Here is a 142814-nt window from a genome sequence, read left to right on the forward strand (position 1 = left end):
GTTATTAATTTATAGTTTTAAACTAGACTTGAGTCTGCGCTATGTCACAAGTTTGTATTTTTTCATAAAAATAAATATGTTTAGGCGATGCAAGCATGTTTCATTGAGGATCAAAGTAAAAAAAAAAAAAAAACACATGACAAATATGGTTGAATGATGAAATTGACAAAAAAAAATACTTTTTAAAGAACCAAAGATGGAAAAATAGAAACCAAAAGAACAAGAACCGAATCTAAAGAAAATATAAATTGAGGAGCAGTTCTGAAAAATTAAAAAGTTCGAGCATGAAAATCGATGAGTGAAAGAGACAAAAAAAAATATTGGTAGCAAACTAAATGTTCATTTAGGACATGAGTCGACGAACTATAGATGTAACGTTAAGAAGAATCAAATGCTATTCTAGAAGTTAATTTTTGACTACTAGACAATGTCACACGTGTAGCCTAAAAACTTTAACAATCATTCATATGCTGCTGATATATTCAATCCATACATCAATTATGTTTGAATATTCATTAAATATTAAAGTTCAAGTTTACCCCTAATCTCACCTAAAAATAATCCAAAAAAACAAATCAAGGCTAAGATAATGAAAATGACCTTTGACAAAAGCTTTTTTTCTTGACCTCAAGGCATTCCAGTTACTTAATTGTGCATTTAAAGTTGAGAAAGAAAAAATGCTTCTGTATATGACGGGTCTCAATCTTTTTGATTCTAAGAGTATATTTGTATTTTTATTATTCAAAAATAATAAAAAGTCATAACCACCTCATCGGTTAGACCAAATTTTTATATCACAAGGGGAGAATAGTAGTAGAAAACAATGTTTTTACCCCTTCTCTTTTAATTTAATAAGGGCTCAATTAAAAAAAAATGAAGCATAGGGGCGGGTAGATTAAAAAAAGATAGCTTTTTAGATGCTAATTTGATTCTAGATCATTTCCAAAGCCCACATCACTCAAAAGCCTAGTGAATTTCAAGCAATATCAATTTACAAATGTGTTTCAAGTTTTTATGTTTATAATTCGATAATACTACAAAAGAGAAATATTTATATTGCTATATCAATGATGCTACGAATCATCATTATTAGGGTTGTTCATAAAAATAATATATGTGCAATGTTTGTATTTTTTGATCTGGCTTAATATATACCCATTAAAATCAAATAATACCACTATTACATATAATAATGAATTAAAAAATTTTAAAAATAAATATTATAAATTAGGTGATAGGTTAAAATTTATAAAATCCAGATAACTTGACTTAATTAGTGTAACCATCAACTCACTTCATCCACCAAATTAAATTAGATTAATAGAATAAACAAAAGTTAAAGAAAAGTAATTTAGTAAACTTAATTCAGAAAATTTAAGTCTAATATATGTGAATTTAAATCCATTAATCGTATTATCCAATATTAAACCTACCGTTGATGCATGTAACATATAATTACTTATGTCATTGGTGACTTATTATATATTAGCAATTTTGGGCTAATTAATTCAATGGATATTTTAATTCTAATTAAGCTCACTAATAAAAACAATTATGAATATCAACTATATTTATATAAAAATTGACTTAACATGATATATTTAATATGATCAAAATTATGAATATCAACTATATTTATATAACTGATCGAATAAAAAATTGAATAAGTAAGTTGAGTTTACAATTTATAAAATATTAGAAGTTAGAATAGATTATAGATGTTAAATAATATGTTTAACTTGACCTATATATAAGCTCTTTGTATTTAGGTTAAAGGAAAAGCTTTAATACAAAATGAACTGAGAAGAATTTTTGCCTCATTCTCTTTCATGTTTGTATTTATTTTTGTGTTAATTGAATTATTTTAATATGGTATTAGAGCTGGTTTTATGTTATTTTTTTAAAGTGATATTTTGTCTTTCACTTTTTTAAAATCTGATATTTTGATTTTCCTTCAGCTTTTGCAATTTGGTATTTTTATTTTATCTATGTAATTATTTTAATATTTCATCTTCTGTAATTTGTGTTATGTTTTGGAGTAATCTTATAATTTTGAGAAGATATTTGTTGAGTATCTGTGATATCTATTCAGTTTCTGCAATCTGGTATTTTGTCTTTTACTGCTTTTGCATTCTAGTTCTTTTTGTTTGTTAATTATAGCTACCAAAAAAGATGATTTGCTTCAGTCTATGAATGTGAGGTTCGATAGAAAGAATTATTCATACTGGAGGATTTGCTTCAGTCTGTGAATGTGAGGTTCGATGGAAAGAATTATTTATACTGGAGTTATGTAATGAGAGATTTCCTTAAGGATAAAAAGATGTGGGGGTATGTTAGTGAAACTTATGTGATACCTATGAATACTAAGGAGGGGGATATTATTTTAATAGATACATGGAAAGCAAACAATGCAAAGATCATCACTTGGATCAACAATTCTGTTAAACATTTCATAGGTACATAGTTAGCAAAGTATAAGACAACAAAGAAGGTTTGGAATCATTTATAAATGTTATTCACGCAATCAAATTTTGCAAAGCAGTATCAGTTAGAGAATGACATACGAGCTCTTCACTAGGATAATATGAGTATTAATTTGAGATATTTTATGTTATAATCTCATCTCTTGAATTTGTTTCTAGTAGTCATGATTCTACTCTTTTTGTTAAGAGCACTAATACAGGTCGTATCATTTTATCCTTATATGTTAATGACATAATTATTACTGGTGATGACATTGATGGTATCTCAATTTTGAAGACAGAGCTAGCTAGACAATTTAAAATGAAGGATTTAGGTTCTCTTTGATAGTTTATAGGTATTGAGGTAGTTTACTTACTTAGAGGTTACATTTTTTCTCAAAAGAAATATGTTGCAAAAATTCTTGAGCGGGCTAAACTTACTGATAACAAGACTGTAGATACTCTCATTGAAATTAACGTAAGGTATTCTTCTTCTGATGGTTTGTCTTTGACAAATCTTACTTTATACAGTACTATTTTTGAGAGCTTGATATATCTCACAATTACTCGTCTGGATATTGCATATGTTGTTCATGTTATTAGTTAGTTTGTTGCTTCTTCTACTACTATTCACTAGGCTGCTATTCTTTGTATTTTACGATATCTTTGGAGTACAGTCTTTCAGAGCCTCTTAACCTCTTCTGTGAACCTATGTGCATACTCTAATGCTGATTATGGTAGTGATCCCACATATCGCAAATCAGTTACTAGTTTCTGTATCTTTTTAGACGATTTTCTTATGAAAAAGCAAGAAACAATCTATTATTTCTCAATCTTCAACCAAAACAAAATATCGTATTATGACATCTAATATCAAAGAGATTATTTGGTTATGTTGATTACTTGTGGATATGAAAGTTTCACTTTCTCATTCTACTTCTATGTATTGTAACAACCAAAGTTCTATTCAAATTGCTTATAACTCAGTTTTTCATTAACAAACTAAGCATATTGGGATTGATTGGCACCATTACTTTGCATTTTGTTTCTTCTTCCTTGCAAATTATAGATTTTTTTACCAAGTCGCATTTCAATTCTTGTTTTTGTTTTCTAGTTAGTAAACTCTCAATGCTTGTAGTTGCCGCATCATGAGTTTGATGGAGATATTAAATAATATATTTATATTGTTTTATTTATTAAGGATAAAATAATATTTTTAACTTAACCTATATACAAGCTGTTTGTATTTAGGTTAAAGGAAGAATTTTAACACAAAATAAACTAAGGAAAATACTAACCTTATTCTCTTTCATGTTAATATTTATTTTTGTATTAATTGAATTGTTTTAACAATAAATAAAAATCCAATCCAACTATACATTCCCCATTAATACCAATAAATTCATCATAATAATGATAATAATAAAATTAGTATGAATCATATAAAATCTTATTAAATAACTAATATAAAACTTCCATACTTCCTCAATCCGTCATATAAAATCTTATTAAATAACTAATAATTTCTTGTCCCGTAATAAGCAGGCACAAGAAATTAAATCCTAAATGTAATTAATTAATTTATTGCTAGTTTATTTCTAAACGAGAGAAGGACGTATTTTTATGCACAAATATAAGGAATTACAACTAGAAACAAATACAAAAGACATATTTTTATACAATTCTGATTTAAAGAACAAATAAGAAATAAATCTCAGTTCATTCGCTATCATAGCTTGTCGTGGCCAATTACTTTAAATTGAGGAAATAGCTAAGCTAACTATGATGCATATGTCCAAGTAATCACCTCCGTTAAGAATTCAAAACCCATTTTGTTAATGCTTCAACAAATGAAAGGGTGCTCTGATACATATTACTTATTGATTGGAAATCTATGATGAATATTGGGTCACAAAACAAAACTAAATTGTTTGTTTCTGTATGTTTGGATTCAGATAATAATTAGAGATGAATTAATACACTGTCGGGTCTAAAAGGGGACAAAACAATTGCCACTTTGAAATAAATCAATCCTTTAGCATCTGTAATATTATTGATGATGTACTCTTCACTTTTTCTATAGAACTTTAGCGTCCATATTTTTAACCGTTGAGAGCTGACATCTTTCACCTTGTCAATAAGGTATAAGGACCTTCTCCTACCGGTCATAGACTTCGACGGATCAAGATCTAAAGCATCATCGATCTCTGGGGAAATGTAGGATGCTAAATCGCTCCATTTCAACATCAAGCATCACAAATTTCAGCTTCAGAATCATGAACTATAGACTGAAACAAATCCGTGGTGCTTATACAATGAAACACATCATTGATCATCTCGCCAGACCAGATCCTAGCAGTATCCTGGATGGAGTTTCTGTCAAGACCTTCCGCGAACCCAAGCAGCTGATCCACCTTCCCTTATGGTAAATATTTCGCACCCAAGCATACTTTTCTGACGAGTCTTTAGAAAAAAAGGGCCAGTATGGGATCATTCTTTGACGGATTGTATCTGAAACTGGCACCAGTAGTACTCCCATGCTCAACAAAAAAGTTTCCTTCAGTAATGCCGAAGTTGGTGTGTGCCTGGATAAGATTACATATGTAGAAATCATTTTCCCGTGAAGACAAACTAAATCATGCCTGAAGGATACATTGCGAAGGAATGTTGTGCAAAGAAAACCAGCCAATCTCGCACTGCCAATATTCCATTTGATAGGTGCTCACATATGAGTAATAATTATTCCATAATAAAAGGGAATGAAAACAATAAGGTGATTATATATAAAATGTACTCATAACCTAATTGTCTAAATTTTTAGGTTAAAGTACTAGTGTTCAATCTCATATGTAAGCCCTCATGTGTGCAGGTCCAAAGACCCTTCAATGCATAATTCATCAACAAATAGTCACGGATCCAATTATTTGGCTAGGTTCAAATGGGTATTATAGGTGTTTGCGTAGCCAAAAATGTAGTATTGGCTCGTATAAAGAAAAGCGTGGATTAAATTTCAAGATTGGTGCCTTCATGGTAAAAACTGAATTTCTAGTTGTACTCTTGAACAAAGAGTAGATTTTAACTTGTGGAGCAGTAAGATGTGGCTTATAAATTAGGAGCGAATGGTTGCACGATCTCCTAGATGAGCAAGTTCTTCAAAGAGTGGTGAGTTTTTGATGTTTATAATACTCTGTTAACAATAATCACACTTGGAATTGTTAAAATACTTCTGCTAGAACAGAAGTTGTGATGGAATGAGTCAAGTACACATGCGAGAGTAATAATTATCCCACATGGAAAAGGAAATGAGTAAAGTGTGCATTTATTACATAAGATGAAGGGGCCGGCCGGCTGTCGTGGTTTCCGGGGAAATGTGATGTATTTTTGCCCTCATGCAGGTGACTCCCGAATGAAGATCTCCTCAACACCCTTTACATCCAATCAGGGTTGTTAGATCCATTTTGGATAGACGTACACCAATGATCTATTAACTGGGAATCTAGCCTGTTTGGTGATCCTTTTCAAACCAAAATTAACATTCACGTGATCAAATTCAAGTGATGACATGTAATTTCATCAGATTAACTTGGTTGTGTCAATTTTAAGAATTTTTTTCTTTTATTTGTGTTTAAAATAACCTTGTTTCAAATTCTTTTTCTCTTAAATGTTTGTTTTGATATTAAACGGGGTTGGTCTACGAATCCAAATTGACCTTGCAAACTTGCCATCCTGTCTTGAGCCGGGTGTGATAACTTCGCATCCAACAAGGAAACATGATACTTTCTTTTCTCGGCACAAACTAGCTAGGGTCCTGCTGGAAATTGACCAGAGTAGAGTCGCGCTTCATAAAAAGGCACTAACACTTGTTGTGAGAGTAGTCAGAATGAATGGAACACGTTTTCGCCTCAGGTTCTTTGCATAATACAGCACAAAAACTAGTTAAATCCTGTTGGAACGACACCGAGAGCTTTGTACTTTTTTTCTTTTTTTTTTTTGTACTTTGTTCGGACCAGTTATGGTGTAAGCTTATAAAGTAAAGAATCGGAGATCAAATTGCACCATTGTTTAGACACACACCTGAACCTCCATAGAGTTGCACTTCTTACAGCTAGTCTTGACAGGATATTTAGGATGATATCTTCTGGTACATTACGGCCAGCCATATTTTTCACCCGGGCAGCGTAAAAAAATAGCTATTTTACACCTGCTCTTTTTATCTGTTGTACATATAGCTTTTTGGCTTTGCTTAGACCGTGGAAATAGAAATTGGATAGGACTATAAATTCCAAAAGGGATTTGATTAATCTCTAATACTTTTTACATCTTAATTAGTGTTGGTTTCAACATTGATTACAAGGAAGAGCGCATGGAAGTTTGTCCAGATGACTAGATTCCAAAAACTAGACAGCAGCGTTTATAATGGCAACTTCAAACGAAGTAATCAAGATTCAGAACAGAGAGGGAGATAGGCAGATTCAGCTTCGAAGTATAGCTAAAAGAACAAGCCTCAGCCGAGAGGCACAAAATAATAGTAGCACAGATTATCTTGGATAACGACAGCAACGATATGATTAAGAAGAAGAAGAAACTATCAAGAACTTCTTCAGCGTTGAATTGGAACAAGTTCGTAAGTATAAATGGTCTGATTCATGATTTGATTTCTGAGAATCAACTTAGACAAATCCAGTATTTCTTGTATAAGAAATAGGAATGATCCATCAGTTCGGGATTCATCTCTAATAATGGGCCAGGCCACACTAATATCAAGTGAACCTAGCAATAAAACCATGTCTCAAAACCCCAGCAAAGGACGAGAGTCGAATTGCTTGCGTAAAAATTAATAGTAGTATATTGCAACAAAATGAAAATACAATTCTTTATGTGTTAATAAATTTTCATATCTGAACCCACAATTAATCTGATAATTTAAAGGTTATGAATTAAAAAAAAAAAACTAAATATAAGCATGATATCCATGAAAAAGTTTGTATAAGAAAAGGTATGTGTTAATAAATTTTATAGGGTTATACTTGAGTTTGATACCATGATAATTAATGATAAAATATTTTGATGAAAAAAATATGAAACCACTTTTAATTTTAATTTCAATTATTTAGTTTATTTTTATTTTTTAATTTAATAAAATAAAATAAATATGTTATAGCTTACAATTAAAACAAGTCTTATTATTAATAATAGATATTTTACACTTTCTCTTTTTAAAGTGAAAAGATGTTGAGAAATAAACTTTAGAAAACATAATTTGAATTAAGGAAGAGCTTTTGTTGATTTTTCAACTCTTCTAACTCCATGTAACAAACTGAAAAAAATATAAATGATATTGATTTTTCTAATATACAATAATTGATTTATTTCAATTTAACATATTAATATTTATATAATTTTGATTTTGATTTATTTCACTATTAAAAAAAATTAAATAATTATTTAATTAGATCCTTTGCAATACTCCTGAGACATGAAACAATAAATATAATAAAACAAAATATAAATTTAGTTGCAACCAATGGTTTAAGTTTAGCTATTACTAGATAGGATAATGATAGAGTTTTTTAAAAAGTAAAAAAATATTTGGGACTAGAGTTGTTGTTTTGAATAGATTTAATAAACTTGATAAATTTATTAATATAATTATAAAATAAAAGGGCTACAACAATTTAAAAATACAACAATAATCAATTAAAAAAAAAGCTTGTTAATACCATGAAAAGATACCCCATAAAAAAAAGTTTGTTAATAGTATGTATAAATATTTTTAAAAAATCACTTTAGAAAAAGATATAAGTATTTTTAAAAATTCATTTTAAAAAAAGATAAAAAAACTAAGCTGAGTTAACATCTCAAACACATAATTGCAACTTATGAGAATGTAATAATCTCACACAAAAAAATTAATAAAACATGATGGCAACTTCTAGACAAACAAAATAATTAAAAGTAAAATAAAAATAAATCCAATCAACGAGTTCATAATTAAAAGTAAAATAAAAATAAATCCTAAAAATAAATCCAATCAATACGAGTAAACTTATAACTAAATCACTCCTTAAAATATTATAATAACATGATAATTACATAAAAAAATTTCAATTAAATTTGACTTGTGTGATTATAAGTTTTGAGTGAAAAAAAAAAGGGTTTATGTCACTCTTTTATTTTTCTAAAAACCCGTATAACAAATTAAATAATTAAAAATTAACACTTCATACTAGAGATTTTCTAATGCATGATTTATCCATTCAATATACAATTTATTGATACTATAAATATTTTTCAAACTTGATCTTGATATATTTGAAATTTTATTAGAACTATTATAATGCTAAGCAATTCTAATGAAGGGGGATCATTTTGTTAAGGCCGCCTTAAGATCAATGACAAACATAAAGGAACCAAAACCATGGATTTTTGCAGCTTAGCAGAATGACATTACTATTATGCATCGTATAATACATTTGAATTCACAAGTTGCAAGAGTTTCATCCTCAACATACATTGAGCAAACATAGAGTGGAAAATTCAAGTCACGCAAAACTAATTTGAGTTGCTAACAAACGTAGCAAAGGAAATGACTTCATTCATCAGTAAAGAATCACAATGATGAAGCTCTCTCCTCTATGGATTCTCTAACTGCCTTCAAAAGTGATGGCATCAGTTTCTGATTCGTAACAATGATGCCTGTGTCAAGATCCAGGTATCTTCCTTTTGAAAAATCTAAGGGGTTCCCTGCAACATCTGCGACCAGTCCCCCAGCTTCTGGCAAAGTAATTTGACAACACATTACGTTAACAAGATGTTAATTCAAAAATTCCAGCACCAAAGGCCTATAATAATGTTAAGTGTCTGCAAATATTAGAGCATATAGAATTGAGGAAAGCAATTATTCTAAAGCTCTACGAGTTACAGGCTACATCAGTCCTTAAACTGACTTTAGAGTATGTGAGCCTAAGAAATATAGGCAAAACGAATATTTTCTATACCTGATACAACTATGCATCCAGCAGCATGATCCCATATTTTTTCACGGTAACCTTTATGTGGAAATCGCAAGTATATGACCCCATCTCCTCTAGACAGAGCGCCATACTTTGCTTGGCTATCAATTCTAACTGGTGGTGCTTTGACACCAAGTTTCTGTCCAAAAATTAAATGTTTAGAGTATTGCAACTAAAATCTTTGTTTTTTTAAGGAAGTGGGGTGGGGGAGTGATCATACTTTGACAATTGAACTAGATAGATCATGCATTGAGTGTGCTGCTTCATATGATTCAAAGAGCGATGCTTGTTCAGGATTGTCAGTAGAGTTGACTTGCACCTGTACAGTAACAAGAAGACATTTAATACAAATCAAAGACAACCAGGAGAATACATGTCATCTGGAAATAATCCATTAGGTGCGCTGACCTTCACTGCTGAAGAGCTATCCAGTGGCTGCATGTAAGTTCCACCGCCAACTACAGAAAAGAAAAGGCAACCAACTTCGCCAGGCAAAGAATGCTGAGAGCCACCAGCAATGGAGGTTAACGGAAGATTGGGACAAGCCAAGATGCCCAACACTACTTTCCCTTCATCTAGCAATGCTAAAGCTATTGCATATTGATCTCCTCTTAAAAACCTATATTAAATCCCATTAGCAAGATTTAACTTTCCAGTCAGTTCATGCAAATAAAAAAAGAAAAGAATACCCTTACAGAAAACCACTTCTCTAACATCAGCTACTATTTGATTGCCCAACTCAACCAATTCTGGAGGAGCAAGACCTCGTTTCAAGCCAGAGACATGTAGCTCAAGTTCAACTCATTTTCATCTTTCTCTGGCTCTCAGCATGAATTTGACTTGTTTCACTCAAATGTGAACCAAGTCTGAGCTCTACTTGTTTATCAGGATAAACAAGCCGAGCTAAGCTTGGCTCTGGCAATGGAATTCAAAATTAAAAGAAATAAAAAATTTCGAGCTCATGTCTTACTCAATCAACCAAAAGCATGCATGTTGTAGTTAAGAAGAACTCCATCCTATTACAGTGTCCAAGATGCAACTTCTCACATTGCAAAAATCATGGTACGAAACAGCTTCATAGCACAACTATTCATGCCAAAACCCAAGTTTCAAAACTCACCCTTTAGTGCCATCTATTGGGTCCAGAACCCAGTGTCTGCCTCTAGAACCACCTTCAGATTTTCCACAGTCAATGGCCTTGACAATATCTTCAGTGGATAAAGTAGAATCACTATATGATACATCGCTAGCTAGAATATCGTTAACAAGTTTTGTGATTCGCTCTAGTGTTTCCTGGCCACCATCCTTAAGGAGATCTTCTGAATCCTAGAAATATTCCCCAAAGGATATATTGGTGAATTTGATATATCAACAATAAAAAGGAAAAGGCTTGCACATCTCAGAATAATTCTCAATTTTCACCCATCTACCTCCTCGGCCACTAAGGAGAATAGTTCAGAAGGAAGCTCCCGCTGCAGAGCATAACTAACTAGTGCTTGAGAGCCTAGAATCAAACAAAAGTGCCAAAAAGGGATATTAGCTGCAGTTGCTTTTGTACCAACCCTAAAAGCTGAAAGAAGTATATTCAGAAAATAAATCGTCTAAAGCCTAGAAAAAGGCTTTGTTCCAAGCACTGAAACAATGAAGAATTCAACTAAAACCCAACAGCTTTGGGACTGCAGAAGCAAGACATTCACATGTTCACAAGAAGAATCATTACAGTTAATGTGGCTCTCATTTATAATACAATTTTTAAGCAGATAAGAACTAGCATATGCCAAGATGAGAAACCACTCATATACTCGTACAGATAGGGCAGCACTACCACCCATAATACTCAAGTGGGTTTAAACAAACGGATACATCCCAACACCTAAACTTGCACATGAAAATAGAAAACAAACTTGATTACAGCTTGTCAGGTGCTTTTTGAAATTATATACATAATTTTAAGAAAACAACATCCTATGATAAAACATAGCCAAAAGTATCAAATCATCAGACTATTGACTAAACAGTAACTTCAAAGCATCTGAACAAAATTTAACAGTCTATCAGCGAAAAGGAAAAATAAAGGGTTTTGCACATAATCAACAAGAATACATAGGAATGTTTAGCAAAAAACCATAATCAGCAACAGTGACGGGACTTTTATCTGATTTTGATTGGACATCTGATTGCAAGATAGCTTTTTGCATCTTCTGAGGAAAAACAAAAATACATGAAATCAGCTTAAGATAACAAGAAAAGGTACACGCGTGCAAACTATCTAAAACATAGGATAACGTCATGTTAATCAGATATAGTATAAATAATGAAACAGTTAATCACATGGGGACCAACACAAGCCATGAAAATCAGCTTTATTGGTCTGAAAGGGGAAGAAATTATACAGAACGCACACCAGAAACAGAGCGTAAATAAGCAAATAAAAAACACGAGAATCAGTTTCTCCGCAAAAGCTATACTAAAAAGCATCACAATAGCTAACCCCCCCTGATGCTAGCATTATTTCCATTCAACCATCTCCATTTCTTCCTTCTTTTTTTTCCATTTCACTCATCCATTCAGAATCCAATAAAGTCTCAAGAAACAAAATTTAATCAGAAAATGAAAAACCAAATAAATTAAAAGCTTCATACTCCAATACCCACCAAACAGTAATAACAAAATTCAGCATATGGGTCATGCTGAAATAAAGATTTCACACTCTAAAACCAGCCAATAAAACCCTTCAACAACTAAAAACACAATATCTAAAGTCCAAACAGACCCAACTTCAGAAAAAAAGTAAAATAAAAGAAAACGAAATACAGTGAGAGGCAAAGAAAGGGACTTCACCTGGCAGAGGCGGGCAGCAAGAGAGACAGCTTTCTTGGCCGCAGCAAGTTCTTTATTGTAAGACATTGAAGAGAATAATACTCTTGGAATTGAGGTTTTGCTTTTGGTTTTGTTAGAGAAAAATAAAAGGGGAGAGGAAACAAGAAAAGGGTTTTTCGTGATAGTGAATTCGGGCTTTTGCAATAATGCTAACAAGATTCACGGCCGTCCTTCTGTCCTTCTCCATCCTTTTTCTTTTTCTTATCTCTTTTTTTTTCGTGTATTTTTAAATATTTTTTTATTTAAAAATGTGTTAAAATTTTTATATTTTACTATTCATAACTTTCTTAGAAAGCTTTGCTTCAGGAATATAATTGTCCTTTCAACATTACACATTATTCATTATAAGAATTATTTGAGAAATATTAGTTTTTAACTCTCTTTTTTTTTTTCAAATCAAAATTTTGATAAAAAATTTTCAAGGGCCTTCTCCAGTTTTTTATTTATTTATTTGGACAATAAAAATTATTAAATTGCTCCCAATATATAATTTATTTAACTTTGCTTCAAAGGCATTTTTATATTCACATTGAACTAGGAGTTTTTTTTTTAAAAAAAATATAATGTTATTTAAAACAAAACATGTTGAGGCACGTTTAGTTGTTCACATGATTGCTCGTGTCTGCCATCGACACCATTTAATTGGTGTATCATATTCTTTTATGATTAAAATTATTTTTTTATCATATTATTAAATATGTTATCGTATTTCCTTCTTACGATGCTCATGATGCGCTAGATGCGCAGGTGGTGGTTCATTGGTTTGATGTCAATGAACAATTATTATTTTTTTATTCTTCTTTAAAAATTATAAGTTAATCATTTTTATTGTTTGTATTTTAATTTTAATTTTAATTTTTTTAATTTTTAGTTTTTTTTAATTTTTTTCAATTTAATCATTCAATTTTAATTTATGATATATTTTTTTTTCTAATTTAATCTTTATTATTTTGATTTTTAATTTTTTTCTTAATTAAAAATTTTATTGATTTTTAATTTCATCATTCAAGCTAAGTTAAGTTTATAGTGTTTTATTTTTTTCTAATTTAGTTCTTATTCTTTTAATTTTTTGCTTTTATTAAAATAATTTTTATTTTTAATTTAACCCTCTAATTGAAGGTTTTTAGTTTCCCTTTAATTTATTTTTTATTATTATTTTTTATTTTTTATTTTTTTAATTATTATTTTTTATTTTAGATCTTTTTCTGGATATAATTGATTTTTTTTCTGATTTCATCCTTCAACATTTGATTTGTTAGAAATTAAACTTTATAATTTTTTCCTATATATATATAGTACTTTAAATCTAATAATAATATAAATCACAAGTTTGAAAATTAACATAGATCAATATCTTTTTTTCTTACTTTGTTTTTTTATTTCATAGTTAAGCATTATTTGAAAACTATTAAAAAATTAATCATTTAACATTAGTTTTTTTCTACTTCTATTTTTTCTTTTATTTTATTTAATTAATTTTAAATGTGTATTTGTTTCTATTATCATTTAATTTGATAAAAAATAATTTTAAAATTAAAAAATAATTTTAACAAACAAATTCATTAAACACACTATGGTAAATGATTTGTGTTGTGATATTAAATATCTTAATCTTTTTTTATTTTTTAATTTTTTCAGATTTGCTTTTAGTTATTATTAAAAAAAATTAATATATTTATACAAATTTTTTTATTTATTAAATTACATATATGCATAAATGTTTTTATTTATATATAGAATTTTTTTATGTAAAATACGCATAAAAAAAGCTGAGAGGTTCAATTTTTTTTATTAGAAAAAAGTATCTAACTTGTAACAGAGCGCACATCCCAGGTGTATCAGAAATTATCAATTTGGTGTCCTTATTAATAATTTCCTTGCGAAGTATGTAATACAACAATGTCTTTTATTAAGAGAATTTAACGTTTCTTCTTTTATTTGTTTTGATGAGCAATGTCTCCTCCGGCCCCTTCTGGGTCAGGAGGCTCATCCTTGACGTGGCTTGAGGGCGCGGTGTATGCTGGGCACCATTGCCATGTGAAAGGTTCAAACCGTGTTCGTCTTTGTGGGAGGACTAGCCCCCCAGCCTTCCTTGGTTGAGAATATATGCAATACAACAATGTCTTTTTATTAAAAGAATTTAACGTTTCTTCTAAGCAAAATTTACTATAATTTAAAAAGGAAAGACTCAATTTAAGATTTTTGATAGGATGGTAACCCCATTGGATATATATATATATATATATATATATAGAGAGAGAGAGAGAGAGAGAGCACGTGGAGTCAGGAACAACAAAGTTTTAATTCAAATATATTATTTAAAATATTAAAAAATAAATTTAAAAGTATATAAAATTAATGTAAAAATAAACTCAGTATTGAAATTATATTTTTTGATATTTTATGGAATATAATCCATTTATAATCGAATCTAAATTGATATTATAACAACCACTCAACTAGGATAAAATAATAATCTTATATCAACTGGAAAATAAAGTAATTAATTTTTTTTCTCTCTCAATTCCTTTCTATTTCACTTAATTCTTTTTTAGATTAATGATTTATAAGTTAAACTTTATAAATTTATAAGGTTATTCTTTCACTTTTTTTTTCTTTGATTTTTTTATATATTTTTTCCTTATTTTTTTTCTCTCTTGACTTTTTTTTTCTTTTTCTATTCTGTTTCTTCCCATTCGACAACATATAAAAATAAAAAAGAGTTAATTTGTTTTATATTTTAATAGCAAATAATTATTTTACCTTTAATGAGTTGTTTTATTTTTATTTGACAATCCTTTTTTATTAGCACTACCAAACTCCGTTAATCCTAAAATTATAACTAGATTTTATTTAATATATTTTTAAGATTTCTTATAAAATTTCAACTTAATATGATAATTGGATTGAAAATTACATCCAATAATATAAAATTAGTTAAATTATAATTTTTTATTAAATTTCTAAATTTTTTTAAAAATTCTAAAATTTTAATCCAAGTTAAAGTATTATATTACAAGGCTACATGTAAATTTTTAAAAAAATTTAAATAATTAAATTAAAAATTAAATTTTTTTTTGTATAGAGCCCACCCTGGCCCTTGTCATAAATCCGCCTATATATATAGAGACACGCACCCCAATCGAGAAAAGAGTAATACATTTGAGACTAATTCAAGGGAAGAAAACAACCGAGTATATGTTTATCTTCGAGTTTCAACAAAGACGTGGAACAACTTCAACTAGTGGAAACAGCATCTTGAACGTATCCATGCCATCTATTCATAATTCAAGGGAGGCATTTGACTTGTCTCGTTAGCTAATTGCGACGACATGGGATTTGCTTGCTTAAAATAGACTTCTCTTCTACTTAATTGGTTTAGCACCACAGAAAAGAGCTTCCAACTGGGGCGGGCAGCCACCAAAGTTAACCGAATTACCTTCTCCTTCAGCTCTTTCGCTCCACCCCATCTTCCACTCTTTCCTCATTTTCACAGACATAGCCGAAGCAAAAGGCGTTCGTTCGTTCGTTCTTCTTCTTTTCACTTGCCTCTCTATCAAAACCAAAAACATCACTTTCCATCTCAAATCTCATGTCTCGTATGCTTGCTTATGTACAAAAAGAAGTAATTGCAGAACATTGAGGATCAATGCATGATAAACACACCCCATATATAATAGTGGTAGTTGTGGTTTAAATATTCCCATCTATTAAAGAAAGGTAGTGGCAGTGGAATTGACTACAACAGGAAGCTTTGAAGGAAGCTGGAACAGGCAAAATGAACAACCAGCTAATGACCACAGGCAACAAAACGGTGGAAACAATAGTCTGCTATGCACCCACCATGATAACTACGAATGGTATATGGCAGGGTGATAATCCTTTAGATTACTCTCTCCCTCTTTTCATCTTGCAGTTAACTTTGGTGGTTGTCACCACTCGCTTGCTTGTTTATATCCTAAAACCACTTCGACAACCTCGTGTTATCTCGGAGATCTTGGTGAGTTTTATCTTCTATGATTCGTATAAAAGGGTAATTAACCTGTTTGCTTCAATGACGAGAAATCCCCCCTGCTTCCGAAAACCTGCAATGAACTTAACAGGGAATGTGGCTTCAGTCCATGTTTATGCCGTCACCTATCAAGCATTAGTTATAATAAGATCATGAGATTACATCTTCATCTTTTATATCATGTTCCAAACACCATGCAATTTGCATAGTTTTGTAGAGGAAGTTATAGCAAGAACATTTTAATACGTAGGAAATTTCTTGCCTCCGATTCTAATAACAGTGGCAGTACAGTTACAGCAACAAACTTCATTCTAGAGAGCTTCTGTATCTGGTTCTATCTTATGCAACGATTTGTAGAATGCATGACATAATAACAAAGGACGCAAGCCATCAAGCCACAGTTTAGGATTTGTAGTTAACAACTGGAAATCTTTTGCGGAATCGTACTTGCCGTAATTGTTTGTGAAAAAAGGGTCTAAGCTGGACAGTTGGGAAATAATCTCTTCTTCAAACCTGAATTCACTAGAAAAGATAGAATAAAGGGCATGAAATGGGCCATTCTTTTGATGTCAAAGCCTCTTTTGCACCCGCTCTGTATTGTACCCTCACGTTCATATCATGCATCTGGCATATCAGATTTCTCGAAGAGACCCAAGACACTTGGTATGATCCTTCAAATATGTAAGGTAAAGTGTAGAGAAAATAGAGCTGTGCTTCATGTGGGTACGAATCTGGACCAAGTGGGAGCATGATAGCTAAAAGCTCATGAATTCTGTTACAAATTTCCTTTATTGTTGATCGATGTTTTTGTCTACGTATCTGCTAATAATATAGATTTCCTGTATAATGTTCACAGGGAGGAGTGATATTGGGCCCATCGGTACTTGGGCGCAGCAAAGCATTTGCCAACACTATATTCCCTCTACGAAGTGTGATGGTGCTAGAAACAATGGCAAATATGGGTCTCCTCTACTTCCTCTTCCTGGTCGGAGTAGAGATGGACATTTCAGTAATCAAAAGAACTGGGAAAAAAGCCATAGCCATAGCCATTGGGGGAATGATCTTTCCCTTCTTTATCGGCCTAGCGTTCTCTTTTGCTCTGCACAAGGATTCACAAAGCTTGAACCAAGGAACTTTCGTACTTTTCCTTGGAGTTGCCCTCTCTGTCACAGCATTCCCTGTACTTGCAAGAGTTCTGGCAGAGATCAAACTCATCAACACAGAGATTGGTAGGATTGCCATGTCTGCAGCTCTTATCAATGACATTTGTGCTTGGATTCTGTTGGCTTTAGCAATCACCTTGGCTGAGAATAAAAGCACTTCCTTGGCTACCCTGTGGGTGATACTTTCTAGTTTAACATTTGTTCTTATCTGTATCTATGTTATTCGACCAGTCATCTCATGGATGATTAGTTCGACTCCGGAGGGAGAAACCATCAGTGAGTTCTACATTTGTCTCATTCTCACTGGAGTAATGATCTCAGGATTCATTACAGATGCCATTGGAACACATTCTGTCTTTGGAGCTTTTGTATTTGGGCTGATTATTCCAAATGGACCACTTGGAGTTACTCTGATAGAGAAGCTTGAAGACTTTGTTTCAGGGCTTCTGCTTCCTATCTTTTTTGCTATGAGTGGGCTCAAGACTGACATAGGGGCTATTAATGGAGTCGCAACATGGTTAATTCTAATACTAGTCATAATTATTGGATTTGCTGGTAAAGTTGTCGGTACTGTGCTCGCTTCAATGCTCTACCAAATGCCTCTCCTTGAAGGGATTACTCTTGGTTTTCTCATGAACTCCAAAGGCCTTGTGGAAATGATTGTCCTCAATGTTGGCAGAGAACAGAAGGTAACAACTTTCAAGAATTTTTTTTCATTCGTTCTTCAAGTGTTTCCTCCTCTAATGTTCATGTAGAATCTACACGTGATGGGATTCACATGAATGTGAAAGAGGGAAGCACCGTACCAATCTCTCTTCTGTGTTCACACAGGCACATTACCACACTAATCTCTCTTCTGTGTAAACACAGGCACATTCACATGAATATGGCACATTGGAAGTGATATTGATAAAACACAGATGACTTGCAGGTCTTGGATGATGAGTCCTTTGCAATGATGGTGATTGTAGCAGTGATTATGACCGCAATCATCATACCCTCTGTAACAGCCATATACAGGCCAGAGAAGAGGTTCCTGCCTTACACACGAAGAACAATTCAGAGGTCAAAACGAGATGCAGAGTTTAGGGCATTAGCTTGCGTACACACTCCTCGCAACGTCCCAACAATCATTAACATCTTGGAAGCCTCCCACCCAAATAAAAGGTCCCCCATGTGTGTCTACGTGGTCCACCTAGTTGAACTCACTGGTCGCGCCTCGGCCATGCTTATAGTTCATAATACTAGAAAATCTGGCCACCCAGCCCTCAACCGCACCCAAGCTCAATCTGATCACATCATCAACGCATTCGACAATTATGAACAAAATGCAGTCTGTGTCTCTGTGCAACCCCTGACCGCCATTTCCCCTTATTCCACCATGCACGTAGACATATGTAACTTGGCTGAAGACAAACGAGTTGCTTTAATTATCCTCCCTTTCCACAAACAGCAAACAGTTGATGGTGGAATGGAGGCCACCAACCCGGCTATCCGAATGGTGAACCAAAATGTATTAGCCAATGCACCCTGCTCAGTTGGGATTCTCGTAGACAGAGGGCTAAGTGGGTCTACTCGTTTAGCCTCGAACCAGGCAGCTCACCATGTAGCTGTACTATACTTTGGTGGCCCAGATGACAGAGAAGCGCTATCATATGCATGGAGGATGTCTGAGCATCCAGCAATTAACCTCACCGTGATGAGGTTCGTTCCAGGAGAGGATGCAAAAGCACTTGACAACCCTGGGATGCTCAGTGTGGAAACGGAAAATCTTAAAGAGAAGCAGCTCGATGAAGAACATGTTAACGAATTCAGGACCCAGACTGCTCATAATGGTTCTATATTTTACAATGAAATAGTGGTCAGCAATGGTGAGGAAACAGTGGCAGCAATAAGGTCAATGGACAATCATCACGACTTGTTCATAGTGGGTAGAGGACAAGGGATGATATCACCACTTACGGCAGGTCTTACTGATTGGAGTGAATGCCCAGAGCTTGGTGCGATTGGGGATTTGCTAGCATCATCAGATTTTGCAGCAACAGTTTCAGTTCTGGTGTTACAACAGTATGTGGGGTTAGAGCTAGATGAGGAGGAGTTAGGAACACCTGATAGCCCTGCTCAACCAGAGGAACCGTACATCAGTGTACAGATGGCAAATAGGTCAACGAGGCTCCCTGTGTTTAGCGCATAACCCCAAACACCACCATTCTTAGCAATGCATCACGGGTTTCTAAATGAAATAGAGTCAGAAAATATAATCTGGATTATAGTTTGTGAAAACTCTGCCAGCTATCGTTTGAAAGTCTCTTACTTAGCCTTGAATTCAACTTATAGCAAGTATTTACTCCTTACAACAGGATTTTTTTCCTCTCATCACATCAGAAGTTTTCAATTTCGATTTCCAAATCCATATGAACTGATTCTAAATTAATCTTAAAGAAACACATTAAGAGCAAATCATCATACAGAATGCGGAAGCAGGAAAACAAACAAAAGCTTAAAATGAGTGCAGCACCACGGTTAGGTCTTATATTTGAAATTTATACGATTGCATCCATTGACTTTACACTATAGGAGTCATGTTGGCACTCATGAAATTATTAGCACGTAGTTTGATAAAGACCTTACAATGAAGTTGTTTGCAGCACAAAATTCTTCAGAGAGACTGTTACGGAAAACATCTCAGAATTGCACCTAGAAAGTGTGAATGTTTGAGGTAGATTTCATCTCGCAATCACAAGTTTCACGTAGCTCCACATAGATACCATCTCTTGAAGAACAGCTGTTGATGGAAAATCGTTCCCTATTTTAAATCCTTTGTTAACATCTCAAACAGAATGGTTGTGTGAGGACCATGATTGAGAATTGTTTGATCATCTAGGAAACTGCGAAAAATAATCAACTTGAATTGGGACATCTATTCGAAATCTTAGTGAAGGACTGTTGAATGCAAGATGTTCAGTTGCAAATTCCTGACATTCCAAATCATTGATTACAGTCTAATAATCATCTAGCTTTTAGTATCAAGCTGGTTGACCAAACTCTTACACTAAAATAGCCTGGCTAGGATAATTTATGCCATCAAGAAACAACATAGAAAATAAACAGCTAAAGGAAAGACAAGAATCTCTCTAAAATGTAATCTAAAGCTTCTTCCATGCTAAGAATTGCTCTTTTGTTGGACTGGAGTAAAATCTACAGCTTCTTTACCACAGCAGTACAGTTGTTGCCTTCAGCCAACAATTCTCCATTGTTTTCAATATCTCATTGGTCACTTAATTGAGATGATAGGGAATAGAAGATCAAAAGACAAGCAAATGCATATCATAAATATTATCAAACATGAAACATGTTGTCTGCAATAATGTCCAGAACCCAAAAACAGAATTACCATGTGAGATTTTGTAAGTAGTTTAATCATTAGTGTCTCCGGACAAGAAATAAAGAATTTTGGTTCTTTTGAAGGACTCTAAGAATATAGGCATGTGATGGGCTGAACTTACTGGGCTCGGGCCCATTTTTAGAAATCCAATTTTTTGCTGAGAAAATATAATATTAGTTGATGGATCATGGATAGCGGCTTTGCTCGGAAGTGATTGACTTGTGAATTCTTTTGTGCACTCGTGGCCTTCGGATGTGGTTAACGTTATTTTTTCTTTTTATTAGTTTTATAGTTAAAAATATTTTTAAACTAATTTATATATTAACTAAAATTAAAAATGATTTTTAGCAATTTTATAAACACATCCCCTCATTTAATATGCATATTTAGAGAAATAAAAATAATTATTTGAATTAAAAAAATACAAAAAGAAAGTGGAAAACATTCTTAATAATAATGATCATTAACCAAACAAATAAAACAAATAAGGTTTGTTTAACACTTCATATGAATAGCAAACTAGATTAAAATATTTTTTATTTATTTGATAATGTATTGGTTTTATAGCTTAGCTGGTTAGCGCACGAGTTGGTGTCAAAAAATCATACATTTAATTTTTATTGACCATGTTATTTTCATAACAAAAACAACATATTGCTTCTGTAGGGTTATACAACCACAATTTCTCTTACATTCCCTTTTTATTTTTTTTCATTTCTTGAATATTATTTCTCTTATATTTTACTAACTTAAGTATTAAAGTGTCCACTAGACCCATAAGAACTAGTTTGGAAAAATTAGCATGACTAGCTCAAGAACTTAGTCTTAAAAAACCTAAATTCTATCTTAGGTTGTTTCATGATTTTATTAGTGGTGTTGTGTGTGAAACACTTAAAAAAACTAATTTATTTCCTTTAACTCTTTACCAAAACTCTTTCAATGACTTATGAAACTCCAAGATAAGAGAGAATAACTTATATCCCCACAACCAGTACACCAATTTTTTTAGGTCTCCAACAACTCTTACATCAAATGTAAATGCACAATGATATTGTTATAACCATACAATTACATCTTCGTAATCTTCCTTAGACACAAGTTCTTTTGCATACACTATTAAATATATATATAAAAAAAAACTTTAATTCCTTGAATAGCCAAGATAAAATTATATGTAAGTAAGTAGATACAAAAACAATTGCACTTCTATGCTCAAAAAAGCTACACCCATCATGAAAAGCATTTATAAATTGAATACTCTCAACAAGAATCCAGTTATCTTCATTTGAATTTAACTCATGCATTCCTTTTAGAAAAAAATCCAAATGTGAGACTAGATTAACAACTATAGGATTTTTTAAAAATAAACACAATCCCCTAGCAAATAAAAGAATCTTTACACTCATTTTTTTAAAAGATTGTATCTCATCAAAGACTAACCTAGACAAATAGGATAAAGTTACGAACCTTAAAAAACATATACAAAATGTGAGAAATATAATAGAGCTTATCACACAAGACAACTATTTTATGTGGAAAGTTCTTTCAAAGATACTTTATGGATCTGTTTATGCATGTATCATAGCTTAAAGTCTGGCTCCATTATCGACTTTCATGATCTAAGTGACACAGCTAAGCTCTTCGCCATCATGAATCGAGAAGATAAGAATACTAGAACATATCTTTAAAAGTTCAATGAGAAAATATTAAATATAAAAAGACTACTTGAACTCCTTGCTATAAAAATCCTAATTAATATAGTCTACAATTATTATTTATGGGAAATATGATATTTTTTTTCCTAATAAAAACCTCTTATATGTGAAATAGGCAATGAAAAACTATATCAAAGTGGAAAAAACAAGCATGACTAGACAAAGGCATCCTTGTGTCTAGTTACAAAAAGCAGAATCTCTCCAACGTCATTATTCTCTTACTAGGATATCTAAAAGAAGCACTAATGGACATATTCATGATCTCCTGGCATTCCTTGAACTTTTAACCACATTTTTAACTATAACATATAGAGAGATGCTAACTACTATCAAATAAAAAGAATTTGCACAATATTCTTCTACTATGAAAAACAACATGAACATAAGGAACCCTGATAAGTTTCATTTTTTTTACCTTAACCATAGACATGACACTAAGAAATGTCACACCTTAACAAATAAGATAGAAAGATTGATTATCAGAGATTACCTCTAATAATATGTGAAAAAAAAAACAAAACTAGAGCAAAACAATAAAGGAAAATTGCACATTTGATGAACTACTTGAAATCATATGATCTTCATGAATTGTATCTAAGGTTGCATGGAAAGTTATTTTAAATTTTCTTTTAAAAAAGGTAGTTTGTCTCTATTGCCTCCAAACAAAAATCTCATCTCAATGTTTATAACAAAACAAAAAAAAAAGGTTTTATAAAAATCTTCATATCTTCAAATAATTTTTTTTTTGAAAATATTCATGTCTCTAAAGAAAATTTTTCATGAAAATCTCCGATGACTAAGATGAGAATCTCCATATCTATGATAAAAACCTCATGCAAATATCTTCATACATCATGTTTTGACATAGTTGCAACGATAACGTGATGAAAGTCTTTAAATTTGCCCATAAATTCAAATTCTAAGAGGTAAGTGATGAGTTGCAATTTAAAAATAAAAATAAAAATAAATGGTCATGCATGACATGTGCTAGTCATGCTAGCCATTTAGGACTTCCAATCATTTGGGTTTGCCAAACAGCTAAAAATCATGAATGTTTGGCCTAAAACAGCTAAAATCCTAGTATTTTAGGCCATAAGTTATCTAATATTATTCTGACAAACACTTTTATGTATTTTTTGGGTTTCTCATTAGTCACACATAAACTTTCCATGCATGTAATTTCTCTATGCACACAAACTTTTAATATGAAAAAAAAATATTTTTTTTATATCAATGACATTTCTTATCACCAACATCTCTACTGATGACCACTACCAAGCATAACACAGTACATGATGACCTTAATTCTAATAAAAATATTTTTCTTCACAATGAAATAAGCTCAAGAACTAGGAGTATAAATACATCCAGTCACTAGGTAAGAGGGAGATCACATAAGTCTTAGCAAAAAATCGTAAGTCTTGGATTTTATATTCAACCTATTAATGGTTAGATTTGTAATCTCATATATGACCATCAACCACTTAATAATTTCAATAATAATTATTAATTATCCAACAATTTTATAAATTACTAAGTACCATTCAATAATTTCTAGAATCACAATCAACCATACAACAATTTTATAAAACTCTAAGTAATATTCAAAATCTCCTTGTACCACAAATTACCATCTAATAATTTCTATAATCATAAAAATCATCCGAATAATTCCTAAAACATATAATTTATTTTACATTCCCTTTTTATTTTATTTTTTTTAATTAATGAATTTTTTTTCTTCTCCAATATTTTAATAACTTAAGAATATGAGTGTTTTATCCGTCTAGGACCTTTCTTGGTGCTCTTATAAGGCATCCAATGGCTTAAAAAAAAACGATAAATACATGAAATATAATATACTAAACTACAAAGCAACACTGATCTTTCTATTTAACTGATGGATTAACAATGACCTTTCACGTAATTGGTATTGAGCTATCGCCTAACACCCCCTACCTCCACTATAGCACCATAGCCTTAAGTGACCTGTGGTACTGACTTTTGTGATGAATTTACCTATCAACATTAATTTATCATTAAATAATGATTAATGAAATGAATAATTAGTTCTCACGTAGTGGTATAATATCAATCACCACGTGGTTTCTTTATTGCAGCTCTAGAACCACAAATGGGATGATATTAATAGATTGTTTCTTAGTAAAGGAAAAGGGTCTCCTTATTTTCAATATATAGCCCTAGCTAGGTTAAAATTCACTGTATATCATGATTAACTAACATTGCTGTCCTTGGTTTTTATTCTTATTTTTTTCAATCCAAAATGATGGACAACACAATACTTTGGAGGTTGACATGTTCCCTTGTAAAATATTTTTTAATTGAAAATAAATCCAGTTAATTTCCATCGGCAATAAAAAATATTGTGAGTTACAAACAAACGGGAGAAAAAAAAGTTAATTTCTTTTTGGAATTATACAAATTAATATTAACTTCTATATCTTTTTATTTTCTTACAAAAATAAGAATCACACGACCATTAGGTCCTGTAATATGTATTGTAATCTAAAGAGGTAGGTTTGCACTGACAGACATAAACCTGCAGAGCCTCAAATCGATTAATTGAAATTAATGCCTACCAATCTAGCCACCTCCTTCAATGGTTCTTAAACAATGTTGTGAGAATCATTTCTAAATATACAGTTGAAATCCTTTAAAAATCAATATATATACACACACATGCCCACGCATGTGAGTTGGTGGCCCAGCACATGGCCTCCTTTTTTGAAGACATGAAATATGAGATTCTTGCATTATAGATGTCAAAAACAAAATACTGGTTATTATCTTCTATGGATTGAAAAGAAAATCTTAATCTTAATATAGGAATGATATTCTGAGTAACAAGAGGGAAAAAATGGCTTATATGTGGTTCTTATCTACCTGTGAACACTTGGTTCCACGTCCTCTTTAACATGTAATAATTTCATGTATGATTTTGAAGGAGTTATATTTGACTAGCCTTTTTTTATTATAAAAGAAAGGGTCGAATACGAGATTTTGTGGGGAGGGAGACTCTAACTTGCTAGGACTTGACGAGCCAGCCTCTTCCTACTACACTAAACTATCATTTAGTTCAGGCAAGTAGTGGAGGTTGGATTGTCAATATGGCAGACAAGCTAGTGTTCAAAGGCCAGATTTTCTTCGTATTGATCTTTAGGTTTTTAAGTGTCTTTTAAGACTTTTCTTTGTCTTATTGCCCTTTGTCTCTTTCTTGCTCCAACCCACAGTACAGGCACGCACCGCCCCTTTCTTTTTCATACCCTATTTTGAGGGCAACATTCATTTTTATTTTATTTTCTTGCCTGGTATTTATGATCACTTTGAGTGAGAGAGAGAGAGAGAGAGAGAGAGAGAGAGAGAGGATAATTAATTATGAGCTTAATCACTAGAACAAGGGAAAGGAAGAGATAGTTAAGATTACTCATAATTTACCTTGTCTTGAGAGTTGAGGTTATGAATTTGATGTTATATTTTATAACAAGAGAAGGGTTTCGGTTTTAGTTTTAGATTTTATTAGACTTAATTTCTTGTAGCAAGTCTTAGTTTTCATATATTTTTATTCAAGTGATGTAAAAATAATAGTTTGTTTATTTTGTATCATTAATATTAAAAGATTTGCTGTTTTTCCTATATAAAAAAAATACATTTCTTTTATATGGTGATGGAGCCAACAGAAATAAGCACACAATTCGCCAAAACTTTATTTATTTCTATCGTGAACCAACCAAAAATCTAGAAGGAAATTGTCCTAGATTTCTTTTATTTCTCTTCACTTTGTATAAATATTTATTAATTCTTAGAATGTCTAAACAAACTAAATTCTTCATCACTTCAAGTTAAGCTGCATTGACCATTAGATCGTGATCAGACGGGAGAGGAAACCTGGATCCCACCGGCTGCTATAAATTGACAAAACAAATCAAGTGGTGGCATATGAAATGTTGGCAGGTCAAAAGGTCTTAGCCAAGAACCACTCAAATAAAATGGATTGATTCTATTTTTCCCGTAAAATTTTGTCCCCCCAGAAATCTTTTTTTATATTCACCAACATATATCTTTGTGCCCGCCTATTTCAAATTGGAAAATCAGATTCCTTGAGACAAATCATCAAGTGAATTTGGGGTGTGTGTGTTTGAATGCAAGTTGGCTATCTTAATTAGAAATTTGACTCACATTTCTAGAAACCTGATGCAATTACTTGGGAAAATTGGACTCAAGACAGAGCATCGAAATGATTTAAGAAAAAGATTAGAGAATCCTTAGTAATATAATATATATGTGCATACTTTTTGGTCTTTCATCATCAATTATGATGTTTGAAATGATGTATATTTCAGAGAATCCAGCCAAATTTTGGAATAATTAAAGTAAGGGAGAATTCTTCAGCTCCTGTTTTGCTTAAAACCTGGTAAGATGTTGGGGGTGTTTGACTAGTTTTTTTTTTTTTGTTAATTTCTTTGCTTTTAACATTAATTTAGGGTATAGTTTTTGCTATAATTTTCTCCCTGATAGTTTTTTCTTTTCTTTTTCAATTGGGTTCTAGTTGAACCATTCACAACAGCTCCAATAAATATATTTATTCTATGTAGTTTCTTCTTCTTGAATTCAAATTTAAGATGATAACATGAGATAGATGTAGTCTAATCTTTCATTCCAAAAACTTAGCCATTTATGATTTTAGGACACTTCACACTCACACTTAAAATATTTGTCTGATTTATAGACACTAGACATGTCGAGAGATGGAGTGATTTATTACAAGTTTCAAGGCATATATATGACAATGTTGTTTCAAATGAATATTTTTGGTTTTGATCTTAAAATAAAAAAGAAAAGATCTTTAAAGTAGTTTATAATGTTTTTCAGCTATCTGCTTTGGGTGCCTAATAATAAGGCGGCAATTAATGTCCTACCAGCCCCTCCAGAAGCTGGAAATCATGAAGGTCCCATGAGCCCTCTTCTTTCCAACCTTGATGATCAAATAATTCAGCAGAGAAAAACAAGCTATGCAAGGCAGTTCCGTTTATCAATATTTTTGGATATTATTTTTATTCCATTTGCTAGTGCTTTCCCATATTATTGCCACTCTCATAAATCCTGTGGCCAACATTACACCTTTCCCTCTCTCTTAGAAGAACACAGTTTCATTTTCAACTATTGTGGGGGTGGATTCAAAGATGAACAGTACTATTATTATTATTTTTCTCTGGGTGGGTCAGTTTTGACTGAACTGATAGATATAGAGAAAGGATTGGGGACCCTTACGTATAATTAATCTATATTATTGGTTGTGATAGCTTACTCTTTCACTAATTAAGATAAGGCCCATATTGTTTGGCCTAGCTTGGTGTTTGTATGCTGGTGTTATCATCTTATTCCTCCAACTAAGATTGCACTTTTGCCAATCCCTCTCCCTTTCTTCTCCCTATAAAAAAGAAAAAGGAACTTCCCTTCGCCCTCTTGTAAATCTCAGCTGCTGCTGAAGTTGCTGGCACTGTGGACTAGAGGTGGTAGCTTGTTTTCTCTCATCTTACCCATCACTTATGTTCTTCTTCCTTCTTGTTTCTCTTGTGCCGTTGGTAACTTTGTCCCACTTCTCTATCAACTGTCATTTCTGTACTGAAAAGGGAAAAGGAAAGAGAAACCCCACTCCCACTATGTTTCTTGCAGTTTTTTATTTCATGAGTGCTGTTTAAGGTTCGTCTTTTTAACATCTAGTTTTTTGCGTTGTATATTATATAGCAATGTCTTCTTACTCCATCCCACCAATTCCTATTAATCAAGAACTTCAGCTACCGTCCATTTGTTAGATGCTGAAATGGTTAGCCAATAGCAGCGCCCTCTATTCACCACCAATACTTTCTTTTGTTTTTTTGGTTCTTGAATCTTTGTTTTTTTTCTCTTCTCCATGAAAGAAGCAGAAATGACTGTACCCCACTTTTTCATGTGTCCAATTAGTCTAGACTTGATCAAAGATCCAGTGACGCTATGTACCGGCCAAACTTATGACAGATCAAGCATAGAAAAATGGCTTGCTGCTGGTAATCTTACTTGCCCTGTCACAATGCAGAAGCTTCAGGATTCATCCATGGTTCCTAATAACACTCTTCGTCATTTGATTGATCAGTGGCTGCAAATAGGCCCTCAGTTTGATCCTGTTTATTTGTCAACAATTGATTCCCTAGCTTCATTGAAGAAAATTCTTGAATCAGGTGAAGCTTCCTTGGAGTACAAGTGTCAAACACTTCAAAACATCCAAGCTCTAACTGAAGAATCACAATCTGGAAATTCTTTTTTGTTCCAGTTAGGCTTCTTTCCTTTATTGTTGGAACTGCTTTTTGGAAAAGTGGAATCCAGACTGTCTGAAGGAAGTGCTAAGTTTGCAGAACAAGCACTTTCTTGTGTCCTAAGATTGCTGTCTCTTGACGAATATGAGTGTTTAAATATGTTAAAAGAAGAGTCTAAATTGGAATCCTTTCAGTTTTTGTTTGATCAAGGTACTAGCAAGATCAAGAGGAGTTTGTGCCAAATAATAGAAGCAATATCATCATCTTTGGAGACAAGAGAACTCTGTGCTAAGCTTGGCAATAACAGAAAACTCTTGAAAGGGCTGATTCTTCTTGTTCACCAAACATATGGAGCATCCGAGGCTGGAATCAAAGCTATATCGGCACTATGCTGCTTGGAATCAAATAGAGAGAATATGGTTCAAGAAGGTGGGATAAATGGACTCTTGACCTATATATATGAAGCTCAAAGACATGAAAGAAATTTGGCACCTAAAGCAATGGCAACAATTGAGCTGCTTCTAGGACTAGAGAGTGCAAAAGAGGCTTTGATCAATGACCCTAATGGTATTAAAGCTCTCATAAAGATGGTTTTTAGGGTTTCTGATCACCAAGGAAGCGAAAGCGCTATTCGATCATTAATGATTATATGCACAGATTCTTTACAGGCACGAGAAGAAGCAATTGGTGCTGGAGTTTTAACTCAATTGCTTCTGCTGTTGCAGAGCCAGTGTAGTGGAAGGACTAAAACAAAAGCAAGAATGCTACTCAAGCTGCTTGGGTCCAAGTGGGATGAAGAACCAAAACATTTGTAAACTACAAAAAAGTATGGGATGTTTTTATGCCTATGCGGGTTCTTGTTGGTGTATTGGCTTCCCTGTGACATAGTATCTTTGTAAAGATTACTGAAGTGTCCATGTTTGTATCTTATCTGTCATTAAACATTCGTTAATTACTGAATAAACCCCCACCAAGCTGAGTGGATTTATGTTATGCCTAAACCAAATTTGATTAGATGGATCGTTGTCCTGTGCCAAATCCCAAACCCTTCTTCACCTGGTAATTTCTGTCCATTTTATGTTGTGTTGTTGAGCTACCATTCTCTGAAGCATCAATTCAGAAAATGAAAATTGCTCCCCATTAAAGCAATGTCCAAGCAGTGAAATTACAGCCCAACTGTCAAATGATAGAGTTCATGCGCGTGATCCACATGGTTCATCCAAAAAAAAACAAAGCAGCATTGATTCCCAGTGGTTCAAATTGCCAGAGAGAAAGCTGGCGTTGTCCCAAATATACCATTATGACAACGGACAGCATCCTTTTATCATTAATGTTGAAATTTGGAAACTGAAGTTGATGGGACTGGAAGTTTCTGTCTGTGGATATTCCTTTCATTTTATTTGATATTTTTGTGTGGTGGGATAGGATGATTTGCAATTTGCATAGCTTAGGTTGCAATAGGTCGCCGAAAGTTGTTGAATTGTCTGCATATTGTTTCATATAATACTGCTCCGTTGGGATCACATTTCTGGCCCCTATATCAAAACTTTTCCCCTTTTTTTTCCTAGCTCATTTCAAGGTTCATTAGGCCTTAAACTACACAACAGGACTAGCTTTCTCCTCTTTACAATCCTGGGCATTCCAGAGGTAAATGGAACCGAAATATAAAGGGTAAACAGCCAGCAGCTTTACTGGCTAAACCAAGATGTAGCCTTCCCTTTCTTATTCAACTACGGCATGTTTCAAAATTTAGTAAGAGTCCATCAGATGATTCACATATTACTAACATGTTGGGGGAAATTGACCAATGTTTGTAATCACCAATTCATATATTACCAAAAAAAACATCAATCGAAGTTGGCCGCATGCTGTACCCTGCGGTTGAATGCAAAGTCAATGAATAACTTTCCTTCGTCTAATCACTGCTATAGTGGTCTCACAGACACATGGACTGCACCAACATCTAGCTCGGATCACTACAGTCACGCCTAGCGTTGGCCTTACTCCTATGGCATGCGAAATGAACTGAAAAAGTAATCTTCTTGCCTTTTCTAGAGGACTGACCCACCATAGAAAGAACATTTAATTTACCCTCATGATGGTTAAAGCTGTAAGCAAACACTTTTAATGAGCGTTGAAAATGTTCAAAAAGAAATATACCATTCGGTCTAAATTTTCGGCGAGGAAGTAAGCATGCAAGAGATGGAGCACTTTTTTTACCAAGATTCTACAAGATGAATAGAAAGGGATATTGCACAGGCCTGCACACTATACCTATAGCTATGCTACAATGCCAGACAACCATCCAAAATTTTGGCTGAACGTCAAAAAGTTGGTGCCGTTCATGAAGTCAACCACAGCAGCATCACGTATATTCAAGCAAACGGCAAGTTCCAACTAGAACTAAATACTAATCAAGTAATGGCAGAAACCATATAAGGGTTTCCTCCAAGGTTTGTTATAACGTGTGGAGGGAATTTTTTTTTTTTCTTCCTTAGTTCAATGGCAGCGGGCAAGACAAGAACATGAAAGGTCTCATTTTCTGATAACCATGTGCTTAAGGAGTGCCATTAATGACTACGTTTACTAAGTAAAGCAGCATCTATAAAAGTTCTTCAAAATTTAAGTTCAATGGCAGCAGGTTGGTTTAAGTATGCATCAAAGAAAATTCCTGGAACGTGTGAGTTTGGTAAACAATTTCGTGTGGCAATTAAATTAAAGAGACAAAAGCAAGAAAGACCTCACATTCTGTATAAGCACAGTTGAATATTGTCCTTGAGTCTGTTTTCTATACCTCAGGAGTAGGCTATAGCACATGGAATTCTTCATGAAGCTATCCAAATCAAGAACTCATAGTCATACTACATGTTTTGGAATTGCCACCATTGGACGCAACCAAAACTCTCCTCCCTTTGGTTAATCTGCGTTGTTCAATGTCTGAGTTGCATAACACAGCTTTTTCACAAAAACTTGGTCTTCGGTGAACATGGCCCCCAACATAGGTTGCTTAATGAATTTGCAAACTGGACGTATTGAAAGGGTGCGTCTTTAGTGTCTTGGGTTCAAAATCAAAGACATTGACTTGACTTTGTGTTCAACCATATATTTAAAGACTCAGTGCCAAACAAATCAACTTGGAACGGATGAATGCGACATCCGGTTCAAGCAACAGTGGTCTGGTCCAAGTTGAACTGGTTATCACTAAGTTTTTAAGCACTTGCTTTGACAAGAAGTTACTTTGTGTTTAAACAAGGTAGTGAATAATTTACATATCAACAGAAGTAGAACGACTACTTGTTTTGTACAGTACTGTATTCTGCAAAGATAGGGGGATAGAACTCGTATTTGATCCCTCCTTTTGCTACTTTGAGAGCCAAAACAACAGTTGTCTTAGCATTACATATTTAATTATGAACTAGCAAATTCATGGATGGATCATGGATGGGTTTGGAAGTGTGGCAATGATTTTTTTTTAAAGTGTTGTTTATTCGGAAATACATAAAATAAGATCCAAAAACATAAAAAAATATTTTTTAACAAAAAAAAAAAATCAAATTTTATCCGACCCCTGTTTGCAATGCAATACCAAACAGGAGCGAAGAGTGATGCGATGATATCATATTTGTATATAACTTGGATATTTATGAAAATGTGATGAACTGCTGCAACGAACTGACCAAACTTGGAGGCCAATGCTTAGTTTCTTTGACATATGACAGATCCGTATGGTGAGGATCAAGCGTGGTTGCAATTGTGAATTGATTTTCTGCTAGTAAAGTGGCATGCTTGTCCGCATATGAGGCTGCTGCAAGAGCTGCATGTATTTCTGTCAAATACCCCAACAATTGGTCAACATGAAAGAATGTTGGATTTAAAAAGGAGTATAAGGAAACAAAATTTTCAAAGGGGGGACATTCAAGCTAAGACTTTCTACTTTCATATAGCCAAGAAATGAAAAATCTTGAGAAAATACCTGGATATCCTTCAAAGATATTGAGATATCTTCCATTTCTGCAATTGCTTCTTCTCTGTCCCCAACCTCGTAAAGAGACAATGCTCTCCCAAACCTTCTATATTCTGAGAATGCAAAATCTTTGTAATTTTCAACCATCTGCAAGAAAATATGGAAGTGACATTGCAAGTAACATCACAATCAGATTGTTCATGAAGCATGCATTACAACATGAAGACAACTACAATCTTGAAATGGAGCCACTGATATCCTGTACTGTGTTAGAAACACGTATTCTGGAGTTTCTTGTCTAATGGAGTGACTAAACTAAGTAGTTCATTGTACTATGTAGAACCAATTCAATCATTTATTTCTAATACTTAGCTATCTGGGATGCAAATCTTCTAGCAAGTTGTTCACCCAAATTGCAACAAGGCGGAAGCATTTCCTTTGTTTTTTCTTCTTTTTTATCTTTTCTTTTTTTTTTGAGGGGGGCGGCGCGTGATAGAGCAGAAGCACATCACTTGATTTCCTTTCTTTTGGCAAATGAAAAGGAAAGAGCTTAAGATCATAGTCAATTCTTGGCACAACCAAAAAAAATTATGTCACGTAGGCGCTAGCAATTTAATTGGAGAAGAGGCAGATTGCATCCTTTAAAGCACAAACATATGAGAGAGCACATTAATGTCTAGAATCTGAAGATAAGGACAACTTCACGGATGCAGAACACTGTATGATTACAATGTTCTGATACAAACAGAGGGCAAATAAACAGATGCACTCTATAGCACCTCGTAGTTGACATGAAATTTCAAAGGAAAACAATAGTTCAGTCTATGTGGCTCTGTAACAAGAGCACAGGCAACTGCAAGGGTCTGTCCAACATGGAAAAAAGGAAACTACATATCCCTAGTGCACTTCCCATTGAAGTTTTTCAAAATTTATCAATTAACACTATAAATCTTGAAGTCTTGGACAGATTAAATCTAGAATGTACATTCTAGCGTCTTCAATCTATATGATACAATTAAAGGTCTTTGTCTATCATAACCATGCCAAAATGTTGCCTTCTGGTAAGCCCTGAGGTATTACAGTTATCAATTGATTGATTAAATTCTGTTAGACAAACAAATGCTAAAGTATTTTAGCTCTGGAAACGCAGAATGATCTCAAATCAGTTGACAGTAACTTCTGCAAAAGAAATGTGCTGTCACAGGAATTTCACACTTAAATAGAGAGCCCATAAAAACTATTAAAAAATATTGCTTCCTTTATTTCTTTTCTTCATCATTTTTTGGCAAGTTTCAGTTTTTCAATAAGATGAGTATAGCATTGCTAAAAACAAACTAAAAAAAAAAAAAAAACTCCATCTCCATCCCCCTATAAGGAGCTCTAACGAGGAAAAAACTTAAATAACCCTCAACGAACAAGCAAACTACAACTTGTTAACCCCACAGCGTGAAAATTAAAAATATAAACCCTAGCAAATAACAAGCTTTCAATTTTGACATTCAATCTGCAACTTCAACCAAAAAAAAAAAGAAGAACCCTTCTTCATCTCGTTACATTTACACAAAAGTGTCAGCTGTACTCGGGCTTTATAAGTTCTAGCCTTAACCTCAATACTTTCCTCTCACTTCACCCCATGTGCTAACCACCTCGGAATGAGACACCATTTGCTTTTGGGTAGACACCAACTTATCATTCACGATCTGTCTAAATATTGGATATTCGCTAGTTTACCAGCTATACATTCTTCCAGACTCCCATCATCTCCCAGAAACCTATAGTTACTTTAAATGGGAATTTTAAAGCAATTAGTTTCGTTCTGCCCCAAATCCTCGCACTAACTGCAACTTAGGTGGCTTCCTCTAATACTCAACCTTTTACTAGACTAAATTCCAGATACAATCAAATAAAAAAAATTCTTCAATGCGATTATGTTTGGAAGCTCGGACTATCGACTTGAACCTTCCTACAGATCAATGCATCTCAAATTCTTTCTATATCATCTATAACCTACAGGAAAAGATTTTGCTCCATGCTTTAACAAACCAAAATCAGAACTCCATGCTTGTAACTCAATTATACAGGTAGAATTCAATCCTTCTTCATCCACAGTTCAAAGAAATTGTTTCAGAAGGCCACTGACATAATCTTCTATCTAATCATAGATAAATAAATTAAAAAACAAAAAAAAACCCAAAATTTCCCCTAGACAAAGTTTTGCACCAAAAAATTTATCCATCCAAGCAACTTCTCCCAACATTTACTCTCGGCAGTAAGTTCATCATCAGTCACAAGAACCTCCCCTAGCTCTCCTTGTCAAAGGCCAAACACACTACATAACATACCATTTCTTTTTTTACCATCACACCTTACCAAGTTTTACTCGCCCATTCAAAACTCACATCTCCTGCTTCCAGAGCTCTATGCTTAGTGTTTTTCAAACTTAGAGCTCATTCCTTAACCTAATAATTAGTCATGCCATCAAGCAATAAGCCTAGAGGTACTTTCCCCTGCAAAGTAAAGGGGATGAGATTGGTCTCAAGTTTGAGTTTCATCATTACCACCATAAGAACCGAACTAATAAACACAAGAATACAATTTTCTTGACTCCCATATCCCTTAGCATTACATCTCCAAAAAAATCCTAAACCATCAACATTCTCCAAAAAACTATCTCCGAGACTAACATTTGCAGCAAATAACTATTATATTTCAAATACCAATAAATGTAAAATCAAAGGACGAGGACCAACTAAAAGTAAAGACCCAAAAAATAAAGGGAAGATGTAACAAACCTTAGTGAAGTAGAGCAGTGCTTCATTGAAGTCCCCTTGAGCCTACAATTCCCTCCCTTTCTCCAACAACTCTACAGCTTCTGTTACTCTCCTAGTTATGGCAGCACTGGCTTCTTTCTGAGCTTGGCTTAAAGCTTTCTGCTAGTGCCCAACAAGAGTTTAAGTTCAGTTGTTTAGTTGAAGCACTTGCAAATTTAGCACCTGTAGTACTGAAAGGAAGAAGATTAGCAGTAGTTGCTGTGGTAAATAAAGGAAGGGAGAATAGGAGAAGGCGCCTACTGGTTGCTCTTGGGTTTGGAGTTGGTGGTGGTGGTTGTGAAGGGAGGAGTAGATTGGAAATGGGCGCCTTACCTGCACCCATTTGTTGTTGTTAGTGTTTTTATGGCAAAGTTTTGGTGTTCTATAACTGAGTTTCTAGTTTTTGTTAGTTTACTTTCTTTTGTTTATTTTGGCCCTCAACTTGGTTGATTTTTCAATCCTTTGAAATTATGTTTAGTTAATTAGAGATCTTTTAACTTTATCAAGCAGATTGGTAGGTCTATAACTTAAATTATTATTGAATTCCAAATCCATATCATTGAAAAATTATTGTTTTGAAATTATATTTTACTTTTAGGCATCATTGATTTCTTTTTGAACAAATGAACAAATAATAGATCCATACAAATACTGTCACAAAAAAGTAGATTCTTGGTTACCTTAAAAATATTACCCCATGGATGCAAGGGGAAGAATAAAAGCTATTAATTACTTCTTCCTTTCTATATCCAGAAAACCACAGTAAGAACATAATAGCAATCTGTTTTGAACATAACAGCAATCTGTTTCCAAACTTCAATTTGTCATCACTTATCAGAAGTAGTTCAATGTACCAGAAAGAGTGTAGAAATCAAATAAAAGCATTCACAAGTCTACTATATTACATGTGACTTTCAATTCATGAAGACAAAAACAATAGTTGAATAAAAACTATTTCTTCAGGATTTGGAGAGGGATCACCATCACCACTTTTGTTAGAGATCTGGAAATGATGCAAAGATAAACTAGACCAAATCAGCAACAACTGCTAGTGGACGCATCAGGTTGTGGACGCTTCTCATTAAAGATGTTCTTTTTCACACCTTTGGAGCCCTCAGCCAGTAGACTGGGTGTATCTAAAATCTGCAAAGGATAACCATACCCATCATCATGCAAGCTATTAGTCACTGCATTGTAGAAACAATTTAACAAGGGACATAAAAAAAGGCTGATTGGACAGGAAATTTTGTTCTCGATATCAAAACATAGGCAGCAATAACATCAGAGTAAGAATATATAAATAACAAAGTAAATAAGTATTTAGCATCTTCTGTTCTGTACCTTTAGAACAAGCTCTTCGAAACATTGCTGTACATTGACGCGAGTTTTAGCACTGCATTCAATAAAGAGGCATCCATATTCCCTAGCAAAGTTTATGCCCTCCTTTTTTGTTACCACCCGATCACTTTCCTGAATAGAGGAAATCCAAGCATGCATGAAACTTCCATAAAAGATGATATCATCTCAAATTTCCATGCCCAACAAATAAAAAGAAGCACTACCACTATAAAGTGTCAAGTATCATCTAAGCGTCTACCATGCAATAAGTGACAAAGGATGTCCAAATCATCCACATTCTTATGTCCAATTCAATTATATGCCATAAGAATGTCATACTAGCCTCAGAACTTTGGCAATTCAGAGTGCTTGTTTCACAGAACAAATGAGGGGAAATGGTTATTTTCCTCCAGGGCAAAAGGTTATTTTTTCCTTAAAAGTGATATTTAGTCGAAATTCCAATTCAGCATTCAAGCAAACTACAATTTACAGCTACCTAGATCCAACTTCTAACATCTAGTCTTACAATTTTCTAAAAGTATTATGTTCTGAACAATTCAGAGAAATATTGGAGAATGAACCTATATCAATAAAAAAATTTAAAAAAAAATCAAGTGTTTTTATTTAATACCTTGTAAAGTGTCCTTTTCCCTGTAGAAGCTTCTAACTATCTATATTAGTTTTAGAAATTTACACCCTTAAATTATTAGGAGAGAAGGGAGGGGGGAGGCATAGACAATTCAGCCTTTCTCTATTCCTCAAAGCATTATTGCTTGTATGGAACCCCTAAACAAGAACATTTAGTTAAAAACAAAACAATAAATGATATTTAATATAGAGAGGAGGGGGGGGGGGGGCTATAACAAAAAAATTTAGAACTGTCCCTTTTCAACGACAAAATTAAAGCCAAATTTAAACTTTAACTCACAAGACAAGGGGTAAACCTCCATCAAATTACCTTGTCAACCTTGTTTCCAACAAGCAGCTTGATGCAATCTTGATTTGTTGAATATAGATCAATTTCCTTAGCCCATATCTCAGAGAGATTGGTAAATGTGTCTCGTCGAGTTACATCATAGACTGTTGCAATTAAAATAAAGTAAAAAATATTTAACAAGTTGATTGATTAAAAACCTGACAATAACACCGCAGAAATACAACCTACAATCATAGAATTTCATTTTAAAAAAAAATGGAAATACCAGAAAGTTTCAAAGCTAGCTGAAATAATAAAAACAATAATTCATCAAAAAGACGGAGACTTTAATCAGTTAAAATAAAGTCTAACTCTCTGATGATGTTTTCGCTCCATTTTGTAAAGTTTGAATTAAAATTATGAGAGAGAGACTCAAATAAAATCATAGTTCCAACAGATACAAAAGAAAAATGGTAGCAATCAATTGGATGGTTGGTGAAACGGAAACCATGAAGCCACATTTTTTTCCAGTTTTTCTTGCCAGAAGTTTAGTGCCTATTTATCCAAGAAATCCAAATGCATGGTGAACAGATTAAGTTCAAAAGAATAACATCTGTTTCATAAATCTATGTGACTAAAAAGAAGTAGATAGTACATTTTGCATGTAAGCCATCATATGCAGTTCAGGCAAAGCAAATGGCCCAACACAATTGAACTTCTAAATTCAAGGAACACCATCTTTAAAACTTTGCAGTGAGGTTTTGCGTTATAACAACTATTAACTAAGCGATTGTAAATGTCATGAAAGATAGGGGAAATACCCATAACGATCCCTTGGGCCCCTCTGTAGTATGAACTCGTCAATGTTCTAAATCTTTCCTGACCAGCTGCATGAACAAACATTAAGCATCAGAAGGCATCGTTTGGCCAACTAAATCTTTCTCTAAGGAGAAAGAGGTAAGCCAAAACTGTCAAGACTTGGTAAAACAACATAAACAGGTAACAAAACTGTCAAGTTACTAGTAACATTGCCTGCAACTACATGAGCAATTAACAAATTTCATCCTGCTATTGCTAGCGATGAGACTGGAAATGTTATTTCATAATACTATGCTACATAATTTATGAGAACATTAATGCCAACATCTGAATTATAACCAATAAGCCACAGAACAATAAGATAATACTGATAAAGACTAAATGTTTACAGCATAGGCATTACTTTTAAAATTGAAGTGGATTGCATGAGACATAACATGCAGGTAAAGCATAAACATAAAGCAGGCAATTAAGAAAAAAAATGAAACCACAGACTAAGTGACAAACAACAAACATGGGAACACAGTTGAAGTTACCTGTATCCCATATCGCAAGTTTCAGCTTTTTCCCTCCAATATTCACAAATTTTACTTTAAAATCAACACCTGTGCAGCGAAGCAAACAGAAAATATGCTAAAATCTCAAGAAACAGGGACTTGCAAAATCATGGCTTCAAAATTCAATTTTGATGGTCAAGAGAGCAAAATGCTATAATCTTGCCCCCCAAAGCAAACAAATTATATTCTTAAGGATTTGATGAACAACATGACATAAACAATTATTCAAATATTAGATCCATTAAGCATTGTATGCATGACTGATTAGCAAAATTTCACCGAAAGATGAGAAATCTATAAATCTGAACTCAACACCTTCCTAATTGACCGTTAAGTAGCAAAATCAACTTCCATCGCCAATAGAAAGAAAGCACAATTTTGATTTCTTGCAAATAGTTATAGCACAAGCAAACAATTTGAGGTCCTGGATCTTAATTTTCAATCCTCAGAAAGAAGTCTAAAATAAACACCAATTTGTAAAAGAATGCCAATCAGCAAACAACCATAGCTTGGAAGTAAAATCAAAGCATGAAATCCTAGGACACTAGCTATATTTTTCAATTCCATAATACCAAAAGTTGATTACAGCAACCTTACAATCAACCAGAACACATACGCGGATGAATATTTGCAGTGCCCGTGCCACTTACCAATGGTGGGGGAGAGATCTTCAAAGGTATCAGATGTGAAACTCAAAAGGAGACTGCTTTTCCCGACACCAGAATCTCCGATCATTAACAACTTGAACAGGTAATCAAACTCCGGAGAACTCGAACTGGAATCCATTAAAATATTATCTCAACTAAAACCAATAAAATCTCAGCTCCTCCAACACTACAATGTGCCCTAGGTCACCCTGTCAAAACACAATCCAAATCACGGATTTTAAACAATACCTAACAGAAACCATATAAATTCAAAAAGGAAATAAAAGCACATTATTGTAGAATTGAAAAGTATGATCAAAGCTGGAATCTTTTTCACAATACAACACATAAAATAAAAACCCAAAAAAACAGCAGATGCAGAAATTCAGAAAAGAAGATATTTGATAACAAAAATAGAAATCCCAATTCAAAGCTAAGAATTTCCAAATCATTAGATTAAGCAACACAAAGGCATCAGTACCCAAAAGCACAAATCAAGATTTTTGTGTGTGCGCTTTATGCATCAACAGAAAAGGAGATTTGAATGTACCTGAAAGGTAATGACTTCTGAAAAAATTGTTAAAATTCAGGCGGTGGGTTTGCAGAGAGGGATAGCGAGAGAGAGAGTGCTCTGAGAATTATGAAAAGGAATGTGAAAGAGAAGGGGAATCCACAGTTAAAAGATGATGGAGAACCAAAATATAGTGTAGATATTTTTTTAAAAGCCAAACACGACTGTAGAAATAAAAAAAAAAAAATCTACGAATCAAGTTTTGCTATGCAACGACCTTAAAGGATTTTTCTTTTACTAAGAAAAATAATTATTTTAGTTTTTCCTTTCTTTTTTACCATTATAATAATGCTACAAGTTAAAAAAAAAAATGCTACAAGTAAAAAAAAAAAAATGCTACAAGTAAAATGCATAGAGACAAGGGTCATATGGCTGTACGATGTACTAGAACACATGTTACATTGCAGGCCGGTTTAAAAAAAATAAGAAAAAAAAAGCAATGACAATATTTTTAAATAAGCAAGAAAAAATTGATACTTAATCATTTAATTGTAGGCAATTAGTTGGATAGTTTAATGTATTGATTTAAATTATAGGTGATGATAATAGATATATAGTAAAAAATATATTTGGCAACAACTCATCGATATAATATTCAAAAAATTAAAAATATTATTAAAAACTCATTATCCAAATGTCACGCATCATAAAAACAGTTTATTAAATTAATTCAAACTCAATTGTAAAAGTCTAGATGCAAACATAAGAAGAAGTTGTATGAATCTCTTAAGCAATATCTTAAAAAACCAAATTGAACAAAACAAAATAAAATAAAAATTTATTTATATTTAATCAATCAATTATATTTCTTTAAAAAATCAAATTTACTAAAAATAAATTTAATTAAAAAACAAAAAATAAAAAATATGAACACAATTAAATAAAAAAATGATAAAACCAAGGTTATAGAAAGCATGAAAAAAATAAAATACTTAATTTTTAATTAAATAAATATTAAAAAAATAAAATTAAAAAAATATTAACTTAAAAAAATAATCACATTAGAAAGATAATATTACTCTCAATTATTAGCCTACACTCTTTTTTATAAGAGCAAAATGGTGAATTCACTATTCCTATTTATAGTGTAATAAATACAGGAAATAATAAACTCATCACCACCTTTAATTTTTTTTAATATTAATTATGGATATTGACTATATTTTGATCATGGTGATAATAATAACACCTTATATTTGACAAATATATTATGCAATCTATATTTAATTTTATATTTTTGATTTTCATGTTTTTGTTCAAGACAATAAGGTCTTTCTACAATTTTCTTTATACCATTTGATATTAAAAATAAAATAAAAATTGAACCATTGATCGAGGTTGGTAGATAAAAATCGAAAACAACATTGTTTTTCTTATTTGTTATATGTTTTACATGAAAATAAGATTAAGCTTGCTCTTATTAATTTAAATTTTAAAACAAAAACTAAAAATGATTAATAAATCATTATGGATGCATACTTTTTGTATTTATAGCTTGGAATGGTATAATGACTATCGTAATGGTGTATATTTGTTCGATTTAATTAAAAGATAAATTATTAAATGCTTTGAAAAAAAAAGCAGTTAAGTAGTTTTTTTGAGTAAAAAGATAAAGGATACTGAACATTCATTAGATAATAAGTTGTTTAAATTTTTTTTTATTGGTTAAAACAACGATGTTTTTTGTTAAATTGTACTATTTTAAGCACTAATTTGACTTTTTAGAGTTTTAGTTAGGGATTTAACTAAAATTCAATTTAGTCTTTTAGTTTTTTTATTTATTTCGATTACATTCTTAAATGACCTCAAAATTTATTTTATGCAATTTTGCCTTTGCTAAACTTCAATACTCACCCTGAACTTCAATATCTTTTTTCATTTTGATCTTTAATTTTGAATTTATTCAAATTAATCATTAAAGTTTCAATTTTCTTCAATTTCACCCCTGTTTTAAAATGAATTAAGTCCCTGAAGTTTAACTTCTTTTTCAAAAAGGTCGTTAGCTATGAATTTATTCAATTTAACCATTAATTGACTATAAACTTTGATTTTCTTGCAATTTTACTCTCGATTTCAATTAATTGACTTTATAAAAATTAAGTTTGATTCTTTAAAATTTCAATCTTCTCAATTAAGTTTAGATCGGGCTCCCAAACTTAATTTTTCATCAATTAAGTCTCTAATAAAATTAATTTGACCTATTAAATATATAATTATGTGCTTGCACCTAATTAAATCTTTTAATTTGATCCAAATTAATTCTTAAAAATAATTAAACTTTTAATTTGACTCATGATTAAATCAAATTGAGTTATTAAAAATTTAATTATGTCATTGGACTTAATTTTTATGCAGATTTGTTGAACAATTAATTAATTTGATCTTGAATTTACATTGTCTCGTCAGTCTTTGGTATAATGGTATGATTGGGCTTGTAATTTTATCAAAAACTCTAGCTTGATTCTCACATGCACATATATTTGAAACCCTCCCAACTTGTTTTTGCCATGTTACTAGTCTTTTTATTTTTTGTTTTTATACAAGAAAAACTGGTAAATTTTGGGGAAGAATCCAAGAGTGAGTTATAATAATGATGACTTATAGAAAAAAAATTGTTAAAAGAAAGTTGAATTTCAAGATAACTTATTTTTAAATGATGAAATAAAAAAAAGATGAATGATTAAAAAAGAAGAAGAAGAAGCTTTGAGCCAATCCAATTTAGCATGAAAAACCAAAGACCTAGGATGTGAAGTCAGGAAATCCTCATAGAAAGTAAAAAAAAAAAAAATTATTTTCTAACAAAATTAATATTGGAAGATAAAATTAAAAAAATTAGTGTTAAAAATAAAAAAAAGACCGATGTAAACCCAAGTTAACATTTTATACTCTAACACAAGTCATAAAACTAGAATCACTACTCCTGAGAAATTAAGAAATCTAATTCATAATCAATCTCATGTTAGATGATGAAATCAGATAAAAAAACCAATTTTAAAAAAACGAACCAAAGAAAAAAAAAGTAATTAAGAGAATAAATACCAAATCTAACATAAAAAAATTAATTTGTTTGGGATTTATTTTCAATTTTTTTATAGGTTTGTCCTGATCTCATGGTTCTAATCATGTGTTTTTCATATTGCTTTTGAATATAAGGTTTTTTTAAAATTGTTTTGTTTATATTTTATTTTTCAAGATATTATTCTAAATCATTTACATATATATTTTTTATTTATACAAGCAAAGTTTATTTTTAAAATTAAAAAATATTTATTTTTAAATAACATTGTTGATTTGTTCAGTTATGCATAATTTTTATAGGACACAAGTTTATTCATTCATTTTCATTTGTATTTTTAGGTTATGGGTTTTTTTAAAAGTAGACTTATTTTTTATTGATTTAAGTAAATAAATATACTGAATACAATCAAATAAATATATCATTTTATATGATTGAATATTTTTTAGTTCTTTACAATGTATTTTTTAAATTTATTTACATAAATTGTTATCAATTTATCTAGTTAGAGACTTTTTAATTTATACTTCTAATTTTTTATGTTAAAAAACATATTAGAACAACTTGCATATCTAATATTATTTAAAATAAAAACTAATGACATAGCACAAGTTAAATGACTAATATAACAAGTAAAGATGTGCAACTCTATAAACAAGTTTTATGCTCAGGGCTTAGGGCAAATACTCTTTTGTTTTATCTTACACTTTGTAGTTTATCTTTTTGTAATGCTTGCATTGTCTTATTAGCCTTTTTTTTAATCATTATATTATCTATACACTTAAAGTTATTCATTTTTTAAAAAATATTTTTATTTTAAATTAATTTTTTATATTAGTAGATAGTTTGTTTTGACTTATTAATATTAAAAATAAAATTTAAAAAATAAAATATATTATTTTAATATATTTTAAAAAATAATTACAATTATAATATCAAATAAACTGCTAATCATTAAAGAGTCACCTCAATCAATCAAGAAGTCTTGTTTTATAGGCATTACAATCATCCGAACACTTGATGGCCGCTATGTGCCATCCACTGGCTGTAAGAAGAATTACATCATTCTTAAAGTTTTCTGACCTCATCAAGATGAATAATTTACTCATTTTCTATGAATAAACCTGTATTCCAGCTTGTATATATTTAGACAATGCTAATTATATCCTTGAAAAAATTAATAGAATGTTTTAAAATGCCGTTGAATTTGTTTTTTAAAGTATTTTTACTTGAAATATTTTTTAAAGATTATTTTTTAAATTATTTTTGAAAATATATTAAAATAAAATTGATTATACTAATTTTTTAAATATTTTTGTATTTACATTATTCTACATTTTTTTTAAAAAAATGTGATGACTTATCAAAACACTCTGAAAACTGTGCCAGTACAAGGGAACCACACTATCACCGTGTGATATGACACCATTTTAAGATTTTTTTTTTCAAAGTATTTTGAGTCATTGTCTTGAATCATGGCATTTTGGAGATTAAAAGTGTGTTTAGGATTATATTTATGGTTGTGGTTTTTTTAAATATTTTTTATTTAGAAAAATGTATTAATAATATTTTTATTTTTAAAAATTATTTTTAAGATTAATATATCAAAATAATATAAAAATATATTAATTTAAAAATAAAATTTAAATTTTTTTAAAAACACTTTTCAAGCATAATCTCAAACACTCTTAGTATCGGAGGTCTGGAAATTTCACCAGTCAATAAAAATATCTCACCGCATACATTTCAGCTGGTCAGGAAGATAAAAAAATCAATCAAGCTCAGCCATCACTGTTTGATCTCTTGGTTTGGTATAATTTTCCCATTTTTGTTCTTAGTGAGATTTCTAAGTTGCGAGGAAATTGTGTTTTTCTCTATTCATTGCTTTATATCCATTTTTTATGTGTGTGTATGCCACAAGCCTAGCTAATTTTTTTTCATATAATAAAAAAAAATTATTGATGCAACATTGGTAATTTTAAAGAAGTAAAAAATTTAAAGTTTGAGTAATTAAAAGAGATCATTTGTATATTCAGTTTGAAGACTGGAAAAGCAAATAAAAAAGTCATAAATTAAGTATTTTATTTTTATATTTAATGAAATAAAATAAATAAATTTGACAAAGACAAAAAAAAGCTTATGGTAATATTAATTTCTCAAATTGTAATTTTTTAGAGTTAAATTCAACTAAAAAACTTAATATTTAGCTAATTTAATTATTAAAATTAAATTTTAAAAAATTAACAATGAAAAAAATATATGGAAAATAAAACTGAAAAATATATAATTTTATAAATTATTTTAAATAAAACAAATATTAATAAAAACAAATAATTAAATCTAAAAAAGAAAACTAATAGAAGGATTGAGGTCGGCATGGTTTCTGATGACGAGAGAGGGGGAGAAAAAAAAAGGGTCATTGTCTGTGAAGCAGGGACGATTAAATAATATATATATATATATCTGTTAAAAGACGTATAGACCCTTCCATCAAGTCAATTATTACTAAAAAATCAAAGGGAAAAATAAACAAATATCCAAGAGCAACTTCGATAACCTTGAAAATAAAAAAGATGTGCAGACCAATCAGCCCCTAATTAACTCGGTAATGCTCAATGAAACCCCGTAAAAAGACGAAACTACCCTCCAACCATTATATAAATCTACAATTTCTCGAGTCTATGTTAGAACAGTAAATAGCCGATCCCAATTAATATTAATTAAAAATTAATGCATCTACTCCCTTGAACCACCCCCATTAAATTAATATGACTATATGATCGAGCTTCTTTATAAAATCTCAAGGTTGTCAAATCATTCGCATGTCGTTGAAACTTCTCTGTACATATAAAATGCCAATTTCCTACATACATCGAAGTTTTTAATTGGTTTTAGATCAAGGGTCGGGTATGTTAATTTAGATTAATTTTGATAAATTTAATATGATTTTATTTTAATTAAAAAAGAATTAAAACAATGTTTTTAAATTGTTTTTTTTTCAAATTAAAATTATATTTTTATTAGATTAATCAAAAATAACTCCTCGCAACTAGAAGTTGAATTATGGCGATAGATATTATATCATTGCAAAAATAAATATTATATTAAGATTTAGGTTGAATTAAACTTAATGATTTTTATTTTCACTTGAAATGATAAGTAGCACATTAAGTCTCTTGGATTCCTCCTTTTCTCTTTATCTCTTCTTTAGGAGTAAGTAAAAAAATTAAAAAACTTATTAAATGAAAAAACTAATTGGAAAAATTCAATCATAAAAAAATCTATTAGAATTTTAAAAAACTAATTGGTTTGATTTGGTTTTATAAGCTTGAAATTGAAAAAATCAAACTGAATCTAAACAAAAAAATCAAACCATATCGAAAACGGTATTTATTCTAAAATAACCGAATCAAACCAAAACTAGTTAATTTAAACTAGTTCTAATTTCTTTAAAAAATATTTTTAATTAGATTTTTTTATATAAAAACTAAATCAAACCAAAAAAAATTCTTCCCCACCCCATCTCTTCAAATCAAACTAGCAATAAAAAGGTCAAGAATATTGGCGGCCCTGATCGCTTGATGAAATGAGTGGCAGGAAAGGGTTGATCTAAATCAACAGGTGGGATCTACAGGTCCAGGCAACCAAATCAGAGCATCAAATTACAGAAGGGCACAAGGAGGATAGAACCTAGACGACATTAGATTTGCCGGAGAAAATCAAAAGGGACTGTTACTAATTAATTCCTTCGAGATCGAATTGGTTATTTGCTATCATGTAACCGTTGTTAACACCAGCTCGATTAGGTGAGTTATCTCGAAACATTTGGGCCTTATAGCCCAACTAAAAACAGGTTAAATTAATAAAATATTTACTCAATAAAAAAAACTTTAAAAATATAATAGTGGTTGTATTTAAAATATTTTTTGATTATAAATATATTAAAATAATATTTTATTATTTTTTAAAATTTATTTTTGATATCAACACATTAAAATAATTTAAAAAATTAACTAAAGCAAAAAAAATGAATTTTAGCAAACCTCCATTTGGACCGTAATCCGAAACGAGGGTAAAATTTGGTTGAGCTCACTGGTTTTTATCTATTTAACTTAGCCAAACTTAAATGGATCAATATTAATAAAAAAAATAAAATGATATTATTTTAATAAAAAAATTGATTGAATCAATGATTCAATGACTCATACTATTTCCAAGTTAGTATACTGATGGGCTCTCTAACTATAATGTTTAGGCCATAAGAAGTTTTTTAACAGTATTATTAAACTCGGCCTAACAAATAACTTTTGAAACTTTTAATTCTAACTTTTTATCTAGTTTAAGTTTTAAATTAAAATGTTTAGGAGTTTTCTTTATATAACCAGTCGATTTGATGTGTCTAAAAAAACCCGGATGATAAATAAAAATGTAATTTGGATTTATGTTTAAAAAATTCAAGATGATATTTTTTTTAATATTAAGATAGAGATCTTTTAGATCAACTTGGGTTTCATGACTTAATTTGCTAATTTCACGACTCGAGTCATGAAATTTACTAGGTTTAATAACTATTTTTTTATTTAAGTATAGATAACAAAAATAAAGACTCGCAGAATTGAGCAATTACCAAACACTAGAACATTTGCTTGATACAATGATAAACCTAGAATAATAATAAAAAATTAAATATAAAATAAAAAAAAAAAAAAAAATAAAGGATAAAAAATAGGTTAGGTGCATTTTGGCCTAAAACCCAAACTCATGCTTTTTTTTTTTTTTTGCCTTAGGAGCACGCTTTTAGATTTTTTTTCTTTTTTTGAATTTTTTTATTAGAGGCATCACGCACTCCTGGATTTTTTTTGGTGGGCAATGGCTTAGAATTTGACAACCATTCTGGTGGGCGAGAAATCAAGTAGATAGGTTTTTTTGCTTAAAAATCTATTTTTTTGAGTCATTTTCACCTAATAACACTATAAAAACCTTCATAAACTACTTACTATCCCTAAAACTCCTCAAAATCAATTAAAATAATAAAAATCAATATAATAAAAAAATTCTAAATCAAGCCCAATTCATTTTTTCATGGATTTTTTTTTTAATATAAAAAAGCTACTATTATTAAACTTCACTTATCGAATACAACTTATTAACATCAAGTACATCAAGCTTCATTACTGAAAAGTGATAATTCACTAACTTTTTTTTTTGATGTTTTTAGATAATTTTCTTTCTTCTTTTTTAGACTCGAGATCTAAATATTAAGAAAATTAACTTTTAAACTAAAATTAAAATTAAAAAAAAAACTGGATAGTAAAAAAAGGAAAAGTAGGTGAACTAAATATATTCTTTTCTAGTAAATTTAAGATTTACAATGAGATCTCTTACTTGTTTACACTTTGATCCTCTTTTGTTAATTTTTTTAAACAAATTGATCATTAATTTGGATACAAAAATTATAATTGTAAAAAAACAAAAAAAGTTCGAGGATGAAAAAAATAGATATCTAGCTAGGATTGCTACGGTAATTTATCATATTATTGTATTTTGGAATGTAATTTAATTGTAATGAGTAGTTTAATTGTAGAGTCAAAGGCTGGATGATAGTTCTTCCTAAGTTTCCTTGGAAGCAGTTTTTGTTTCACTAGCACATTAGGTGCATAAACGGCTATGGCTGTTATTTTCTTTTCATAAAATCCAAAGGCATCCCTAGAAATCATCCATTTATTATCTTTGGAATTGAGCTCAAATACAAATAGTAATAAATTCTTCATAATATAATAACTTTTTTAATTAGCGGAAGATTCAATGATCTTGTAGCTATTTACAAAGCATAGCATGTCTTTCTATATTAAATTACTTCTGAAAAAATTAAAATCAAACCCATGCTGGTATCTATAATTAAAAAAGCAAATAAGATATATATAATCCCCTTTATTAAAGCCTGATCAAATATGGAAGTACAAATTATTTTTACAGTTCTTTATGAAACTAAAAGCATATCACTTACACCGTAAACAAGAAGCACCAATGTGAAGCATGGTAATTTCAATACCTCCAAAGTCAGGAATAATTTATGGAAAAAAACAAACAAACAGAAAACTACTGTAAGAATTAAGATCTAGGCTTCGAAGTGCTCCATCTGGACATCCTTGGACTTGAGAGGGATATATTCCCCAAGATAAACTTCAAGGTGGTCTGATAAGGAGGACTTGTCAATATTCTCATGGTGATAGGATTTGCAGACGAAGTAGAGAACTGTTTGGATGACAAGGCCGAAGAGAATCACCTTAAACAGCAATAACAAGCAAAGTAATCCCATTCCAATTCTGATTTCCATTGTCCACTCAAGAACCACAAAAGTCTCGAACAGGAATTGAATTCCCACAAAACATATTCCAACCACAACAAAAGTAGCAGCTGCGATTCCCATCTTGCCTTTTATCAATTCCTTGCTCTTCATCATGGCTTTAATCCCATAAAAGTCTTCTAAAACAGAAATCACACTCGCCAGATGCCAAACTATGGTGATATACAGTAACCCCACAGAATATAAGATAACAAGAACAACAAGAAACAAAATCCTGAAGCCAGCTGCAGATACATGGTTAATAAGTGTAACGGACAAGATGATCAAAACCACTATGGAAACAATGTTATAGAGCACAACAACAACAAAACTCCATATAAAGGTGACCATGAGCCTCTTCCAGACCTTTGGCACAACACTCATGATCTTCTTGAAGGTGATTGGCTTGGCGGTGTATATGCAAGCAATGGTATAAACAACTGCAGATGTGGAAAGAAGGGAAAAGATTAGAAGGAAAGTGAAGTATGCAAACTTGAAGAGCCAGAAGGCAGTCCATTCCGAGGAGATGATATCAGAGAGTTTATCATGTTTTGGCGTGCCAACTTGGGTGCCATCTAAGGTATCTTGATTGTCAAGGATCTTGAAGAAAATCATTTGGGATATTTGCATATGAGCAAGGAAGATGAAGGATAGTGGAAGGATGAGAGCGAGGGTTATCTTGCTGAAGATTTTTCTCCATGTCAAGATGATCTTGAAGGATTCTTTGAAGATGCCAAAGAACCCAAGAAACTGGAGCTCTTCTTGTTCTCTGTCCATGATTTTTTCCCTCTCCTTCTTCACAAAGAAATGGGTGATGGAGGGAGGCTTTGAGTTGTTGCCTCGTTGGCATTAAAAGGCAGATTTCAGAGAACAAGAGTGGACTTTCATTTGACAATTTGCCCATGGTCTTCTTATGAATTACTTGTAAAACATTATAGTATTGATAAATTTTTGGAGGGTGATGAAGGGATTATAAGAATTATATTATCGGGTGATTGGCTATGTTGCAATATTGGCATACACATGGTGTTAATTTTAAGCTAGCCAGTCACCATTCCATGAAAATTGTGGGCACCTATAAGTTGGAAACTTTAGATTAAAAATAAATTAAAAATAAAAAATATATCATTTTTGCTTAAGCTTAAAAGTATCATTTGTTGTGTGTTAACCAATAGAATCATTCGATATCTTTCTTAATTATTTGAAATTAATTAAGTCTAGTTATAATAGAAATGGTTAGAAGGGAGAAAAAGATGAAACATCACTACGTGTCCATGTCGGATGACAACAAATTAATAATATCAGTAATTCACCCACACAGCATCGATAAATTAATTATTCAAGACTTAAAAGCAGGACATATATAACTTATTAGTCTACCAGGCGTGGACTTACAAATGGAAAACCAGACGAGGAAGATTCCAATCCAATCCAGGGCGTTCTGAATTCCAATTTTCTTGCGAACAACCTTTCGAAGGTGGATTCCATTAAGGAAACAACCTTTTGCAATAGTAAGAAAGGGGCTTTAGCATGTGAGGAAATTGTCCCTTTTCTCCTGCACTGAGGGTTGATTTTTTATGATTATGTTTGTTATGTTGTGATGTTTTATCTGTTTATTAAATTTATAAAATATTTAAAAAATTTAAAGATAAGTTTTCTAAAGATAAATTATAATATATATAAGTTAATCTAAATATATTTTCTCTTGTATTTAGATTTGATTTTTTATATATATATTTTTTATTTTGTGATATTTGATATTTTATCTGTTTATTAAATTTATAAGATGTCCAATAAATTTAAAAATTAGTTATAATATATATAAACGGATCTGAATATCTTGAGTTATAAAAAAAAAGTTTTAACATATATAAAAAAGAGTGGAATTTAAATGTTTAGATTTCATGTTTTTCACACCGATTAGTATAGTGATTGCATTATTATTTTGTTATTTTTTAAATTATTTTAATATTTTTATATTAAAAAATATATTTTTATATAAAAATATTTTAAAAAATAATATTTATAATTGCTTCAAACACCTCCTAATATTGAAGCATAATTTATAACCTCTCCTACTCATTTTGCTTTGAGTTTGAAAATTCTCAATTATTATTATGGTGTCTTGATACAAGTTTTTTTTTTAATTTGATTTTCTGTGCTAATGCATTTTTCGATTTATACAAAACAAAAAAAAAAGAGTTGGAAATTGTTTTTCTAACCAATGAAAGTCTTATTAAAGGATTGAGAGGTCTACACAGTGAGAAATTAGTGAGATTTCTTTTTTCAGAATTAATCCTACTCGATGTTACAGGTTTATATATTTAATGTTTGTTCTAATTTCTCCTTCTTTTTTTATTATCCATCGTAAAGTCAAAATTATATATGAAAGGAAAGTAATTAATTTCTAATAGCCACATGTATTTGAAGAAAACAGTTCATAATTTTTTTGTGTTTTCTTAAATAAATATGTCTAGAAGGTTTAGATTACGTAAAGATGATAGATCATATGTCTTTTGAACATGAAAGGAGCCCAATTCGATTTGGTTAAAGCTATTATTTAATTGGAGTCCAAAGTACCATGAACAAGAAGCACCATTCCCATGGAAAAAAGGAAGGAAGTGATCTCTCCTACGCTTATAAGTGAATTAATATAATTATCATGTTTAATTAGGGGTAATTTAGTATTTGAACATGTATTAAATGTTATTTAATTTTAAAAGTTAGTTACACGTGGATGCGGGTAGGTACTCTTCGAATGATATGTACAACATTGTCTGATGTCCAAAATTTAGCTTTTATGATGACATTTTAATCCTTACGGCGTAACTCCACTACTAGATAACACGTGTAACAAAAAATATCGAATTTTGCACCTATCACCATTTTTTTTTTCATTATTTATTTCCTTTCTCCTTGATTTTAGAGGTCTTTTCTTGATTTTAGAGGCTTCTATTGTATATTTTCAAAGCAGCTTTTTATTTTTTTTTAAATTTAATTTTTTTTAAGTAATTCATAAATTTGAGATTTTTTTTTGATTTATTTTTTTTTGATTTTTTTACATTTCAGATTTAATACTCTTTCTTTTTATTGTTATTATTTTAAATTTTAATCACTATCTTAATTAAATTATCCTTTTAATTATATCCCTCAATATTTTATATCATTCTCTTAATTAAATTATTTTTTGAATTACATTCCTTATTATTTTAGTTTATTTTATTTTATATCAGATTTGATCCTTATTTTTTTTATTGCTATATAGTTTCTTTTTAATCATTTTTTACTAGGATTTTTTTTTTTATTTCACCCCTCAATATTTTATTGATTGGAATTTTGTTAACCTTTTGGGTGTTGAGTTTGAATAATTGGACCCGGTTGACTTAGATCTTTTTTTGAAGTTCTTTTTTACAATTGATATTTTTTATTCCATCCTTCTATCCTAATCACATACATCGATTTCAAGTTTCACGTATTAACCCAGCTTGACTCAACCCAATATTAAGTTTTATTATTTATTTTTTTGGTTGTTGTTTTTATTTTTTTTATCATATTATCAAATTAATCGAGATTTAACCCAACTCTTAATTTTTTTTATTTAGTTAAAAACATTACCGTCACTTAAATGTTTTTTTTAGCTGAAAATAAGTTTGGTTTGACCAATAACATAAAGTAGGCCATCAATCTAATTAACAAATCTAAATGAGGAGGGGAAATTATTGTTCCTTTCTTGTATGTCACTATTTATTGGAATAGTAATAATATTTTTTTTTATTGTCATTTATATCTTTCTAACATTGAGTTTATTGAAATTAGAGTTTGTTATTTATTTTGTTTCTTTTATACGGGCTTATCATGGTCTCCAAAAAAAATCCCGTCATTAGTTTTATTATCATATTTTTTTACTGTATTATTAAATAAAAAATATTTATCATATTGTTAAATAAAAAATGATTAAAAATTAATTATTATGATTTGGACTTCATGATTTATTTTGATTTATTTTCTATAAAATTATTGCAATCTTAGAAAAATATATAGGTATCGAGTTGGTGTTCAGTTTTCTGAGTATTTTTTTATTATATCATTAAATAAAAAATAATTAAAAAAAAATAATTATTAAAAATTAAACTTCATAATTTATTTTTATGAGGATATCGTGATTTAAAAAAAATATCCCAAACTTCATAATTTATTTTAATTTATTTTTACGAGGATATCGTGATTTTAAAAAAATATCCTAATATTGAGTTAGTATTCGATTTTATAAACGTCTATTTTTTTATTATATAATTAAATAAAAATAAATTTATAAAAGAACAAATAAATTTATTAAATTCAATAAAGTTATGAGTTTAATTAGAGTTTTGATAAGTTAATCTAGATTGATTCGGATTAATCTAATATATTATTATTTTAATATTTTTAAAAATAACCATAATCTTAAAAATATTTTTAAAATTAAACCCGCATCTGGCATGGACTACCTGCACCTGGGATGGACTAAGGTATGATCCTATAATATAATATGATATAGAAACACAAGGAGAATCGAGATGATCACATTGATAGTTTATTCGTTTATTTACAATAATACCTAAATAATCAACAATGGACCATCCCGCAACACACTCTGGGATGCTTGCCTAGCATGACTACATATGGTTTTAAGACCTCTAGATAAAACAGAAAGGAAGATCTAGACTTGAATTTGCTCCATTTGGACATCCTTGGACTTCAGAGCAACATACTTCCCAAGATAAACCTCAAGATGATCTGACAAGGAGGACTTGTTGATATTCTCATGGTGATAGGATTTGCACACGAAGTAGAGAACAGTTTGGATGACAAGGTCGAAGAGCATCACCTTACAGAGCAAGAAGAAGCAAACTATTCCCACCCCAATTCTGACTCCCAATGGCTTGTGCAAAACCACAAAAATCTCGTATAGCAGCTGAATTCCCACAAAACAAACTCCAACCACAATGAAAACAGCTACTGTAACTCCCATCTGGCCCTTGATTAGGTTTTTGCTCTTGATCATGGCTTTAATCCCGTAAAAATCTTCTAAAACAGAGACCACACTAGCCAGATGCCATACTATGGTGATATACAACATCCCCACGGAATATATGATTATAAGAGCAACAAGAACCGCAATTCTAAATCCGACTGCATTTACATGAAAAACAACTTGAGTCCACAAGGTTAAAAACACCACAGCTGCAATGATGTTATAGAGCACAACAACAACAAAACTCCATATAAAGGTGACCATTAGTCTCTTCCACACCTTTGGCACAACACTCATGATCTTCTTGAAGGTGATTGGCTTGGCAGTGTATATGCAAGCTATGGTATAAACAACTGCAGATGTGGAAAGAAGGGAGAAGATTAGAAGGAAAGTGAAGTAGGCAAATTTGAAGAGCCAAAAGGCAGTCCATTCCGCGGAGATGTTATCAGAGAGTTTATCATGTTTTGGTGTGCCAGATTGGGTGAAGTCTAAGGCATCTTGATTGACAAGGATATTGAAGAAAATTAACTGGGATATTTGCATATGAGCTAGGAAGATGAAGGATAGTGGAAGGATGAGAGCTAGGGTTATCTGGCTGAAGATTTTTCTCCATGTAAAGACGATCTTGAAGGATTCTTTGAAGATGCCACAGAACCCAAGAAACTGGAGCTCTTCTTGTTCTCTGTCCATGATTTCCCCCCCTTCTTCACAAAAGAAATGAGTGATGGAGGAATTGAGATGCTGGCATTGATAAGGGTAGATGGCTGAATTTTAATTTGACAGATTGCCCCTGGTCTTCATATGAATTACTCATAAAACATTACAGTCGATAAATACTTTTGGAGGGCATTGAGAGAATTACGAGATAAGTTTTATTAGGTATGGTGACATAACATGACACCGATGACATATTCATTTTATGATTATATTATATCTTACTCCAACACATAAAAATCACATCAAAAATATTATTTTAATATATTTTAAAATAAAATATTGTTTTAAAAAAATTATTTATACTTCTAAACATCACTAAATAAATATCAAATGAAATTCATCAAGATATCTAATATTATTTTGCTTGATTTATAATTACTTTTTTTGAATATCTATTTTTTTTTTTGTCCTTACATTACTTTTTTTGAATATCTATTTTTTTTGTCCTTTGGTCCCAAAAAGAAACGCTTCACCGCGTTATCTTCAAGCTAAGATGAAACTTATAAATGGGAAGAACGCGTCTTGGAAACATATTCTACATCATGATAATGAAGGATTTGGGGGTGAATTTCTATCTCTTAACTCAAAAACGTTGAAACTTTCTCTGCAATCGTTCTCTGCTGTGGGGACATCGCTAGCTTGTTAGTCTTCGCAGAGGATACTAATGAATGAAGTAAGTTTCCAAGCAAGCCAGTGAGCTTCGACTTCCAAGTCTTCAAGTGTTAATAATGTTGACTGGGTGTTCTGCGCTTTGAATTTGGACATACTTTTCGGGCCCCCGCCCCACCTTGGCAGACGGGACAATTTTCTGCTCTTAAACTTGAGTTAAAGCCAAGTTATATGCCTGAAATCTCAAAAAAAAAAACCCATAAAATTAAGTTAAAGACAACTTCTATTACAAATCCAGAGAAAGACGCCCGAGAAAGCCTTTGAACTGAACTTCTGTTTGTGCCTGTCCCATTTTCCACAACTTGAACCCAGTTCCTACTTCAAAGTTCAGACATGAACCTTCTTGGATATGTGGGCTGCCGATCCATTGCACAAATCCTAGCTCCCGAGCTAGCTGGGTTTTGCATGTAAATATATCTTATATACAAACCACATGCAAGAGAATGCATGGTTATAAACCTGGCCTGACTTTATTGCTTAATTCGACAAACTTGGATGATTCGGAAAACTCGTAATTTATGGTCTGAATTGTGTCTCCTTAGTTAATTTTATCGTTTGTAACTCCAGTGTAGCTTGCATCAAACTGTTTGGAACATAAAGAAACATGAAACTTTTTTAAACTTAAAATCTTTTAACTTGATTTTTTTTATTTAAATTATAAATTAAATTGGATTAGAGTTATCTTGATGTAACCTTGTCAATTGAATAGATTCAAAGAAAAAAATCAAGGAAAAAATGAAGAAATAGATCATGCTAACCTAGTTAATCCATTATATTTGTGATCATAGTTATAGACTTCACTAAATGGAATTAATTTTTTCATCTTATTATATGATAAAAACATAAAAATAAATTTATTATTAATTTAATATTGAATAATACAATTTAATAAAAACATCACACTAAATGATGGAATTAAAATAAATCTAAAAAAATAAAAAAAAAACCCTATTAAAACAAAGTCTAAAAGCATGGGCTAGAGATGGTTGCATGCTTGACCCATTATTTTTTTTTAATAAAGAGTGGATGCTATTTTTTTTAAAAATAACTTTTTTTATATAAAAAATATGTTTCACCATCAAACCTAAATAATTTAACGGACTAACTTTATAAATAATGTATTATTTATAAAATTATATATAATATTATTCCCAACACAAATCAAACTTACCACTTTAAACTAAAACATATATGCTAATCAACTTAACTATAAAATAAAATTTTCATCAAACAATTTAAATAAATATATTAACCAGGTTTATTGTTTATAGAAATAACTAAACTTACTTCATGTTATTTAGATGTTTTATTATTTTGAATTGAATTTAAATTTAAATTAGTTTTAATATTAATATGATCAAATCAAGGTAATTTAATGAATTGATTTAGAAAACTCATGATGCAAAACTTAAATCAGAATTTAATTTAATTTAATTTTAATATTAATTTAGTTAAATTCAAATGATTTAACAAGTTGATTTATAAATTGATTGAATTTTCTAAACTCCATCTAAATCCATGGGTCGAAACTAAGTAATTTTTTTGAAAAAAACAACATGATGTAATTTGAAAGAAAAAAAAAGATTGCCCTATTGTTTCAATAATCCGCAACTTGTGAGTTTTGTGTCGGGTCAAACCTTTAACAGGATAATACACTCCACTTGACATTTGTTAATAAAAGATTAACCTTTATTAATAGATTATTCGAAAGAAACATAATATATTTTATATGTAATTAATTAATAAATCAATTAGTGCTAACATAAGTTCACATACTTCTAACTGGTTTGGTTTAGTTGATAAACTCTCAGCTCGTCTTTCAAAATAAAAGTTGAACAAATCCAAATGTCAATAAATAGAAACTCTTCTAGTCGTAGTAGACGTGGTCCCTTCCTATGTTGCAGTGTTACACACTATTTTTTTTTTATAAAATACTTTGGTATTGTAAATGCTTCTTCTTCCTCTTCTTTTTTTTTAAAAAAATTTAATGACCTGCATTATAGCTTTGATTAGTTAAATAAATTAGTTTTATTTAAATTGAATAAAAAAATAATAATAACAAAAAAATAAAAAATAAAATAAAATGAGTAATCATAACAACCTAAAAATACTTTTATCTAATAAACTAAAAAATAATATTATTTAGTTTTTAATCAGTTAAATATAAAAGAATAAATTCAAATAATAAAAAATAAAAAATCATTGTGAGTAAATCTAATACTATAGACATGCATTAAGAAGCAAGCCACTCCAACTTAATCTACGTATTAGATTATGAAATTAGAATAAATTAATATAAAATAAATGAAAAAAACACAAAACTACTTTAAGAAAAAAATAATATAAAAAAATAAAATTAAAAAATAAAATAAGCAAAAAAAGAGAGAATTCCAGCCTTTGACAACTTTTAAAACTCGTAACCTGAATTATTAAATTAGAAGCACAAATATAAAAAAAAACATTAAAGCTCAATCTTTAACAAATAAAATATTGCAGAATGAAATAAAAAAAATATCATATAAAAATATTAAAATTAAAAAAATAAAAAAATAAAAGAATAAGATTAGAATCAAAATAAAAAATAAATTAAAGGAAACAACAAATTTTTTTATTTGAGGGTTAAATTAAAAAGAATAATAACTTTAATAACATAATAAAAAAATTAGGACAAAATTATAAGAAATAATATACAATTATTTTGGAGTGAATGATGAAATTAAAAATTAATAAAGTTTTTATAAAAAAATCAATAAAAAATAAAAAATTAAGAGAATAATGATCAATTTAAAAAAAAATATGATAAAATGAGATTGAAGTATGAAATTAAAAATAAATAAAATTTTTATAAAATAATTACAAATAAAAATTATAAATAAAATAAAAAAAAATTAAAGTTGAAATATTAAAATATAAAAAGATTAATATATAATTTTTTTTTAAAAAAATTATCAATGATAAATTATCCCATCTCCGCTGACACGCCTTGCACCACTAAAAAAACATGACAATGCATCAGGTTAAAAAGCAATTTTGATCGTGGAGGTGCCACGCATGCTTATTTTTTTATTCTACAAGTAAAAATGTCACTATGTTATTTTTAAAAAAATTATAAAAACTAAAGTACTCCTTTTAGCTAGTTTTAAGAGTTATAACTTGAAAGGTAATTAGGTTATTCTACCTGTAGGTTATTTATAGGCAGTTAGAGTTGGCTTAAGTTAAAGGTTTCTTGGGCAATGACAAAGACCTTCACTTAAAAAAAATCTTAAGAATAAATAAGATATATTTATTAATTATTATAAAATAAAGTTACCCCCATTTAATATGATCCACGGCCCCACATTTTTTATCCTTGATTTGATGGTAAATCAAAGTGTTTCATGACAGTTTGTTTCCCAAGCTATTGCTACACGGCGCAAAACTTTATAGAATGTGTATATATATATATATATATATATATACCATCACATATAATTTAACATTCTACAATGATTTAAATTTAAATTTATTTTTTACTTGTTTTGATTGAATTTTGAATTAAATCATAAAAAAAAGTTTTTTTTACTTAACTTTGTTAACTAAATAGGTCCAAAAAAAAATATAAACATGCAAAATTCACTTTAATCAACTTCAAGCTTATAATCCAGGTTATGGATTCTATTATATTGAATAATTTTTTTTATTTTTTTTATTTATTAAAAATATATGAAAATTAATATATTATTAATTTAATACTAAATGATAAAATTTAATAAAAATTTATATTAAAAAATAAAAATAAAATATTAAAAAACAAAAGGAAAAAATAAAGCTCAAATTGCCAATAAAAAAGTTATTAGTTTATTACAACAAAGCCATAGCATAGGAAATAAACTTCAAAAACTTTTAACCCAACTCTTATTCTAAATTTTAAATTAAATAATATAAGAGTTATTTTAATGTGATATTATTTATTAAAAAATTTCAAATAATAAAAAATAGAAATAAGTCAAATTATAAATTCTACTAGGTGGAATTTGTTAAACCCGCCAAACTTTAGACTTAAGGTATGGATTTCAGTTGGTTGAATTAATTGTTTTATTTTATTATATGATTAAAAATAAAAAAATTAATTTACACTAAAAGATAAAATTAAATAAAAATATCATATAAAAAAATAAAAAAAAAATAAAAAAATAATAAAAAGCCACAAACTCAAAGGCTTTATTACAACAAAACTCAAGCGTGTGGGCTTGAGAAAGGCTCACAAGCCTAGATTAATATCTTTTTTTTATAACCCGTTATTATTTATTTTTTTTTTTAAATATCACTGTTATTAAAAATTGAATTCGTGATATTTTACACTAACCCACATATTTCAACTAAATGAGTTGAGACACAAAGTTAATGAATATATATATAAACCTAAATTCTTATAAAAAAAAACCATGGGTTATCGAATAAAAAAACAAAATGCAACAAACAGTCGCTTTAAATATTAAACTTACGAAACTAATCAATCTTTTTTATGTTCCTTTCACGTAAACAATATTCAAAGCATCAATCAAATAAAAAACAAAACAAAACTTCCTTACTTGGCAGGCAAAGTGGATATCCTCACGCATTTTGGCAGATAGTGGCATCCTCATTGTTTTTATTTACATGTAATGTGAAGTCCACTCGTAAAATCCAATCCTAGGTGGATTCATAGTACGGTACCAGAACAGTTATCTTTAAACATTTTTTTTATTAAAAGAATCAAAACTTTAGTGTTTTGATAAAAATGTCATGTAAAAACAAATTAACAGATTGAGAATCAGTTTTTGGTGGGGTTAAAATCAGGTTAATCATATTAATAAGTTAATTTAGATTTTTATTGGGTTAACTAAAGATTTTTTATTTAATTTAAATGGATATAGATAGACCGATATGTAACTTTAGATTTTATTACAATCATATTAATAAGTCAATTTAAATTTTTACTGGGTCAACAAAGTTTTTTTTTTTTTTTTTTAATTTATTCAATATAAATTGGTCTATATCACGAGAAAACCGACTGAGTATTTCTAAGGTTTACTAGAATCATATGAATAAGTTAATATAAATTTTTATTAGGTGAATCGAGTTTTTCTTAATTAAATTATATTTAATTTTAATTAGAGTTAAAAAAAATAAAAAGCTAATTAAAATGAAAAAAATAAAAAACTTGAAGAAATAGAATCATGAAAAAAAATTAATTAAAATTTTTTAAAAATTGATTGATTTAATTTTATAAATATAAAATAAAAAAATAAACTGAATTGAAACAAAAAATAACACCAAACTAAACTAAAAAAAACTAAGTCAAACTAAAAAAGTTATAATAAATTAATTTAAATTGATTTTTATTTTAAAATAACTAAATTAAACTAAATAGATTTAAATTAGTTTTATTCGTTTTTATTTTTTTTAAAATAATTTAATTATTTTTTATAATAAAAATTAAATTAAATAAAAAATAATTACCTTTAATTTCAACCTGCTATCGACATTAACCCAAAAAATACATATCACCAGCTCATCACAGCCCAGCTTTGTGATTTTCATCAATCACATGGTCCCACATTCTAAATCATGACTCTCCACGTGTCCCATGCATACAACCTCTCATTGCACCTCACACACGTGACAACAAATCATCTTCTTAGGAGGAAAAATGTAATCAACGCCCGTGAATAGCGGCTTCTTGTCGAACTTACACCCCCTCACCTTCCATAAAAGGGAGACCAGTGAGAAGCCAGAAAGCCGTTTCAGTCCCTAAATTATTTTATCTCTCAAGGCAGAAAGCCGTTTCAGTCCCTAAATTATTTGATCTCTCAACCCCACCACACATTGCGTGGCAACATTGTAGTGGAAGATTAATATTTAATTATGAAAATAAAAGAAAAAAGTTTGCACTGGACCCAGAAGCTGTTTGTACTTACATCACAACGCAGACTTGCTGTTTATAGGAGTCTAAAAACACGCCACCACCTCTTCTCCTTGCGTGCGGGCGTACCTAGATTTCCTCCTCCTCGTTCTCAGTCCCACATTCCGTGTTTCATTCGTTATACAGCTGCCGCTTCTCCAGCACACGGTGTAAGAACTCTAGGATTCTTTCTTTATTTGCCAAAAATAAATTTCTTTGTTTTTTTTTTTGATATTCTTAGAAACACACTCTTATTTGCCAAATATACGTTTTTTTTTTCAAGAAATCAACCAAGAAAAGAAATAATAATTCCTTGAAACCTTTGATTTTTTTTTCTTTTATGGGGGTTTGAATGCAATAATTTGCATGCATGTTAAAGAAAATGGATTTTGATGAGAAACAAAGTTTTGGTTTTGGTGGTAATGCAATGATAGCTAAGGTTTCAAGATTTTCTTGGTCACCATTTCTTTTCTTGATCACACTTATAGCTCTTTTATCTTTTCAAATCACAACCAAGACCATCTACCCTATAAAGATTGCATTTAGTTCTACGTCGAAGACCGGTGTTTTAGCCGATACAAGAACCAGCTGTGTGGGGTTCTTTGGAGAGTTGCCGGAGAGAAAAGCTGTGATGTCGATAAGAGAATTCGGTGGGGTTGGTGACGGGAAAACGTCTAATACCGAAACGTTTCGGAAAGCGATACGGTACTTGCAACGTTTCGGGGAGAGTGGTGGTGCCCAGTTGAATGTGCCGAAGGGAAGATGGGTGACAGGGAGTTTTAATTTGACAAGTAATTTCACGTTGTTTCTCGAAGAAGGTGCTGTTATTTTGGGTTCTCAGGTATTTTTTTATTTTTATTTTTTGTTGGTTTTGATTTATCCATTGATAAATGAGTTCTTCATAGATTTCTTACATGAAGCTTATGTCCATGGATCTCCAATAATTTGATGACAACCCTTTTTTTTATTCTCTGCAAAATGATGTTCATTTATTTTCTTACAAAACGTTGGTATATAGTCAAGGCGGGACATTGGGAGGTCGTAATGGAAACACAAGAAGCTTTGTAGATGTGAAGAGAAAGAATGCACCTTTAGTTGATTTTTTGTTTTTTGGATTGCAAAGGAAGAAATGAACTTTGGCGTGTTTGAATATTTGTGTAGTTAGGCCATGGTTATCATGCTTGCGGCTACCCTTTTAGCCTTTTTCTAACAAAAAGAAAACATTGTTAGGCAGATGCTGATGTGCTAAAGGACCCGCATTTGAGCATCCATCAAACTGTATGCCACTTTGTCTAGATTCTCTGATGTGTATTTTTGGTTACTTTTACAAATGCCCAGTTGCTTTTCTTTACTGCAAAAAAATAAAATAGTCATTGGATATGTGATTCAAAATTTATCCTCTTGTGCTTAAAACGTCAGCATGTAATTGAGTCAGCATGCATTATGTAGTTATTAACTTTTTTTCCTGCTTCGACTTGATCGTTATTATAGTGGTAATATCAATTCCATTGAATGATCTTTCGATGGACAAACAGCTGCTTCAATTTTATGTTTTTGATTGATAGGACCCGAAGGAATGGCCTATTATAGAACCACTGCCTTCTTATGGAAGAGGGAGGGAGAGATTAGGGGGAAGACATATTAGCCTTGTTCATGGAGATGGCCTCACAAATGTTGTCATCACAGGTATTCTGCCTGTTCCTTTTTACCAAAGCTAGCTTGCATTGAAAGACAGAAATAAGCTTCTCGATTCACACACATGATTTTACTGTACTGCTTGATTCATTTCAAGTTGTCTGGGTGTATTCTGCCTGTTCCTTTTTACCAAAGCGAGCTTGCATTGAAAGACAGAAATAAACTTCTCGATTCATTTCAAGTTGTCTGGCTCATTTGGCACAATTTATCAGTGAGTGTTGGCATCCTCTATAGTTCGTATAGTTGGTCATTAAAGAGCTTATATTCTTATGGTGGTGTCGTCAGTTTGTTGGAAACTTTTAATGTGTATTCCCAAGATAACATTTTACTATCACATTTCACATAGATTGGACAGGAAGTTTTAACATATCTAACAAGAACAAAGTATTTTGAGTTATGATTCTCTTGCTGATGTTTGTGTTGGGCGGTGAAATCTCTATTCGAGCAATTAATGAAGTTTGATAAAATTAGAAGGGGAAAAGATAACTCTTAATAATTTTTTTACAAGTTTTGTTTCTCCTTCAGGAAACTCATAATAGAGCTAAACAACTAACTTGTAGCCATCTGGCTATCTGCTTATAGCAGCTGGCATAAAAATAAGCTGCTGTGCTTACTCATTGTATACATGAGAAATTATGGAAGAGAAAAAACCTATGGGTGATTAATAATTTTTTAACAGTGATTAGTTTCTGATTCTGCAGTCTACATTGCATGCCATCTGCTAAACTAGAAAATCCTTTCAGCACAGTGAGAATTAGTACCCATCCATTCTTCCATTTATTCCAAAACATATCAAATGCCTTGGTGATAAATTCATAATTCAAAATCCAGTTTCAGAAAATGCGATGCAGAAACTTGTTGTCTTGTTTATCAAACAGCTTGATCAAAATTTTGATTTAAAACATATCAAATGCCTTGGTGATAAATGCATAATTCAAAATCCAGTTTCAGAACATGCGATGCAGAAACTTGTTGTCTTGATTATCAAACAGCTTGATCAAAATTTTGATCTGTTTGATTGGTTTTGCAGGAAACAATGGGACGATTGATGGACAAGGGAAGATGTGGTGGGAATTATGGTGGAACAGAACATTGGAGCACACAAGAGGTCACCTTGTAGAACTAATGAATTCTAACAATATTCTCATCGCCAACCTCACGTTTTGCAATGCTCCATTTTGGACCATTCATCCAGTTTACTGCAGGTTGCCACTCTCACCCTTTTATCCATTGCTTGGTTTCCGTTTTCTTTTATACAGTATTGCATTAACTTAAAATACTTCCACTGTATTGCATTGACTTAAAATATTTCAATAAGGTAAGAGTTTTTGGCCTTCAAAAAAAATGTAACGGTATAAAATCACATGTATAATATTGTTGACTTAATTTTATAAATGAGCTGAATATATCTATCCTACTGGATGATAAAACATGGAAACAATTGAACCATAAAGTAAGATGCTTTTCCCTTCCAGCAAATTTTCTACTGTTTTTGAGTTTGGGAGTGGTTTCCCATGCCAGGTCCTTGCCCTTGAAAGTTAGAACCAGAGAGTTACCTTATTATTATCCAATTGGGTTTTGTTTTCTTTGCTTTGCTATGGTGACTCGGGATAGATATGTAATAACAAGCATAAATCGAATGTTCACTTCTTTTTATCTCATCATAGTTTATTTTCCTACTGGAAATTGTAGCTGGGAACTAATACTATTAGCTCTGCATTTGTTTCAGCAATGTTGTTGTTAAAGACATGACAATCTTGGCTCCTCTCAAAGCCCCAAATACTGATGGTATAGACCCTGGTATGATTCTTATCCTCCCTTTTCTTTTTTCCTCCCTAGTTTTAATTGCATTGAAGCTGACTCATGAAACTAAAATGGTTTTTCTTTCTTTGTGCAGACTCAAGCACAAATGTATGTATTGAGGATTGTTACATTGAGAGTGGGGATGATCTTGTAGCAGTGAAGAGTGGCTGGGACCAGTACGGTATTAAAATGGCTAGTCCCAGCTCAAACATTGTAGTTAGGAGAGTATCTGGCACCACCCCTACTTGCTCTGGGGTTGGAATAGGTAGTGAGATGTCTGGAGGGATTTTTAAAGTAACTATTGAAGATTTGCATGTCTGGGATTCTGCTGCTGGTGTGAGAATAAAAACTGACAGTGGCAGAGGAGGATATATAGCAAATATCACAATAAGTAATGTAACAATGGAGAGAGTTAAGGTTCCGATAAGGTTCAGTAGAGGCTCAAATGACCATCCTGATGAAGGATGGGATCCTAAGGCAGTTCCAGTTGTGAAGGGCATTTCTATCCGTAATGTGGTCAGTTTCAATTCAACAAAAGCCCCTGTATTGGAGGGAATTGAGGATGCACCATTTGGTGGGATATGCATGAAGAATGTTAGCTTGCTTGGAGTTGTATCATCTTTGTCATGGCATTGTGAATTTGTCTCAGGTTTTGCAGATGAGGTATTTCCATCACCATGCCCACAGCTGCAGAGTAATATCTCTTCATCTTGGTGCTCATACTCTTGAGCTTCTTTGGTCAATCTCAATTGAAGTTTAGGGATTCAGTTTGGACTGGTTGTGTTCAGAGGCCAGTTTGCGTTGAGCAAGTTATGATTGAAAAACAATACTATGGAAGTGGTTGGATTGATCACTAGAGGAACTGCATTACGGGTCTGAACTAAGCATTTTATCAAGTTATATTTGCTTCAGCGTGATACGAAGCTGCTGCTTGGATGAGCTCTCAGATTATACTCACTCGGTACCAAACACCAATTATGGCAAATTTGTGGTTGCCTTTTTCAGTTTTGACTTGCCTTGGTGATTTTCTGACTTTGGATTTCACTGATTCTGTCATTGGTCACTGATTTCTGTGCATAGATTATTGAATATGACAGAATGCACACACCTGGGGATTCAACTGAGCCCCAATCACAGGGAGAACAAAGGATCGATTAATTATACCAAAAGAATACAGGAAAATTTCATATAAGGTACATTTTCCAGCATTCCCCGATCGATTATTTGTGCTAAAAGAATGCTAGGAAATTCTTTGTAGGAATTTAATAGATGCTATATTCCAGCTTAGCTCCATTTATTTTTGACACCATAATTTCCTGTCAAACAAGATTTGGAGTCACCTCTCCAGCTCAATTCTTTCTTGGTTTCTGTTCTTGTAATGAAAGAGATGGATGAGATCTTATTAACTTGTGTAGTCCTTGTTTAGTTTAATGTTATTTACTGACCACCCTGGCAAACCAGGTTCTCTTTTAACAGGTTATAATGCTGAAAGTTCCTTTAAGCATTTGTTAAGGTAGAATAAACGGAGGTATTGGATAACTTAGCATAAATAGGGCAACCACTAGATCTGTCTTGCTTATTCAATGAATAGCTCTGACACTGATGAACTTGCTGGCTATATTCCTATTACAAGTCCTCGTGTTCATCTTAGGAACATCGTGAGCTAGTTCTATCAAGAATGTGGTCTGAATTCATTCTTGTGGTCTGAATTCATGCATCAAGTCATCCATGTTACTTTGAGCTTACCTTGGATGGAACATGGTTGGCTGAATATACTTTCTTTCCATGTTACTTTCAGCCAAGGCAGGTTCTCTGAGTTTCATCTGCTTTCTGTAATGTTTTCTGCGTATGGGAAATAACTTTTCCTTTAAATCTTATGATCTACTTTTTAATGGGTTAAATATTTCATTTTCAAAGGTTTCAGGGTCTTAATTTCCCCCCACCCGCAATTAGGTAAAAATAGTCCTGGAAATTTGGATTTGTTTGTCCAGTCTGCATATATTCTCCATGGATGGAGCAAAATCGAGCAAGGACAAAGGAAAATATAGGAGAGAATCACACAGAAATTAGAGATAAATGGATTGTAAATTTTGTTACATGGAAAACTAGATACATGTTGGAAAATGGAGATTCAAAGACAAAGCTCACCCTCTTCACCATTTCCAGAAAACATTGGAACCACACTTGTACTTGTCCTTTCCTTCGCACTCCAAAGCCAAATCATCAGAGATAAATGGCACTTTCTGCAACAGCCAAAGAAAACCAATTAAATGACATAATCATACGGTCTAATCAATAAGAAATATTACTCATAAAACTATGAGTTGCACCTTTTGCTTGGCAAGATCTTGGCAGCCTGTGAAGTTCTCGGGGAACTTGCATGTGCCAAATTGAACTGTGTATGCTCTTGCAAAATTTGCTCCACTAGTGGCCAATCTCTTCTTGTCATTCAATTCCTATAACAATATCACTTCACAATCAACATCATAATAGAAACAGATGATCTGATAAATAAAAAGTACTGAGAAAGGCAGGGTTTTGCAAACAAACCTTGTTAGCTTTGCTCTTTTCAAGGTACTCTTCGATGACTCCAGCATTGGCAGAAGAAGCAGCAGCAGCTGAGGTGAAAAGGGTAGCTGCAAGATAAACCATTGCAGCTCTCCTTCCTTCACTTGCTTTCATTTCTCTAGAATCAACTCTAGTCTGTTGGGCTCTGATCACAGGCAACTTGGGGCCAGACACAACAAGGGATGCAACCGCAGGCATGGAAACAATCTTGGCATTAAGCTCAGATGATCCAGTGCCTGAGATAGCATAGTTGCATGCCGAAGCACAAGAATTCGTGGCTGCCATTGCTTGCAAAATGTGTTATTACAAAACTGAGATTCTACTTTCTTAAGAAAGATGAGACTAATGGTGATGAGAGGGCTATTGCTTATTTTTGAGGTTGCGGATAATTGACAAGGAGTGATGTGGAAGGAGTGGGTGATGAATGTGATTACGGTTGTGGTTGGGGTGTGGATAAGGTGAGATCGCCTCACACCGATTGGCAATTTTGCTTCTCATGCTTGTTTTGTGCTTGTCGAAGTGTTTGGTGGGCTTGGATTTGGGGCCCACTTTGAAATCAAAATGTCTGCTCTATGTCGTTTCCTTAACAGGCTAAAAAGACCAGCAATCCACCATGTGGAAATTAACCAATATGGAACACGGACATATTATCCTCTATGGCAATCCTTGGATGCTCAAGAGTCTACAGAGTTGGTATCTAATGAGTTGCTGTAATCTGTTTCATCAGTCTCAATTACCAGGATTGACAGAATCGTAATGACAGTGAAAAAAAAGAATAGAAAAAAAAATTGACATTTGAGGGTTATACTGATCTTCTTGATAGCAACTGATCCATTCTAACTCTGCATGACCTAGCAATTTTTGCAAGTAATTAAAAACAAGTGAAAACAGGTCAATAGTTGTATAAAATCTACACAAATTTCATGCAACCAAAACTACAAAAATTGATAAATATAAATTCAATGGCGTATTTTTCACCAATATTTCCTTTCTGAACAAAAAGAAACCTAAGAGACCTCCATGTATGCAGCTCTGTGGATTGAGAGAACGAAATAATCCAGTCACATGCTCAAGAATCCTTCCAACATTTGAAGCAAATGATGGCAGCCACATCCTGGAACCTGCCGAGGAATGTGCAGAAGCATGTAAGTGTTCAGACACGCTTTGATGTACCTCAAGGCACATTTATATTTGCAATTGCAGCAAAGATATACCATGCATAGCATCAGAACAAAATTATGGTGGCTGCGAGTATACTGATCTTGGTCGATTGAATATGGATCAAGATTCAGGAGACTTCCCCCTACAGTGGAGTAAGGATGACATTGCTCGACAAGCTTAGAAACCAAAGCGAGCATGAGCATGTTTCAATTGGCAGCACGGGTCAGAGACATCCACAAGACATCTTTTATCTACTAACTGATGCTACCTCAATCTTGACAATCTTTTACGTTTTTTACTTTTCTTCCGTGCAACAGCATTGTTTGAACCACTCTTGGAACTGGATGGAAGAGCCAGAACTGATGAGGGAATGCCAATAGATGTTCTTCCCTTCTTTGAAACCCATTTCAATGGCATGTTATTTACCACAGTACCAATAGTTTTTGAACTATCCAGTTCAACAAGCTGTTTAATTTGATCCAGCATCTGGTGCGCCCAGGCAATAGACAAATCTAGACCAACCGAGTCATCCATTGGTTTTTTCCAGAGACTTGTCAATAGCTCCTTGAAAGCCCGAAATGACATTGAGGGTTGATAACCTTCACCGTTTTCACAAATCATATTGACCTTGATAACATGCTTGCAAAGGTTTCCCTGCAATGACCATGCACAATCACAAAAAGCAAATTCTGATCCGGGATTCCACACTATATGTGTTACATTGTTGTCCTTTTGACTTGATACCCTGGCAAAGAGATGATCCTTATCATCCACAGTAACAGAAGAATTGGGAATTTGCAGAGCCCTGTGCCATGATGTAGATGCAATATATTCCTCCTTGACATTTTGAAAAGAATCACTTTCATCAGCGTACCGATCCAGCCAGTAACTTGAATGCAGCTCAGTTGTCAGCTTGTGCACTAACCAATCCACCCTTTGGAGTGCACCAAGATGTGAATCATCAAACAATTTAGCTTTCAGCTTTACATGATAAGCTTCTATGGCACCTGAAGCCTCTTGACTTGCTAGGGGAAGAGCTCTCATAGTCGATAACCACATTTCTGTCAAAGAAGTAGAAAACAAAATCATGACATAAGAAGCCATTGTCATTCAAAATGACTAAAAAAAGCATGCACAAAACCAATGCATATTATCTAGTGCCTGCAAGGAAGAGAACTAACCAATCTTAGGCACCCAAGAGGCTTTGAAATATTGTATGAATGCAGTCTGATCAACAAGATCATGAGTCAACTCTTCCAAGGCAGACAAAGTATCGACTCCACCCCAAATGCTGTAAACTATCTCTCCCAGACGTTTGAAAATCTCACGCTGAACTTCAATGTTACTGCACTTTTTGACAATATTTCTCAGCCATGTTCTGCGAACTCGCCAGAGGGAAAACAAAACAGGACAGCCAAATACATCCCTGAAAATCCAGATAATACAAGGTATGATAAGACTACTGTACAGCCTATATTCTGTAACCACAGATGAAAACAAACTGTATCCTGCCTTATGGGATCAATTTCTGCAGCAGCATCATCAATCAAGAATCCATTTAGCAAAAATATCCTGCCTTATGGGATCAATTTCAGCAGCAGCATCATCAATCAAGAATCCACTGATCTTCCATCCAGGCTCCACACTTGATGCTCGACCAAGTAGAGCCTTCATCCACTTAGCAACATCTGGTTTTGCAGAGCTACGCGTGATGATCCATGCAACAGGAAGTGCATGTTGTCTCGAATCAAAAACAAGAAGTGTGCACAACGGATACTAACATTCAAATACACAATGCCATCAACAACCACCTAATAATGTTTTTTCAAGGTTAAATAAAAAAAAGGGGCATGCATGGAATACCTTGAGTCTCTTAATGCCAAATGCTGAATCTGCTGCAATGAGACTGCGGTGACCAAAACGGATCATTTGCTGCAATTGCCATTCTGTTTGAATTCCCAGAATGAAAGCATCTGATTCTGAAGAATCTTGATAAAAGAAGATAGACTTCTTATTGCGTTCAACCCACATCCTGATGCTAGCTTGATCATCTAGGTCCAACTCGTGAGTAGACCGTTTGATGATCATTCCAAGTTTATGGACATATTGTGAAGCAAGGCTGTTGACTTTTGGATTTGAACCGCAGTATCGTTGAATCCCCTCGATGTGTTTCTCCAACACATTCTCCTCAGGAATACCAAGATAAATCATAGACATTGTTTGCTGCTGAATTTCATTACAAATATATGGAATTTTTTTGGCTCCAGGACCAATGGCATCTCTGTCAAGTGGTCCGTGGCAGACAAAACCAGATTTGTTTACATGACGCCTTTCATTGTATATAATTAGTGCCTGTGACGATCGGGCATACAAGCGCTTCACTACAAAGTGGCATGTACAGCCACGCATGGATTGGGGCCTTGCAGCACGATTTCGGGTATTAAGACGATATTTCCGACTAGGTAATACTCCTCCACCTTCACCGTAATTTTCAGGGCCAAATGAACACCAGTACCTTCCAAACATAAATGAAAACCAACATGAGAACTTGTATACATAGTTTAAGCAACAAATGCCACACATCAAAGTTGACAATGAAGCAACAAAACCAACATTGACAATGAAGTTGGTGAATGTGATGAAGGTGCCAGCCATTTTACCTTTATTACTCACATGTCATACAGTAAATTATACACCTGAGTTAAAAATGCATATGAAAAAACTACACATATTCACATAATGCCTGTTTAGTATTGTTTTGGGAAGTAATTTTGGTCTTAACCAACACTTCCAAACCCATCCATTAGCAAAAAGATAAAGCTGAAAAAAATGCTTCTAAAAGCATTTAGAGAAGTGAAATTATGCCAAAATGAACCTTAGTGATGTACTGGATACATTCATGAAAGATGAGACTTTTCATCTTGCTACCGAAGATGAAGCGGATTGGTGGAGATGATTTACAAATTCAAGAATCAGTTCCTACAAAAACAGCAATTGTGGGAAAGGAAACTTTTTTGAACCTCTTTGTGGTGATGTCCTCCCAGGATTTTCAAGGGGCCTTTTCCGTTGTTGATATTTAGAGGAGTTAGAAAGCTCTTTTGTTTCGATTCTTTTCATTTTGGAGGATGCCTTATTCCCCTCTGTTATAATTTGACACTCATTCTGTACAAATATCCCCTTCTTTCCTTTTCCCACATAATATGCGATGAAAATATAAGATATATTCAAACAACTTGGAGAACAGCCAATAGGGTGCCCTATCAAAGCTAGAAAAAATGATGCCAGGACATGAAGAGTACATTAGGCAAAAAGAAAAAGGAATAATAAATTCTATAATAACATGGAGAACAGATTCTTTATCGAAGGAAAACGATACAACAATGCAAGATGGAATTCGAAGAGGACTAGAAACTTACAACTTGTATTCCAAATATTCATCAGTCTTGTAGTCCTTCAAAGTGCCTCTGGCTCTTTTTCTTCCCCTCTCGATATGGAAGCGGGTAGGGCACTCGGGATTAGAGCATTCTCCAATTATAAAGGCATCAACACGATCGTAAGGAATGAGGGCAACCTCATCGTGATGCTCAGCAGTACCAAACTTAGTCCAGGTCAAATCGGCAGCCGAAAAATCCTCCTCGGCAGGATTTTGGACAGCAAGATTGTGTACAGATTCAACTATATCCATCTCTCTTGCATCAACAACTGCTTCTGATGCTCTTGTATTTACCGGCCAACATAATTAAAAGTGAAGCAAGAATATCAAACGGCAATTGCAGCAAAATAAACTTGAGAATTAAACAGATTTACTTGCAGTAATGAATTAAGAGAAAGACAGAGTAAGGACGAGAGAGATACCTTGACGGAGGAAGTAGAGGATAGAGAGACAGACGGCGTCGTGGGAGGGGGTTGGAAGTTTAGAAGGAGGGAGGGAGGGAAGCAGAGAGTGATAATGGGTTTTTGTTTTACCTAGATAGATTGTGTGTATCTGATGATGAAGCAGCCCAATGGGTGGGTTCTTGCGTTTACCTTAGCGGCAACTTAAAACGGCGCTGTTTTATTGTATTCAAATTCGGGTCCTTTTTCTAGAAAGTGTTTGACATTACAGCCAGAATGCTGATCGCTGAATTTTTTTTTTTTGTATTTTTAATTTAATTTAATATATTAATATAAAAAATAAATTTAAAAACTCTTCTCAACCTTTTCATTTCAATTAATTTTTTTTTCCTTACAACTTTTTATCTATTTTCGTTGTCAAATTGGTAGATGCCTTTATATAATAAAATGAACCACTTGTTTAAAACACGATTAAAAATATATATAAAAAAAGAATTCAATTTCAATCTGTAAACTAATTTAAATGACACAATGATGCCTTAAACATACATTAATCACTTATTTAAAATTAAACATGATCAAAGAAGAATTTCATTTTAATAAATGTATAAACAAATTTACATATCCATTAATCACAAAACATAAAAAAATCAAACAATCAAGCATCCACTGCAGATGAATTCATAAGGTTCAGAGCTTAATTACAGGAAGAACTAAAATTTACAGGCACAAGATTAGATGATATAGACTGCAAAAAAAGCATAATATTATAATTTAATTAAGGAGCAGAGAAGGATATTAAAAGCATAATCGTATGGATCATTAGAGTGTGAAAGAAGGAGAGAAAGGAAGAAAGGATGGTAATCTCTCCACAGACGCATGGCCGGGGGTGTTTGTTCATAAATCAATTTAATTAACATCCTCACAATTCACATAAACAAATTAAGAAACATATAATTAATAAACATTCAACGACCTGCAGAGTCTGTCACCATCTCCACGCACAAACCTCCATCACCACAACAAACTCAAGAACACAGCACTCACCTCATGGATGGCAGTCGGGCACAATTAATACAGCAGAGTCCCTTCTTGCCTTGTTAATCTTCCTGAGTACTAGAATCCGGTACAGAAATAGCTTATTATTATTATTATTATTATGTTTAAACATATCTATATATAGTTTCATACAAATATAATTTCATCAACCTTTAAAATCTTTATTGATTTTCAGATAATAAAACAATATTTATACACAATTTAAAACTCGATTTTCTACCTTTAAAAGTCTTTAAAACAATATAGCTATCCATAGAATTTAATATACATTCAAGTCGGGATTGGATTGTGTTGTCATTCATGAGGCCGTAGAAATGAAATTGCCACCCTTAATTTTATTTTATATATATATATATATTTCCCTCTTGTCCTCCCAACAAGTTTCCACGCTCACCCATAATTGGACACCCATTATCTTCACCAAAGCAGCATTTATTTCTCCTATTTTTAAAATTCAAGATTGAAAAAAATGAATTGATAATTATTTTGGATGAAGGGAGTACTAACGGTGTCTTAATATTCAAATGCCAAGTATTTAATTGTTTAAATTGGATCGTCATGAATATTTTTATTAAAAATTGACATCAGATGAGAGTTTCTAATGTTATATTAAACAAAAGATATAGTGGATGATTGAAAGATGAGTTAAGATGAATTAAAACACGTTAATATTCTTGATTTCATCACATCCTCTTTCCCATAATTACCATCAATATTAATGTAACGCAAAATAAGAAGTAATTTAATTATTGGCATCATCATTATCCTATAAAGTTTTTGTATTTTGATCCAAAATTTTCAATAACTTCTCTATTTATTTTCAAATTCATAAAAAATTAAAAATTCAATTATCATTAATAATATTGTTCTTTGTTTTGTTTCAGATTATTTTGTGAATTATTTTTTTTTAAATTTTAAAATTTTGTTTTCATAATAAAATTTTATAATCTTAATTTCCCATGTTACTGAACATTTCTATATCTAAATACTTTAAAAATTTATATTTAAATTACAAAGAAATGATTTTTTAACTGAAAATATTATGATCAATTTGAAAGAAACATGCATGCTTAATCTGTTCGTTGACGAGGTTCATGTATTGAAATATTCCATTAAAAAAAAAAAATTCGAGCTTTCACAATTACCATGAGACGAAAATGTAAAGCAACGTTGAGAAAGTATTAATTATCATTCAAAAATTAAGCATCTGATTTACACAATTCAGAATAAGGTAAGGTTATTGTAGAGAATCCTTGTAGAAGAACACAGGAACGCATGTGAGGATAGCTCTCAGCGATCACAACCCTAAGGGAGACAAAATTGTCATCAAATAACTTGTCAATCCATTTAGATAGGAACATGTCAACTAACTGATAAAAGGATGATTAATATACTTCAAAATAGCACAGAAATCTCTATCATGGCGCAAGGCCTCGAAGCAACAAAGTAGTAGTAGAAGTTATGGCACAAAAACTAGAGAAATAATTATTAGAACACAATTAATATATATGCCTTCACTTCTTCTAATTCGTGGTGGTTCTCAAGCTCGAAGGCGTCTATAGGGAGTTACAGAAGAAAGAACTCATTAAACATCTATAAATCAATCAAGATTCAGGTTTCCATAAATTACTTGCTCTGCTACTACCACCACTACGACATCATCCATGGATGACATAAAGAAAACAAAGCCCTTACATAAGAAATATCATTTGCAGATTGTACCTAACTGAAAATTACAGCTGAAACATTGAATGTCCTAAATGAGGGATGAAAGCAAAATGTAGCTGCCTCCTCCTTTTGCTTATTCTGAACTCATCAGGCACTGCCTAATATATATATATATAGATGAACCAGACGTCTGACCAATATTGTTATAATTGGAAAATTGGAAGATTATCAAACCCAAGATTATGCTCCTCATGATGATAAAACTGAAGCTTGGATAATATCTTCGATAATTAAGAGATTCCCACACCGAGAAAGTCTATAAAGGCAACATCCTGGTTCTTAAATTGATCTCCATGATCTTTTTCTTCTTGCTGGGAAGCCAGTGGCAATTTCCACAATGCAGCTGGCTCATGATGATTGCTATTGAGTCTCACTAACTGGCTTTCGATAATCTTTTCTTTATTCCTTCCATAACCATCACCATAACTTGTCAATGCAAAAGGATTATTAGGATCAACTTTCTTAGCATTAGGGATCTGCTGTCCAACAACATTCTGGTAGTTGTTACCACCATAAATGGTAGAACTAGGATGGTAAGTACAGTGAAGAGATTCATTCAAAGCAAGTGGTCCCTCTTTAGGATATAATGAAGAAGAACCTGAGTATTGAATACAATCCTTTCTTTTTGCATCAAAGACGTCAAAACTTAATGAGTCATTTGTGATGGTTGAAGCACTAATGTTAGTCCAAGAGGGTGATGAGTTTGAAGACGACATGGGTATGTTAGTACCCTTTCTTTCAATAATATTATTCTGAAACCCTAATTTAGAACCATAATCAAGTGACACTTGAGGCCTAAAGAACTCAAAATTGCTACCAGGAGGAGTACTGCTATTTCTGTTGGACCGAAGATGATGATCAGTAGAATATTGGACTTGGAAATTATTTCTCTTACCATGGAAAGTCAAGCAGCGTTCCCGCTTCCTTCTTGCCATAACAACATGGTAATGATTCTTGACAGCGTTGTCAGTTCTACCAGGAAAGAGCCTAGATATCGAAGCCCATCTGTTTCCATGAATCTGATGAGCTTTTAGGAGCCTTTCTTCCTCATCTTCTGTAAAAGGTCTTTTGTTGATATTTGGATCAAGTTGGTTGTACCATCTCAATCGACAACTTTTCCCTAATCAAGATAAAGAAAAAGAAGCACATATGAAAATCCCATTTCTTAGAACTTGAGCAATGATGAGAGAAAGAAAAGGAGAGGTGAATTCTTTAGCTCTATCTTACCTGATCTTCCTTGAAGATGTTCCGCGATGAAATTCCAGTTCTGAGGACCATATTGATCGACAAGTTGCCGAAGTTTCTCATCTTCAGCTGGTCTCCAGTGCCCTCTGTGACAACTAGCCTTCCCATCATCACTGCTTGAGCTACCTTTAATATCTTCCATCACATGAAAGCTTCACCAAACTCACCTAAATATCCCAACACAGCAACAAACTGTAAATTTATGGCACTAATCGGCACACGAGGAAGATCTTGAACAGAAGTTTGAGGAATATAAGAAGTTGAATAGGAAGAAAGAGATATAGAACAGGAGGGAATTGGGTTTAGGGTTACAGATGAGAGGTCACTTTTCTTATATACACAAGATAGGATATGTATAAATACATGTACAAATGTACATGTATAAGCACTATTTTTTTTTTACCTAAATATCAATGTGTATTAAATGTTACCATTAGCCTAATCATATTATTTATCCTTGTAATTCACTTCTTGACAGCTCAGTACTCTCCCACAGAGACACAACAAACACGAACACTCAATTGCCCCTTTCTGTGCAACGTAAATGAAATTATTCTATAAGATGAGCATAAGCATTGATTACATGTAGCAAAGTTAGAAATTATTTTGTTGCATGCAGTTTATCATTGGTTATTTAAGAGGAAATTAATGTTAATTGCTGTAAGAGGGGAGGGGAGTTGGTGAATAATTTGATGTCAAAATAGATAGACACAAGGTTTTCGCTTTTATTTAAATGGTAAGTTACCAAGGTCATCTTCATCATCATCATCTTCTTCTTCTTCTCTTCAAGCTTAACAACTTGCTTTTATATATATATATATATTAGTGTTTTAGATTTTTTTAAAATAATTTTAGGAATTCTTGAATTTATGTGTAGCAAAGTTAGAAATTTATAGTTTTACTTACAGTCAAGTTTAAAAATAAAGAGTCTGTGAAAATATTTCATTATTGTATAGCTTCCTGGAGGGTAAAAATAACTTACTTGAGATGTCAAGTATTTTCACACCTCAACGTTTCTCTTATTTTATTTATTTTCTTTTTTATATTCAAGAATACCATTGATTTAGCTTTCACTTATTAATACTCTGTTCATCTCTTTAAGTTTAATAAAAAAAACTATAATTTTATATTTTTTTAGCGTAAGAATTAAAGAAAAGAAAGAAGAAAGGAGGAGTGAACCATCGATAACAACTTCTTTATAAATAATGATATGTCAACTTTTTTATAAAATTTCTAATTTGTTTTAAATTTTTTATTTCCTCGGTAATTCTATCTGAAATTACCGATAAAACGCAATCCACTAATATTTTCATCAGAAGTTGCAAACAAATATTTCCGCTGGCAATTAGTAATAAATCATTATTTGACAGTATATATTTTCATTACTATTTATTAATTTTCTAGCAGTTCAATCCATGAAAATTTTACTTTATATTACTTAACCTCATGTTTAACCTATGCTGACTATGGCGGAGGCATCCCATTACATATATATATATATATTAAGGTCGCATCTTGGATTCACAGATACATAGCTGCTGATATTAAGAACTTAATTCCACCAAAAGATTGATTGCATAAAAGACAAGGAAAGACTGAATAGCTTATACGTACTAAAGATAACATAGATTCTTACATTTAAAGCACATGCGGGAAAATCAAGTAGAAAAGTTTATATTTTTCATATGGCTGCTGCATTAGAACAAGGACGGCAACAGCCCATAGCTACAATTACAAGAGAAGGGAAACGCCAGCCAATGTTGACCAAACTGCAAGTTCTGTAGAGCTGGAGAATTGTCAGAGGAGAATAATAAGCTTCGATTTATCTACTTTTAACCGAAGAAGAAAGCTTTAATTTGATACACAATATTTCATCTGTCTTGTATAGTTTCTGATTCTCTAAAGAAAACTTAAGTACTCTCTCAATTTCTCCACTATTGGATTCATGTTTTTATTATATTTGATCTTTGATTTGCAGTCATTCTGTGACCAAAGTCATGATTTTATCTCTTAGACACTCATTAATTATTTGATCATGCCCTTTTCAATATCTACTCCCTTTTTTTCCCTTTCAATACAAAGGAGATCCCATCAAAGCTCACTGTATATACCTCCCCATATCTCTCTTCATCTCGTTTAATTAATCTTCATGTTTCCAGCTAGGGTTCAATTTGTCATCTCCCCTTGCAAGGTATATGTAGTGGACTCAATATAGAAAGTACTCCTCGACATTTTCTTCGTACCTTTTAAAACATTTATTTGTTAAGTTTTCCTTTTCTTTTCTTTTCCTGTTGAATTCAATCATTGAAACTTTATGCCAAGGAAGGAACTTATAGCATTATACATATCTCTCGTATAGATTATTAGGGTCGAACTTTATTTTTTTTATTGATATCTATTATGAACAAAAATTATAAAATCAATCAATCTCATGAAAAAAAAGATCACTAGCTCGACAAGTATATAATATAGAGAAGATATTTTTGATTCAAATCTTACCATTTATATTTTTTAATTTATTTATAAATCGTATTTGAAGTGTGTCTATGGTATAAAAAGAAAAAGAAAAAGAGAAAGGGATATAATATATGCTTATATGTTGCAAAAATTAATTAGTGATAAAGAGGTAAAAGGAGGGGAAGAGTGCAAGGTAGCATGTCTTACATTTTGCTCACATCTATGTAGATGAAAGGTCAAAAGGAGAAAACAAGTCCATGTTTATTAAAATGTTGTTGGTGCAAGCAAAAAAGATGGATAAAGTGATTTCTTAACTGACTGGGATTTTATACCCCATGAAATTGATCTCTTCCTCTCTTAACTAAATTCTCTTCCTCTTCCTCTCTCCCTTACTTCTCGGTTTTATTATCATTACAATCACCATATTGCCATTGATTTGTCCACATCACATTACCTAGATATTCTTCTTAAGAATTTATTCAGTACTCATCCAGGGCTGCCTAGCTAGCTAGCTAGGTAGCAGTTTTCTTTTACTTTTTCTCTGGTCTAAAAATATTATTGAATTATTGGTCAATCTTGCCCTGTATGGTGGGATTTGGGTGATTCATGAAAACCCTGTTGAACCTAATCTTGAAATTATAAGTTAACCCTTTGTTTGCTTAATTCTTGCTCCTGTGTAGCTTCACATTTCATATGCATTCACTGAAAGCTGCTTCATGGTTCTTTCAGTTTTCTTCGCGTCTCTTTTCATAAACTGATATATAAAATATAAATCCTTAATTTGAAATCATATCCACTATGCTATTTTAATTCCTCACAATTATAGAAAAGTCATCTGACTAAGACTTTGTTGTTGTTTCTCTTAGGTAAATAAGGGAAGTCTTCACATATTATATAGCCTTAGCGGATTACTAATTAATTTATGCCTGATCTTCACATATCCAAGTGGACGACCTTAATAATTTGATATATTCTTCATCCTCTCCATTTTACTATAATAAGCACCCCTTTCAAGGCCCCATGTACACATACATGCATGTCATTCTTAAACAGTTTTTAAGGTTCAGGAATTTTTATTTGAATGAGTAAGAGGTGAGGAATCATCATCTGCAGAGCTGTTTCTCTCTTTCAACTCCATCATGATTAACAATTTGAATCAGATTGCACTGTGTAACACTGTTTTCTGGATTCCAAATATAAGATTCATCGTCGAACACCTCCTAAAAAGGCTGGTAAGTGCATCCACGTACAAGCGATCTTTGGTTACTTTAAGACTTCTACTTGAACGTGTGGCTTAATTTCATAAACCTGGTTTGAAAAGGGATTTATTTTCAATATACAAAAGACTGGCATGATCAGGATATAGACCTAGAGTATTAAAGCTAGGAGAGCATAATATGTAACCTAAAGCTGGGAGTTGAAGAAATATGAAATTAAATCTCACAAGTTTAATTAGGCAAGCACGATATTGATTGGTAACTTGTATACCAAAAAATTGACAAGAAATATAGTATTGTATAGTCTAGCAAGTAATCATGTATAATAATCAATTATAAATTGGTTGAAATATCAAATGGGAGTATGCATGCGTTTATACACGAAATTAGGAAATAGTAGATGAGGTAATTGATCTATGTTTACGAAAACAAAATCCATTTCGATTAACATTATGATTTGAGAAAGCCATAGGGCATCACATCTAGCTATAGGGCACGTTCCTCTTCGTATTAAAAGCAAAACTTTATGCCTTGATTACTTGAAAAGGAAGACCAGCTATACAAAATATATATTGAAATTGTTGATTGTGTCTTAATTAGTAACTGAATGATCTTTCATTAATTTATACACTCTATCTGAATCCCTTGTATAAGTCTTGCTTCCTACACAAGTCATCGTATGACACCATACAAGAAACCATGGAAATTCCATGTCTAGATTATATATCAAGCTCAAGCTGTTACTTATAAAAGACTTTACTGTTTTTTTTTTTTTAATTTCCTGTAGTGTTCCAAATACACTGTCCTTGGACATCATTAATTTGATTTTTAGTTAGCTATATGTACAGTGAGTTTTTACCTTCAAAATGCTAGCTTTCATGCACCTGTATATCTTTCGGTGTCACAATGGATCTTGGCTGTGTTTTCTCTTAGTAGTTAACTGCTTAATTGCAATGAAACTGTCTAGGGTTGATAAAAAAATTGTTCCATCCATCTCTCGATTATATTAAAAAAATGGTTTGTAATTTGATTCTGGTGTTTTGTTATCTTCATATCTTGGCATTATATTTTTTTGTTTACTACTGTATTATATATTAAGTTTAAAACAAAAAGAGAAGTATAAATTGAAGCACGCGTAGCTAGTGATCCAGCCAAAGTTATACAAACTAAAGCTTCCGAATATTTGAGTGAAGATCTATACTACTAGATCTGATCCAAGTAAATTAGATAAATAATTTAATAAATGTTTTTATTAAAAAATGAGACATGTTCAGATTTAAAAGAAGGTTTGATTGTACCAAACTAAATTATCAACTTAAAATAAAGATAACAGGATAAATATTAAATTTTTCCAAGTAATTCTATAGTTAGTTTTCCTACTAGAGACCATTATGTCACTTATCAAATCTTTGGATCTTCTATAATTAAACTTCTAAATTGCTTTTTAGATTAATTTTGTTATTTTTCTAAGATTTCTGAGATTTATTATTTTTATTTTGAATTCTATTTTAATTTTCTTAAAATTTTTGGACTTTAAGTTGCTTTTTAGTAGAGTTAGGTTTTTCTAGCTTATTTAAAAGTCTTGTAAACTCTTAAAGAAATAGCTACCATATATTTAAATTTTAAAGAATACATTTATGAATTTAGGTTCACATCTACAATTTCTTTACTCATTAAAATTCTTGTATTTTCTAAGTTATTGGTGTCCTGTTAGACGTAGCTAGGTGCATTTTAATTTGAAGAATTCCCAAATATGCAAGATCACTAATTACTATTTCAATTACTAAAAAATGGCTTCTGATTTGAAATTATTTTTAATCTCCTAATGATAAATTAATAGGGAACGAGCTTAAACAAGTGGGATTGTAACAAACATTCTCCTTAAATGTTAATGGGACCCAATATCTCTTTTAAACCAGGAAAATTAGAGAGTTGTGCATAATTAAGTGCATAATTAAACTCTCAATTCTGCCTTCTCTCGATGAAGCAAGGCATTGAAGCAACAAACAAATCCCATCTGCCTATTAATTGGTCTTCTTGTCGTGAAAATCATAAGGTACCTTAGCCTACCACACTGAAAAATGGTCAATCAAGCAACATATCTTCCCATTTCTCTTACTGTTCTTCAACATTTCAAGCTAACCCATCTTTTCCCAACCACACTGCTTGTGACATTCACAAGCACTACAACCCACCTCAGAAAAAAAACATTAATTTTGACCTAAATATTGATGAACCATCACTGATTACCCTACTACAAAATCCTATTATTACATTTTGTGGTCCCTTTCTCAAGCTTCCATGCAAACCATTCTCTTTCCTAGGATTCTTCTATCCATCTTGCAATATGCAATTTGTTACATGGAATTCCGGCCTCAATAGAATATATATTCTACTTGGGTTTATTCGAACATATATAATTTTCTCCAAGTGATGTCAACCAAAGGTCATACCTTCTTACGGCCCCATAAAACTATGTAGAGTTTTTTTAGAATTTGGAGGCGATCTTCCATGTTTAGGTTAAACATAATGGCAATTCCCTCCCTTCCTTTTCCTCTCAAATCTCTCCATTAGGGTATTCTCGACCAGTTTTTGCATATCAAAACTAATCCCTCTTTAATTGAGTTTTAGATAAGTTGTTCATACTAGCAAAAAAAAAAAAAAAATCTCCCTGATATAGATTCAAGGTCAAATCACTTTCCCCAGAAATAATTTTTTTTTGTTAAATTAAAAGTCACGTTTGGGTTAAGACCTAAAATTCATAATTGTTTTTCAAAGCAAAAGAATCGCAAGTTTCAAATGGAATGGTCTTAGCCAGTCACCATTTTGGACTTTTAAGTTTATGAATTTGGTTATTTCAACCGAAAGCCAATTTTGCATAGTACCCAGGAGATAAAGTGGCTAGATTTTCAAAGTTAATTCTAGAATCGGTCTTAGTGTTGTGTGTGTGTTCTTCATGAGAAGGTGTCAAGCATTGACCATATTGGAAATAAAATTGTTTGCATAGAAACTTGAAAACATTGCTAATCACCAACAAAATGTGAAAAAAAATATGGCAAATTTGTAGAGAAAAACTTAATCAACAGGATGTTAGTAATATATATCTGGATGAATTAGCCGTCATCCCCACGAACCCATCGGAATCCGGTGATGTTTCATCCTGATGTTGCTTAATATCCTCAGTTGTCCCACACCACCACAAGTACCGTATATTCTATGATTAGAAAAATGCTAGCTTCATGAAAAAAACCCTAACTTTATGAAGTGGGATCCAACATAAGATAATGATTAAAAAAAAACTAACACAGGGAAGATAGGTTTGATGTCAATTTCTCATAGTCTCTACATGCTTTCTAGCTAAAACTAACCCTATTTAATCCCTGCTAAAATACTACGTAAGATAGCGACCCCAAAGTACAGTAGGTGGGTCTTCTGGGGCTGTCTCTTTCAATTTGTTTATTCACATTTGGTAACAAATTAACTTACACCATTGTTTCATTGTACCTCAAGTCATTAAGACACATACTTCGGCTCTAAATAGAAAATGACAGCAGAGCTACTCTTACTTTTTCTCACTTCTTTATAACTCATGTCCACAATTAGTTATTCCCGTTGTAAAAACTCTTGTTTCCAAGTCCAAGAAGTTAACTTCACAGTAACCTTTCGTCACTGTTTTGAAATAAACTGCATTTGTTCAGAAAACCAATAAAGTTGATGGGTTAACATGCAATTTGCATTCTTTTATTTATTTTTTTATTAATATAAATATTCACATCAGCTTACATAGATTAGCTTATATATACTTTAATTAATTTTACAAATTTTAAAATTAATAACTATAAAAGTTCATAATCACTCTAAAATTTATTAAATTCATACTAATAATTTTTATAAAGTAAATCTAGAGTTAAAATACACTATTTCTTCAATTTTAATAGCACAAAATATGCTGTTTCAAATATGTGACTTGATCGGGCTGTAACAAGAGTATTAGACAAGATATCCCAAGGATGAGGTGGCCTGCGTACTCCTGCTTCTACATTGAAGAACAAGTTACAAGGAATCATGAGAATTCAGATGTTCGTTGCTTATGGGGTTTGTGTTTTGATGCTTAAAAACGTTGGTGGCCGCTGGTAGTGCTGCTTCCCGTCTTCAAGGTTTTGCCAGAATCTGGTGACGAGGATTAGGTGGCTAGCTAGCTAACTCCCCTTCCCTTTTCTTGCAAACTGATCATAGGTAGAATACATCCCAAATGGGGAGTCTGAATTTATGAATCCCAACTCTGATCAAGGGAAGACATGCAAGCTTAGTGTTTAACAACATAGAAGAACACCTATGAAAGTCGTTCACCATATCAATGGGAGGTTTCGTCATATATGAACACTTCCCCATCAATTTGTTATCGTTAGGATGACAATTACATCCATGCTTGATGATGGATCATCCGAACCGACCCAAATAAATTAAATATTCTATAAATAGTAATTGTTTAGATCAAATTTGGATAATAAAATCCAAAAAACCAAAGTTAGAAATAATAAATATTATTCTACCCTACCCCGAATATTATATATGTGTACGCATACATCCAGGATCCATATCACAGGTGTGCTCCATCGGACCGGCGGCTTGTGCATTTGAGGAATTGGAAGTTCTGGATGGCATTGATGTTGCACAAATTATCATGTGTCATAGGACGCGTGAGTGGCATATTAAAAGAGTTACTGAACATGTGAGGATATTGAATGAAGAGAAAGGTTTTGTTGCTGCTAGCATGATGGATACTGAAGGCAGTGAGATTCAAATGGGCGATCTTGGTGGTGCTTCATCTGCTGAGGCTAAAGTAGGGGTGAGAAAATTAATCGAATTATTCGGAATATCAATAAAAATAACATAAAATCAATCAAATCGAACAGTTTTATGAATTTTGTTGTGCAAGTTCGAGTAAAATTAATCAATCAAATCGAACAGTTTTATGAATTTTGATGGGCAATTTCGATTAAAATTAATCAAATTGATTATATAATTTGCAAAATGATTTTCTTATTAGATTTATTTAAAGTATGCATTGAGATTAGGACTCATTTTTGCAAAACTTAGTAACCCTGTCATCCAAAAATTTGATAAGATCAGATTCAAATATTTAAAATCCCTACCTGCCATGTAATGAATTGAGTTTTGGACTCGAATATAGATATGGATAATACTAAATTCCGAGTATCATGAGTACTCAGCCGGCATATTTGCCAGCTTTAGTAACAAGAGGCCCATTGACTAATGAAGGCTGGACATCCTAAAGACTCAGATGCCCATTATCTTCGAGGGCATCTTGAAATTTCAACATTCTCTTAAAACAGAATCATAGTGATAGAGGGCTTTTAAGGAAGCAACTAGCTTAAACATTACTATGCTTAATACCTGTGTTTTATGGGACTAAGAATTAAACAGCATGCAAATCAAGAATCTCTGTAGCTTTCTTGAATCAATCAAACCAATCAACTACTCCGAACCAGACAACTAATGATAGCTTAAGTTATTATCTAAGTAATTACTGCCATAGCAGGGTAAGGGCTAGGAACTTCAAAAATTGTAGGCATAAACAGTCCAGATGCTTCTTGTAGGAAAAAACATAACAAGGGAAGTCGAAACTAAACATATACCTTTTTCTAAAAAACAAGCGTAGGATATGAGGCTCACCATAAATCTTCATTCATTTACTTCGGGGGGTAAATACTTCAACACAGACGGTGTAGATGAAGATGACATAGCAATTTAAGCTGCTCCAATGACGGAATGTACAGGAATGTATTCAAAACCCGACAACAATGCTAATTTAGGAAATAAAAAGAAAAAGAACTAAATGATAGCTGAATAGTGTCATATAGAAACTCAGAGACTGGCGAGAAAGTTTAAAGAGTCTTTTGTTTATTCTTCCGCAACTATTTTGTATGCATTCAAGGTTTTTTTTCTTAATCCAGTTTGACAGAGGTAGAGCAGAAATGCAACAAACATCCTATTAGTTAGCCTGTACATGATATACATTTGAAATTGAAAATTTGTTATCTTTAACTCCTTTGTTTCAGGAGTCTGCTGCTGGATTTGAAAAGGTCTCATTAACCTGCTCTTCTCCACGCCCCCGCAGTCGAAAGGGTAAGGAACAAACATTGAGACTGTCACAGGAGCATATGACTAAACGAACCTGTCAAGCCTAATCTATCAGCAACATTGTACATTAGTAGTTTATCCCAGACAAGGCCAAAGAGTTGCTCCCCTCCAATGGAAAATGTCAAGGCCCACGAAAGAAGAAGAGTTGTAAATACTGTGAACCTACTGCTAGCTGATCTAACAACATAATCAACAGCCAAAACCAGCCTCCACAGAAAGAAGTTAAGTTCATGCTTCAATGGTAATTTCATGAGAGCATTAACTACATTATAGGTCATTGCTACATAACAGATGAGTTTGATGGCATTCTTTTCGCCTAACAATTTTTTTTTTCCTTGCCAGAGGTTCCCCCAACCTCAATCAGCCCCAAATAAGATAATACAATCCCCTTTTTTTGCAATAAGGAAAAAAACTAACAAAGTGAAACAATATCAAGAGAAAATGACTCAGTAAGGAAACACTGTTTTCCCTAAACGTTGTTGCAAGGAAGGCAGAGCAATACCACCTGAGCCACATACCTCACTCGTTCAAAACACAAACTACTCATACATAATACAGGCAATGTTTACACTCTGTTATCCAAGAAGGACAGCCACTATTCATTAAACTAACCAACAAAATGGAGGCTTGCAAAGAAGTAATCAATTCGATCTCGGCATACGAATTTCAAGTGAAACAATACAAATCATTCACAATGTTGCGAGATTTGGAGATTTTTTTTTTTACCTACGAGGACGAATGCGAGGGAAAGAGCGAGAATAGAAGGGACCAGGCCAGAAGTAGAAGCAACAGACAGCCCAAAGCCTAGGCAAGAATGCGAATCCAAATTTGTAACTATATTTTAAAGTTGAAATAACTTCATCATTCTTATGCTTTCATTTTCAAAGTTGAATTTTTTTAATTAAATTAAATTAATTTATTAAATATAAACATAAAATCATCACTTTATAATGTTTTATTTGATTTATTTTATAAATTATTACTTTAATAATACATGTGATGTTTTTTTAGTGTTATTGTGTAACCTTTCAAAGTAATATTAAAACTATTTCGATGAGATCTTTCTTGTAAAATGGTGTCCATAGCATAGCGATAATAAATCTTCAATATGTTTTGTTTTTTTCTTCTCCAGAGTATATAATATCGACAATTTTTTTATAATTAATTATTGTTTATTCTTTTTTTTATTATCATTGTATTTTTTAATTATATTATTAAATTAATTAAATTTATTGAACCACTCAAGTTAATAATTAACTCAGATTTTAGATTTTTTTAGCCTAAATAATCTATTTTTATATTATAATAAATTTAACCGGGCTCATAATATAACTCAAAACATCTATTTTTTTATATTATTATCTAAACTACGTCACGATCCTTTCATATACATATCTAAAGATATTGATTTTTTGAAAAAAAAAAAAATCTGGTTGATCATTTTTTAAAAGTGAAAGTGCTAAGGCAGGGAAAAAAAAAGGTAAAAGGAATCCATTGGAAATTTTGATGAACGTCATGCCCTGAAATTGTAATCAATTGACACGAGGTCCAAAACGACACTTCGTTTGTTTGGCATTCTGGTTATCAGGGAGGATGTCCGTCGTTCTGAAATTGAAATCAAAATGGCGTCGCTCGCTTCGGCATTTTATAATAAAGAAAGTCCAATATCCCGTTTATATTTACGAACCTGCCACTACCTGTAAACTCTGACTCACAGGGGGGACAGCGGATTTTCTTCGTTTCTGTGAGAGCTTGAGGGAGTCAGTGCAAGATTATGCGTGAACAGTTAAGGGCATATCGGAAATTAACCATTGCCTTCATTTCTTGCATCGATGAATATGAATCGGAGCTTAAAGAAGATAAAATTAAATGCTTACAATTTAATAATTAATGGTTGGTTGAAGGTTGGAGAAAGTGGATCATGAAGAGTGGCTTGACCTTCAACATGATCATCACGGCCAACTTTTCTTTTTTTAGTAATCGAGGAATAATGTTATTAAGATTTAGTTGGTATCATTAAAAAAAATATAAATTGACTAAAAGAAAATTTACAATGTGATCGAAGTTCATAGATTTTCTAGTTCAAACATCTTTTAGTTTAGTTGAAGGGAGATGGAGGATTAAGAAAGGCTGTCTTGTAAGATGACTAGGAATATTTTCTATCTACTTTGGATGAATATCGGTCCCATGGGAGTGACAGAAAAGCAAGCTAATTGGATGGAGTTTTATCTATCTAACCTATTTAACCTTTGTGCACTTGCTTTTGTTTGTCCCTTTTAAGCTTCATTTTTTTTTTTTGAAGAAAACCCATCACATGCAGAATAGTAATTAACTGAAAGCTTCCTTTTTTCTCTCGTTAATTTATTAAAAAAATTGAAATCTAATGAGAGAATTAATGAAATAATGATTGATTATAATAGTTAAAATTGGGATTTGAACAAGGATAAGCTGTTTTTTCTTGGATCCTTTCTTAGCCTTGCTGCCTTCTTGTTTCTTTGACCTGTGAAGCTGTTTGGTGTAATAATTTAAATGGAAAATCAGATTGGTTGAAAGATGTTCACTTTGGCTTTTGCTTGTTCCCATAACCACTGCATCGATCTGTGAGTTGCAGAGTGTACAATAGTGGTGGAATTTGACCTTCAGGATTCATCATGATTCCTTAGTAATTTTAGTATTCATCATGAATTTAGAACGTAAATCATCCATTATAATCTTACAACAAAATATTTTTGTTTGTGATCTCATCGGTAAAATCCGTGTCGACTAAATAAAAATATAAATACCAGCATAATACTCTGCTGGTGAACTTAAAAATTTTGGCGGTGAGAAATAGAAAATTTAGCATGAATCATAAGAATGGTTGCAAGTTGGACTGCATAGCATCAGAAATTGAGGGATTGATGTTTGCAAAATGTTCTGAAGACTGTACAGATATACATTGAAGGAAAAGGCAAAATCTTAGTCGAGCATGAACTGACAAGTTGAGCCGCACTCGGTCACGCAATGTTCTGGCAATAAGGTGAAGGTTATCGCCAAAAGTCCAGAAAGAAATTTGAAGTATATCCTCAACGATCCTAATTTCTGTGCTAATCTCAGATTGCTTTTATTGATTCCTTTTCACTTTCACCAATTTCACCACAACAAACTCTCACTTTTGTGGGCCTCTAAAGTGCTTGCAAAGCCCTAGGAGGGTTATCAGAGAAAGCAATAGCATTTAGCACTCATAAAATGTCATCGATCTAGCTACCATCTGTTAGTTAGATCAGAAATGGGAAATGGGAAATGGGATGTAGTCAGATTGAGTTGTTCTGATCCTTATTCTAACATGAAAAGGGACTAAAGCAATTGTTATGCTCCCAAACATATCAAAAGAAGGAAAAAGCCAACACCTTTGTAAAAGTCATTGCTTGAATGCACTCCATCTTAGGTTACACCAGGCAGACCAAAGCTCTCCTAGTGATGCGGTCACATGCCCACCTTGGTGGTGGCTCCCTTCCCTCATGATTTTAACAGTACCGCCATAGACTTGTGGATGAGAAAGGGAGAGGAATCTCTCTGTACTATGAAGACGGGAAATAAAGGTGGTAGGCAATGAGCAAAAATCAGTGTTGGGGTCAGTTCCACCCACTATTGGAGACGTCTGGTATGCTAAAATGGGTGTAAAAGCAGCCTCTTGGATCCTACCATGGATGGCCTATTACCCATGCAAATTATCTTTTCTGGTGATCATGATTTTGACCATTGGAGAATTTCAGCTGGGAATGTTTGACTATTAAACTCTGATCTTTTGTTTAATCATAATCACCACTTTTGCATAATCTTTATCAACCATTAATTACATTGATCTGTGCACACTTCTTCACAAGGAGAAAAGGCATAGCTCTAGTTTCATATACTATATAAAATAACACTTCAATACTAGGACAAACATTACAGGATATTAACACATACCCTTTCTTAACTATGTATGTGTATACTATAATACTTCTTACCCATAATAAATATCATTGTAACTATAATTAAAGACTAGCAAAATTCCTACTCAGCAAATATTGGGGCCAAAACCTACGAATTCATTAGCTTCGTCAACAGAAATTTGAATCCCTTCTTGTTGAATGTTTCCGAGGATGGAAAGCCCCGATGGGGAAGGAGCAAATGCAAAACAAAAGGTTCCTGCATCATCCACTGGAATTAAAAAGTTATTTGCTGGAAGGGTTAGGATTGGCCCGCCTGAGAAGTAAAATGAAACAGTCGGTACCCGAACTGACAGAAACCCGAATAGGTTATAACAAGTATCAAATATGGATACTCCAGAAGCCCGGGGGAGGTTTTGGGTTTGCTCAATAAAGGCATTACGAAACGCTTCGTAAGCCACCGTAGGGAACCGAGTCACAGCAGTCCCAGTGTCCATAACAACCCCTCCACTTCCCAGTTCATTTAATTGGAATACATCTTCAGATATAGGCACTCTCGTTCCTCCAACTCCGAGACCCAAAAGTCTGATATAGTAAAAACTCGGTGCCCGCGGGTTTCGAACCAGAGGGATCCATGCAGCTCCCACGGGCATTGCTTCAGACCCGAATTCCAAAAATCCATTTGTACTAGTCCCCCTACTCACTAAACAATAACTAAATGCATTCCCGGTCTGACCACTCAATTGACCCATAAATGACATGGATCCACCTCCAAGACCCAATAAGCCGGCAGCACCAACAAACATGCCCCGATTACTATGCCCGCATCCGATAGCCACATTTCGAACCACAGTTCGTCCAAATGTAAGTGTTTCGAGGGCAAGAGTCCCTTTTGTATACGATCCATCACCATATGATACCTCGTAGCGACACCGACCCGAATTACAACCCGCATTCTCCACCCGGTCACAAACTGCCGAGCTACAAGACACACCCATAAATGATGCTGAGTCTGCCGGGTCAAATAGCGGGTCGGTTTGGTGATAACATTGGGTGCAAGGTTTACATTGAACCCAAACAATATCACTGCCCGAATCAATAACCATGTATTGACTTCTCGGCGGACTACCAAGTCCTATCCTAACAAAATATTCTCCACTACCTTGGTTCATGCCTGACACCACATCTGACCCAAAATTTTCTACCTCATACTTGGCGGCGCTGCCACTTGAAAGGCGGTGTATAAGGCTAGCCACCCTCTTCACGTCTCTATGCATGCGTGCATTAAAAACGTGGCTATGGTTATGTAACTGGTTGCTGAAAGATACCTTGTCTCTGTGGACAAGTTTCAGTTTCTGCTTTCCCCCGGTACTTTCGCTATCATTTGGATTGGTCTTGAATAGTTCTTGATACTGGGATGGTTTTATGGGCCTTGTTTTTGTTTCTGTTAATGCTTGTTTCACGTTCAAGAGTTGAAAATCAGGGTATAAAGTGGTTTTGGTTTCGGCTTTGGAAATGTTGCCATGATGAGTGGTAGCGGTAGAGGTGTTGGTGGAGGTTTTGGTGGCGGTGTCGCTTATTGCAAGCTGTAATAACATTACCACCACCAAGACAAGTAGTGCTCGAGAGGCTGGCATGTTTTTAATGTTTTGGTTGGTAGCTAGCAGTACTTCTTGCTCTGGGGAACGAGAGGGAAGGGAGGGATTTATTTGGATTGAATCATGGGATGTGCAGAAAGAAAGGGTGTGTGTGGGGTTTGAAATAATTGGAGTGATGGGTTACTGTATGTTTCTTTTGGAGTTTTGTTTTTGGACTGACACTGAGAGGTGTTTTGTTTTGAGAAGAAATTAGTGGGTCTTCTGCTCCTTAACTTTGTAGTATCTCTTTTCTACTTTTAGGAAAAGTTGATATATACATATATGTATGGCGACCACAGAGGGCATCGAATCATGAATTTGACCACCTAGCTAGCTTTCGCGAAGTGATTTGTCTTGATTAATCATCTCCTATATATCTTTTCCCTTCATCTCATGATCAACCTCTTAATTTTTTACTAGCATATACTCATGGCAAAGGTAACTCACGTGGGAATCGATTATTGCAGAGTTGGCATTCATATGTGATCAACTAATCCGTCTGCGCTATTAGTTTTAGACGTATAATCTTTGCTGTCCAGGCCTAACTCAGGATACTTCAGTAGCGATCTTTGTTATCTAGTGATGTAACTTTGTGGTGGCAGCAGTGGAACTTGTAGTCTAAAGGCACCTTCATTCCATCCCTATGGAGACATTATGAGCAAAATAAGATAGAATAATCATTCCTGGAATCAGGATTTGATAGTGGGAACAAGGCAAGGAATTGGTCAGTACTGGCTCTTTTTACTTGTTTAACTCAAAAACCGTAAAAGGTTATGCTCCTTTTGGTCAAGGATTGATGATTTCACTTGTTATTACAGCATTTATAGAACATAGAATGGACTAATAATTACCATAACTCAAATAATTTTTTCTCTTGATAATGATGCTTATCAATTAAAGTTGTGTTATTATGCTTCTTGATTGTTCGAAATAGCAAGGGCTCATGTTTTCGGATTTAAAAAAAAATCAAAATAATTATCTCAATTAAAAAAGTTAAACTTAATATATGGAAAGAGATTTTAAAAGAGACTTTATATTATTTTTTAATATTGTTTAATTTTTATTTAGTAAAGGGTGATGAGGATTGAATTTGAGGTTGTTTGCAAATCAATAATATAATATTATATTAAAAAATCATTTCAACTAAAAAAATTTAATTATTGAATAAAATGTTGAAAATAATTTTATATTAATTTTTAACAAAAAGCTACATGTTCTGCAATATTACTATGAAAATTTTCCACTTGCACCATTTATCAGTTTGATATTTTTTACATAAGATAACAAGGTACCATTTATCAGTTTGATAATTTTTACATAAGATAACAAGGTATCATACCGCCTTGCAAGAGCACAACATCATATTGACCTTTCTCGAGTGAGTTGAGAGGTCTAGTGTTATAGTTACTAGTAATTAGTCTTTAGAGATTCTAGGTAAGAGACTGGTTGCATAAATAAAAAATATTAGCACTCCTCGTACATATTACTTAAGATAAGTTGCATCGTTTTTTGTTTGTGATTATTATGATTTGATGGTGTTTCTAAATTCTAAGAGCCTACAATGACGAGTTTGCTATGATGAACAAATTATGGTTTGATAGATTAAGAAATTGGTCTAGAAGATCTTGACTTAAAAAGATATAATAAGAAAGCATACTCATTCGCACCTCATGTGCTATAAAGGAGCTAAAGTTAGAAATCCAAAGAGATTTGGTCCTAAATATCATAACATTATAGCAATTTGTCCATAAAATTATTTAGGGATATGAATTAAACTTTCAAGGTGTTTGGTATGTTTAGAATCCACTAAAATCAAGTTCAAAAAACTGCTGGAACAATGGCAACATATGTATCCACATGCCGCCGCCACTATCGTTGCTGCTTAAAGGGAGTGGGCTGGTGGATCTAGTGCTCCTCTATGTCCTATTCACTCATAAACTAGCGGTGACACTCAATGCTACTCGAGATAAGAGATTTGAACACCTCGTATTTGGACTTTCTCTTTTCTACTCTTTCTTTCTTTTAACTCCTTTTCTTTATTGGTTTTCACTATAGTGGAGGTTGTGTTTCCTTATCTATTTTTTATTTAAGGAGAAACTAAAGCAACATTGGTTGAGATGCGGAGTTGTTGTATGTGAGGCTAATATAGAGAAAAGTTATAAGGAAAGTTGACTAATGGTAGAGAGAGAGGCCACGAGTGTTAATAGAGGAGCTCTTTAAGCTGGCTGAGGATATGGTGGCTTATAATGTGGAGCTACTCGGCATGATGTTGCTGGAGAGACATGGTTGCCATGAGAGTAGATCTAGGGTGGAGAAGTAATGTTGAGGCATTAGTTGAAGGGGCTGATTTTGATGAAAAATAAGAGAGGAGCTATTGATAATAATTAAAAAAAAAAGAAAAAGAAGGTATCAGTTGTAAATGATGATGATTGATTAGTGGCTAATGAGTTAAACTAAGAGAGAGAGGAAAACAATTGGTGGTGTTTGAAAGTCTTATCAATAATGATGGAGGGGTAACACTATTGTGGATAATGTTTATTGTGGTTGTTAAGGAGCAACTGGGGTTAAAAATGGATACTAGGGTTTTTTATATGTATCTTTATGATAAGAGAAAATGGTTCTTTTTTCTAATATTTGTTTTTTACAAATTCCTCCCTTATATGTGAGATTCCTTCACTATTTTCCAATTGATGTGCAATTGTTTGGATTGTTTTTGCTTTATTGTTACTAGTGAAATACTGAACTGAAAAAACCAAGTAACTAATGGAAGAAAAACATAACATTGTTTTAAAAATATTTTTGAAATTTTTTTAAAAAAACTTAGTTTTTTATTTTAAATTAATTTTTATTTTTATTTCTTTCCCTCTCAATAGGTTAGTGACAAAGTAAATCAAATTCATTTTAGTCTCTCGTATTCTTTTTAGTCTTCTTGTCCACACACACAAACACATATTTATATTATGGAGTTCTGAAATGAATAACAAGATAGGATAAAAGACTTAAATGTATTGATCTAAGAGAAAAGTTATATGTATAAAGATTTTGTTGATTCCCTTTCTTTGAGTAATTAAGCCAATACAATCAAGTTTTAAAATCATTAAAAGATAATTACAAAAACTCTTTTATAGTTTGATCTAAATTTTACTCTTTTTCGATACTTTCATAAATTATACTTCTTATCCTATAGTTTATATTTTCAATAATAGTTATATCCTTAACAATGTATTTTATTTGAATTTTTTGTTTGATCCAGGATGAAAAGAATAATTTATAGAAGTAAGGAGGTAAAGTAAAATTCAGATTAAACTATAAGATGTATAGTTTTTGTAATTATCCTAAACATTAGTTATTCTCTTTTGTGTTTTTTTTTTCCCTTGTCAATTGATATAAGCAGGATAGAAATTTTATGCCTCTATGGCAGTGTATCACTTTGAGCTACATCCATTATACATATTAATCATATATAGTATATGTACACCAACTTTTGCAAGTCTGCTTCCTAGGAAAAGACAGAGTCTTCCGCAGGCATTCTTGTGTTCCATTGTTATTAGCTCTTGGAGTTGAGTGGAGGCTTCAGAAGTGGGCAGAGAAATGTATTATAATCACTGTCTATGTAGAATGGCCAAGTTTTATAATATGAGCCTTTTTTAAAATTAAAGGATAAAAAACCCATGAAAGAATTATAACATAAAAGATTAGGTGATGATTAAAATAACAAAAGGATGATTAAACGCTACAACCAGTGATCTTTCAACCCAGGTTAGTAAAAAGCAATCCCTTTTGCCTTTATTTCATTTCATATAAACCCAAAGCAACGAGCCATCCTCATAGGCATAGCCTTTTCACAAAGTGAATCCTCACCCACCTAATTTATTCAAATTCAGGACCGAAGAGATTTTTTTTTTGGAGATTACATCTTCGCATGGCTATAAACTTCGAAATCGAAAAGCTTTATTAGGTCTAATGGTAAACTCTTAATCAAATATATTATAACACTACTGTGTGTGTACAGTCGATTTGATAATGGGTTTGAAAATGCTTTTCAAAATATATTTATAGATTAAAAATATATTTTTAGAAAGATTTAATATATATATATATATATATCATAAAAAAATGTGTAAAAACATCAATTGAATACAATTTTTTAACTTCAATATACCTTTAAAAAAGAAAATTATAAAGTCAAGTTTGGTGGGTGAGTGCTCAAGGCTTTGCCACTACAAGAAGCTCTCTTTATCTAACTTGCGATTAGAAGGTCCAAATTTTTAAAACTCGAGTGAAGTCTCAGACCAATATGTTTGGACAAAAGTGCATGAGCTGTGGACCCAGTTGGCTTCATTTTATGCTCAGCAATTTGGAGACTCAAAGGCTGATAGTGGAGCACTTAAATACCTAATGTGGATTGATTTATGAAGGAAGATACCACCAAAACCAACCATTGATCCGGCTGAGTTAATGACCTGGCCTCTTGACCTCATAATCGTGTTGGCAATTTCCCCAGTTCGGTCCACGCGTCCTGGTGCAGGCAGGACATGCATGGCTCGAAGAAAGCTTGCTTTACCACAGCTACAACGATTCTTCTATAGCAGACGCATAATAATTGCAGTCTCTATTGACTATTGCTTTTAGATCCCACTGTCGTGCAATATCTCAGGTCAAGATCCGTGTGTGAAGTTAAGGTAATCATAACAAGGATTCGAAACAGCGACAAGGCAGCACAAACAACTTGTGAGAGATTGAAAGAAACCATACGAAGCTAGCCTTGAGTCACATTGTGTTTTAAGCGACGAGTGATGGACATTAGACCTGGAACTAAGCATGAATCATGAGCTGGATTTATACTACACCATAGACTTTTATTTCAAGTAGTGTTGAGAGGTGGAGTGGGTGGCTTCTGTATTTTTGTACAAATTTCACTGACAATTCCAGTAGATGTTCCATCAAATTGTACTAAGACTTCAATTTTCGGGCCTTCATATCTCAGCAACTAATTTCTCTCTATATAATTTTTATGAAAAATATGTTTAGATAATATGTATGCAAATGTAACTTGGTTGTTATGTGTCGGGTTTGTAAATGGAATTGGATGAAAAAATAGATTAGAGAATACCATTTTTTTATTGGAAGATGGTAAATATTAAAAAATAATATAAATTATATCTTAAGATTTTATTTAATAAATTTTTAACATGACATCAAAAATAATATTAATAATTAAACAGATATGAGTCAAATCTTATTATTTTTATTCTAATTAATAAAATTAAACACATTATAATATGAACTTGTACAAGTTTTAAGATTAAAATTAAAATTTTTATTTAAAAAAATATATTAAAAAATAATATAAATTATAACTTAAAATTTTATTTAATAATTTAAATTTTTAAATTGAAATTATTCTTTGTTATTAAATATAAAATCGAGCATGGAAGGACAAACCAATGCTTGTTTTGAACCAATTTGTACACCAAACACTAATACAAAGTGAAGCAGTAATGTATAATTCCATATACCGAACAAACATTGTCTCTCGATCCTAGCTATCTCTAAGTACCAGCAAATAATTCAAAAGGAGAACCAAGAACTTCCAATCCCTGTTAGTGCTGTAGATTATCAAAGAGCTGTCCAGGGTTTTATGTTTTCTTCTCTCGTATACATAATCAAAAATCGGTTGAAGTAGTGTGTGCATGCAACAGGCCAATTTAATACACATTCTTTTTTGTGAATGGCTTATCTCATAGAAAGTTACACTTCTTTTATTGCTGTATCACAAGGCATTAAATTAAATTAAGATAAAATAACCAGCATTGACATCACCTTTTTTCTCTCACTGAGTGGAAGTTTAGTTTAAAAGAAAACGATTGTTTATAATAGGTATATTAACTCTATCTAGTGGCGGCTGAGCTCATTCTTTTGGCAGAGTTCTACTGCACCAAAATCATCTAAGATTTGAATCCAAGTAATTATCGAGGTTTATAATTAAAGGAATATATAAATCTCTTATCAAATCACATATTTATACGTACTAATAACTGTTGGCTCCTAGCAAAATTGAAGTTTCAACTCAAGATTTGGTGATCCTACATTGATTTGGTGATCCTACATTGCTTTCAAGCTTTATCAAGATTAACGTGTATCACATGTGAATGGTTACATCACGAAATGGTATTTATGATTTTCTCTTACAAGTTGTAGAATGGTATTCAACATTTCATAGCGTGCTCACCCACCCTAGGTGCTAGGTATCTAGATATCGATTCATGCCATTGCCATCTTCATTAGAATTTTTTTATTTAAAAAAAATAAAATTTGTTCGTACAAATCTCTAGACATGATTCAGTGATCCTACTTTAATTTACATGCTCTCAAGCTGCGTACAAGAGTAAGATGTAACCTCGACAAATCCTTATCTAGTATGGCATATTAATTTGTTTTTATAGTTGAAAAGAGTTTTTTTAAAAAAAATTAAATTAAATTTTATTTTTTATTTTAAATTAATATTTTTTTAATGTTATCATGTTATTTTCATATACTGATGTTAAAAATAATTTTTTAAAAATTAAAAAGATATTATTTTAATACATTTATAAATAAAAAACACTTTAAAAAATAATCATTACTACACTTTCAAACACCTTATATATACTAATACTGTTACAAGGAGTATGGTAGAAAGGCTCAAGAAATGCTCAAAGGGTATCACAAACTCATCTTTAATTTATACAGAAAATTAATCTAAGAACTATGCCACAAACTAAATTTTTATGTGGAAATCTTAAAGCATGTGTCTCCACTTTGCTTCTTGTCACTTGAAAGAGCTTTCATGGACAATGAAAGGCGTGATTAAACAGAAGAGAAGAATAAATAGTGGAGGGCATGCCAATGAGATTAAGATACGGATGATATTCAATTGCGTTAAAGAATATAAACACGACAAGGCCAACCCAACATGATTGCATAGAAAATTAACGAAACGCCTAGGGTGGGTTTGTCACAAACACAAACACAATAAAAAATGGGAGTTGGGGAGCAGAGAAGGATATGCAACTTCACAATAATTGAGCCATTATTACCACCTAAAAGTTGCTATAATTCTTAATTCCATCACTAAAGGCTTATTAATTATTCTCTGTCTCTTTCTTAGACACCATAACATGAACACCGGAGGATGGTTTTGTTTAGGGTTAATAACACATTCAAATGCATGGACATTAAGGAAGGAAAACATTGAGTCATGACGCATGGAGAAACCACCTCTATATGAAAATTGATAATATATGTGATTAGTTTTGTTGCATAAGTTAGCCCAGTGATAATTATCATGTAAATCATGAAGATATATGAAGAAAATGTTTGATTCGTGAGAAAGTTTGGCTTATCTTTTTTAATCAAAGAGAAGGTTTATTTCATATTCTTCTACTCTATGATGGTGAATTCTATGATTTGATAGAAGCAAAAGCAAATTATAAGACAAGTTTCTTGCTTAAATTCCTTTTTCCTTTATCTTTTTCCTTCAAGAAGAAGAACACCCACTATATGGTATAAACAAAAGTGATACTTCCTAACAATGGCATTATTGTTTTCTCTCATTATAGTAAGGATATAACATGACAGGTTTCAGTGGAGATGAATACCTTTCGTTTTCGAAGTCCAAAGGGATTAATTATGAACCAAGAAAAAGGGGGGAAAAGAAGAAGAAGAAAACCCTCCACCTTTTGCTCTATCATGGTTTCTAGAACACGATATAAAGTGCATAATAATAATGTAATGGCTTTGTGTGAATATTTCGAGTGTCCTCGTAGAAAAATACCTGCATTTTTACTGCTAAAGGTAGCTCAAATACTTGTGATAACTCGTTAATAGCAAAGAATATATATGTTTTTGCAATAGATCGAAAAAGAATTCCCAGATCAATCACAAGAAATACCAAGTTATTGATAAGAGTCATGGTAAACACAGAGAAATCGAGCAAATAAATTATAGTTCAATTGCCATTAATATCTTCCTTTATATTAAAAGATTTTTAAGTCGAACTTCTTCTTTGTAATTGAAAAACAGAGAGAGAGATAGAGAGAAGAACCGAGGTAGCTGACATATGCTTCTACAATCTAAAATTTGGAGGACACCCTTTACACCTAACATGGTTAGCTAGCTGATAAATTAAAACCCCAATCAATTATTTTTCTTAATAGTGAACTAGACCAAAATATTGACAAAACGAAGCTATTATTGTCTTGTTGAATAATTGATTAGAGATAACATGATAAGTTTAGAGATAAACCATATATCATGATCTATAAAGTTCATAATCTTCAAAAAAGAGTATTACTTTTTCTTCCTTGATGAAGGTTTTCTAGAAGATAAAATTTTTAGGTACACAATAATTGGAACTCCATTGAAGATATCCAAATTTAAAATCTGGTTTGGACCCATCAGAATATGCATATGTGACTTTCGATCTGTCATGTTAATGATTCATTGTTAGTGTAACCGAGAAGGTGAGCAACTATTTATAAGTTTCTGCATGAAAAAGAGTTTTTTTTCTTCTCAAAATAGCATAGTAAAAAAGAGAAAAATTACCGCAATTCAAAACTTATTTAGAAAACTAGGCAAATCACATGCAATTTCTGTGACTTGTGAATAACATATAATTTTAAGTCTAAAATTTGAGCTGGGTTGGTCTCCTAAACTCTCAACTAATTATCAAAAAAACCAATTCAATAACTTACAATTAAACTCTCAAAATATATTTTTATTTATAATTCACATAATATTTTAATTTAATTTTAATTAAATTTATAATTCTCATAATATTTAAATATTATATAAATACATTTAAAAATTATCTCAGTTGTTGAATGATCCTAAACATGTATAAATAGATTTGTATTAAAATCAGTTCAACTTATGGACAGGCTTGTAGCACTTATTAAGAGGCCAAAACCAAAATGACCCCTGTTTGTAGATGGGTCTAGGAAGTTAATGGATTAACCTAAATTGCTCGTGAATAGACTTGCCTCCCCAACTAAATATCCTTAAAAAATGATCTCATTATTTATTAATGTCGTTTAGAGATGCTCATCCTCCCTAATTTTCTAAAGTCCACCACAATACAAAATAAGCATAGTGTTTGTCACAACACATTCTCATCTCATCGACTTTTTTATGAAGCACGACTGCTGCTCTTAGAGCCTCCCATAAAAAATAATGCATCAAATATATACATATAAAAAACTAGCACTCATCATCTATAATATTTGAACAAGATATTTAATAAATTTTATAAAAAAAAATTATTACATATCAATCGATTATGTCTCGGATAATGAAACTTGGAATGCATAAAATTATATGGATGCCTCAGAAAACACACACATATAAGTGTAATAAACCAACATGTTATAAGAAAATAACATCTCATGTATCTTTCTAGATCAATTATCAAATGTCGCTATACAAATATTTGATCTCTCTTTACATGATAAATATTTAGATAAATTGCATGAATCACCAATCAATTGTTTTTTCTTTTACCATAATGACTAATGTTATACAACTTGTCATTTATATCAATATAATTTGAGATGTCATGAGATAATCCTAATTGCCACGTTATCTTATTATGACAATGTGTCTTAATGACTTCAAAGCAATGCATCAAAACATGTGTTAGCCATGAATCATCTCCCTTATAACATATTAGTGAATTTTCTAATTTCAAATCCTCGATATAAGACACTTATATAACCTATCAAGACAAGAAAGATATATGATAGAAAACAATTTAACACTAAAAAATAATGTTACAAAATAAAAATAATTTTTTTTTAATCCAAACCTAATGAGGCTATTATGCATCGGACTTGTCACTGTAAAACTCATGGATGTAAGTAGGGTTTAAAGTGAAATATCTCTCCCTCCACCAATATACTTGAAAATTGTCTTCCTATTATATGAAATGTGTTATTCAAATTTTATTGCTATCAAGCTTCTATTGAGAGTTACATGCCTATTATAGCATTGAAGATATTGTTCTCCTAACTCTCTGAACAACTTATATAGAGATGATCCCATAACCAGATGTAAATGTATTTATATTAATAATTTTAAATTAGTATTTAAAAAATAATTAATACTAAAAAAGCCATAATAGCAGGGAAGGGTGCTCTCCCTACTTCAATGGAAAAGGAGGTCATTTCATAATCATTTCTCTACAATTTCACTGAAAATATTTAAAATAATTATATTTATAGCAATAGTAAACAATGAGCTATTTTTCTCATCTTTTTCATACATGTTTTACATAACTGCTGGTATAAATATGTAAGCATGGATTTCGCTCAATTGTAGTTAGAAATAACCTAAAATAAGGTCTTAAAATTAGTGTTATACCAAGTCATCTTGATGTTATCACCTTTAAAATTAATAGGTGAAGACACGTGTCTTAATAGTTAGGAATATAAGTCTTTTAGATCAACCAAGCCTCTGAGTGCTATTATAGGGGCTCCGTCTACGAGGAAGGCAACTAACATGGTATCATCCTACAACGTGGGTGTCATCTTCCTAATATGTAAGTGGAACGTGTGGGTCTTGCACCTCCAATACTTAACTAACACTCTAATCAATTCATAATCAAGATGGATGCCACGAAGCATACTAATATCATAAAAACTAACTTCAATAATATAAGGACGAACATGCTAGTGCAAACCCATCATACCATGTTGGCAAGGTGTCACATAAACATTGCTCTAAAAATCAATCAATTTATACATAATTATTAAAATGATAATGAGTTTAAATATGAGTGTTATATTATTATACAAGTTAACTCACTTATATGTTCCAAATGTCTATGGAGTGATGTTGGTAAAACAATTGCAAAACCAATATTTATGAGGACTTGGATGCATTATCAAATGGTTATTAGTAGAATCTGAAGCATCTCTTCTAATTTGCACCATGTCTAGCTCACGAACCTGTGAAAACAATTTGTTATATTGCAAAAAAATGGAATATAAATTAATGAACATAAAAAATAATAAAGTTATATTAATAATTGAAAACAAATGCACATATTTGTATACATTGTCAATTTAACATGTTTTTCTATTATGGCCTCTTTCATTGCATACACCATATTTTTTTATGATTTTCCCTCTTTAGCACACATCTTGTTATGCAGATGAATAGATCTTCTTCTATCGTTTTTTATTCTCCATCTAGTTGGACATCCATGTACTATTGTCCCAGTATATTCAGGCCATAGAGGTGTTTTAAATAAGAATTGAAAAAAATATGTATTTTTTATACATCTTATTGGAAAAGATAGGATTAATAAATTATTAATGGTCGACATTTCATAAAGTACTACATGTAATTAGCTATGGATATGGTTGATGATACAATGTTCATTTACCACACCTACAATTTTCTTCATCAATTTTAATCTTTCTCATACCTTGAGAGTCTTAACTTGAAATAAAACCCTTGCAAGATTAAAAACACTTACCATATATATTTTCTCATACCTTTCTTTGACTACCAACCATTAGGGGAGTCTTAACTTGAAATAAAACCGTTGCAAGATTAAAAACACTTACCATATATATTTTTGATTTTGCTACATTAGCAAGTAATTCATTAAGTACAATTAGAGGCCATAATACCTCATGTTTTAAGAATTCTTCAACATTGACTCTTAGCTTAATAAAATATTTATTGGACCTTTAAAAGATCATCTATCATCTACATTATAGTTGTTATAGGTAAGCCACAAACACCTTTCAATATATTGTCATAATGATGACCCTCGTCATATAATAGTGTTCATTTCTGTTTAGATTCAACTTGTAGTCATTCTTTGATCTTATCATCCATTTCCATCATATCATTATATAAAATATCAAATTTTTATTTTTAAAATTATTAGCACATTCTATATAACATATCTTTCAAGATAATATTTTCAAACCTAGTGTTGAAGTTACTAACAGAGTGTCACTACTAATAACAAAAAAATATAGGTCAATTTAACAATTACTTTACAAAACCAATAGGTTTCGACAAGAATGACCCTTTTAATTTTGAGATTTTAAATAAATAAAGCCTTTATTGATACTCCCATGTAAATACCGCTAGTTTATAAATACACTGCCACTATATATAAGTTTTGGTTGAACATTGCATCTTATACTATAATGAATTATTGATATACCACCAATTAATTGTAGTAACCCATTCATACTTGACTTTGAGTATTTGGTCGACGAACCCAGTCATACTTGACTTTGAGTATTTGGTCGACGTCAAATTCATCCCTTGATAAACCTAAATCAATGACTCAAAGTTTAATCATTGCATGTCATTTAGGTATATCTACTTATATTCTTAAATTCAGGAATGGAAAATCCAATAAATTAGCTTAGTAGCTTAACTAATTTGTCTTCCTTAACTTTATCAACATTATGCTTATCTTTATCATCATTTGATTTGGATTCTTTATATCAATATAAAGCATGTATCATATCAAATCAAGCTTCCATATCCATATCAATATTAAATTTATTACAACACTATCTAAACTAGAGGGATCAAGTGATCGTGATGTTTGCGTACTCATTTGAATGTATCTTGATATCCGAGGAAACTTTATATTAGAGGAGTTTCCTTGTTTAGCTCTATTATTTAAATAGAGCTATAAAATCTACAATCCAAATAAAGCTCTAGAATCTATAAACCATTTTCAATGGTCAACCTAAATATTGAATTCATATGTCATCACTAACAATAAATACTTTAATATAATGAGTTGAACATATCCCAGTTTAAATCCTTTAAGCAATGTTAACTTTAATTGTAAGCATATTTCATTCAATTTAATCATATAAGTCTATAAAGCTTGTTCAACTTTAATTTTAAATATATTTCACTCAATTTAATTACATAAATCTAGATAATTTATTGAGAGACGTATAATCTAGTAATTAGAAATTCATTATTTCTTTAATTGTAAACGATATTATTGTTAATGTTGACAATAGTACTATCATAACAACATAATATTTAAATACTACAAAACTAACATAACAAAACTCAAGTCTAATTCATTAACATCACAAATTAATTCAAGATACATAATTTCAATAAAAATTTATTCAACAAAACTCTAAATCATATAATAATAATAAAAAAATTTAGATTCATTAATTTTTTGCATAAATAACATAATTCACCAACTCAATTGATATATTTCATACCTAATTAATATAATTTATAACTAATTCTATGTAAATCCTTTCTTTGTGCAATTTTTTGTTTGCATTATTTTTTATTTAAATGTTGATTTGGACCCTCCATAGTATTTCTTTGAATTGTTGCGCGTTGGATTAAAAAAAAAAATCAAAATACAGGAAACTGAGCAGCAGACAAATTCTTCAATTTTTTTTCATCAACTTAAGTGGGCCTTATTTTTTTTAAATAGTTAAAGGATGTTTGAAAATATTATAGTGGTTATTTTTTAAAATAATTTTTAAAGTAATTTTTATTTTAAAATATATGATTTTTAAAATAATTTTCATTTTAAAATATATTAAAACAATATTTTTTTAATTTTTAAAAATTATTTTTAATCAGTATATAAAAATAATCTGAAAATATAAAAATCAGTACATAAAAATAATCTGAAAATATAAAAATATATTAATTTAAAATAAAATAAAATATATTCAAAAAATTTTAAAAACACTTTCTAACCGTTTTATCAAAAAATGCTTAAATCCATCTGATATTTTCTGATTTTGATCAGGTTTCTTAAATATCCTGACTTTAATATCAACTTAAAATAGTAAACATAATTGGATTCAAATCAAACCAATAGATACAACCAAATTATTAACATAAGTTAATGACCAGGATTATCTCAAAATACTAATATCATCTCATGCGAACAATAAATACAGAAATATGAATCGTTGATCGTTGGATTAAAAAAGAAATCAAAATACAGGAAACTGGGCAGCAGACAAATTCTTCAATTTTTTTTCATCAACTTACATGGGCCTTATTCTTCAAAAAAAAAAAAAAACCTGGAACATGTACTACAAGCTGATAAAAGTATCTCTAACACATATACTACAAGCTGATAAAAGTATCTCTAACAAAAAGGCAAATACCCGGGCCATAGGAAGCCCGGAAAACTACAGGTGGAGGCTTCTGAAATACAACAAAAAAGATGTGCTGCAATGTTTTCTTCATCAAGGGAACTACTCGACCAATTCCCCAGTGTATGATGTGTACAAGAGGTCAGATGTGATTCACTCGATTGCATGTCTCAATCATGCGTACAACAGTTACTACAAGTCGGGAGAGTCAGCTCTGAGATCTCTCGCGCATTTTGGCTCTAGCAAAAAATACTCCTGCCAGAAGACCTGCAAAAGTAATTATCTTTGTTAGCTCATGTTGTTCAAGAATGCCCGCGCGTATACACCTTGTGTAGGTGTGTCGTGTGTGCATGCTCGAATGGTTGTGCATTTCTGCTAAACGAAGAAATGTTACCAAATAAAATGCTTGCTGAGTTTTGCAAACTGGTGGGCACGTGGAACAAGAGGATGCCAGCAACAGACAGGGGAATCTTGTTCAGCGACCCCACAAGACTGCAAATTGAAAATCATGGATGAGAAGTGCCTAGAATACATCTTTAAATAATTGACTATCTTTTATTTTAATCCTGACCTGTATGTGGTAGCCCCTGTTTGATGAAGAAACCACATAGAAGTGAAGCTGATTGCCAGACCCAAAAATCCACTAAGAGTCACAACAAACCAAAAGGTAGGCAACCTCAAAAGTGGTCTGCGAAAAGGATTGGGGACATTTAAGCAGACATACTTTCTATAATCCATTGAAAGAATATACAGATTCAATTGAACAAAAATTTTAATGTTTAGCTACGTTTATGAGAAAAAAATTGCTGTAAAGTTGGTACGTGGTATCTTCAAGTTGAAAAAAAGTTGAATGCAATTTCTCGAAAAGCAATCTTATATAGCAATTATGACAAGACGACCAGAAAAGGGAAACAATAAACAAACCAATGAACTTATCAAATAAGCATGGGAAGCAGGGAAGAAAGTGATCTCAGGGTGATTCAAAGTTGAAATAACTATGTAAGCCCTATGAACATCCTGGTCATGTAGAGACTAAACTTTCATATTCATTGTTAGTGTATAAAGTAGACGGGGTACCATTCACAAACATAAAACCAGCAGTAAAGTGGAAATGGAAATGGAGAAGAGAAGCTCACGTTCTGGACAGATATTCAACTTCATTGAAAACAAAAATAAGAATAAGCCCCAGAGGCAAAGAAAGGGTATTGTTTAGCATAACCATTGAAAACTCATTCAAGTTTCCAGATTTCGTGACATGCTTAGCTGTATCCATGACCCTGCGTAGAGTCAACTGCAGAAACAAAATAAAAGAAATAGAAAATCTATCAGCTGCAGTTTAGAATTAAAATGAAACACAGCATGTTAACTGAGACAGCTGTTAAAACATAAACATATTAAATGCATAAACCAACTTTTTTCTAAGAATCAAATTTCCCAAATGAAAAATACAAGAACTAGGCGTATCTACAGTCATCTTTTCAAGCTTGCAACTAACAAGTCAATTTCTATCAGCCTAAGTCTTGATGGTTATAGGTAGGAAGTTTTAACTACTAGACTGCAACCTTACGTATTTAGTCATAAAATATGCATGGTGGGTAATATAGCAAGTAATGAGATCAATATGTTACTTTTTAATTTATGTATATTACTATCAAGAGAAGAGAGAATTGAATTTGGTTACTCTCTCATTGATTATTTCTTTATCAAATACTCTGTTTCATTCGCATCTCTAGAAATACCAGCATTTCCAAAACAAGTCACTCTTATTCAAGCTCAAAGAAAATATTGAGCATCCATACCCATCATTTATATTCATTACATTGCAACTTTCCAACAAAACTTACCTGCCTTTTGCGTTTAGGAGTCATATAACATGGGAGTGTGTTGTGGTGGAATAAGAGGCAAAAAACTTCTCCACCCCAAATTGTCCTCAGCTTTCCATTAAAAGCTGGTAGACACTTGAAATATTTGGCCTCTAAGATTCATAAATCCAGAACAGCAATTTATGTGAACCCTATCCTAAACTAGTTATTTAAACCCATTTCCTCTAGAATAAAAGGTGAATCTAGAAACAATTTAATGCATTGAATTCCTTTCCTACTCCTAACTACACTAAATCCTTTAACACAAAATAACGAAAACAAATGTACAAAAAGCAAAACCTATAAATTCATGTACTCTACCGAATAAGATGCTGTTAGGAAACAGTTTATGATCTGCCATGCATAGCCAACAGCATGGAAAGAAAGATCAGTAATCCCACCAGAAATGGCCGATATAATCTGCACAAGGCAAAAAGAAAACCTTTTTTAAAACTTGTCAACACAATAACATGAGACCAATGGTTCTTTTAAAGTCAGCATTCCACTACCAATCCAAATGTGATAACTTGTTCCCATTTTGGTGGTATACAATAATAGGAGTAGTTTAATACAGGAAGATGCTATTGATGAAACCAAGTCAATACCAAGGCTACATTACCTAGCTAACTGTATTATTCTAGGTGCAATGTAATACTTCCTAAACTAAATTCCAACACCATTACTGTAACAAATGAACATACCATTAAGAACAGAGCAGCCCATACTCTACTGTCATGGTCCTTCTGGAATAAATACATTTCACCAACCGCAGTTATGACATTAGTAACATTCTTCAGGATTGTGACCATGGCAACATTGATGTATTTCAAACTGCAGAAAGCACAAAACAGCAAGAATTGATGTAATCAGTAATTTAAACATAGCTGCTAATTATAATTTAGAAATTCAAACACCTAAACACAAGTAATCCAAAAATTGAGATCTCATGATTGGCAGCACTCTCACAAGAGTACAAAGCAAGGGGGTGGGGGAGCAAGTAGTGTCTTAATAACTATGGAAACCTAAAATTTCTGGGTTTCTAGAAGGTTACATCACATGCACTCAACTGTGAGTTTGAATCCAGGTTATTGTATATGTACCACTGAATCTAGATGCCAGATTCATAAAATATTGTGACAAAGAGTCCAAATTGTTCCCTCCAGATGCTAGAAAAGTACACTCCTGAATTTCCCCTCGAGATAAATTATTTTCTACTGTTTTCTGGTCTCGGCACTAAAAATATAGATTTTTATAGTTTAGATTATAGGGGGAATGAAACAAAAACACTCAAAGTACAAGTGCCATTCAAGAAATTAGATACTTTACTGACAATGAAATGCAAGTATAAATAGAAAGAAGTATCCTGTTTTGATTCTTTCAGTTGTCAGATGCAAATTTACTGATGATGAGGCATCCTCTCACCTATATATCACATTCTGTAACAACCATGCAACCAAAGGAAATGCCACAATTAACTACTTTCAAATACAGATCCAGCATCCAATTATAGAATCCCAGATCTGTCACACGCATCTCCTAATTACTATGATAATTCATCCTAGTTAATGTCCTTTGTCATATTTACTTTAGAATTGTACTTTTAGCTAGCCAAGTAAACCAACCTCTCTGATTGCTTCTTATTGTTACCTAATAAATTAAATTTATCAACCAAACATGTATTTATAAGCATACACAGTGCCGTCCATTAAACAAACTTGTATAACAGCCTGTTGTCTTGTCTTGTTATTCAACTTCTTTGTACATAGTTGATCTATTTAATAACTACACACTAGAAGTGTCACTACAAGATGTGTTACTTATGCATTTACATGTGTAATTACCCACACACAAAAACTAACCTATGAAAGATACAATAGCACTACTTAAGTACACTTCAATCAAGGATTCCAAAGATACTTCTATTGGTGGCGTATCACTCAAGCCCTCTTTCAATTTCACTTCGATTCTCTAAAAATAGTTTATCAACTACTAATGACATAACCCAGTGAATGATTAAAGAAATAAGCATGGAAAACTCCTCAAGTTTTCACATCTAGGCCCAACATCATATTGACATAATATTTGCCCCAGTTAACATGTATGACAATTGAATGTCCATATCTTTTATCCATATGCTACCTCAATGGTAGCACATGTAGCATATAGATGGCCACAATTTCATGCAAAGCAAGCTTTCCTCTTTTCACATATCATGTGCAATTATATCAACAAAATATTTGGGATAAAACATATCTTTTACTTTAAAAGAACACATCATAGTTCAATCTTTCACAATCACTCTTATTTAGCAACTATTATATGAAGTTTTCATTCAAACTTAGGTTATTTATGTATATATTGAAAATTCAGCGAGCATTTAAAGAAACTCTTCATACATAAAAACATCTAATTCAATAGGATTTATACATACTTATTAATTTAATCACTCACCTTAAACTTTAACCCTTTTTCCTTTACTTTCTCTCTTTTTTTCTTTTCTTTTCTTTATCTTTTCTTTATTTTCTAACTTCAGAATCTATCTTTGGTTTTCTTTCTAACAATTCTATTCATTTAAGCTCTAATACTTCACACTTGTTCTTGGAATAAAAGGTTTGGTAGTGTTAGTTTGTAGGAAGGAGTTTGGCTCTTAGGTTCAGAAATGGAAGAAAAGAATGTAGTTACTACTGAGAATTTTGAAGGAGAGCACATCTCTATTTTCCTTTTGACACCTCACAAGCATGACATGGTACTTCACCAATATGACTGTAAAATTGTCATACACCACCAACTTGGTCATTGTCATACTTCATCTACTTAATCATGTAAATCTATCCTACTTCTAGTTAAGTTGGTAATTGGATTTTGAACATTCTTTTCTTTAGTTCTTTAACTTTTGTCCCTTAATTTTCTCTAATCTTACATTATTATAAAGCAATCATCAATTATAGTAAATGCAAATTTTGGGGTGTTACAAGATCTCTTTGATTATATATGTAGTACATTCTAGGATCAAGAAGTAATCATGGGAAAAGATTTGCTTCTAAACTAACAGGACTTTGGCCAAAGAAGCAATCTCCAATATCAATGGGAATTGCTATTTGTTATAAGAGAGAGAGAAAAAGAAGACGACAATATGCAATTTTGGTATTCCATGAGCACACCCTAGTAAAAATCTCAGCCTAAAATTTGGAAAGATACCCATGGAGTTTAAGAATATGATATCAATGGAGATAAGCATATAGTTCTTTCTTTATTCCAATATACCTTTCAGGGAATGTACAATCTGCAGAGAGATGAAACCCATAACCCTGAACCTACACTATGCTAACCCCTTCACCACCATCAGCGGTTAAGCAAAAGTTACAGTTAATGAAAGGTGTGAACATATGCAAGAGCCTCTTTACTGTTTATGTTCTTCTTAGTAACATGTTTTACTTCAGAACTTCGTTTCCCAGAAATTTCCATATCAAAAATGTTACATTCATCCACTGAAAATGGATAGTAACCTAGTCATGATGCATGTTACACCATGCAAAACTTAGAAAGAACTACCTGTAAGCTCTATACACTGCAGGTATATGAAATATAAGACAGCAAACCAAAAGGTCAATGAAAATGAAGATTTCTCTCTACTTTATGCAAAAGAATCAGCTTGTATCACGAGCTTGATATTGAGTCTAGTTCTAAGTGAATCTTACTTCAAGTCTTGCTAGATATATTTGCATTTCAAATGAGATAGGACGCAGAAAACAAATATATCATAAGAAAGTGAGTTAGTAAAGACCACCTAGAAATCTCAATGTTCAAAATTTCTTTTTTATTAAAATGATATGCACAGAAAGACCATAAAGCAGAAAAGATGCCATACCTAAACATGCTTGTAACAAGCATCCCGACAAATATAAAATTCACAGGTAACCAGACCTTAATCAATCTCCAAGTTAGTGGTTCTGTTGATATTACACCCAGAAAACTCAATGTTGACACGATAATCACCGAGATGAAATTCTGCATCCACAGAACAAAGTTTCATGAGCTCTTAGAACTTTTAAATATTTTCAAACTGGTGGCAGCAGGTACAAATCCAACAAATATTCAAACACAAAAAATGACAGGTTGAATAATACACAGCTATGAAAAATTACCTGGTAAAGCATCAAAGATATCCCAGCATTAAAATCATAGCTGGAAAGCACATATTTGTTGACCAGTATCATGCTGCAGGAGGAAATGCAATATGCAAGGCCGGATAACAAGGCTTGATTCTGTATTCTATTTACACCTTTACTACGTATTGGTCTATCTTTATCCTTTTCCAGCTTGCCATCTTCCAAATCAATTTCATCATTCTCATGGGGCTTCATTGAGAAAGAATAAGATAACCTGTATGAAGATGACTATTGTTGGCTACACCCAACTAAACAAGAGAAAAGGGGAAAAGAGAAAAGACAAGAGCAAATTTATGGCATTCGAGAATTTCACAATAGTGTCAATGAATTATGTTTTCAGGCAAACATCATATTCTTTCTCCCATTTAAAATATTAAGAGGATCTCAGTGCAAGATATACAGTCTTGTTTATGAGCCTCGGTCATTATAATACAGCAAGAATCATTACACTTTATCAATATTGGCCACTTCAACCATTTATTGATAATATTTAATAATAAATGTCTGGTAGGCCTACTCCATTTCCATTGCAGTTCTTAGAGCAAAATAGAACCTCCACTACAACCTCTGCACCTTTCACTACATGATTTGCTTATCTAATTACGTTGGCATCATCTTGATTTATAGAACTCCAGGGACACATCCAATACCCAGAGTTTCTATGACAGCATAGAGAAAGTTTTCAGTTCCTTAACACCCAACACTGTTCCACTTTCCCTTCCCAAAGAAATATGGAGAGGAGAGAGAGACAGAATAGATGGGGAAAAAAAAATCCCGCCCCATTCAAAGTTAGCAATAAAAGAATGCAAATAAACCATGTGCCAAGCATTCAAAGCACCTTTTTATAATTATTTGGAAAATTTCCAAGCTTCAGAGTGCACTCTCAACAAAGGTAACACTCTAGTATTGAACCATGGATTCAGTCTGCATTTAAACAAACAACAATACAAGACCATCTGCTCTTGATTATCTAGCACATTAATTAAATCCAGTCCATTCAATGATGCCTGGATAACAAAAACACACACACACACACACAGACAAAGAGGAATTATACAGGCAGAAAACTAGCATGAACTCTCATTATCCAAATTACATTATCTCAACTGATCACTAAACATGTAGTGTCAACGAATAAATTTGAACAGAAAAAACTAAAATAATCATGGAAGCATACCTGTTAACTATTTAATGGACTTGAGGACTGGTCTACCACTCCGTTCAACTCGTGAAGTTTCAGGACTCTTTCCTCACTTTGGTTAACCTTATTTGTATCATCTATCAGACTCCTTTCATAAAGAGAATCAGGAGAATCCAAAGAAATTAACCTTCAACATAGACACAGCATTAATTCCATCTCCCTGAAGTTGGAAACCATAGGTTCATCCAAGGAAAGAAAAAGAGTTGGAAACCACAGATTAAAAAATGATTGGTACATGATAGGCATTGTAAGAAAGGAACAGAACATAGCAACACAAAATCATTAAGGAACGATGTTGGTATTGTCTGTTGAGATTCCAGAATTCTAGCGTGGAAAGTTCAGTTCTTTATACAATCAGACTCAGCAACTCAAGGGAATTTAGAAGGAATATAAAAATTAAACAAGGAATGAATAGATTAAACAAGGAATGAATAGCCCTCCACAGGTTGTCAAGATATTTCTAGCCTCCCATTGAACCTTTCGCTAAATCTAATTTCTTCTCTTCAGAAAAGGGGAGAGCAAAAGGAAATGAATTGTCTCAGTTGTGCAAAATGCAACAGTCCATAGAAAGTTAACAGTTGAAATCAAGTATGCTACATCACAACAAAAGCCTTGAAACAATTGAGTTTCTGCTGTATTCACATATCACCATCAACATTAACAACATAACTCTAGAAAGCACTGTCTGATCAGCTAATGCACAACAGGATCCAGTATACATGAAAAATAGCCAAGTTTAGCAGTTGTGATTTCAATTGTCAGATTCAAGTTAGAATACTCAACCTCTAATTTAGCCATACTTCAAGCTACCTACTTGAACTTAATACTCTAGTTATGTACAGGTAGGGCAAGAAAAAAGAACGAAAACTTTCAAGATTGTTAAGAGCCAATATAGGGGTGCCAATCAATATATTCTAACATCATGCATTTCCCACCAGTTTCTGGGCAAACAAACTGAACTTGAGACAAAACTATATAGCCTCAAATGCAAAAGAAAAAAAAAATGTATGAGAAAATGATCAGAGTAACTCTTCATTATCCACCATTACTCTTTCTATCCAAATTAAAAGAGCTATCAAAACAAAATGCAATAATGAACCCAAAAGGAAGAAAAGTAGAGGGATCACCTTGTACCCATTAAAGCTAAACTTTAGCAGCTCCATAAAACCCACAAAGAAACAAACTTTTGAATCAGAAAACACCCGCTAAAGCCTGAAAGCATCAACTTCTGTCCAAAAGCAATAAAATTTGTGAAATTGAGAAGCAAATCTAGAGGACCCTTTAGAGATTAAAACTAGAAAAGGCAAGGAAACGAGTTCTTGAAACTGAAAAGAGAATTTGGAAAGTTGAAGACACGCACGAGTTTTCCAAAGATGGATGATAAGAGGAGACCCAAAAACAAAGGTGAATCTTATATGCTAGATTTCAGGAAGGAGACTTTTTCATGTTTTTCCTTTTTTTCTCATTTTTTTAATTCCCTCTATGTTGCGTTTCAGTTTTTTGATTTGAAAAGGTTGGTATGCTACCTGCTAACATGGGCTGTTCTTTCTGGCGCATTATAGCAATTGTTAGGGCATTATCCAAAAACAAAATGAGAGATGGTGGTGGTCCTGAACTCCTGGTAGGGTCTCAAACTGCCGTCTAGATGTTGCCATGCCCGGATAACTAATACCTTGGTTAAATGTCGCGAAAACTTTGACTTTTGATAATTTAAAAAACAAAAATATGTAATCGCAATATATAGTATTTGTTATGCAATTATTGCCATGTCTAATTTCAGACATTGATATGGTTCCCATGTGAATTTACTCTTTAGTCTACTTGGATCGATGACATTTTTGCTAATTTTGTTCACTTCAACCTTCACCTCCTTCAGTGATTCTGTAAGAATGATGGAAATTATTTTTTAATTTTTTTTAATAATATAATTAAACCGTAAACATCACCTTACAATTTTGTGTATAAATAAAAGACAAATTTCGACGAAGATAGGTAAAACTAGCATCTCTGCTCTCGCGATAGTGGCTGAAAAAAAATATCAACAGATCCTAGTATTTTATGTTGATTTTCAACGAACATTTCACGCAAGGACCCCAGTTAGATATATCTCCATCTTCATCGTGGAGTGGATTGGCGATGGCCAAACTTTTCCAAAAGGACCATTTTAATGGTGGTGTATGAATGGTTGGGTGGGTCATATGTTTGTAAATTAGAATGTACTTTTCTCGAGAATCCAAGATTGGGGGATTATTCATTCTTGGTGGGCATCACCACTATGTTGTTAGGATCGATGCTACTCTGTTTTGCTGACCCGTCCAAGTTCCACCATGCTTAATGGGGAAGCATTTTAGCATGAAAAGGTAAAAGAAACAAGAAAGTCTCAACACGAGTTTGACTCTTAGCTTATTCATATAATCTAAGAAAGGAATCATCTTCATCTCTAGTGGAGGCATAGCTATTTTTTGAAAGAATCCTCCTCCCTCGTACACTATCCAGGCACCATCGGTGTCGCACTGTAACTCACATTTTGCAGGCAGGACTGCACTACAGTTCAGAGCATTTTGACACTATAAGCCGAAGGGCAACTAGTTCCCATTGCAGTCGTGCAAGACATACGGCAATGCAGTGCAGTAATATTCAATCGTGTCTAGACTCACAAGAGAAGGAATAAAGGCATGTGGGCTTGATGATTGGAACTTGATTTAGGATTGCTTGTTACCATGCTTGGTGCTTCATGAGAAACGGGATTAGAGAACTGGGGAAATTGGTATAATCTAGATATGTAGGGTTTGAGATCATAAACAAGATAACTATGAGGAACCAAAGGAATTCAAAGAAATAACCTTAAGAATTAATTTGGTTGATGGAAGATGATTTTCTTGCTTTGACTGCTTGACAACATTCCCAATTTCCATGAATAAAGCACAATCTGCAAATTCAAGTTCTTCCAATCGACGGGTCTCCTCAGATGCATTTAAGGAGTTCTTAAAGCCTTTGACCAAGCCAACCTAGCATGAAGGTCATTTAGCTGCTTTCTCCATATAAGACATGTACTGGAAGATGCGAAGGAAAATATTTGATGGCATATTATATGTGCGCCGCCCATCACATCACACTTTCAACAACTAAGCTTAAACACACACAGAGATGCGGTTTCTTTCAGAGCTGATGAAGTGTTGTTTGAGAAAAATGGTGTGGATAAGTGAATCAAAAGATGGTGTTTTATTGATGTTATTACATCTCTGCAACACTAGAATTATATACAATGAATAAAACTCTGTTAGGTAATCTGATACTAATGTTACAATGATGGGATATTTCCCTTGATCTTCTGCAGAATGTCAGCACAGCATATCTTGCCTTATTGGTGAAAGGTTTTGCTTCCTTTAACATTCCCCCTCAAGTTGGCATATAAATGTCAAGAATTCCTAACTTGCCTATATGATGATGGAAGTCAACTTCCCCCAAAGGTTTTTTAAATATATCAGCAACTTGTTTCCCTGCTTGTACATATCTTTTTTCAATTTCCCCATTTTGAATGCGTTCATGAACTGTGTAATAATCTAACTCAATATTTTGACATCGCTCATGATAGACTGGGTTTGCAGCAATGTGCAAGGCTGGTTGGTTGTCACAAAAACAACTTTATAGACCCGTGATGATCAACACCCAAATCTTTCAGCAAGTATCTCAGCCAAGTGAGCTCACAAGTAACGGCTGCCATTGACATGCACTCAGCTTTTGTTGAAGATCTTGATATCGTTGATTGCTTCTTGCTTTTCCAGGACACAAGTGCTTGGCCAAGAAATAAGTAGTATCCAGTGACTGATCGTCTCGTTGCTGGGCATCCAGCCTAATCTGCATCACAATACCCGACTAAGTTCAATTGTCTACGTGAAGGGAAGAATAGTCCTTGACCTGGAGCTTCTTTTAGGTATCGCAGAAGACGGTGTGCAGCATCAAGGTGCGGTCTTCTAGGTTGCTGCGTGAACTGACAAAGTTTGGAGACAGAGTACATCATGTCTGGTCTGGTGATGATGAGGTAAATTAGTTTGCCCACTAACCTGCGACATTGAGCTGGATCCTTGAGAAGTTCACCATCTGAGGGAGTTGGTTTCACATTTTGCTCCATTGGAAATTTGACAGGCTTAGCTCCAAGTAGACCAGTTTCTTCCAGCATATCTAAAGCATACTTTTGCTGATTAACAACAATACCAGCCTTGGATCGAGCAACCTCTAACACCAAGAAAACACTTCAAAGGTCCAAGATCTTTGATCTTAAAACAAGTGCTCAGAAACCTCTTGAGATCCTTGATAACTTCTTCATTATTTTCTATGATAACCATGTAATCAACACAAAGTAATATGGCGGTAAAAGAATTATCTTGAACCTTAGTGAAGAGTGAGTAATCTGCCCTGGATTGCTTGAAGCCAATCAACATAGAGTAATATGGCAGTAAAAGAGAGGAGGTACGACTGAAATTGTTTGCTAAGTGGGGGTTCTGCCTCGTCTGAAGAAAATATAGCCCTTTATATTGCTTGCCTCGTCCTCCTCGTAACCGTGTCCTGTATAACAACTTATCGCCCTTGTAATAAAACCACCACCATCATCAAATTCCATCATAGACGAATTTAGAACAAATCTACAAAAAAATTCATACCATTTAGGGAGTTACTTTCTAAACTCATTCAATGCCCGCTACGAAATAATTCATAAAAAATCTCATTTCAGTCCTTATAAGTTTTATAAAAATTATTTTGGTCCTAAAATTAATATTTTTTTTCAATTTAACCCTTTATTTATATGCATTTGTTCCTCAAAGCTCTTAGAAGAAAAATTACTTCGTATATTATATAGTTTTTTCAATTAGGTCCATATATGTTATTTTAAAAAAAAATTAGCTGTGTATAAAATGGATATCCATAATAAAAAACTATATATATAATGATTTTTTATTGGGCGGGTAAAACGAAGACCCGCTTGATATCTGCACATTCCCATCCTTATTCCTACGTGATCTTTAATATTTGGTCGTTAAAAATAAAAAAAAAAAGGACAGCATCTCTTATCCAATCTCTCTTAACATTTGCCTTCTTTTAAAACTGAAACGAAACTCTGTTTTTGTCTCTGTCCCTTTCTATCCGCTATGGCTACTTTCTCTGCAACTCTACTAAAAAGCTCCTTTCCTTGCTTCTCTCTATTGCCACAGACTTTAAGAAGAAACCATCTTCATATTCCATCCATTAGAGCTGTAAAATCCACTGAGCCAGAAAAAGAAAAGGCTACCAAAACTGAAGAACCCTCCACTAATGCACAACCTTCAACTTCAACCGCTGCTCCTAAGTCCAAGAAACCTATTTATTCAAGTGGGTTCTTAAGTTTCACTCTGAAAAAGATCAGACAGTTTTAAGAATAGAGAAAAGGTTCTTATCCACTTCTTTTTTTCTTTTCTTTTCTTTTCTTTTTTGGCAGTGAAGAAAGGACAGATTGTGAGAGTGGATAAAGAGAAGTACCTCAATAGCGTAAATGTAAGTTTTGGTTTCATATTTTTCTTCTTTTCTTGTCTTGGACCGTTTTGTATCCTTAAGGTTTTTAAATTACTATGTTCTTGGAGATTAGATACAGAAATCACTACTACTCTGAAGAGATTTTCTTCTCCTTTTGTGGCTTTCTTTGGGCTGAACGGAGTTATTCAGAAATGTGATACGGACACAGTATTATCTCAATTTACCATGACTTCTCTGTTATATTCTTATACCATTTTGGTCATCTGAATTGTGGGTAATTATCAACGAAATACTGGTTTAGCTGTTGATTAGGTGATTCACTTTCTATGGATAACCAAGATCATAATTCTCTCAAAAATCATTAAGTACTTCAAAGAAGCACAAGTTATAGGCAGCTGTTAACGTCTATAACCATGCTTTTGGGACTAAAAGAAATGCGAGTTTAGTAATTTTAGGGAAACTAGGGATGGTTTTACACTCAGAGGTAGGCGTGAAACCTGCATAAAGATTCATATGGGCTTTTATTCATCTTGAACACCAAATGAAAAGTTATGGGTACTTGTACTTCTATTTGCATCCTTTTCTTTCCCTCTTGTCTATAACCCTTTCACTTCTTTCACCTGGCATTAGTGTTCTGAAAATGCTTGAAAGATACCTTTTTTTTTCCTCTGTTGCAGTATCTATCTGTTGGGCATCCACCTTATTACAAGGGCTTGGACTACATTTATGAAGACCGTGGTGAGGTGATTTTTCTGTCCTTCCTATCAACGAAAAGTTATCATGCAAGATTGAAATTTGGATCAGTGGATGATCATGCTCCAACTCTACATTTCTGACTCACTGTACGTTTCTCTTTTAGGTCTTGGATTTACGGATATTTGAGACTGGAGAGTATGCTCTTGTAAGCACTTTTCTTTATTTAATGCCTCTTCTTCTTCAAGTCATCAGATGATCTTGATTCACATGTAAAAATGTCATTAGTCTTTCTCCCCTGAAGATACAAGAAAGGTCACATTGTAGGCCAAGTTTCAGCCATAATTGGCATGCATTGTTTAAATATGAAAAATCATTTGAATGTGACCTTTATAAGCAACAGTTCCATTTTTCTTATTTGAGGTTTAGTTGTTTAAATTTATTGTTCCAGTTGTTTCAATCCTATAGACCCATTTTTTTTTTTCTGTTCGATACAAGAAATAAAACATATACCTGCAGATGTATGGCTGAAACAATATTCTGCAGTTTTTACAAACTGGAGAATTTCTGAACCAAGATGCTAGAATGATGCATGTCAATTTGGATTGAGCCTCCAATGTAAATTTTAACAACAAAACTCAATTCTTCTTACAGGTTTCATGGGTTGGAGTCCCCACTGCTCCGGCATGGCTTCCAACAGACATGCTTATCAAGGTATTCTTAAACTTGGCTAGACTGAAATTAGTTAGCGGTGGTTCTTGACCTGGTTAATTGGTCTTGGATTGGCATCTACCTCAATCCAAGCTCAAAAGGTCAATCTAACTGCATCATTGTGATTAATTTGGTTGAGCTGACTTTTATTTAGAAGCCTTTCTGAGCTACCTCGTCAGCATAGTCTGATATTAGTTTCACGTCAGAATCTGGCATCCACATCACCAACCGTCCCATGAAAAATCTTAAGCCCTGCTTAGATTATTTTCATTGTTTAGCTCCGTGACCCCATTCCCCTTTCAAAGGAGTTCCATTCTTAAGTTTTGTGCTGCTGCTAAAAGTATACAGTGCTCATCCTGCAAATGTTGAGACATAATCTCAGTTCAATCCTTTTGACTACGAACCCTTTTAACAGCAGAAGCTGTTTACCACGAACGCCTTCCCCAGTTTGATTTCCCTATCCATCTTCTAGAAGATTGTGACATGAATTCTGAAGCTGCATATCCAGGAGTTATTTAGATTATCATAATTAACTAATCAACTCTCTTTTTTGCTTGCAGTCCGAGAAGCTGAATTACGAGAGATTGTGAGACCTAGGAAACTGAAGCAGAATCCCATCTTCTTTTATGATGAATGGAAATGGATTCCTGTAGATCACAATACCTTGTTCATAACCATCAAAAACTTATATTGTATGTTTCCAAATCAAGGCCATTAGTTTAACTAGCTTACATCATTCATTTGATAATAAATATTGCAATGGTTTATTTATTCTAAGCAAGCTGTGAACACATTATCTTAGTTCTTTGACATTATCTTAGTTCAAAGTAATATAGAAACAAAGACTGCATATCCTTCGATAAGCTCTTTTTTTCTTAACAACAAATACAAAAGAGTGTAATGAAAAACAAAAAAGCTGGGGAGAGTGCCTGTGGATAAGAGACGAGTATTAGGTCCCATGCACATCTGATGCGTATTGCAAACATGTTTATAGACAAGATAGGTAAGAACAAGTCTGAAAAAAAATTTCCTGAAGAAACTCGAACATGTTATATGATCAGATTATTAGATCGGGCTCAAATTTAGTTAGAAGATTCAACCGCGTTCCTATAAAACACACTTCGTTGGTCATCAGACCATTAGATCTCTCAACATTAGGTATAAGAAATTATTGTTTTTTTCTATTTTAGTTATCTTTCTTAGTTAATTTTGGATTTTAATTGTTATTTTCTACTTTACTTTGTATTCTTTAATTCGGTAGATTTTTAAAATTTCTAAATAAATAGTTGAAGTAATTTTTTTATTATTATGTAGATTTTTTATAAAATATCAGAGATTTTTTTATTCCTCCATGGTGTTAGAACTGTAACTTCAAGAATTAAGAACCCTAACTTTTATCATCAATGCATGCGGCAGCTCACGTCAACAATCTAATTAAAGCCTCTCTCTTCCCTCCGTGGAATTTTTAGAATTTCTACACCTATATATTTGACAAAAGAGAGAACAAATACCACTAAAATTAAAGTTTTATTTAAAACTAAATTGCAACATCCTTTTCTTCATTATTAACAGTACTCTGATCAGGTCGGAATATAACTTTCACTATTCTAACAGACACGAAGGCACCACAATATGTATCCATGCCATTAGCTTTTGATGCAATTTTGTCCAGTATCTTTGATTGTTCGATTTCAGGGATGTCCATCTCTTGCAAGATGTCTTTGAAATCTTGCATGTGATCAAACAGTGAATCGCTAACCGGAATCCGAGCAAGTTTTCTGGTTATTATGGGCTCTCTTGCTCTTCTGAATACCCTCTGACCTTCAGTAATGTGAGTGAAGTACTGGAGCTCACCGAGCAAGAAGAGTAGAGGGAACTTCGTAAGTTCCTGCTGAAAGGGTTTTAACTCAACATGATACTCGTAATGTTCTCTAGGACCTGACATGATTGAGTTCAGAAGGGAAAAAAAAAAAACCGGATGGCAGGGTTTGTGAAAAAGAAAAACTACCGAGAAACAGAGGATGAAATTGTTACTGTAGAAGACTTACCATGCATACGTTTATATACTAAACAGTCGGTTTCTGTTGTCCTGTGTAAAAAAGGACTACAGATTTCCTAAATCAAAAAGGATTAATAAGGATGTCGGCAATCAGAAATAGTTCGGTGCTTTTGTGAACAGGAAAGTAAGCTAAGACACAGCAATGAGAAACGAAAAGGTGAGCTGAATTGTATAAACTAGAACTGATTATCAACCAATTGAAGAGAAAAATAAAATAAAAGTTCTGAGCTTCATGTTGAGCTCATTATATTTTATCCGCAGTGATGAGAAATATTCATTCAGATCATCATAAATGCACCCCTCTTAGGATGAAGATTTTCCATTTATTCTTTTGACTAGCTTCCTCTGAAAATTGAAGGGCAAGTTTCTGATAAAAAAGAAGAAAGACTATAAGTTTGATTGAGTATAGTTTCAGCAGATGCAATGATCTCTCCTTGGTGCTTAGATGCGCCTGTCAAGATTATCCAATGGTTAGGTGATATCTAATTCTTTGTTTTTCCCTCTTTCAGGTTGTTGATTTGTCTAAAGGAGCTGCGCGATTTGTATTTTAGGGTAAGCTTTTTGTTTTTGTTTTAGCATAGAAAGGTGTTTCGAGCTATACAGCGAGTCAAGTCATATTTCTCCTAATGTAAAAATAATAATAATAATAATAATATATTCCAATCTGGCCTCCATGGTTCACCTTCCTGTATTTTTTGCAAGCTTGGTGCTTTTTATCAATGTATTCTGATTTATGAAAAGTAAAAAAAAAAAAACAGAGAAAAGAAAAGAAAGAGATGGTAATGGAAGTTTGATGATGACCTGCATCTTTGGAATACGGCACAAAGACCTTTTGAACTACAAGGGAAAGTGGTGTTAAAGCTTTCTCAGGTTTGCCTCGATCGCCATCTCCGTCGTAAGAAAGGCTGACATTCTAGCCAACAGGATATGGAGTTCGTACGTATGCACATGAACCTATGAGAAGAAGTCCGGCTGCCGGCACACCTTCAACTGTGTTTCTGTCATAACACTTTGCTTCATGTCTTAATATTCTTAGAAAGCTTGTTCATAACTGCATCAACAGCTACATTAGAGAAAATGGCTCAAATAAATCTCAAGCTTTTTTGAGGTAGCGTATAGCGATAAGAAACTAGACTTTCTCAATTGCTAATATCTTACGGTTCTAATATATATATATATATATATATATATATAAGAAAGTCTGACTTGAAAGGTTTAAATGTCAATAATTTGAAAAATCAGGGTTTTTAAATCACTAATATTATGAACCGAAAAGTATGAAGATCGATAACACACGAATAAACATAATTTTGAACTGGCTAATAGAGCACTTTTAGAAGCAAAACAATTGGTCTAGAGAATCGAATCTCGCCACTAAATCCATTAGTGACAAAGATCTCCGTCGCCACTGAAACCGCGCCACCAATGCTTTTGTGGCAAAATGTACCTTTTGCCACAGAGTTATTAATTTTCAGGGGAGAACTTCATTCCCCAGAAAAAATCCACCATAAAAGGAAGTTCATTTGCAACTTCTATATAAATAATTCCATTTCAGATAACTTCTAACTTCATCACGAAAGGTGTTTAAAAACAAATTGCCATGCACAGAAGGCTTGAGCTTTTGTTTTTGGAACTTCTATGCATTTAGGTGGCCGCCGCCGCCGTCATCTCACACGTGACAAGAACAGCATGATCAAAAACATTTCATTAGAATATGAAATATATAAGAGCATAGCACAAATAATTGAATTTGTTAAGTTCACAAATTTCGGCCATTAAACCTTGACACCAGCTTGAAAATCTAATATAGCTACAAAGCTACGAGACAGAAAAATATTTCTCTTGAAGGTCCAAGAAGCCTCTTCTTCCTTTCCAAAAAAATCCCTTGGCTTCAAGTAACACCCTTTTGCAGCCTGCATTTGATTTACAGCACTCAATCATTTAAATTATTCAGCATCATATAAGAAAGCTTAAACAAATGCATCACATCACCTAAAAAGAAAAGAAAAATATGCATCAGTGTATTAAAAAAAGGACAGTAAAAATCAAAGATTGAAATTCAAAGAAGTGAGAGACAAAAACAGAGCACATGGAATATCAGTAAATAGTTCAATCGAAACCCAACTAATAATCCTGGATTTGTTGAACTGAAAGCTCTCATGCTCGTTGCCTAAGTCATCTAGTCTCCCGTTGGTTTCGTTTCATGAATGGATTATAAGGATATCGAGATATTTTATACCTCTCCCTCATTACTTGCAAGTTGAGTAATACACAGAGCTGAATGAGGCTTTATAATTACACTGGAAAATCAAGTATCTCTTTTATCGTTGGTGTTCCCCTGTGATTCAATCTATATTGGGGATTTCCACAAATCTTCAACACCGAATCCTTTACTCTGCGCTTTGGTCATGATGAGCATGGTGATGGTGATGGACTAATTTGCCTCAAATTCCATGATTTTTGTGGCCTGTGCCGAATTTCCCACAATAAAGTCGTCCCGCTTTCATATATATTAGTGGGGAAGCTGTTTTCTCCATTATTTTTTTACACCACACTCAATCCTGGTTCTCAACGTATTTTTAACAGCAGAATAACATAAATATAATTAGCAAACCTTTGGTTCGTATCTTTTATTTATTTTTAACACTAAAAGATTCAGAGAGGGGATACACAATGATGCAAGGCCCAGTCAGTATCCCAGGCAATGCATCATAGTGGCAAGAATTCAGGAGCACATTGATAATGTGAATACATTTTTTACCTTTAAGGCATCATAAATAATTGAACTAATAGATTTGGTACCACCAGCAACAACTTTACAGATATTGTGTATTCTGGTTTCATCTCCACTGTTCTTGCATATACGATGCATTGCTGGTCTGAAGGCAAAGGACCTAAAAAAACAATGTTGAAAGAAGAGCGAATTGTATTGGTGTTTTCTGAACAATAATGAACATTAAGACTCAAATCTCCTCTTGGTTCCTTTCTTGGAGTTCATAAGTTCTGACAGGGAGGGAAGAGGCCGAGGCACAGGCACATTCATTGACCGGTATAACTTTCTCAAGGTCTCACTAAAATTCAGTGAGGATCCAATGGGGGAACGAACAGAAACCTTTAAAACTTCGTTCTTGACTGACTTCCCGCTTAGTTTTGTGGTGTCCAATTTATTCTCACATTTCAATTCAGTATCCAGCTTACTCTCCAATATATTCTCACATTTCACTTCGAATTCATTTTCAAATGGGACATCTTGATCCATTTTATGAGCAACTACTTGTGAAGAATCTTTGATAGATTCAATTTTCTCCTCAGCGGGGAAACCAGAATCTGGGATGCCAAGTCTCGCTCTACCAAACAAAGTCACTTCTGGCCTTTTGCTCGGAGGAGACAAACTGGAAGTTACTTTAACTGGTGATGACTGAGATTGTGCAGAAATTTGAATGGGCTGTTCAACCACAGAAGGATAATCCAGGACTCTGGCTGTTACTTCTGTTTCTGATGATGCTTCAACATTAATGTCCAAAAGCTTCCACAAACGGTCATCTAAAGTTAGTTTAGTGCCAGAGCAATGCTTCTTAACATAATCGAGCTCCATAGCCAAGCAACTGGGGGTTGTTGACACAACCCATTTAGGAACAAGAAGTTGCAAAGCCCACTCCAATTCTCCCCTGGAGGAATGCATAGAATAACAGACATGCCAAACACCATTTGGGTCCCTAACTGCTTCGTTGAATCTCAGTTTTCTTTGACTTTCTGTTTCAGAATATCCTTCCTCACATGCATACCATTGTGCTGAAGGACGGATAATGAGGGGCTCAGGTTGAAGATTAGCCTGGGCCTCAGCAATCTTTTTAGCTGCTCGTTCATATAACTTGGGAAATCCATCAAACATATGGAAACGGGAAGATGGATCTTGAGTGAGAATTTCAGGAACTGTAAGTGTCAAAGCTCGGAAACTTTCTGTGTTGGCAACCTCATCAACAAATATCTTGGAACCAAATGTTTCAGACACAGCAGCCAAAATATCCTCTTGACCAAGAAGATCACAGGTCAGATACACAACAGTTGCAGCAGGGTGCTTCCATATGCAATTAAGAACCTGGCTCATGAACATGCAAGATCAATCATTATACAACTTGCTAACATATTCCAGCATAATAGAAGCGCTTAACATATCACAAAAATTAAAGCAACAAGTAACCAGTGAAAAGAGGGAGAGAGAGAAAGAGCATCAAAGTGGTTGCATTGTGAAGAGGAAGACATTTATCCAAGTTATAAGAAAAGGGCAAGAAAATCAAACATAGAGTAATTAATTTGAAAATGAAAACATAAGCAAAGCTATATTCTTTGGACAAAAATGCTACAATGCAAACACAGAACAGGGGACAAACCCAGACAAGAAGAAGACATGTCATCACTAAGGGAACACAGGAAAGTCGTTAAGGTGTATTCAGTCGGACACAACAATAGCCATCAAGATTCAAAAGAAACTTGAGATTAAAGGGGGTAAATCAGAGTACCTGTTGGATTGCTGAATGCTTACTAGGAAGTTTCTGAGTGAATTTTCCAAATGTGCAATCTAAGAAAACATAATCAAGTTGGCACCTAGGTTCTTTTCCTTTCTTGCTGATATACTTCTCTGGTATGCATCTTACATCCTCTGGGGTAAGCCTGCAATCTCCTGTATGCAGGATGTTACCAAAATTGCCTTCAAACAAGAACATTACAGCTCCTGAAGTTCACATATCCATGCCAGATAAATATCATCTGTCAATAGAGCTCTCTAAGAATCATTTTAGGTCATGCACACATATAAAATATACATCAAGCAATACCAATTCTCCTAGGACACACAAAACAATAATAAAGGAGCTAAAAAAAAGGAAGTGGAGTTGAAAGAAAAAGCCAATAAAGATCTGAAATTTCATAATCAGACATGCATAATACAATTCTAGAAACAGCCAGTAGGTAAACAGAAATGCATAATACAACTTCTGAAAACTCCAAGGCTAGGGAGATTTTGTCAGTGAGTTCCCTCACCTATGTGCTTCTACGCTTATCCTTGCTAGTTGCTTATTGGAACTTGCTTCAAGTAGGAAGTATTTCAAAACTAAGGAATCTCAACACATACTATTTGTTTCAAATATAATACATCGTTTTCCAAAAAGCTACACAGATTTTTGTGTTCAATTCTGCCCGCAAAAGACCACAGCTAGCATAAATTAAAACTAAACCTAAACCAAACCCATTCTTAAATCAAATGATTAAAAAAAAAATACTAGCAGCAATCCTGGAACAGTACGATCAAATAATGAACCATCACAAATACCAATCAAATAATATATCCTAACAGAAACAAACATTCATCAAACCCACATAGCCAAAACCAATGAGCAGCTACAATCAATGATAAAACAAACCAAATCATCATCATCATAATATATAAAAAAAAAAATACCAGGACAGTGATTGGCATCAAAAGCCGTGACCTTGAATTCTCCATCTGGGTCCTTAATAACCACTGACTCTCCCACTTCAATGCCGACAAATAATGAACCCTCAAGCTACGAATACACATAAAAAAAAATCAAAATCAAAACCAGAAACTCAAAATTGGACCAAAAAACTCAAATGGTTAGTTCTAAGAACCTACAAAAAACACAAACCTGAGGGTAATTTTGAAGAACAAGTAATTTCGTGAGATGGGTTGTGTAAATTGGGTAGCAAGAGTGTGTTAAAATCCCAGAGGTGTGGTCTTTATGGGCATGTGTTAAGAAATGGTGTCTCTTTCTCTTAGAATTTGGACTCCATGTGTCTACAGAGAACGGTAGTCCCCTTGGCAGTTCTATTGGCATGTTTTTGGTTGTTTGGGTGGAGAGAAAGTGAAGGAAAATGGAGGGAAATTTAAAGGGGATAGTTTGGACTTTTTCCCTCTAAAAGCTTCCTCTGAAATGAAGAGCAAACGGGGAGGTCGGAGTCAAGTCTGTCCAACCGCCTTAATTTGCAATTATTTATTTTAATTTTAAGTAACTAATATACCTGAACCGATCTTTTCATGTTGAAATGGCATAATTATAAAGTTTTCTAATTTTTTACTGTTGCGGAAACTATAGCATAACAAATTTGTAAATTTTTCTGTGTTTTGTGTTTAGAAAATAATTATTTAGATTTTTTTTATATTTGATAAATTTATCATTTTACACTTAATTTATTTATCATTATTTTTTATATAATTTAATTAGGTTTTTTTATTTCTATATTTAAAAAAAAATAATTTTTACACTTAACATTTATCACTCTACACGTATTTATATAATTATTTTTGTTTTTATATTCATTCTTTTATAATTTATTTTTGTAATTTTTTCTTTTTTTTCTATAATTTTTTTAAAAAGAATTATTGTACAAAAACTAAAAGGAAATAATTTCACTTAGCAGTTGCAATATTATTTTATTTTTTTACTACAATAAAAATTTACTTAAAATATTATATATTTCTATTAATATATAGGATCTTTATTTTATTTTATTATGTGAAAATATTAGTTTTTTATTTACAATTATTTTTTATTTGATATAAAAAAATTATTAATAATATTTACATATTTATTTTTTATATTAGAAAAAATATTATTCTACACAGTAGAGCTAGATGAATATACGCGTTAACATTTTTTATTTGTTATATTTATTGACATAAATGATTCTATATTTATTTAATTAAATATATGAATAATTTTTCAATTTATAAATTGTATTTAAAAAAACACATTAAAAAATAATATATATTCATATTTTTAGCCACAAAAAATTATTCAATCCGTAGCAAACCGCAAATCAAGTAGCTAGTTTTTTCTATACTAAAATTAATTTTTTTATCTGAAATATATTTATAATAATTCATTTCAAGGATATTATTAGTAATTATTTTATCAATCAAATAATTTATGCATATACAAATTAATTCCAATAAACTATTTTGGTGTTATCTCGTTTGTATAAGGAAGCATTATACTAGGAAGTTCTTGTGATTTTTCCAGAAGAATTTTTTCTCACAAATATTCCATTCAATAATAAATAACGAGATATATATTTAAATGATTTCACACTTACAATAATTTTTCAAGGAAAGAATATTTAAATGATAATCCCATGGTAATTCTTTCTTGGTGTTTAACATATATTCATTTCTAGAACTTGATAAATCTAAGCTTTATTTTTTTTTTATCAAGAAAACATTATAGATGACAACCTTGTAATTGTAATTTAGCCTTTTGTATTTAAGTAACCTAAAGTGTTATTTTTTCAACCAGAAAAAAAGTGTAATTCACTTACAATTTATGTATTTCTTATCTTTGAAAAGAATGAGAAAAATGAAATTCCCCTTAAAAAAGAAATCAAAGAAATGAATAAAATAAATAATACAAGGTCGTTTGTTTGTTGAAAAATAGTTTTTTTTAAGTGATTTTTTAAAAAAGTATATTTTTGTAAAGTAAATTATTTTTCAATACTTAATTGTGTTATGAAAAAAAAAAGTTGGAAAATATTTTTAAGTATTTAATTATATCATAAAAAATAAGCTGGATAATAACTTATTAATATTTTTTTCAAGGAACAAATCTTATAAATTAAAAAGTTAAATGAGAATTAATTGAAAAAAATTATTTTCATTGATTATCTCATATAAAATAAATAACAATCAAAATAATAAAGATCAAATCTAAGAAATAAAAAAATTAAAAGATGATGAAATTAAAATAATTATAATTATAATTTTATAAATTATTTTAAATAAAATAAGTAATAATTAAAAGAATAATGATCAAATTTGATGATAAAAAATTTAAATTAAACAATGATAAGAAAAAAATAAAAATAAAAATAAAGACCAAAGTTAATATAAAAATAAAATTTTAAAAAAATCAAAATAAAATATATAGTAATCAAATTTGATATAATCAATAAATAATATGATATTTTTAATTTTTTTACAACTTCTAAAAGGTATTTTACACTCAAAATAAAAAGAAAATACTTTTTTAGAAATTAAGTTAAATTTTTTTAATTGAAAAATATTTTTTGTTAACTAATTTTTTTAATAATAAAAAAATTAAAAAAATTATTTATAAAAATATATTTTGCCTGAAATAAATGAGCCCTAAGTCATTGTCAAGAAGAAGAACAAAGGATGCGGGCCTCGGCTAAGGCCTGGGTTCTTTTTTAAGCCCACCCACCCAAGTTTCTCGCCTAGTAAGTGTCATTTTTCTCTCTGTATAAAGCAAGCATTGCTCGGCCCAACCCGTGAACACCCCCACACGTCCCATTACCTGTATTTCTCAACTTCTATTTTTCCAAAGTTACACCATAGCCGCGGCTTCGACCGAAAAGTCTTTGGAATATAAAGAAACAACATTTAGATTGTAATTTATTATTATTATTATTATCATTAAACTTAATATTATAATTTAAATTTAAAAAATATCAACCCTACTATTTACTTATCATATATAAATTAAAAAATATATATAAAAACAAAATATAAAAACCAATGGCCTATAAAAAAATCCTGGCCAATTAAAAAAACCAAACACATGAGCCAAGAGAGGAATCAAGGTCATAAACTAACTCGTATTGATTTGGATTAAAATAAAATAATATTATTTTATTTTTTTTTTAAATTAAATAATATTTTAAATATTTTTTTAAATTCAAATCAGATCAAATACCAGGTCTATCGAATCAAAACTAATTCAATTTATTTTAAAACCAACCTCAAGTTAGTTCTGTGATCACTAGCTTTGAGTCATTAAATTTACCAGTCTAAACAGAATCAAATTAATAATACCGCATTTTCCAATTTAGATATACGAGATGGGAATGGATTTTCCTAAATTGTCTTTGATTCCAGGATCATGGCACCTCGACTTCCAGCATTAATGAGCTGGATGTGCAAGAAGAACGGACAGAGACCATGAGTTTGAGTTTTTGTTTTTTTATAGCATAGTAAAAAAAAAAAAATGGTAATATAACACTGTTTAAAGAATAATTCAAATAATAACATAATTTAAAAAGTCATGAATAAAACAAATAAAAAATAAATAAATAGCTTACCAGTAAAACAATATTTCAACCAAATAAATCCAATTATATTAAAAAAATCTTTAACAATAATCATTATGAAAAACATAAAATACTCGATCACAAGTGAGTTTTAATATCTTTAAAAAAAATGAATAATTCACTTATCATTAATTATTTTTTTGGTGTTATTAAAAATATTTGTCAAGATATTTTTAATAATACTAGTAAAATTATGATTAAAATTTCAGTGTGTTTTTATAATTTATTATTATTATTATTGTAAATTATTTTCTCCCTTTTCTTAGTTTACCGAATTTTATTTTTAACCGAGCTAGAGGCCGAAAATACGCATCGAGTCTCAGTGCCATCAATCACTGTAGTTAAATGCACGTCTTCGAATAAAAGAAGTCCGAGAAATGCCGCCATGACTATTGAAAGATACCTTGATTTATATGGGACATTGACTAATCCGAAATAAGGCTTGATTCATTAAATAAATAGTTGAGTAAACTTGAATTAATTATTTTTATTAACAAAATTAACACTTATCTAATTCAATTAAGACTATTATATTTTACTAAATCAATATTTTATTACTTCAATTTAAATTAGTATTTCAAAAATATTTTAAAAATAAATTTTTATATTTTCAAATATTTTAATGTATTAATATTAAAAACATTTTAAAAAAATAATCGGACAAGAACCGACATATCTCGACAGGTGGAATTTAATAACTATTATTTTATAATTAAAACCAAAACAAAACAAAAATGGGATTGGAAGCATTAATTAAACCCCTATCGCTCTCCCTGCGTATTAAACCAGCAAATAGCCATGTCAATCGAGCACTGTGTGAGCGACATCTTTCACATCCATGTAAGGTCGGCAAAGCAGACAAATGGATTTTTGGATCTGGTATCATAATAGGAGGAGATGGAGACTCGTCTGGATTTTTGGATAGTATCAGCCGAAGACCTTCAAGAGGCCCGTCCGATGCCTCCACCTCTAGCTCTCCCTTTAACCACTGAAAACCCTACTTTTGTCTGGGCAATGGTGGAGACGGCGGGTGGGTTTAGCTCTGAATCTGAAAAACGACTATGCTGGATGCAAATGAGCTCTCCCTCAAAAAGATTTGATCTCGGAATATTAATGGTGGTGCACCCAGTCGACGTTTAATATGGGTCTGTTTGAAAATGTAGATATAGTTGTTTTTATGTTTTTTATTTAAAATATATTAAAATAATATTTTATATTTTTAAAAAATTATTTTAAATATTAGTACATTAAAATAATTTAGAAATACTAAAAAAATATTAATTTAAAGTAACAAAATTTAAAAAATTTAATTTTTTTTAAAAATATTTTTAAAATACAAAAATAAACAAAGTTGTTATACATCATTTACTCAATACCACTAACTTTATAAGCTATAAAAATAATTATTAAATTACTAGCACTATATAAAAACATTTTTTTTTAGAGAAATTGTTAATATAAATAAGAAAAACTCTATTATATGGGTATATAATTTAGATAAATTGAAGATATAATTAAGAATGAAATATATAATTTAGATAAATCAGGGATTTAATTGAGAAGTGAATGGCAAGATATGAGATAAGGATTAAGCTAAAAATTGATATGGATATTTTAAAAGTAATTTAAATATTTTTTTATAATAAATAGAAAAAATTAATTAGAAATGCAAGATCCAAAAGGCTTGTATCTCACTTTTTCCGTTAAATTTTAAAGACTTAAAATATTTTTAATATTTTTAATTTTTTTTATTATTTAAAAAAAATTGACCGTTATAAAGCACAGAATAATATCCTATTATATATAAAAGCACCACAAATGCATACTACCAAGAGCCTATCCAAACTCATTTCTTATATACTTTTCTGGTTTAATTTTGCTATATATAGAAAATTATTAAGTAACAAAATAGAAAGAATAAATTTAGTTAGGCATTAGATGGATCACATGAAATTATCTTCTATATTATGATGGTTTTCCTTGATTCAATTAGGTTTTTTTTTTGTAATAAAGTTAATGAATGGTGGATACCATCATGAATCTACAGGGTAATATAAGTAACACATTAGCTATAAATATAATTAAATTTTGATTTATATAAGTAAGGTATTATATTTAGAGTTTGTTTGGTATCGTCGTAGCAATTACTTTTTAAAATATTTTTTTTGTTTAGAAATATATCAAAATAATATTTTTTTATTTTTTAAAATTTATTTTTAATATCACCATATTAAAAAGATCTAAAAATATTTTAAAAAATTAATTTAAAATAAAAATAAAATAAATCAATTTTTTTAAAATATTTTTAAAACATAAAAATTAATTTTCATTTAAACAAAATCTTGCAATTAATATCGTATTAGGAATAGTGCCAATGTGTACGTGATTGTGCTCTCCTGATAAATATAAGAAGAGAAGGAGAAGGAGAAGGAAAAGATTGCAAAGATCGATTTATCCGCTGTTCTCAGAAACTGAAAGACTAGAGTGGACAGTAGAGCAGCTTTGCACCACCACCACCACCACCACCGACAGAAACAACAATACACAATCACACTTGCTGGCATTGCACGTTTGGCATCATTAGTCAAAGACCTCCCCCAGTAGCCAGCTTCGCCTGGTCACATCAAATTTATCATTGGAGTTATTAGAACACTCTCGATCATCGGTAACTTCTAAATTTTAACAAGTTTTCGTAACATTATCGAAAAAGAATTTCCCGAAGCATTGATAGAGGAGCGCTTCAATCTATCTTGCATGCTCCGAGTTATTCAGGTAACCTCTACCGTCACTAGCACATACACAGGTGGAGACAGTTGCTAGACATGGTTGCCCCTAACGATCCCGCCACAGGCCAATAGATGGTGCATCAACATCATTCAAATAAAACCTCATGTTCACCCTAGACTTGGTGAGAACAGAAAAATGGGAGTTAGGGGAAACAGTGAATAACAATAGAGGCGGCCTGATGGGGGGAGCTTGAACCACATGCTTTTCATTATCTAGCTAAAAGAGTTGGTATAAGCAGTGATCTTATAGAACAGACTAAATTACAACAAGAATGTTACAAACAAACTGCCATTTACAATAATGAAAGAAGAGTTGTCTAGGTATCAAGAAATTCAGCGTCTCCCCCAACGCATCAAAATTCAGTTTCTTCTCCGCTGATCATGCCCCAGCACCCTCTTTAGAAGTTTATAGAGGAGTTCACTAACTTCACTCTAACGAAAGGGAAAATTTATGGCCGTATTCTTCAAAAGATCAAGGAACCAGAGATGTTGCACCCGTGTTGTTCTGGTCGATACCTCATTCTGGGGAGATCGACTATTTGTGTTGATATTTACACTCTTTCAGATGGGTCTTGTTCTCGGTGATGTACCCGGTGTTTGAAATTTCAACGGTGGGGTATCGAAGAAAAGGTCGTGGGTGTATGGACCTTGTCTTATTGGATACAATGAGAAGTCACTTAAATTGTAACTGCTTTGTCCCATCATTGCAAAGGCAGGGTGAGGAGGAGAAAGATAACTACTCCTGTGTGCAGGCCCATGTTGTCGTAGTGGGCTAGAACAAGGAGATACAGGCATAGATGTGATCATTCTGCCATCATCCCTGCATACAACAAATTTAAAGTTAGTTGAAAACTTAAAATAATTATAAAGTATGAGTGCAGAAATATATATATGAATGGCAGTGTGTCGTTTACCTTGGATTCTTCAGTGCTCTTATATTATTAACCACCGGCTTCATTGCAAAATCTCCATCACAAGAATTGGCATTTGTTCGGTTGGAGTGAAGCTCTAACGCTGGCTGCTCAGCCAATAAAATAATTAAGCAATTAGCTGATGTACAAGTTGAAGATGAAAAATAAAAGAGATTACAAGCACAAAACACTAAAATTCTAGAGGACATAGCAGCAACCAAACTTTATAATTATAAGCTCCTTTCACACACACATACAGACGAATAGTTTAGTGGAAGATAAAGACATGTATGTGCATGAAAAACAAAGCTTGAGAATAATACTAGTAGTAAATGTGATAAATTCAATCTTAAATTGTGTTTGTCCAACAAAATTTTTGTTGGACTGCATTTCTCATACAGCACACAAGCTTTAAGTAAAGGAAATTAAATAGCCTGCTATGGACACATTTTACTAGATAAACACTGCTTTACCATGTATTCCACAAGCATGAAACAAATTCCTTCTAATAATCATGTTATGCAAATGTCCATTTTTAATATAGTAAACAAAAATTTAACTCATATCTTGCCATTTGGGAGGGGCAATCCCCATCTAAAATATTAGTTTACTAAGCATGCAAGGGGCATACCGGTGTGCGGCTTCCATCAAAAGTTCTGGGAAAGGCATCCCTGGTAATGTTGATGTTCACAACTCTTGTTGTCGATTGGTCCCGAATGAAAGGGTGGTCCAACAACTGTGAGGCCGTAGGGCGTGCTAATGGATCTCGTTGCAGGCATAGCTTTATGAAACTTTTTGCATCATTGGAAATATAATCAGGAATATCTGGCATATCTTTGCTGTTCCCAATTTTAAATATTGCAGCAACCTGTTAAATTCAACATAATACAACAGTCTTGATAATGAGCACTTCAAAGCAGGGTATGACAGAACAACAACCATGACACAATATTTCTGCTAATTAAGTTCTAAATTTTAAGAAGCGCACCCCTTCATACTGGCTCCACGGTGGTTTTGATGTTGCCATTTCAAGAATTGTACATCCCAAACTCCATATATCTACTGCAAGACTGTAGCCATTTGTATTCATCACCACCTGAGATGAGAGTATCCATAGAAAACAACAGACACTAATTAGAAAAAAGAAGAAAGAAAAGATGAAAAGGGAACGAAACAAAAATTGAGTGAAGGAAAGGTATTTTTTCTAGAGAGAGAGAGAGAGAGAGGCTACCTCAGGTGCCATCCAGTAAGGACTTCCCTTGAATGAAAGCATTGAAGAGCATGTCATAATCTAATACAGAATCACAAAACACTTCTGATTATCATCCAAACATGGGATGGAAAAGAATAAAAACTTATGATCATTTATTTCTGATGAAGAACAAGGCAAGTTTAAAATTTGATATTCATTATTCTCCTATTTCATCAGCCAAATGCGTTTTTCTGGATTTGCCAACTTGTTAAATGTGCAATAACATACTTCACACATACAATCATATTGATGAAAAGGAAAAGAAACTTGATTCCTAAAAAGCTATTTGTTCTTTGAAGGTGCACACAAGACAAAGTCCTTGCGAAAGAGAGAAACATCTGTGAAATCATATACACGCTTATGGTCTTATTTAATTTCTCCCACAACTAAATAGTTCGAATGACTTTGAAATCAAGTGAAGTCTGATATTAGCTTGAAAAAAAATTAATATTAAACTTTATCAATTGCAGATGACACATACATGTTTAGCCATGCCAAAGTCAACCAACTTGATTTCACCATTAGGATCCACTAATATGTTTGCTCCTTTGATATCCCTGCCAAGAACAAAAAATTTCATAAAACCAATGAAAGGCTGAAAAAAAATGTGATTTCAGATGTGACCTATTGACCATAATTACCGTTAACACATACCTGTGAACTGTATTTCTTCCATGCAAATATGCAAGCCCAGAGAGAATCTGCCTGGTATAATTTTGAATAACCGGCTCTGTAAAGGCACCATACTCTTGAAGTAACTTGTGAATTGAGCCACCAGATACATACTCTAAATAAACTGAAAGTGTTTCTTCACTCTAGGAAAATGAAGAGATCACAAAATTAAGGTCCAATATGTACAACCAATCAGTGAGACTGAACAGAAAAGAAATTACATGTCAAGAAATGGATTCCAATAATCTCTCTCAATTATGTGTGAATGCATTAGATTTTCATGTTAAGAAATAACTCATACCAGTTCACTTCCATAGTAACGAACAATGTTTGAATGTGATAGCTGACTAAGCAAATCTATCTCCTGTTGACAAGGAGCAGTAGTTAGAAACATGCCATCAATTGCCTAAACATCTAAAGGACAGTAGAAATACATTTGTAGAAACTTTAGTATTCAGGAATAAATTTTAATTTTACTGTTAGCTGAATTTGATGCCTTAAACAAATTTACCTGTTTTAGTTGCTTGAGACATTCTTTTGATGTTGAATCATCTGAAATAACCTTGACTTCTTTTATTGCGCACATCTGTCCACTCCGGCTGTTTAAGTAGCAAAACAATATTTAGAAGAGAAAGCCATGAAATGCAAGAGGAACAACACATAACCAGTCTTCAAGCGCTGTTGGTAAATTGTGCTTAAATCATCTTCAAGTAGTATGTCATCAAGACTTAAAATCTGCAGTTAGGTTAAATACTCTACAAGAAACAATGATATTACCTGTTAAATCCGAGATAAACATGTCCAAAGGTTCCCCTTCCTAGAAGCTTTCCTTTCTTCCATTTTGACAAGGTAGAGTTGTCTGTTGCTCCAGTAGTTCTTGTGCCCGGTATCGAAGGCGGGCTTGTGGGAGAACCTGGTGGAAGAGGCAGTGGATGCCATTGGCTCTTCCCATCTTCCAGCCTCCCAGTCGAGGAGTCTAAGCTCATACCACCCAGCAGCGGATGTAGAGGTGAAGTAGGCCTGCTTGTTGTTCTCGACCCTGGAACAGGACTTCTCGACCCAGGAACAGGACTTCTTGAACCCCCACCATGTCCTCTATGATCAACAGATAACCTGGATTACAGTTGGCAGATGCACTTGAGTACCATACTGACTCCATTCTTGTAATTCTTAACCATCTAGATTTCAAAACCCGCTAGCTGATTATAACAAACAAGAAACCCTCATCTCTAGATATTGCAAATGGAGCAGAAACTCCATTGCCTAAAACTAGCAATTAAACCAAAAAAAGCAACAAAGCTTCTAATTTTACAATATAGAAGACATCCTTAATTAGTATAAGCTTCATTTTATATTTAGAATCTTATTAAAAACATTCACCCCTAATTTTAAGTCCATATGAAAACCAAAATGGTTAAGAACTAAGTCCAATAAACCTCGGACTGTCCAATAAGGTAAAAAAGATCCCAATCAGGAACATTTGATTGGAAAGAGAAAGTAACTCCCATCCTAAGCTATCAAACTCTGACAGGAAAAATTAGGAAAGAGAGGGAGCACAGGGGATTTAAGGACAAGGTATTTGGAAACAGCAAGTTCCAGAAATTAAAAAAAAAAAAAGCTGAGAAAACAGAAGACACAGCAGCCTCAGACAACAAACCCCAACTCTGACACAACACAAATTTTCAGAGAAGATTTAAAAAAAATGCCTTTTTTCTCTTTTTTCTTTTCACTACTCAAACGAAAACCCACCTAAGAATAGTTCAAGCCTCTTCTTCACAACTAAAAATAATCAGTCAAATTCACCAATCAAACAACTCCATTTCATAAATCAGAATTCAACCCAGAAAACTAAATCCCACCAAAACATGAAAACCAAGACCATGAACCCAGAATTTCTATAGAAATACTAACCTGTAACCACCAAACAGACTACTACTACCCTGATTATTATCATGATCTTCAACACCAGATGACCCAGAAGAGCTAACACTTGAAACAGAACCCGACCCGGGTCCAAACCCGAATCCACCAGCAGCACCTGCAATCCCACTACCAGCACCAAGATCACTCACACATGGTTCAGGCAAAGGAAGCCCTCTTTTTCCACCCGAATCCGAATCCAAACCCGAAAACCCGGATGATCCACCACTGCCAGCAAATTCCTTGCTGCCACGTGGTGAATTCTTTCTCAAAGCCGCCTCATCAAGACTACTTTTCCTCTTGTTTTCTGTGATGCTACAGATCTTTTTATAATTTTTTCCATGTGAGTTCTCTTGATTGCTCCCTTCTTTGCTCTTGCTGCTCCTTTTACTCCACCAAGCAGGCATTTTTTTGCCTTGTAAGATTGTAAAGATGCAAACTTTATCGACTTGTGCGCCAGAATAGAGATCAAGATATGATTTGTTTGTGTGAAAAGGGTAGACTTCGAAGAGAGAAAAGAACGAAATAGGCGTGTTGAGTGGAGATTTATATCAAGGGAAAGGAGGAGGAAACGCTGAGAGTAGGAAAAAAGGAGACCTTTTTTTTTTTTGTGTGTCTTTTTTGGAGAAAGAAAATTAGATTTTTTTCAACTTTTCAGCGAAAGAAAGTATACTTTGTATTTTATGAGCTTTTTATGGTTACGGTTGTAGTTTTAAAATGTGAATTGAAAAAGTTATAAATAATAATTTTTAATAAAAAAATATTTAAAAAAATTAAATTATTGATATAATTTTTTTAAATAGTGTAGATATAATTTTTTTATGTACACTCTGAATGAAAAAAATTATTTAATAATCTATTTATATTTTAATATTTTTAATATTAATATTTTTAATTTAAAAAAACATTAAGAGAAGTTGTGGAGATGAAAAAATAAATCCTTAAATAATTTATTTTAATATTTATATATATATATGAAGGAATTGTTTTTTTAAATCATTTTAACTATTTATTTGGAAAAAAAAGGTAAAAAATTAATTTTCTACTTTCAGTTCTTCATTTTGCTCTCCCATTAAAGATGCCTTAAAATTAAAAAAAATAATAATTTAAGCAAAAATAAAATTATAGTGCGTATCATTTAACCAAACAAACATGGCTAATTAAATTTTTTCTTGGGATGTATGGTTTAAAACAAGTTTTAATCTAAATTTCTGTGATAGAGTAAGTTTGAATTAATTAAATGATCAGCTTCTTAACCACATTAAATTAAGGTTAAAAAATTAAAATTCTCATGCACTTTTTATGCCAAAGAGCAAAACCTAAAAATGGAATCAATAGAAAAACGAAATTAAATAAATTTAGCTAAATTAAAAATATTTTTATCCCAATTCCTACATATAAAAAAAATCGAATGTGGCCATATAATGATCCAAATTTTGTTTTTCATAATAAAAATAAAAATAAAAAAAGGTTTTAGAGAGAGAAAGAGACGAGGGGAGGTGTGGGGTCCGGAGACTACAGTGAGGAACAACTACGGAGAAACGAAGAGACGGCAGGCGGTGGTTGGGATAAAAAGAAAAGGAGTGATGACGTGGCAACTTTAAAATTAATTTTTAATTTTCTTTAGCTTTCAGACAGGAGTGAGAGAGGGACAGGGAGGGGGGGCTTTTACGTGGGGCTTTTGCATTATTATTTTCCTCAAGAATTAAAAAAAAAAAAGGTGCATTGTATTTATTTGGGTGTGTTGCTGAGACAAGAGAATCTCCATTGAAGATTTTGATGCTTGTAATAATTTTTTTTTAAATAATTATTTTAGGCATCGATTTATTTTATAAATTAAACATGGTAATATTTAATTTATAAAATAATTAAAATATTCAAATTAAATTGCTAATTTGTTGAAAAAGTAGTGTATATTCAATTAGTTTGGTTTATAAAAATATTCTAGGCTGTGATTTCTAACAAAATCCCTTCAATATGAAAAAAAATAATATCTTTTATTAGATGTGTGATCATGTATATTATATAAGAATCGATGAACCGCATGCTTGAATAAAAAAAAAATATTTTAATTTATTTTCACAATCTAAGTGTTATTGTTATTTAAAAAGAAAAGACAGAGGACGGTTTGCATATTTATTGTACCTCAAATAATCATCACAAGATGTCATCGATTACCTTAGCTTAACAAGATGATATCAAAAAGAAAAGGGGATAAAGTTATAGGGTTATTCTCTGAAAACTATTGTAATTTTGATTGATATTTTTTAAATTTACAAAATGAAATTAACCGTTCCCTTGTATTTCTTTTTTTATATATATTTATATAAATAAATAATTTTTTTACTTGAGTACTAAGGCTATATATTTTAATACTTTAAGACTACGGTAAGATTTTTTTTATTTTTTTTCATCAACAACATTATCAGTCACTTTTCAATGATTGGATTTGAGAAAGAATTAATCACCAAATTGGATTTCACTCTGTAAAACTAATACAAATTGTCCATGCATAAAGAAAATGCACTATACCTATGCCTCTTTGGAAATTTATAATAATTTCCCGTGCAATTATACATAAAAATTGCATGATTCATCCATGTATTCATTCTTTGTAGTCTCTTTCTTTATCGAGTCCCTCTACTATCGATAATGTGGCTCCTCCGACAGGATTTCATCTAGTTTTCCGACAACAAGTGAAGGAGAATTGCGAAAGTGATCCATGGAACTCCTTTGTCTTCCACCATTATTGTCATACATGTCATCGCCACTATCATGGTTGCCTCCTGCCATTCCTTCTGCTTTAACCCCGCCAAACCCTTGTATTTCTCTTTTACTATCTATTCCTTTCTTTCATATGATTCTTGACAAAATCACAGGAAACACCATAGTTAAGTAGCCTGTGTTTGTTATTAATTGAGATTCAGAGTAATTGTTTTCAAACAACAATTCAGGGTAATTATAGCAGTGTACACTACTCCTATACTCCACATTTTGTATTGAAAATATATACTTGATACACATTTATCATTTCCTTTCTGTAAGTTAGGC

General features: G+C 32.2%; 15 protein-coding genes and 2 long non-coding RNA genes across 24 annotated transcripts; 4 read left to right on the top strand and 13 right to left on the bottom strand.

The window, feature by feature from the left end:
• Positions 1-8864: 8864 nt before the first annotated feature.
• On the bottom strand, positions 8865-12526 carry LOC105124562 (SAL1 phosphatase-like). The gene is made up of 8 exons (XM_011024629.1): positions 12317-12526; positions 11601-11676; positions 10906-10979; positions 10596-10801; positions 9884-10094; positions 9696-9794; positions 9461-9614; positions 8865-9236 (listed from the first exon to the last, which is right to left on the bottom strand). The coding sequence occupies exons 1-8, from the start codon at positions 12380-12382 to the stop codon at positions 9073-9075; spliced, it is 1050 nt and encodes a 349-aa protein (XP_011022931.1). The 5' UTR covers positions 12383-12526; the 3' UTR covers positions 8865-9072.
• A 3607-nt stretch (positions 12527-16133) lies between these two features.
• On the top strand, positions 16134-19847 carry CHX15 (cation/hydrogen exchanger 15). Its single transcript, XM_011024787.1, has 3 exons — positions 16134-16355; positions 17224-18219; positions 18462-19847. Exons 1-3 carry the CDS (start codon positions 16134-16136, stop codon positions 19722-19724), a joined length of 2481 nt encoding a protein of 826 aa, XP_011023089.1. The 3' UTR covers positions 19725-19847.
• Positions 19848-27955: 8108 nt separating this feature from the next.
• On the top strand, positions 27956-29934 carry LOC105124564 (U-box domain-containing protein 26-like). The gene has a single exon (XM_011024631.1). The coding sequence runs from the start codon at positions 28563-28565 to the stop codon at positions 29754-29756; it is 1194 nt and encodes a 397-aa protein (XP_011022933.1). The 5' UTR covers positions 27956-28562; the 3' UTR covers positions 29757-29934.
• A 2548-nt stretch (positions 29935-32482) lies between these two features.
• On the bottom strand, positions 32483-36366 carry LOC105124565 (uncharacterized). The gene is made up of 3 exons (XR_842079.1): positions 35698-36366; positions 32915-33052; positions 32483-32767 (listed from the first exon to the last, which is right to left on the bottom strand). It is a non-coding gene; the product is annotated as an uncharacterized LOC105124565 (long non-coding RNA).
• A 137-nt stretch (positions 36367-36503) lies between these two features.
• LOC105124566 (ras-related protein RABC1-like) lies at positions 36504-40714 on the bottom strand. The gene is made up of 7 exons (XM_011024632.1): positions 40543-40714; positions 39996-40201; positions 39325-39393; positions 38791-38856; positions 38012-38133; positions 37057-37185; positions 36504-36858 (listed from the first exon to the last, which is right to left on the bottom strand). Exons 2-7 carry the CDS (start codon positions 40129-40131, stop codon positions 36751-36753), a joined length of 630 nt encoding a protein of 209 aa, XP_011022934.1. The 5' UTR covers positions 40132-40201; positions 40543-40714; the 3' UTR covers positions 36504-36750.
• An 8771-nt stretch (positions 40715-49485) lies between these two features.
• LOC105124568 (uncharacterized) lies at positions 49486-50762 on the bottom strand. The gene has a single exon (XM_011024633.1). The coding sequence runs from the start codon at positions 50700-50702 to the stop codon at positions 49698-49700; it is 1005 nt and encodes a 334-aa protein (XP_011022935.1). The 5' UTR covers positions 50703-50762; the 3' UTR covers positions 49486-49697.
• Positions 50763-54624: 3862 nt separating this feature from the next.
• Positions 54625-55629, bottom strand: LOC105124685 (uncharacterized). The gene has a single exon (XM_011024789.1). The coding sequence runs from the start codon at positions 55627-55629 to the stop codon at positions 54625-54627; it is 1005 nt and encodes a 334-aa protein (XP_011023091.1).
• Positions 55630-62240: 6611 nt separating this feature from the next.
• LOC105124570 (probable polygalacturonase) lies at positions 62241-67219 on the top strand. Its single transcript, XM_011024636.1, has 5 exons — positions 62241-63089; positions 63814-63934; positions 64974-65148; positions 65673-65743; positions 65841-67219. The coding sequence occupies exons 1-5, from the start codon at positions 62619-62621 to the stop codon at positions 66473-66475; spliced, it is 1473 nt and encodes a 490-aa protein (XP_011022938.1). The 5' UTR covers positions 62241-62618; the 3' UTR covers positions 66476-67219.
• Positions 67220-67791: 572 nt separating this feature from the next.
• Positions 67792-68714, bottom strand: LOC105124569 (photosystem I reaction center subunit N, chloroplastic-like). Of its 2 annotated transcripts, none has more exons than XM_011024635.1 (3): positions 68297-68714; positions 68077-68202; positions 67792-67985 (listed from the first exon to the last, which is right to left on the bottom strand). In XM_011024635.1, the coding sequence occupies exons 1-3, from the start codon at positions 68597-68599 to the stop codon at positions 67878-67880; spliced, it is 537 nt and encodes a 178-aa protein (XP_011022937.1). In that variant the 5' UTR covers positions 68600-68714; the 3' UTR covers positions 67792-67877. The 2 variants fall into 2 exon arrangements, with proteins under 2 accessions (XP_011022937.1, XP_011022936.1); XM_011024634.1 differs by having other exon boundaries at positions 67792-67989; positions 68297-68710.
• A 427-nt stretch (positions 68715-69141) lies between these two features.
• On the bottom strand, positions 69142-73183 carry LOC105124571 (SWIM zinc finger family protein). 2 transcript variants are annotated; one of them, XR_842080.1, is made up of 6 exons: positions 72892-73183; positions 71339-71990; positions 71052-71251; positions 70657-70901; positions 69529-70536; positions 69142-69435 (listed from the first exon to the last, which is right to left on the bottom strand). XR_842080.1 is itself a non-coding variant. In XM_011024638.1 (5 exons), the coding sequence occupies exons 1-5, from the start codon at positions 73158-73160 to the stop codon at positions 69740-69742; spliced, it is 2163 nt and encodes a 720-aa protein (XP_011022940.1). In that variant the 5' UTR covers positions 73161-73183; the 3' UTR covers positions 69142-69739. The 2 variants fall into 2 exon arrangements, 1 of the variants encoding a protein (XP_011022940.1); XM_011024638.1 differs by having other exon boundaries at positions 69142-70536.
• Positions 73184-75899: 2716 nt separating this feature from the next.
• Positions 75900-77682, bottom strand: LOC105124572 (transcription factor MYB122-like). Its single transcript, XM_011024639.1, has 2 exons — positions 77324-77682; positions 75900-77216 (listed from the first exon to the last, which is right to left on the bottom strand). The coding sequence occupies exons 1-2, from the start codon at positions 77481-77483 to the stop codon at positions 76327-76329; spliced, it is 1050 nt and encodes a 349-aa protein (XP_011022941.1). The 5' UTR covers positions 77484-77682; the 3' UTR covers positions 75900-76326.
• Positions 77683-84982: 7300 nt separating this feature from the next.
• Positions 84983-88014, bottom strand: LOC105124573 (uncharacterized). The gene is made up of 3 exons (XR_842081.1): positions 87193-88014; positions 86713-86903; positions 84983-85739 (listed from the first exon to the last, which is right to left on the bottom strand). It is a non-coding gene; the product is annotated as an uncharacterized LOC105124573 (long non-coding RNA).
• Positions 88015-90965: 2951 nt separating this feature from the next.
• On the bottom strand, positions 90966-92892 carry LOC105124574 (protein ASPARTIC PROTEASE IN GUARD CELL 2-like). Its single transcript, XM_011024640.1, has one exon. It carries the CDS (start codon positions 92729-92731, stop codon positions 91223-91225), a length of 1509 nt encoding a protein of 502 aa, XP_011022942.1. The 5' UTR covers positions 92732-92892; the 3' UTR covers positions 90966-91222.
• Positions 92893-106783: 13891 nt separating this feature from the next.
• On the bottom strand, positions 106784-115639 carry GONST1 (golgi nucleotide sugar transporter 1). 4 transcript variants are annotated; one of them, XM_011024645.1, is made up of 12 exons: positions 115259-115638; positions 114108-114291; positions 113769-113854; positions 112907-113144; positions 112630-112769; positions 109463-109592; positions 109083-109181; positions 108036-108190; positions 107471-107587; positions 107294-107391; positions 106868-107166; positions 106784-106833 (listed from the first exon to the last, which is right to left on the bottom strand). In XM_011024645.1, exons 4-11 carry the CDS (start codon positions 113123-113125, stop codon positions 107108-107110), a joined length of 1017 nt encoding a protein of 338 aa, XP_011022947.1. In that variant the 5' UTR covers positions 113126-113144; positions 113769-113854; positions 114108-114291; positions 115259-115638; the 3' UTR covers positions 106784-106833; positions 106868-107107. The 4 variants fall into 4 exon arrangements, with proteins under 4 accessions (XP_011022947.1, XP_011022945.1, XP_011022944.1 ...); XM_011024643.1 differs by lacking the exon at positions 113769-113854 and having other exon boundaries at positions 114108-114258; XM_011024642.1 differs by lacking the exon at positions 113769-113854.
• A 3532-nt stretch (positions 115640-119171) lies between these two features.
• On the top strand, positions 119172-121906 carry NDHO (NAD(P)H:plastoquinone dehydrogenase complex subunit O). The gene is made up of 6 exons (XM_011024646.1): positions 119172-119498; positions 119605-119660; positions 120317-120382; positions 120499-120540; positions 120987-121046; positions 121604-121906. Exons 1-6 carry the CDS (start codon positions 119279-119281, stop codon positions 121631-121633), a joined length of 474 nt encoding a protein of 157 aa, XP_011022948.1. The 5' UTR covers positions 119172-119278; the 3' UTR covers positions 121634-121906.
• A 3932-nt stretch (positions 121907-125838) lies between these two features.
• LOC105124577 (DNA repair metallo-beta-lactamase family protein) lies at positions 125839-129071 on the bottom strand. Of its 3 annotated transcripts, XM_011024647.1 has the most exons (4): positions 128769-129071; positions 128561-128666; positions 127623-127834; positions 125839-127201 (listed from the first exon to the last, which is right to left on the bottom strand). In XM_011024647.1, the coding sequence occupies exons 1-4, from the start codon at positions 128955-128957 to the stop codon at positions 126059-126061; spliced, it is 1650 nt and encodes a 549-aa protein (XP_011022949.1). In that variant the 5' UTR covers positions 128958-129071; the 3' UTR covers positions 125839-126058. The 3 variants fall into 3 exon arrangements, with proteins under 3 accessions (XP_011022949.1, XP_011022951.1, XP_011022950.1); XM_011024649.1 differs by lacking the exon at positions 128769-129071 and having other exon boundaries at positions 128592-128665; XM_011024648.1 differs by lacking the exon at positions 128769-129071 and having other exon boundaries at positions 127623-127869; positions 128561-128643.
• A 6117-nt stretch (positions 129072-135188) lies between these two features.
• LOC105124578 (mitogen-activated protein kinase kinase kinase YODA-like) lies at positions 135189-140405 on the bottom strand. The gene is made up of 11 exons (XM_011024650.1): positions 139755-140405; positions 138621-138956; positions 138355-138442; positions 138145-138207; positions 137826-137986; positions 137653-137728; positions 137151-137210; positions 136908-137015; positions 136551-136787; positions 135923-136026; positions 135189-135828 (listed from the first exon to the last, which is right to left on the bottom strand). The coding sequence occupies exons 1-11, from the start codon at positions 140168-140170 to the stop codon at positions 135570-135572; spliced, it is 1908 nt and encodes a 635-aa protein (XP_011022952.1). The 5' UTR covers positions 140171-140405; the 3' UTR covers positions 135189-135569.
• Between the last annotated feature and the right edge of the window lie 2409 nt (positions 140406-142814).

This window comes from Populus euphratica, unplaced genomic scaffold (genome assembly GCF_000495115.2).
Source record: "Populus euphratica unplaced genomic scaffold, PopEup_1.0 scaffold35.1, whole genome shotgun sequence".
Lineage (NCBI taxonomy): Eukaryota > Viridiplantae > Streptophyta > Magnoliopsida > Malpighiales > Salicaceae > Populus > Populus euphratica.

Excerpts from the sequence above, each read along its gene's own strand:
- LOC105124562 (XM_011024629.1), bottom strand. The coding sequence starts at position 12,382 with ATGTCTTACAATAAAGAACTTGCTGCGGCCAAGAAAGCTGTCTCTCTT. Across the intron at positions 11,677-12,316 it reads TTGCTGCCCGCCTCTGCCAG|AAGATGCAAAAAGCTATCTT; the intron begins GTGAAGTCCCTT and ends GTTTTTCCTCAG. Across the intron at positions 10,802-10,905 it reads TCTCCTTAGTGGCCGAGGAG|GATTCAGAAGATCTCCTTAA; the intron begins GTAGATGGGTGA and ends GAATATTTCTAG.
- CHX15 (XM_011024787.1), top strand. The coding sequence starts at position 16,134 with ATGAACAACCAGCTAATGACCACAGGCAACAAAACGGTGGAAACAATA. Across the intron at positions 16,356-17,223 it reads GTGTTATCTCGGAGATCTTG|GGAGGAGTGATATTGGGCCC; the intron begins GTGAGTTTTATC and ends TAATGTTCACAG. Across the intron at positions 18,220-18,461 it reads ATGTTGGCAGAGAACAGAAG|GTCTTGGATGATGAGTCCTT; the intron begins GTAACAACTTTC and ends GATGACTTGCAG.
- LOC105124564 (XM_011024631.1), top strand. The coding sequence starts at position 28,563 with ATGAAAGAAGCAGAAATGACTGTACCCCACTTTTTCATGTGTCCAATT.
- LOC105124566 (XM_011024632.1), bottom strand. The coding sequence starts at position 40,131 with ATGGATTCCAGTTCGAGTTCTCCGGAGTTTGATTACCTGTTCAAGTTG. Across the intron at positions 39,394-39,995 it reads AGATCTCTCCCCCACCATTG|GTGTTGATTTTAAAGTAAAA; the intron begins GTAAGTGGCACG and ends TTCGCTGCACAG. Across the intron at positions 38,134-38,790 it reads GGCCCAAGGGATCGTTATGG|TCTATGATGTAACTCGACGA; the intron begins GTATTTCCCCTA and ends TAATTGCAACAG.
- LOC105124568 (XM_011024633.1), bottom strand. The coding sequence starts at position 50,702 with ATGGACAGAGAACAAGAAGAGCTCCAGTTTCTTGGGTTCTTTGGCATC.
- LOC105124685 (XM_011024789.1), bottom strand. The coding sequence starts at position 55,629 with ATGGACAGAGAACAAGAAGAGCTCCAGTTTCTTGGGTTCTGTGGCATC.
- LOC105124570 (XM_011024636.1), top strand. The coding sequence starts at position 62,619 with ATGTTAAAGAAAATGGATTTTGATGAGAAACAAAGTTTTGGTTTTGGT. Across the intron at positions 65,149-65,672 it reads ATTCATCCAGTTTACTGCAG|CAATGTTGTTGTTAAAGACA; the intron begins GTTGCCACTCTC and ends CATTTGTTTCAG. Across the intron at positions 65,744-65,840 it reads TACTGATGGTATAGACCCTG|ACTCAAGCACAAATGTATGT; the intron begins GTATGATTCTTA and ends TTCTTTGTGCAG.
- LOC105124569 (XM_011024635.1), bottom strand. The coding sequence starts at position 68,599 with ATGGCAGCCACGAATTCTTGTGCTTCGGCATGCAACTATGCTATCTCA. Across the intron at positions 68,203-68,296 it reads AAAAGAGCAAAGCTAACAAG|GAATTGAATGACAAGAAGAG; the intron begins GTTTGTTTGCAA and ends ATATTGTTATAG. Across the intron at positions 67,986-68,076 it reads AAGATCTTGCCAAGCAAAAG|TGCCATTTATCTCTGATGAT; the intron begins GTGCAACTCATA and ends TGTTGCAGAAAG.
- LOC105124571 (XM_011024638.1), bottom strand. The coding sequence starts at position 73,160 with ATGGATATAGTTGAATCTGTACACAATCTTGCTGTCCAAAATCCTGCC. Across the intron at positions 70,902-71,051 it reads GCTGAAATTGATCCCATAAG|GGATGTATTTGGCTGTCCTG; the intron begins GCAGGATATTTT and ends CTGGATTTTCAG. Across the intron at positions 70,537-70,656 it reads CTCTTGGGTGCCTAAGATTG|AAATGTGGTTATCGACTATG; the intron begins GTTAGTTCTCTT and ends CTTCTTTGACAG.
- LOC105124572 (XM_011024639.1), bottom strand. The coding sequence starts at position 77,483 with ATGGAAGATATTAAAGGTAGCTCAAGCAGTGATGATGGGAAGGCTAGT. Across the intron at positions 77,217-77,323 it reads ACATCTTCAAGGAAGATCAG|GGAAAAGTTGTCGATTGAGA; the intron begins GTAAGATAGAGC and ends TATCTTGATTAG.
- LOC105124574 (XM_011024640.1), bottom strand. The coding sequence starts at position 92,731 with ATGCCAGCCTCTCGAGCACTACTTGTCTTGGTGGTGGTAATGTTATTA.
- GONST1 (XM_011024641.1), bottom strand. Across the intron at positions 109,182-109,462 it reads GGGCTGCTCTGTTCTTAATG|ATTATATCGGCCATTTCTGG; the intron begins GTATGTTCATTT and ends TGCCTTGTGCAG. Across the intron at positions 108,191-109,082 it reads TCCTAACAGCATCTTATTCG|TTGACTCTACGCAGGGTCAT; the intron begins GTAGAGTACATG and ends TTGTTTCTGCAG.
- NDHO (XM_011024646.1), top strand. The coding sequence starts at position 119,279 with ATGGCTACTTTCTCTGCAACTCTACTAAAAAGCTCCTTTCCTTGCTTC. Across the intron at positions 119,661-120,316 it reads AGTACCTCAATAGCGTAAAT|TATCTATCTGTTGGGCATCC; the intron begins GTAAGTTTTGGT and ends CCTCTGTTGCAG. Across the intron at positions 120,541-120,986 it reads AGACTGGAGAGTATGCTCTT|GTTTCATGGGTTGGAGTCCC; the intron begins GTAAGCACTTTT and ends TTCTTCTTACAG.
- LOC105124577 (XM_011024647.1), bottom strand. The coding sequence starts at position 128,957 with ATGCCAATAGAACTGCCAAGGGGACTACCGTTCTCTGTAGACACATGG. Across the intron at positions 128,667-128,768 it reads TTCTTCAAAATTACCCTCAG|CTTGAGGGTTCATTATTTGT; the intron begins GTTTGTGTTTTT and ends GTGTATTCGTAG. Across the intron at positions 127,835-128,560 it reads TGATGCCAATCACTGTCCTG|GAGCTGTAATGTTCTTGTTT; the intron begins GTATTTTTTTTT and ends TGTGAACTTCAG.
- LOC105124578 (XM_011024650.1), bottom strand. The coding sequence starts at position 140,170 with ATGCCTGCTTGGTGGAGTAAAAGGAGCAGCAAGAGCAAAGAAGGGAGC. Across the intron at positions 138,443-138,620 it reads GTTTATCTCGGATTTAACAG|CCGGAGTGGACAGATGTGCG; the intron begins GTAATATCATTG and ends CTACTTAAACAG. Across the intron at positions 136,788-136,907 it reads CGTGGAGCCAGTATGAAGGG|GTTGCTGCAATATTTAAAAT; the intron begins GTGCGCTTCTTA and ends TGAATTTAACAG.